The sequence below is a fragment of the Thermobia domestica genome, chromosome 3 (assembly GCF_964235325.1).
Source record: "Thermobia domestica chromosome 3, izTheDome1.hap1.1, whole genome shotgun sequence".
Taxonomy (NCBI): Eukaryota; Metazoa; Arthropoda; class Insecta; order Zygentoma; family Lepismatidae; genus Thermobia; species Thermobia domestica.
Window position 1 is genome coordinate 69895308 of NC_137456.1, and position 144179 is coordinate 70039486.

General features: G+C 35.9%; 1 protein-coding gene across 1 annotated transcript; it reads right to left on the reverse strand.

Annotated features, from left to right (window-relative positions):
* Nucleotides 1-30267: 30267 nt before the first annotated feature.
* LOC145681826 (uncharacterized) lies at nt 30268-104005 on the reverse strand. The gene is made up of 9 exons (XM_081753434.1): nt 103413-104005; nt 93325-93477; nt 88211-88692; nt 57287-57794; nt 48137-48312; nt 41356-41532; nt 37333-37626; nt 36718-37011; nt 30268-36398 (listed from the first exon to the last, which is right to left on the reverse strand). Exons 1-9 carry the CDS (start codon nt 103578-103580, stop codon nt 35951-35953), a joined length of 2700 nt encoding a protein of 899 aa, XP_081609560.1. The 5' UTR covers nt 103581-104005; the 3' UTR covers nt 30268-35950.
* Nucleotides 104006-144179: the final 40174 nt, after the last annotated feature.

A 144179-nucleotide genomic window follows, 5' to 3' on the forward strand; every position in this document is an offset into this window, starting at 1 on the left:
TGTAGTGCATTTACCAGACTCAATTGTGGAATTACACTCTAAATTAAGCCGCTATTAATGCTTAAAAGAGTCTTCCATTTTGGTCGGTAATGTAAAGCGATTCTGCTCCGCAATATAATTAAACAGTATAAGGCTTCTCGGTGGCGTTAGTAAATCTTCGCTGAACATAAACACTCCCTAACGATTCTTGAATCGATTTTATTTTAATCCATAGAATATCTGTTTAATTTAGCCAATGGTATTTGGCAATCCATAGGTTGATTCTTTGAATCGCGTTTCTGTACCACATGAAAAGTGAAAGAATCTCCGATGTAAAGAGAGCAAAATGATAAATCGGAAAACGAGTTATAACATCGAAATTACAAAAAGTATGTGACATTTCCTCCATTATTATTATTATTATGAAAGAAAATGGTTCACTATAAAAGTGATAAGTCGACTTACCAATAGTAATCCAGTACATTAGAAACTTGAATCAGGGCCGTCGCGTGCGTTATAAGCGCCCGGGGAGAGAATTTCCTGGCGCCCCGCCCCCCAAAGTGTTATGAAAAACAGAGATTTAAATGTGGAATGTAAGACAAAAGAAGTTGGTGTTATGTCAGTTTATTAGAGTGAATGGCTTTTGTAGTTAAAACATAAAAGTTAATGAAAACATGTTTTTGAATTATTGAAATCGAGTGCTATTCTTGCTTATTTCAAGGTAAGAAAAAAAAAACCTTCTCGCAGAGGGTTGGAGAGAGTTCCAGTTGAATAATTTTCAAATTCAATATTCTATCGGGAGTCCCTCAAGGATATAATCTAGGTCCCTTATTGTTTCTTCTTATTGCTAATGATATACCTTTGTGTATTTAAACTTCTCAAGTTCTTTTTGCCGATGATCTCAAATTATACTTCAAAGTAAGTTCAATTGAGTCGTCCATTTCCAAAACGGCTCTTATCCATTTACAAAAAATCCCAGAAAACCCGAGAAAAACTGTAGGATACATGTGTTTTGTAGAACTGGAAATATGTGAGGATGTTCAGGTTTTTTTTTTTTTTTTTTTTACATCAACACACTGAAGTATTACCAGTTCCACAAAACATGCAGATCCTATTTTTTTTTTTTTTTTTTAAGTTTTCTGAGATTTTCTGTAAATGGACAAGAATCGTTTTGGAAATGGACGACTCAGATGACTGCGTGAAATTTCAACAGGCTCTAGAGAGAGTTCAAATATAGTGTGTTAAGAATAAATTAGTCTTAAATGTCTCCAAATGTAAATCTGTATCTTTCACGAGGAAAGGAAATCCAATTAACTTTGCCTATACAATACGTGGCACTTCTTTGTCTACCTCAAATACTATCAAAGATTAATATATATATATATATATATATATATATATATATATATATATATATATATATATATATATATATAATTCTAGCAAATTAACCTTTGCTCAACACATTGACACAATAACAAGTAGTGCTGTTTGGATAGCAAATGTCACTAAATACTCTGATGCAGTAGAAAATATAGTTTAATTTTTATAAATGCTTGCACACAAGAAAACCGGTTTCTACCCAAATATGTCCCCTATGAAGACTTAGTAACGAATTTTAGTTTTCAAACATTAGAAAAAAGGATATGGGTATTTGATCTGTTGTTCTTACATAAATTATTAAACTGTAAAATTGAGTGTCCAGAATTAGTTTCAGAAGTGTTATTACGTGTCCCAATAAGCAAGACTAGAACAGCAAACACTGGGATATTCTATTGTAGGAAAGCAAGAACTAACATATTACATAAGCCTCTTGTGTAAAGGATGTGTGCTTCATAAACGAAATGATAAGATTTCATGTAGTAGATGTAGGCCTATTTGGTATGTCCGAAAACACGTTCAAGACAATTATTAGGCAATAACTTCTGCATAGTAAACGACGAATATTTGTGTATGTATAATAGTGCATGTTACAACATAAGTATGTACAAGACAGTATAATTGGACATTAAACCTGTTGTGTTGTTCTTATGAAATAAATAAATAAGTAAATAAATAGTTTACTTAGCAGTGGCCTGATCTTACTAAAATATCTGAATTAACATTATTTAAAAAAAAAACAATTAATTTACCAACATACTGAATTCCTTGAATTTTATTGATTTGTCTTTCCGGCGCCCCTTGGTCGCGGCGCCCGGGGCCGCCCCGCCCACGCGACGGCCCTGACTTGCATGCACAATATTGTACGTATTACAAAACGTTTCGTTGTATTTTTTCGCAAAATATTATACAAGATTTGAAATAATGGAAATGTCAGTGTATGGAATGTAAATTATAGACTGCAGAATGGATAGTACGCGCAGTTGATTTACATTTATTCCGTTGTAATATGTGTAATTATTTATGCTGAGATTCAAGAGAGAGACACGATGGACCACTTCATAATATATTAATTTAGTTATTATATGAAATGCACAAGGCAACAGTGTGGAGAATGGTGCTGCATTATTACCTGATTTTTTTTAAAAAAAAAATCAAATTATGTCAATCATTTAAAACTGAAAATACCCTTATTAGATGAAAATTTATTATGTAAATTGAATTATGGTTTGCAGCTTACCTAAATCAAAGGCATTTCCTCCTTCTTTTAAAAAACCTTTGTAGATGAAAAAGCTGAGGACTAATTCGCAGTTCAAATCGTAACATCAAAGTGATTAAAACTCCCCAATCGATTTTTTTTTTTTAAATTGTTTCTAATGACAGCGCCTGATTTGTCACTAAATACACAGCCACACACACACACAAAATAAAAGTTTTGTGCACCGAACCCCAGGTTATGGATTCCATGTATTTTGTTACATAGAATCCAAATTTCGAAACCCCAGGATGATCGATCGTGTCAATTTTTTGTTATGGGCGAAAAACTTGAGTGATTTTGGATAGGAAAGATACATCTATACAGCTATGTGTAAAAAAATAAAATAAAAATTAAAAAAAATCTACGCAGTAGACCCCAGGGTATGGATTCGATGTGTTTTGTTACACAGAACCCAAATTTCGAAATCCCAGGACGATTAACCGTGTCAATTTGTTTTTATGGGCGAAAATCTTGAGCGAATTTGAAAAGGAAAGATGCACCTAACACACCCAAACATGAAAACAAAAGTTATGTTCAGCAGACCGCATGGTATGGATTGGATGTATTTTATTACACAGAATGCAATTTTCAAAACCTTAGGACGAGTAGTAGTAGGAGGAGAAGTAGAAGTAGAAATAGTAGTAGTAGTAGGAAGGGGTTAGAAACCCCGCAGGGGTTGGTTGGGTACTGTTCTCGACATGAAATGGGCAAATTAAAAACTTGCCCAAATTTTTCAGTACATTTTACGATCTATGGATCCGTATAGTGAAAGAAGTGTATCTCTCCATGAAATAGTCCATCTGCATTTACATACAGTGCTACTTACATAAAAAGAGCACTTTCTTAATTTTTACTATTCCCCTTACTTGACTTTCACTCATTCTTCCTCACAAACTTAAATAAATTCTCCAATTGACCCGGTAAATTTCGTAAAATTGGTCCGGCGATACAGCACTTAACCCGCGATCTAGAATTATCAGAAGAGCACTCCGGAGAAGAATTTCGTCCAGACACTGAAGAATAATAATCTGATGATAAAGAATAGAGAAGTAGAATCTTCGCTTTCTTCAGAATGATGTCTATTATGTAGGTATAGTATTACCAAACAGAACTAATAGTGCAGTGAAGAAGCTCAAAAGAGAAGAAGACATGAAACATGGTGAAACTGATGAAGTTTGTAGAAGCGACGATAATATTGTTATTCTGATGGATGGATACTAGGAATATTTTGCTGTTGTCTACAGAATATGGACGTCAACCGGTGGACCAAGTTTTAAGATACAGTAAGGAGAGAAAAGCACATATTTATGTTGAAAGGCCAATGGTTGTAAGGAAATATACTGAAAATATGGGTGGCTTCGACCTATACGATCGTTTTGTCTCGTATTTCCGGAGTGCTACGAAAACGCGAAAGTGGCCGATACGAGTGTATATACATTTCCTGGACTTTGTTATAGCGAATAGCTGGATTTTATACATAACAGACTGTAAACCTCCTGGCATCACGAAAAAGGATATACTAGATTTGTTGGAATTCAGATCAAGTATTTCACATGAACTTCTATCTTTTTCCTCTAATGCCGTATCTCCAAAAGCAGGAAGACCACGATCAAGTTCACCAGAAAGTGGAGTACTGCCGAAACGTAAGCGACCGTCTGTCATACCAGTAACAGATAGCAGATACGATGGAAAAGATCATTGGCCCGAACATGTAAAAGGAGAGATACAACATCGGTGTCGCTTTGAAGGTTGTTCAGGAAGACCATGAGTAAAATTTGGAATCAATTATACATACAATTTGTTTTTATGGTTGTTCAGGGAGATCAAAATGTAAAAGAATAATAATATAATTCTTTGTCTCGAAACAAGGATTATTACCAAAATTATGCTTTAAAATAACCAAACTGTTTCATATATGAGTGTTCTAGTAATTTGTATTAAGTTATAATTAGAATAAGAAATTAGACTTTGTTTAAAATAATTCAAATTAAATTATACTACTTGTTAGTAAGCTTATATTGAAACCCAAAGTACTCAAATTAGTACTAATCAATAAAATCCATTCGAAAGCAAATTTTTCACAAGTAAGGTGTTTTTCTGTTTATTCTATCCCAGAACACGCGAATAATTAACAAAAGTATTTTTTTCATAGTTTGAAAAAAAAAATTCGGGACTATAGAGGTTAAAAAACTACATACGTGTGACAGTTTCGCCAACTAACACTTTGGCTTCAACAGACACTATCTTTGAAGAAGCCAAAGTGTTAGCTGGCAAAGCTGTCACACGTATGTATTTTTAAATATGATTTTTTTTTCTCAGTAAATAATTTATTTGTGTTTAAAATAGTTTGTTTCTGTTGCCGTGACATAAACAACGCACTTTTGCATTGTTTAAAGCTTTGTATCTCCGTAACTATGAAATATTTAGAGTTCATCGACAACCGTGATAGTGTTAACATCCCCTTGTGTTGTGCAGAAGAGGATGGGGATAAAGTGAAAAGTGCACATCCTACATTCAATACACACATTTACATTTAACCACAAATTCATCTACACTCACTCATAACTAATAACTACTCTATTCATCTATATTTCATTTATTTTTCACTTTTTCCCACGTTTACACCCTGGCCATCTAGGTAACTGGCCCTCTTCGTCCTGCTGGACCTCCTTCTCGATTTGGACTTCAATTCTTCCTTATTTTGACAATTGTCTAATTTAACCGATTTTGACAATATTTTTTATACATTACATGATTATACTGAATTCTGTGTTTTAACTTTTGTAAATTTGTTTACACTATAATTCAGGCACTTCGACTCTAATGTCGACCAATCATTGCAAATAGCGACATCCGCTATTTGTAAATTTTTATACAATTTCTTATACAAATAAGTCAATTTCTACACAAATAAGTCAATAATTCTGTATTTATAGCACACTTGACCTTAGTTGTTGGTGCACCTAATCATTAAACACCATTAATGGTGATGAAGACAAGACAAAAAATATTTCTCTGAGATTTTTGGTGTTACTGGATATTGAAGACTAGTTCTACACGATGGTAGCATTAAATTAAAACTTTAGGTCAGAAAGAAATATATCCATTGGTTGGAAAATACATACTGAATAACTTAATCAGTGGGTTTCAAATATTAAGCACATTTAATCTGCATTTAACCTCGCTGTCCGCTCATTTCGACTAGAAGCGCTTATGTTACTTTCTTCTAAGCGCTCACTTTCCTTGTATCACCATACGAGACTTATTTGTGTCATCTGAGAAAGTCTACTTGTATTCGGGGTTGTTCAGTCATTAATGGCAATGTAGTGCATTTGACACTTCTCAGTTATGTACACCAAGAGGATGATAAAAAAATATATATAAATATGAATATTTTGTATAGATTAGAAGCTAGTATCTACTTCATATATCAAACAAGACAAAGAATTCTACCATTCATTCTTATAACACCAGAGCTCTGATTATAACACAAGTCTCCAGAGAACCGAGGATAAATATATAATACACAAGTCTCAAGCTATAAAACTAAATACCTGATCAATACAATTATTAGTACAGGTATATAAAAAATGAAATAAAAGTAATACAGTATATTTACTGCTTAAACACTTATTAAATACAAAATAAAATAGAAATAAATAAAATATTGCCTAATACTGTACCTTTCATTTTCCTCAATTATAAGGTATATTTTTAACGAGACATCCTGTAATTTCATCAGCAATCAATATGCTTATTCTCGCCGTAATGTAATCTTTTACCATAATACGAACAGACGTATCTACGAAAAGCTGGTGAAAATTTCGTACCCCAATTCAGAACGAGTACACATGGAATGATGAAATTTTACAGGTATTCTACTACTCCCCCGAAGTTTAATACACTTCCTTGCACGGGCTCCAGTTTTTGCAGAAACAGTTTAAAAAAATCTGAAAACTGTTCCGTAGCACTAATCATCATCTTATCAGATTCAAAATTGTATTCTTTTAAGGGTTGTTTGACTTTGGGAAATAAGTAATAGTCTGACGAAGTTAGATATGGAGATTAGGATGATGATCTAGACATTGAAATTCTATATCATGCAATGTGAATTGTGTTTGCAGTACTCGAAGGACACGGACATTGTCCTCTGAAGGAACGTAATTTCTTTTTTCAATTTTCTGCGGCATTGCATTGTCAATTTGGTTTTCAGTTTTGTGAGAAATGTAGAGTTATTCTCTGCATTAAATGTCTGACTGTTGGGCAGGTAGTCTATGAATATGACTTCATCCTTATCCCAAAAGAATGTCGCAAACGCTTTCTTAGCCAACTTCTGTGCCTTGAACTTCTTGGGACGAGGGGAACTATCCCAGAAGAGTGCCCCCACTACATTGCCTTGTTTCGTTTCAGGATCACGTGGTACAACCATGTTTCGTCCATGGTTACTATTCGTGACAAAAATTGATCGGCATTGAAGTCAAAATGGGAGATGATTTCCCCTGATGTCCTCATCCTTTCACATCTTCGATGTGCTAACAGATTTTTGGGTCCCATTTTGCCGAGTGCTTGCGCATGCCAAATCATTGTAAATTATGCTACCGATGTGTTCCCTAGAAATGTCCACAATCTCTACCACATGTTTTGCTGAGACTCTACGATTTTCAAGAATATCATGAATTTCACCTACGATTTCGAGGACAGTAACTATTTTTGGTCTTCCTGCAAATGGAGCATCGTCTGTTGAAAAATCACCATGCTTAAACTGTGTCACCCACTTCTTTACCACTTCATATGATGAAGGAGAGCCCTGTAGAATTTCATTGATTACTTCATGAATTTGCTTCCGTGACTTCGATGACAGCACTGATCTCGATGTTCATAAAATTTGCTGGTTGGGCACACATGATTATTTCACACATCGAAAAACACAACAAGAATTTCATTATTAATATCAAAATTTGTATTTGTACATACAGAGGTACGTTCCTTAAAACTACAATTCCATCATTCTATTGTACTCCTTGTGGATTGGGCTACGAATGTTGCAGCAGCCCCTCGTATGTATAGCATAGCTTTTATTATTGTTTTCTTTTAATGAAACAAGATCGTATGAATACAACATGAAATTTTATTTGTAACAAATTAATGAACAATAAATACAACTAGAAATACAAAATACCTAAAATAAACTATTTAGTTTGAAAGCTATTTATAACAATATTATATTCGATCATTCTCATTATAATGAAGGAAAAAAAGACGAATCTGAAATTTCAGTCTGGATCTACAACTTAAAATCAGCTCCTCCTTTACCACAGAGCTACAAATACTGATTCTGCAGAACCTCTCTACAAGTAACTTACAATATTGTCATCATGAAAACTTGCATGAACTAAAACTGGCGTGTTATTAGATCCCAATAAATGAATGATTACGTGGTAACTTCTTCTGACTGTATTTATATTGGTCTTTTAATTTGGCTGTAAGCGCTTCCAATATTTGGAATTTTTTTTTTTTATTTATTTATTTATAGCCACCCAGTTTTATACATTGTAGTTTTATCTTTTATGCATTCTTTTTATGAATGCATGCGGATTGTCACAACTCGATTTTGGCGCACTTTGCCACAGCATTATTATCGCTGATTTGTCTTGTGAAGATTGACACATAATAGACGCACCAGCTAAGGGTAGACAGATGGTTACAGAAAAATTTATATTCATTATATTTATTATAAATAGATACAGACGGTGCCAAGCGATGATGTAATGCCAGAATTTTTGGTAGATATACGCTCGACTGTCTTCAAAAATATAGCGTATATCAACCCCTGCATACACTCGTTCTTTAGTAAATATAAAATGAGTATATATATATATATATACACGCTGGACTATAAAAATATTCTGCCGGTATACACCCCATTACATCCCTGGTTAAAAGCACGATATTGGATCACCGCATTGATCCATAGTGAACGACAAATTTAACTTTTAAGTTTAACTCAAGCACTCGAGGGAACCATTTGTATGCATTGAAGCCTGCCAAATGTACTTCCACATCGATATGACGTACCATTTTTGTGTGCTTGTACCCAACGCTGAATCTACACATATCATAAAGGGGTTAGTCTTGTAACTGTAACACAAATTACTTTTCTGTGTGACCACGTTTCTGTAAAGTGGAAGCAAAGATTGGTTTACTTTGGCAATCAAACTGTTTTGTGTTGCAACCCATATAGAACCTCTCCTCCTTTGCAGTGAAAAGACCTAAAATTTGCAGTGTAAAATATTGTGTGGAGAACGATATATTTAAGGCGATTATAGTAAAACTAGTATATAGTCCATAACCACTAAAGGAAACCCTCGTTTACTCCATGAAGAATGCCAATATCATTTACGAAGAAAGAATAGTAACTAAATTATAATGCTCTACACAACCTGAAGGAGTTGTCGACCACCGTCAGCAATCCTTAAATAAAGAAGATCAACGAAACCACCCAATATTTCAGGATAAAAGAAGACAAAGCATCGCAGAAGGCATAATCTTCACCAATTGATCTCCCCTAAAGAACTCTCTAAGACGCCTGGTCTTTGAGAGCTTCTCTTCGCTTGGACGTTTGGTCCTCGGAATAATCTCACCAATCTCTAGACGCTCGTCTCTAAGAGATACTTTACATCCACTCCTTGGCCACAAGAGCCTTGGATCCTATCACCTTAGGATGCTTGGTCTTTGAGTTTCTACGCCGTCTCACCAATAAAACCACCAAATATCTAAAATAACTTCGTATTAAAGACTGTAATTATTATTACTGTACATAAAAGGAATTTTAAAATAAAACGTGATTGGGAAAGTCCACAAATTTCCGTGTACCATTTTTAAAGCTCAACTGTAACAAGAACTTTACAATATGGAAACATATTTGAACATTGTTTTATTTCATATTATATTTATATTCATACTTACTGGACAAAATTTAATCTTTGGTATATAATAATGTAGATATTGATATAATCTTAAATAAGCAAATAATAATGTATTCAAACTCAACTAAGTTTCTGGGGCTTTGGCTAAATCACAATCTTGCTTGGGAAACACAAGTATCTTCATTGGCCCAAAAGATCAATTATATGTTCTATGCAATAAAATCTATCAAACATGTTTTAAATCTAGATACGCTTCGTAACTTATATTTCGGACTCTTTCAGTCTTTACTAGCATATGATATAATCTTCTGGGAAAGTTTCCAAAAAGAAATATATTGTTCGTGATTCAAAAAAGGGTTTTAAGAACTATAATGAAGGCCAAAAGGAACGACTCGTGTAGGCCAATATTCCAGGAACTTAAAATATTGCCTTTACCTTATCTATACATATTTCGCATGTTGCTCTTTGTTAAAACCAACATTGAATTACTTAACACACCATCAACCCACAAATACGATACCAGGCGTAAAGATAAAATCCCCCACAAACAGCATCGCACAAAGTATACGAAAGGATCCAACATTTATGGGTACCATTTTATATAATAAACTTTCTCAATATATTCGAATGATAGAACAAAAAGGAGAATTCAAGAGATTTCTGAAAATCTATCTATTACAGCACTGTTTTTATTCCATGAATGAATATCTAGATGTGTAAATGAATTTGATTACAGATAGTATTAAAGATGTCTATTTTTTGTGTTTTTTCTTTGATTGTAGATGTAGCCTAATATTTTAATGTAATGAGTATGCATATGTCACAATTATGTATGTTTATGTATCTTTATGCCTTGACAAATCTTATTCATATGCGCGGATTCGTGCAATATGTATGATTATAAAGACGAAATAAAATCAAATGAAATATGAACTACAATAAATTCAAATTTCACTAGCTTTCATCTCTCTACACTTTTTTTTTTTTTTTTTTTTTTTTTTTTTTTTTAATGACTTGGATAACCATAACCTTTTAATCACTCATCTTGATCAGATAACCAGAACCCTTTAATCACTCATCTTGATTTTTAGAAGGGAAGTATATGAGAAAAGTTCTTAAGTTTGTACACATAAACGTCCGTATTACCAGGATATGTTTTTGAAAATAAAAGAGCGTAACATTTGAAGAAAGGGAAAAAAAATGGCTATCATCAAATGTTCTCCTCACTGAATTAGATCTGCATTCTTACGTTATTTCATTAGAGTAAAAATTTTTACTTGTGAACATTATTTCCAGCTGTGTAAATAGAAAGACGGCCTCCAGAAAAGTGAGACAAAAGGTCAAATTGTAACCGTGTTACGAGAACATGTAAGTCCGCCCGACTTGTTAGGCTGCGAGGTAGAAACAGACTTCAAAGCTACATAGGGAGAAAACAAGAAATCTTTACACCCCTGCCTGCGATTTTCGAAGATGAAATTGCTCTATCTGTAAATCAAGGGCTGGATCTTACAACTGTTCTATTTCTTACCATAAAAATTTTTGACTGAAAATAGTGGGGTTTTGGAGGTGAATTTTATTTTCTTCTGTCTATGTGTGTGAACACAACAATGTGATTTATGTAAACTTCATTGCATCTAGTGTGATAAACTTGAACCAACGAGGAAACTGAGGAAAGGAAACAACAAATTCGTATGTATTGAGACGACCCCTTCGGAGAAGTAATACTCCCGAAAGTGAGTTCCATCTGGTAAACAGTGAAGTATCGGATACGCACCGAAACTAATATTTGAGAGATGTACAGTGAATGTTATTGTAAGATGTTGCCTGAATATTCACTTCTAGGGTATGTTAAAGCAGTTACATAGCTGTATAATCTTTGCTGAAGATCTAAGGTGGTGGAGTAATAATGGGTAACGTTCTATGTGAACATTGTGGAAACAGTTTTAGTACATCTTTTAATTTACGAAGACACCCAAGTTTCATGCTGAGCACATGCATGATGAACACAGCGCACGGAAAAATATCGTATGTGCAATTGAATCTTCCGATGCGCACTGTACCAATTACAAGGTACTACAATAACATATGAGTGCTGTGCACATATTAAGTTTGATGAAATAACATATGAGCGTTCTTCAGATGATGGTACGCTTCATTTCTATAAGTGTTAATAATTCAAAATTAGTGTGCAGGGTAATTTCAGATAGAGGTACTAATGAAAGGAATGTGGTTGCGAATTAATCCAGGACGTGTTGTGACTATATATCAGCTTAGCGAATTGTTTGGAAATGCGAACATGAGGGCAACAACAGCCTGAAAATGCAGCCAGTGGTTTCAGAAGAGCAGGCCTGTTTCCTACTAATAGACAGGTTTTCAGAACTCATGACTTCCTCCAACATGAAACACTAAGTGATAGTGGTAGGTCCATAGCTGTTACAATAACGTCCCAAGCAGACAGGATTTACATTGAGGACGGGCAATTTTCTGAACTAAACATATTCGATCCATGTAGGTCAGTATCTGCTACCATACAACCCCAACCAGAAAGAATTTCCATCGAGGTCAGAACCCTTTCTAAGCCAAGCACATCAGGTTCACGTAGAGCTGTAGAACTGCCGTCACCTACATCTACAGTGAAAGCACATGATATCTACCTTTTTCCAACAGGTCCTGTAGGACAAAATTGAAAGCAATCTCGAACTGGATCAACCCAAATTATCACAAGTTCACCTCACAAACAGGGCTTAGAATGTCAAAGGGAAAACCAAATAGAGACAAATAAAGCATATGCAGCAAAGGAAGACAGGCAAAGAATGCAGAGAAGTGGCTAATTTACAGAGTAGGTCTTTGTAGCAACAAGATTGCAGTAATTCATTTAACTCGGAAGATATGCAATTGTCAGACATGTCCGATGAAGATAACAAAGAAGCCGAATGTTTCTATTGCAACAAATTATTTTCCGAAGATAGTGAAGGTGAAGAGTGGATTCAATGTGCAGTGTGTTCTTTGTGGTTTCATGTTCTCTGAGCAGGCGATGATGATCACATTTTCATCTGTGAAAGACGTTGTCCTAAGTAAAATGATGGTTTGTGAAGTTTTAAGTTCAGTGGAAAGCAAAGAGGGTTTCATTTTTTTTTTTTTTTGTCTTGTAGATTTACAATTTAAATCTACAATTTTTTTTAGTCTACATGGAAAGCAGTTTTTTTTTTTTTTGTGTGTGTGTGTGTGTGTGTGTGGCTTTACAATTTGAGTGAAAAGTAGCAGGCTTTTTTCTACATTTCCAACTTGAGTGAATAGAATGCGGCGTATTATTACTATTTTTTTATATTTCGTCTATTATTTAAGTGAAAACGAGAAAAGGGGAAAGACTTCTTTTTTTAAAAAACTATTTTCAAACAACGATTTATCATAAATGCATTTGTTTTTTTTTTTTTTTTTTTTTTAATAGTTTCAAGATATTGTGTTCTGTACCTGAAATTACTTTTCTTCACAGTTATGTAGGTATATCGCTTTGTATTAACGTTTATATTAATATTTTTCCAACTGTATAACAATGATGTTTTTGATCAAAATTAACATCAACACATTCATATTATGTCTTCATGTTTCTCTTATTATTTCATCTTTTTTTTTCGGATTTATCACAATAGTTTTTTCTGAAAAATTGTGTGTTCTTGTTTTATGCAAGTAATATTGATATAAGGATCTATATGTCATAGCTCCATATTAGAAACTCAAGCATCCCCATATTAGGAGCCCCGGTAGCCTAATATGAGGAACATCACTACTGTTTGTACTTATTATTTTTATTTTGTGACTGTTGTTCTTTCTCATATTTTTACGTGTAGAATAGATGAACAAGGTGCCGGTACAGCATATTACCGGAAATTAAACATATTTCCTACAAATTATGTTTAAGCAGGAAGCATCACATAAAAGATTAAAAACCTCCCATATTTGGCAACTTTCCTTTACTTTTGCATCGTGAATGTAAATTTTCTTTTAATACAGGAGAAAATTATTTACTAAATATTCTTTCTTAACTCGTTACACATTGTGCAATGTCTCGCAGTTGGTGTGGGAAGAAAAGAAATGTGTAACTGTACCAAAATTTTGCTTAAAATATTTTTCGTATAAACGCAAATTCTGCGTTAGTGCATTATGTGACGTTCATCTGAATTTGTACGTTTTGAGTGGTGTATGCTTCTCATTAATCGTGCTGCCGCCTGGTGGTGCTAAAAGACGGACTAGAAGAAAAGGAAAAGGAAAGAATGGAGTTTTTAAAGCGTAATAGTTGGATTTCAATGTGTTTTAAGTGTGTGTGTGAAGCATGATTCAGCTATTTTCTTTTGCTGATCATGTTTTGATCTTGTTACCAGACGTTATTTAAAAGAGTATAAGTTGTCATGTGATTTGGAAAATCCATCGTTATCTTCGAATATGCATAAACACTCAGCAAAAATAGTATTGCTAATATGAACATTCTAGTGGTTTCTACGTAAGTCGTTGTTAAAATAAATCAGTCCCAAGTAATACTTTATAATGACAAGGGGGCGTGATCGAGATTAAGAGTGAAACAAAGGACTTGGCAAGGTGCACTCGAAGGCAATGGACTCATAATCAGCTACTAACACAAAAAAATGTCGAAATAAGTCAATTCTCCAACAGAAATCACAACATAATGCTGTCATTGCGTTTGCATGGAATGACTGTCTATTAAATTCTTCGAATCGGAAGAAAGGACGGTTTTTGCGAGTGGATTCGACGGATATACAGTGTTTCTACTTAAAATGTGATCACACCTATCGACGAGCCATGGCGGACTAAAACTATTGAAGTGAGTAATTAAAAGTATACTTACGAATTCATTACGTAATTGGGGCAATAAATGTAAAGAAAAACTTGTTTATCTCAGGTACGTTCATTCAGTTCCAATAAATGGCACTATAATATGTAATTTTGTCAGTTCTTTCTTTCACAGATTGCATGACGAGACGAGAACGTGGTTGTTGAATAACTTGTGTTCAATCCATGAAAGTAGGTGATGCTCTCATCTATTTTTCGTAACACGCCTTAGGACTCCTCCCGGGTGGTTCCGACCGAATCTGGACCATTACGGTAAGATGTATCGTGCCTTCCTTGAACGATTGTCGCGGGGACGAACTTTCTGAACCTCCAAACAAAATAGTGCAAAGCTATATTATTTGGGGGCAAAGAATAGAGAGTTCTCCGCGGTGGCGGGTTAAGGAGGGTGGGTACCGAGCAGCGTAATGCTGGACCGTAATAGAATGGCGCCCGAACAGGGACAGACAAGAATCGAACCCAGGACCGTAATAGAATGGCGTTTCCCTCCAGGGACGGATCAATTAATAATAATTCACCTTATTATTAACTGATTCGTAATGGAAGTAGCATCTGGGAGAAGATCTAGGTGTTGTAATATTTGACAGGTTTCATTTCTCATGATATGCTATATGCGCTAACTTGAAGATATCATTGGTGTTTATTGTGTTTGTATATTTGTAACTTGTAGTCATGGCAGAAAGTGAAAATTTAAGTTTGCAAACTTTGCTTGAAGCTATTAATAAAATTAACGATGCTGTTAATGACACTAAGCGACAAATGCAATCACTTAATGGTAGTGTCAATGACACTAAGCAACAAATGCAATTACTTAATGGTGCTGTTAACGATACTAAAGAACAAATGCAATCACTTAATGGTGCTGTAAATGATACTAAGCAACAACTCAATGATGTTATTAATGAGACAAACAATGAAATCCACCAACAAGTAGAAAAATGTCATAATGAAACGAAACAACAGTTGGAAAAATGTTTTGACGGTATTACAATTGGAGTATCAACGTTACAGAAATCTTCTGTTAAATTGAAAAAGAGCTTAGAGCGAAGTGTAAACAAAATCATTCGTGCAGGTTCAGATAGCGTTAAACGATTTTCGATACAGTTCGATAACAAGTTTGAGTCACAAGAGAAAGAAAGTGATGAAGTAAATAGTGTTGTAGTTACTAGTACTTGTACAGGTAAAGAATATGCGAACACTCCTAGTCCAGTTATTGACGAAAGTTCTTGTTGTCAGATTGCTGTAGCAGACACACCTAGTCTGAAAATAGTTAAAAAGCGACAGGTAGGAGAAAATTGTGTGTTGTGTGAAGGGTTGAATAACATTCATGAGCTGTGTGCATACCGTTTAGCGAAAAACAACACTAATGTCGTTGTTTATTGTAATGAAATTCGAGGCAAAGAGACCTCAATGCGCGTTGGTAGCTTGTTATCGCAAACACTTGAAAGTGTCTTAGGTAGTATCCGCTTAGTAAATTAGAATGTATCCCCGTCCGCACTAGTTGCTTTTACTTTGTTAATGTAACGATTGTTAAACTAGGTCATGTTGAAAGTAATCTGCACTGTCGTGAGTTAGTAGTCAGTCAAGTACAAGTTAAACAAATCAAGCAAATAACTTTCTTTGTACTCGTATGCACGATGTCTGTACATTTAAAGATCAAAGATAATAGTTTTGAGTTCAGTAAGCTTCCCAATTGTAGTAACAACTTTGTCTCATGGAAAGAAAAGAGTCTAGTTTGTCGTGGAATTTTCATTAGCGTAAAGCATATGTGCAGTAAACTTGTCAAAAGGCGGGTTTATTTACTAGCTTACAGTAAAAAGAGTAAGAAAAACAAACGAAAGTTGCATAAAGTCCGTAAGAAAGTGAAGAAATTATTCCGCTTATTGCATAACTTTCACAAATTCTCAAACAAGGTCCTGCGTTCCAATCTTGAAAGTAGATTTAAATACCATCGTAGTGTAATGATAGAGCATGGTACACGCAAAAATGATTCTGCTTATGTCTTTGAATTGTTTTCCGAAAGTTCTTGCACGAATGACAGCAATTTGAAATCTAGCGATCATAGTAAATCGTTAAGTATTGAATCAGCTGTTGCATTAGGTGCAAACCGCAGATCATTTGTAAATGGTAAGAAATGTAAAGTTTTTCAAAAGACGTCCGTCAGGTTATTGAGTAAATCACACGTACTGGTGAGAACCAAAATTAAAAATAAAAATAAATGCAAAACGAAATGTAGATCAAAAATGTTTAATAAAAAACCGTATGTTAATTGCGTCATTGCAATGAAAAAACCCAAACATGCAGGTGCATCAAAAAACCAGTTTAAAATAAAGAGTCAAATTAGTGATCGATTAAAATTTCGAAAAATGCTAGTAAAGCGTGTTAAAAGTTTTCGAAAGGTAGGAAGAAATTGTGGAGATTGTGGTATAGTTCAAAAGTTGGTGAAGCAATCTTCTAACAAGAATCAGTGTTTTAATTCACAACTTGGTATGCGATCCAAGTATCAACGCGGTGTTGCCATAATGAATGAAAATTTAAAAGATGCAAAAGTTAATGCTAATAAAGTGAAAGTCAAGCAGTGTGTTAAAATGCAAAAGAAAGAGCAATATTTTATGCAATGTTGCCATCTGCAGTGTTGAAAAACAAAGTGCATATATAAATATCGTGTGTTTTAAAAGTAAAGTCGTGATTAGAAACCACTTGATCATTTGCGATTTAACGTACATGATGTTTTGGCAAATGAAACCGTACAAAATTATTCCTAAGTCAGAGAAACCAAAAATAGGCGTAGGTTAAATACATTGTTACCTTCTGCCGGATTGTTTATTTGAAATATATGATATTTGCAATGATTTTGGAACTGTCAAAATTTTAAAAATTGTTTTTAAAGGTCCACTGTTTTGTAAAAGTAAAATTTCAGACAAAGTATTCGAGCTTGTAGATCCTTTAACCGGAGAATCTTGTGGTGTGCATTCCATTGATCGTATGGGAGTGTGGAGACCCACTCAGAAAACTAGGAACATCTGGTTAGAATTAGCTAAGAAACATATTCATGAAAAAGAGTTTAATTCTGTAAAAGAAAATAGTGAAAAAACTGATTCTTGTGAACCGGAAACTTTAGTAAATGTGAATTCTTTAAATGTAACGAAAGTTAGTTTATCTGTTTTCAATGAGAGCGAAAGTAATAAGTTCAATGTTCAGCTGTTATTGAAAGAGTTATTAAAATGTGACACGTATTTGCAATATTTAAATGATAAGCTAGATTGTCGGTATCGTACTCTCATACTAGCTCTAAATCATTTGCTGGATCCTAAGCTAAACAGACGTGACGTGTAAAAAAAAAAAAAACAAAAAAAGTCACGGACATGATTGTTTTCTAAATACTAATATGTATGAAACTGTTGTTCATAAGTATTCATATGTAAAAGAAATATGAGTTAAAAGCTCTCGTTTACATAAATTGTCTTGTTGGTGCTTTGCGATAAGTTATCAAGACTAACTATAAGATCTTAAACCACCAAATGTATAAGGTGAGTTGTTTAGTATTCATGTATTATTACAAATGTAAACGATGATAAGCTCTAATTTTATTAGAGCGAGAGTAAGTTTTTGTGTGTCAGTGGAATACTGTAACACGAGTATTGAATTATGAATGGCAAATCCCCCCCTCTTTATTTATTTTTAACCTTTGGGTTCATTTTTCTATGTTGTTTTATACTCCTACCTCACTAGAAGGTCTTGTTGCCATTCCAAAGGGGTGGGATGAAATTATAAAAATATAATGGGGAAGGGAGACTTATAAATTTAAGTGGATAGGCGCTTATTAGCGTAAAAGTGTGGCAGACTTACTTCTATCCGGCCTCACTCTTATTGTTACAGTACAAAAGAGTGGTAATAAATTTATTTCATGTAGTTATTATATTTAAGTGATGTGTAATTCTTGTATTTGTGAATAACTATACTGTTTTCGTAACTTTTGTCAGAATAGCGTAAGAAGTACACGTATGCTTCGTCATTTATGCAATTTAAGTATAATGTGTGTAGAATAAGTTTATTCATTTCCTTTTGTGGAATATTGAGATATATTATTCAAATAATATTTGTTTTATCTATTTGTTGAAAAGTTGAGTAATTCGTAATGATTATTTGTTTATGTTCTATAATTTTTGCATAATGTCGTAAAGTAAGTAATGTGAATATTTTACCTCTAAATAATGCCATGATTTCCTATAATGTTTGTGTTATTTTTAATAAGAGCGCATATAGCAATATTGTAACTTAAAGGTATATCATGAGAATTATTTGTATATCAATTGTGAGTCATGCACGTATAAATGTTTAACTTAGTGACAGTGCCGAATAATTAAAAAAAAAAAAAAAAAACACTTTACAGATTTTACAAACTTTACATATAAAAGCCCCATAAACTTTTATGTATGTGTATAAATGCCCCACGTGTTCGTCATTTTTCTACGTTAAATGGAACTTAATGAAACTTTTTCATCTGATGAAGTGTAACTCGACGAAAGTTCTTATAAACTTCCTTGTGAACTAGTGTTCATCGTAACTTTGGAATAGTGATGATTATTGAAGTGAAACTACAGTCAGGGTTCTTGAACGTTTACCATTGTTCAATGGTGCACGTACATTCCTTTCGACCGCCAATGTAACTGTACCAAAATTTTGCTTAAAATATTTTTCGTATAAACGCAAATTCTGCGTTAGTGCATTATGTGACGTTCATCTGAATTTGTACGTTTTGAGTGGTGTATGCTTCTCATTAATCGTGCTGCCGCCTGGTGGTGCTAAAAGACGGGCTAGAAGAAAAGGAAAAGGAAAGAATGGAGTTTTTAAAGTGTAATAGTTGGATTTCAATGTGTGTTAGTGTGTGTGTGAAGCATGATTCAGCTATTTTCTTTTGCTGATCATGTTTTGATCTTGTTACCAGACGTTATTTAAAAGAGTATAAGTTGTCATGTGATTTGGAAAATCCATCGTTATCTTCGAATATGCATAAACACTCAGCAAAAATAGTATTGCTAATATGAACATTCTAGTGGTTTCTACGTAAGTCGTTGTTAAAATAAATCAGTCCCAAGTAATACTTTATAATGACAAGGGGGCGTAATCGAGATTAAGAGTGAAACAAAGGACTTGGCAAGGTGCACTCGAAGGCAATGGACTCATAATCAGCTACTAACACAAAAAAATGTCGAAATAAGTCAATTCTCCAACAGAAATCACAACATAATGCTGTCATTGCGTTTGCATGGAATGACTGTCTATTAAATTCTTCGAATCGGAAGAAAGGACGGTTTTTGCGAGTGGATTCGACGGATATACAGTGTTTCTACTTAAAATGTGATCACACCTATCGACGAGCCATGGCGGACTAAAACTATTGAAGTGAGTAATTAAAAGTATACTTACGAATTCATTACGTAATTGGGGCAATAAATGTAAAGAAAAACTTGTTTATCTCAGGTACGTTCATTCAGTTCCAATAAATGGCACTATAATATGTAATTTTGTCAGTTCTTTCTTTCACAAATTGCATGACGAGACGAGAACGTGGTTGTTGAATAACTTGTGTTCAATCCATGAAAGTAGGTGATGCTCTCATCTATTTTTCGTAACACGCCTTAGGACTCCTCCCGGGTGGTTCCGTCCGAATCTGGACCATTACGGTAAGGTGTATCGTGCCTTCCTTGAACGATTGTCGCCGTGACGAACTTTCTGAACCTCCAAACAAAATAGTGCAAAGCTATATTATTTGGGGGCAAAGAATAGAGAGTTCTCCGCGGTGGCGGGTTAAGGAGGGTGGATACCGAGCAGCGTAACGCTGGACCGTAATAAATGCACTCAGAAAAGAGGACGTCGAAGCAGTTGTACGTGAAGTACTGTCGCAAGTTTTAAATCAGAAGTGCGGCAAAGAAATATTCTGTTTCTAAATCTGCTCTTAGTCGTCACGTTGCAGGATTCAAAGCACCTCAATCTCTAACAGGTAAACATAGCACCTCAATTTGTACCATGGAAACTATGTTCTTCTTTTCCAACTACTGGGAGCCTTATAGTATTGTTGAAAGACTTTAAAGTGGCATATCAGATTTATTACGTATTGTCCACATAGATTACATAGTTTACGTTATCTACGTGTTGTTTACGTGTAAACATAGGCTATCAATTTTTACGTGTAGACGCACATCACTGATTGCACTAATCTTTTGGTGCAATGGTGCAGTATTAAATCGTATTGACAGGATTAGTTTAATACAGAGAACAAGTAGTTCAATTTATAAAGCAGAATATTGTATTAACATCTCTGAAAATGCTCAAAAGATGGAACAGAAGAGGATGCGTAAGGTATTATCCAGTGATTTTTTTATGGTAGGAAATGTTAACTCTCTATACCTTCTTTTTCAAAATATGCGAGGTTCAGGGAACAAAATTGATCGTCTGAAAGTATTGTTGGAAAGCGCCTTCTCAAATATACAGCTTCTTTGCATAAGTGAGCACTAGTTAGATGCAAATATCATTAATATAGTTAATTTAAATGGTTTTAACATTATTACTCACTATTCTCGTACAGTCAAAAATTGAGATAGTATCGACATTTTTTAGTCGAAATGCATTGTGAGGTTGTCGCATCAAAAGTTCACGAGGTTGTCGCATCAAAAGTTCACGAGCTAAATATCTTAAATGCCATGCAAAATGACCAACACACAGGCAAAGACTGGAGAGTTACAGTACAGTAAAAAATCAAAGAAGTGTTGTGGATATGTTTAAGTTAGATCAAAAAAAGAGGAGCAACCACCATAGAACTAAACAGAAGAATTAAAAGAACCATCTATAAAAGGCTTCGTTGAAAAAGATGAAGTGACATCTGCAGAGACATTGTGGGCAATGAGACTTGTAGGGAGCGCAGAATCTTACAATTCCTGTAAAAAAGATAATATACTGTTTGAACAGATGTTCCCAGATAGTGTAATTGCACAGAATTTTAACATGGACCTTTTGAAGTGAAGTTATGTTATTTGTTACGGCCTCGCACCATACTTTAGAGACAATGTTGTGGATGCAGTAACTGGGTGTCAGTACATTGTAGTGTGCCTTGATGAAGCGTTAAATAAGGTAGCCCAAAAGGGGCAGATAGACATTCATGTGAGATTTTGGAACGATACAAAGGAGAAAGTTTCCACGAGATATCTTACGTCGGATTTTTTGAACCATGCTACAGCTGAAGATCTCTTATCTAAGTTTAAGAAAGGGCTTTCAGAAGTTCCTCTAAAGAAGATTTTGCAAGTCAGTATGGACGGACCTTCTGTGAACTGGAAATTTCTGTCAAATCTAAAAGAAGACATTCAGATTCTACAGATCGACAGATTAGATTTAGGATCATGTAGTCTTCATGTGGTTCATGGGGCATTCCAAATAGGTCATGGAGCTGCAAAATGGAATGTTATTAGTTTTTTAAAGGGGCTTTACTATTTGCTTAAAAGGTAGTCCAGCACGACAAGGAGACTACGTTGCATCCTCTGGAATTTCCACATTTCACCAAAAATTTTGTCAGGTACGTTGAGTAGAAAATGCGCAGTGCGCAGAAAGGGCATTGGAAGTATTTCCCCACGTAAAGAAATACTTGAATTTAGCTCACATTCCCAGCAGTGTATCAGTGAAACATGTCAAGGAAGGAGTTGACGATTTGTTAATGCCAGCGAAATTGGCATTCTTCAAGACCTGGGCAACAGAACTAGAGGAATTTTAAAAGTATTTCAGTCCTCTAAACCAATGGTACCGTTCTTGTGCAACACACTTACCAACATTGTTAAAAGATTTATGAGGCGATGTGTTAAAGCAGATGTTATTGAAAAGTGTGAATCAGTCAAGAAGTTGATTTCATTGGATTTGGAAAATAAAGACATTTTGTTGAGATACAAAGATGTCGATGTGGGATTTGGTTCAAGAAAAGCGTTTGCTGAATGTGGAACTTCTGATCGGCAGAAAGCGGAATTTTCTTTGCAATATCAACGGTTTCTAGTTTCAACAATCAAAAAGATTTTGGAGCGCAGCCCTTTAAAGTATCACCTTGTTCGTGCCGTGTTTTCTCTTGGTCCAGAAGTTATTTTGAAGACGCCATCTTTGGCTCAGGGGGCGAATGAAAACATGTATTCAGATCCTTCATTTCAGCAATCGGTTGACAGAAAATGTTGCATAGAGGGCATTTGTTCAGATATGACTTTGTGTAGGTTGACAAAAAATGAATACCGGGGAGTCTTTGAAAACTTTCGTGAAACTAAAGATGATCTGGACAAATTCTGGGCAAGTCTGCTTAAGACAAGAAGTTTACTGACTTGTGGGATGTATTCAAAATTGTTCTTATATTATCAAATGGAAATGCAACAGTTGAATCCGGTTTTTCAATCAACAAGAGCCTGTTGGTTGAAAATTTGCAGGAGGATTCAATTGTAGCACTGAGGAAAGTACATGATGGCATTCAATATGCGGGTGGCATTAGGAATATTCAGGTCTCACAGGAATTAGTTAAAGCAGTGAAAGGATCTCGGTCAAGATATGAAATAGCACTGGAAAGAAAACGCCGTGTAGTAAAAGAAAACGATCAGAAAATTCAAATGAAAAAGCGGAAGCTAAAAGAAAGGGAAAAAAGAAAAGAAACGCTTGGAGAAAGCTCATAGTTTGGAAGCTGAAGAAATAGATAAAGAAATCAGTAAGGTTATCAGAATCAACTGATGATAAATGCAAAGAAGACAAAAGGAGTAAATTTTCAATACTCATGTACATCTCGAATAGTACCTCCCATTGTGATAAATTCAATTTTTGTAAACTATTCAAACTTCACTAAATTTATATGGGTTACAATAGACTTACATGGGGTGTGCATACTACTGATCTAAATAACAATAAGCCGTATCTGTTTTGTGAGTTATAGATTACGTGGTTCTGTGTCAAAAGAAACTTTGCTGTTGTTGTACTATGGTAAGTTTCAATTATTGTTAAGTTATGGAATAATTTTCTGAGGAGTTTCCTATTTCAGTGTTACTCCCTTTCGTCTACAGAAAAAGGCAATAAGACCTATTTTTAATCTATCACCAAGAGCCTCATGCAAAAGGGTTTTTCAGTCAAATAAAATTTTAACTGCCTTGCCTGTGCATATACAAAAGTATCATATATGCAAAGAGAAATAAAAGTAGTTTTCTTCATGCTGACGATGTACATTCATACAACACACGACAAAAGAATAACATATTTATATCATACCAAAACTATGCGTGCACCAAAAGAAGTGTCCTTCCTATGTCCACTAAGTTGTATAATAACCTCCCGACTTACTTGAAGGATATCAAAACCATACCGAAATTCAAAAATGAACTCTTCAATTTTTTATGTAACAAAATATGTTATGACATTAATGAATACTTGGGTGTAGTTTGTAAATTAATGTAATATCAATTATATTGAAAAATCTTAATATTAATTGGCAAATCCTATGTACTAGTCTCTGACCGACAATGTACGAAATGGATAAATGAATTACACTAACCTTTATAATCAGCTTCAATATATAGCTAACACACGGAAAAAATATAAGAAGTTGTTTAAACTGAATAAAAAAAGATATATATATATGAGAATTTATGAAGCAATTGTGAAATCAGAGGCGTTTTGTGTTTATTTCAGTTTAATGGCTCCTTTTCAGCAGCCATATGAGACCTATATGAGCAGCAGGGCTATATGAGACAAAACCTATCTCCTTCCGAAATCAAGAACACTTACCATGTAGTCACAAATCGAAAATAGGTATGCCCTGGCGGGTTGCATCACTTTAGCTGATGAGCCAGGCATGTGTCAATTTTCACAATAATGAGATCTGGGAAGTCCGCTATAGAAATACTTTGGCAAACAGCACCAAAATCGAATTGCGGCAAACTGCATCTTACCATTTTTATGGCCTGAAGAATTATGAAAGACTAGGTTCTCACTGGTCGTCTTTTAAAATTAATGCAAATATTTTTATATCTGAGGTGAAGAGTGCTTTGATGTAAAATGATTCTTCAGATGATGTTTCAAACGAAAATTTTGATTGCATAAAACACAACGAAATCGTTTTATTGCACTGTGTGCTAACGTGTGATTTTTAAGATGTTCCTTCCGTCGGAAAGCTTTGTTGCACATAACACAAGCGTATGGCCTTTCTCCTGTATGGATCCGCAAGTGTATGTCCAATTTACTTTTTGATTGGAAGACTCTGAAACAACCAGGACATGGAAAGTTTGGTTTACTTTTTACACTAACGTTGTGGCCGCCAGCATTAGCACTTGCATTGTTGCTCCTATTAGTTTTGTTGTTAGTTGGTAAATACATGTCGTTCAAAAAATGAGACGTATCCTCGTCAATATATTCTCCGGATTCATTTTCTCCGTAAAACAGAAAGTGTGGGACACAGTTTTCTCCTAATTGTGCTTGAACAGGCATGCTTTCAAGACCATACCTGAAAACAGAACAAAAAATAAAAATAAATACACATATAAATGTTGGCTTAAATAAATAAACCTCACTGTTGAGGTGAAATATATCATGTACTAGCATAGAGATTGTTTAACTTGGCAATCGCGATGAATAAATAGATACATGTAATATGAACAGTAATGTTCAGGAAAGTGAATTCCACCAGATACATATTTTCTTTTTCCAACAACTTTAGAAGAAATGGTAAAGTCACCAAAATATACTAAACAGCATATTTTATATATAAATGGATTAACATGCTATATATTTTCATTAATGACTATAACTTGTCAAAAATTTCCCGTAAATTAAACAAAATTTTGTTTTAAAACATTGAGCAAATTACTTCCATTAGTCATGGCACTCAAACTTACTAACAGAAATAAAGTCATAAAAGGAGAATAACTCTGCACTCAGAATCGCGCTTCTGAATGTGACTACGAAAGGAGATTTTACAATTTGATTTAGAGCTATTGTGCTGCCAAAATGTCTTGAGCCGTGGCAAAAATGCGAACTAACGCTCACACCCTCACACACCTACGCGTTGAGCCAATAAGGGTTCAGCTGTTGTTAAGCGAGAGAAAGCGAGTGGAATTCCTTAAGCTGATAGCAGCGCTTGCAACGGAAGACTAGGAATCAAGTCAATGTAGTATATCTATAGTGGCGGCTCTTGAGGAAAGTCGTTAATTTTTTCGATTGAAGCTACGGGAAGAAAACTTACTTCATACACTAATTTTAGTATACAAGCACTAGACATCAGGTAAGCTTTTTTTTTTTTTTTTTTCTTAGCCTGTAGCGAAAATTGTTTTACTGTTGTGACTTCTGCCATTGTTTAGGGATCTTTAAAATCAAAACCCAAAAGAAACCATAACTGTGTTGAAACTAAGATACAAGGGTCGTTCAAGGTTGACCGGGACTTTTATTTCTTCAGAAGAAACAGATGGCACAAGAAGCATCAAACTATGCCAGCTTTTCAAAGTATTCTCCGTGCGCGTCGAGGCACTGTTGCCATTGTTGTGGCAGCTCCCTGATTCCTTTGGCGTAGAGAGAACTTGTTTGTTGTCGTAGCCACTGGAGGACATCGTTCCGCAGTGCTTTATCTGTCGTGCATTTCTTCCCTCCCAGATGGTCTTTAAGGGGTGCAAACAAATGATAATCACTGGGGGCTAAATGTGGACTGTAGAGGGGATGGGGCAGAACTTCCCAGCGCATTTCGGCCAGAGTTACTGTTGTGACATTAGCCGTGTGAGGCCGGGCATTGTCATGGAGAAGAATGAAATTACTAGACATCCCAGGTCTTTTCTTGCGAATGGACTTTCGTACAGCACCACTCAACAATGTGAAGTAATACTGGGCATTAATTGTGCTCCCTTTGTCCAGAAAATAAACATGGATAACACCCTTCACGTCCCAGAAGACACTTGCCATTATCTTTCCAGCGCACAGATGCGTTTTGCTTTTCTTGGGCGGCGGGGAACTTATATGCCGCCACTCCATGCTGCTTCTTTTGGTCTCTGGGGTTGAATTGTGCAACCATGTTTCATCACACGTGATGACGGATTGCAACAATTCATCACCTTCGGCACGAAACTAATTCAGAAGCTGTTCACAGACTTGTCATGCATGTCCACTTCTGATTAAATGTCAGCTGGCGGGGAACCCACCTTGCACAAATTTTGCGGAAGCGTAAGTGGTCGTGAATGATTGTCTCAACACTCCCGACACTAATATTCATCTTGGGAGCAATATCCCGCAATGTTACTCGCCGGTTCTCAAGAATCATTTGCTTAACATGTGCAATATTCACTGATGTGACTGCAGTCACCAGTTCCGGTCCTTCGCGAAACTGTTCACACCATTCGTACACTCTTGTCCGTGACATCGTTTGTTCACCATACTGTACTTGCAATTTTTTGAAAATCTCAGCTGGTTTAACTTTCTCCTTCACAAGAAATTTGATTACATACCGCTGCTCCACAGTAACAGACACATTGTTTGCCGCCATGTTCGCTGCAACTGCTGCGCATGCGCCAAATACGTCATGCCGGGCGCTAGTTACTCGAAAAGGAATACATTACGTCATCCACAAGTTTCATCATGATCTGGCTCTTCATCGATTATTTATGTACGAAAATCCCGGTCAACCTTGAACGACCGTTGTGAAAGGATGAAAACTGAATGCACCTTACACTACTTTTCGTAATAATATAAACTGTATTAAATCATCCATTTCATTTCTTTTCAATGTCCACTCATACGAACTGTTTCAGCCCTCCCCGCTGGTCTAGTGGCCAGCGCTTGTGCCTTTGGTGCACAAGTTCGCGGGTTCGATTCCTGGTAGGAGCACAAAGAAGATACATTTACAATTATTTACTCTTATTAATCATCCATCTCCTTTAGCCTAACGAGCATAAACCGTAAGCATAACCGTGAAACGTTAAACTTACAAAATTAAAAAAAAAAAAAAAAAAACTGTTTTGCAGGCCACGAGCTGCATGCGACCTTTCCTTTTCCCTCTCTATACCCAACTTGTATTCGTGGGTAATATTTCAAATAACAATAGGAACAATAAATCCATTTCATTACTGGAATAGAATTGGGACACTCAAATCAACCTCACTCTTAAAAATAATTTCAAATTTCTATAACTTTGGAGATCTGAATACAGACTTAGCATGAAATACACCCATCGAACTCATTGCTTAAAGTTGATGTACTTTCGCGAGTAAAAATCTTTCTAGTTGTTCAACTTATTAGAAGCAGCAGAACTACTATATTTACGCGGGTAGGACGTAAAATATACTAATAAGCAAATTTACTTTTCTATATATCCTTACAAAAGCTAGTAGTTCCTACTTATTACTCAAAGAGCAGTTAACTTTTTTTTTTTTTTTTTTTGGTAAAACATAGATGGTTCTCAAAATAATGAAAACACCTAAACAGAGAAACTTATCAGATTAATATGCGTTGGACCACTTTTCGATCTCAGGACAGCTCTGATGCAATTTGGAATGGAGTCATAGATCTTGTGAATGGTAGCAGATGGAATTTTACATATTTCTGTGTACAATGCATCACTCAGTTCCGTGAGAGAGGGTGGAAGCGGAAATCTGCGCCGGATTTGTATATCCAAAACGGAACTCAGATGTTCAATTATATTCAGACCTGGTAACTGGACGAGCCAGGGACGGCGTTTAACTTTATCCTGATGCTCCTCAAAGCATGCAGCAACAGCTTCAGCTTTGTGAATTGGTGCATGGCGTCGTTGTTCTAACATCTGGAACATAGGAGCAAATGGTCCCCTAAAATGGTGACAAAATCACGGATAGTCATGCAGCCGAGCATTAGACCAAGATCCACTGAAAACTAAGGTATCACGATTGAGCAAAGACACTGACAAGTGAGCATACGCTTCTTTGCATGCGACACACACACACACACACACACAAAGACGGTCAGTGGTTTGAAATAAGGCCAACTCATCCAACCATATCACGACTTTCCCAGTCATCATCAGTTCCATGTTCGCGGCACTACTGGTGTTGTGCTAAAGTGTTATGTTCCTTTATGAGTGGGGTTTTGCACGTGCAACCCAATCTCGTATGTCAATGTCGTTTAACTCGCAGCAGACTGTGATTGTCGATACAGGCTGTGTGTGTGAGGTGCAGGTTGAATTCCTCCGTCACTTGCACCGCAGTGGCATTGAGTGACAAATCCATTTTAATGTTCGGCAGAACTTGTCTTAAAGATTTGCTTCCCATCCCTGTTCCTCTTCACTGAGTGGTTTTGCCGCGGGTTTCGTACGCCATCCATCACCTTCGGCACTGACCTCACAACACATCCAATACTCTTGTCACTTTCTACACGCTCGCACCATATAATCGAGCGCCAACAATCTGCCCTCTTTGGAAATCAAGAGAGAGCACCAATTTTACACTATCACCGTCTGCTTAGTTCATTGCACACTGTCGTTCTACTGCTACTTACGTGGTACGGATTTTACTCTAACACACCACCACTAACAGCCCGGTACTGTAGTTGAAGCCTGAACGTTATCAACTCAGAGATTGCTCGCTTCCAACTCCAAGTGTTTCTATTATTCTGATAATCATTTGTATATGATTTCGAAAAAAAATATTACAGCACATCAAGATATTTACATGTAAAAAATTTTGCATTATTTTAAATGATTGTAATGGGAGCTTAGTATACTATGAAATGTATGTAGTTGCTAGAAAACGAACTTATCAGCTATGCAAGACCAACCAACTGCTTCTGATCGAATTTTCTTTTATTAGATGGTGTTCCTGAGATATCAAAGGAAAAAGGAAACCTTTCTCACATATAACACTTGCTATGGGGATTGTCACAGAAACTTCGTCTTACTTTGTACTTTGTGAAAGATAACACTTGCTATGGGGATTGTCACAGAAACTTCGCCTTACTTTGTACTTTGTGAAAGGTCACATTAATGAGAATTACTGTGCTTAAAAAAACATATCTGCCTAGCGTCAATTTGCGAATTTCCGGCTAAGTGAATACTTCCCCTGGACACGGTATTCATTGGTTAGAATTCATAACATCAACAATTGTGATGATATTCTTCTTATACAATCATTTATCTTCGTAATACTCTTTTAAATAATTCAGAGTGAAAAGCGAGTCGATTAATTTTTGGACATACTGGTGTAGTACAATGCAAAACATCGTTGTTTTCAATAAAATGCTGCCATGATGCACTCAACGTATCTTTTAATTTTATCACAAATCCCATTGGTTAATTTTGATGGAAACAAGACATAATGCAACTTAATACGAACGACATACGTACATATATTTACTACTCAAGCAAACACTTATCCTGAATGCAGTTGTGTATTAACAAAACTGTGAATCAACTGATGATAAGTCAGATTATTGTCCATCAGTGGACTCAATAAATATTCCGTGAGTGGCCAAAGTAATTTATGAATGTGGTTTCTCGACTAAAAAAATCTAAACGGCAAAGAAGAATGTCAAAGAGATCAGAAGGCTTTGCAGCTCAACCTCCATACCGCCATAACAGAGATGGAAGACGATATACCAACCCTAATCACTTCGAAGTTACTTCTCACCTTTGAATGAAAAAGTACTGCAACTGATAAGACAGAATAGACTTGTTTTGCAACGAGAACAACATAAAAGGAAGCTCACTTTTATAATACTTTTCAACTGCCCGAATATATTAATTAGCATTTGTACTATTTTTAAGTAATAGATTCACCAAATAAAATGCTTTAACATCTCAAGATATTGGTATGAAAATAAAAATAATAAATATATGAAAACAGAACTATATTAGTGAAAACGATAAACAAATTTATTACTTTGAACAGACTGTTACATCTCTTCTTCGTAAACAGTCACAAGAAGGTTTACATTACAAATTTCCCTTTTCAAGTTATGGATGATGCTATCAGTACATAAACAGAAAAAAAAAAAAAAAAATGGGGTTTTGTACAAAACTATCAAACAAAACTTTATACAGGAATAAGAAACTCGATATATAGTACTTAGTACAACTGCACATATAACAGCATCTACAAGTTGGCGAATGCTAATCGACTACAGAAAAAACAATGCTATTATGTTGTAGAATAACCTTTACATACGTTAACTACAATAAAGCCATGATATAATTAGTAACTAAAATCATTTCAACAGATCCGCAACTCATCACTATTATAACATTAATGAATACAATAACCACGAAAAAGCTGGGAAGGACACTGGTCTAATATTTTGAATACTAAGTAAATACACTACTCGAGTGACGTACACACAATGTCATTAAGCAGGACTGAAGCATACAAGTTCATATCGTTTCAGGACATGGTCGTTTGATATTTTATTGTGTTAATACAGTAAATTTTTATTTTCCGTATATTGTGGAAGAGCGTTGGTTTACAAACAGGTACCCTCGATTTAAGTACGCCAGTGCACCGTTCAAAATAATTGGTGAACAACGAAAAGGATCTTCAAAAATATCTTCGGAAAGTGACATTACGAGCTCTAAACCACAAGAAACCATATCAATAGGTAGGAAAAGAAATGGCCGCGACATATGGACACCTGCATCAATTAATGTATCATCAGAGCCATCACACAAAACCGTGCCATTAAACACAAAAAGGAATGTCAACGGCAGGTAGTCAATTGAATCATTTATTTCTAGCATCAGAGCACATGATTCAGAAATTCTAGCACGAAGGAAGAAATTCGGAGACACCAGAGTTCAGAGGTGGGGCGACAATGGAATTCATAAATTAAAATCTGACTGTAGGTAGAATAATGCACCATCAGTATAATTTACAGGAATATTTGCCGGAGAGATCCATAGACAAGATGGAAGGGGAATAGACATAGCGGTATATGTCTATAGCTTTCAGGTGTCGCGGGGTGTCATTCTTCAAATTTAGGAACCGCTTCAAACAACAAGAAATGTTCGAAAAATCGAGGAAAATGTCTAAATAAACATCTGACCTCTATACACACAGGTAAAAGGTGTACTTGTTTTAATTGCAAAACATAGTAAAAATAGGGCTATGGAACGTCATGATTAGAAGCATGTCGGGTGAAGCCAGGTTCTGTTCTCCGATGAGTTGAGATTCAGTCTCCAGCCCGACAATCGGCAAGTTCTCATCTACAGAGAGCATGAAACTCGAAATAACTGAGTTTTTGTGCACAGTACATTCAAATATAATGGAGAAGGATTGATTATTCTTGCTCTAGGAATCAACATAATAAATTCTTTGGCTTTGTAAGTAGTCCCCATGCCAGTTAACAACCCAGAAGTTGACAAGAAATTCTTCGACCTCTGTATGCTACAATTATTCTTTTCCATGCCTTCTTTACCTCTTGCGTTACTTGTATCCATTTTATTTCTATAAAAATACGTTTTTCTTCATTATATAATTTAACAAATGACTGCAACAAAAAATAATCATGCTTCTACTCATGATATAGTAATTTTTTCACCTATAATTACCTTCTAAAAACCATTGCTAAAATTGAATATTATGGTATGTAAATCCACACTAGTGTTCTTAAAATCAAAACAACTTTTTATTTGAATATTCGCACATTATTCGATTTTGAACAAACGTAACACAACCATCTATAAGATACTTCTAATTAATTACACGTTCTATTATTAATTTCCCCCATAAATTACAAAAATCATGCAATACATGGTCTGGAATATTCAGAAAATATAGCTTAAACATATTTTGACAATCTCTTCGGCTACAAGTGTTACTTTTAGAAACAAAAGAAACAATAATAACGTACATTTATGAAATACTCTTTTGTTTTCTTAAAAAATTAAAGTATCAACTCATATTTAAGAGAGATTACTAATATATCGGAATATATTCTTATATTATGGCACTAGGACTAAGTTTGAACATTGAACCTCACTTAATATATTAAAGCAAAATAATATTTTTCCTAAGAAGTTCTGCACCGAAATAATTTGAGCAACAGGAATGTAAACACATGATTTACATGATAAAGCATGGTACTGACTAAATAAAAAAGAAGTGAACAAATTATTTTGATAATAAATATATATATGATTTATTTTAACATATAAGCTCACACCAGACTGATTCAAGTTTAACGTCTCTTTTTAGTTACAAGCCTATATGAAACGAACCTACTGTTTATAGTGGGACCCAAATCACCACTATCCGAGTCTAGTATCCCACTAGGCCAATGTACACAAAGCACAAACATTTGCCATTTGGCCATGAAAGAGCACTGTAACTTACATTAGACTGAAATTAACCAAAATAATACATACATTTTATTTTTTGAACAACGCATTTTTAACTATTTAAACTAAATTCATTTAGGTAGTTACAAATATTGTTTATACATATATTCTAAACTTTATATTAGGAATACATAGAAATCAACGTTCGTATAACATTAAGAAATCAAAAGAATTATAAACAGTACTCTTCCACTTAAATAAATATTGCACAAAACTACGCAAATCGAGAAAGCTGATCACCGCCTATTAAATTTAAAGTTATGTTTTTTTTAAAAAAATGAAAAAAAACTGTTCTCTCTAGTTCGTTTACAGATTCATTGATAAATATAATACAACCGGTTCTTTAAAAATAATAATAATAATAATAATAATAATAATAATAAAAACGATCCCATTTTCTTTTATCTGACATAAATATAAAGGAATATCTTTTATAACACGATTTTGAACAATGCGACATTTTCTCTAAAACGGTTTTTATTATTTCGCATATTTACGAATGGGCAAAAATCACCAAATTATTATTATTGTTTATTATCGTAATTTTTGCGATCAACAAATTAAATTTAAAGATATTGTAAATAGATATCGAGTAAGTCGATTTTGTAGAGTGTAGAACTAATTAACCGCATTATACAAGGTACTTCTGTATATATATATACTAACGCATCTAAAAAATTGTTGTGAGTATACTTTAAGTATTACACAGAAGGCTATAGAAACAAATAACGTTTAACTTTGCTCCAACATATGAAAGTACAGATTGCAAATAATGAAGATCAAACTAATGTTTCTCGACCAATGTTCAGACATTGAGAGTGAAGAACAAACCTAGGAAAATTAGAATAAAAGTTCATAAATTGTTCTACTGATATTCTCCTGATAATGCCGCAGTTATAAGTCGATTTTCTGTTACAGTAAATAAGTGAAATTAAATTAATTCTTTTAGTGTAATGTTTAAAGTTTTACTAAAATAGACGGAAGTGTAAATGAATGATTATGGACATATTAGTGTAATAAAAATGTGGAAGGAAACGGCAAGAACTTCGGTAAATAAGATGTACAGTACAAACTCACATGGACTGGGAACAAATCAGAGACTCTTTACACTAGCTGCGAACTATCGTCAGTGAGTCACAGTGGTTTTAATATGAGGTAAAGCTTAGTTCGATTTCTTTACGTTAGGTTGGTTAATACCTACTTTCCTTTACAAATTGTATAACGTATTCTCAGTATTTAAACGTTCCTGCTTTCTTGTCACAAAACGATATACTTCAATCGACGGTCACTAGTTGGATAGAAAGTACACTGATGCAATTTTTCTATACTCAAATTATTATAATGTTTAATAATGTTACTTTACATTCTTACATATATGATGATCAGCAAAGCTGTTTTTCATCGTTTAAGCCGACGACGCAGAAGATTCACATTTCCTTATGATTATGAAAATAACGGGAAAACTACTGACAGATGACATGATTAGGACAACACAAGCTCTATTGTTGGGACTTACCAAATACCACAAAACAGTGATAAATGCCAATTTGTCTATTTATTTAGAGTTAATGTTCTTTTTTTAGTATCAGTTGTATATGACAAGACCTAGAGTCTATTATGGAGATCAAAGACAGAATCTAAGTGAATACTGAAAAATATAGATTATAGATTCGAAAATGTCACCGGGATACTATTTAGCACCATGTAATTTCAGCGTAAATTTTATGATGTATACATTTATTTTCTTATTTTCCCCACTTAAAGAATTACTATTTTTCAGTTTTCAAGTAAGTATAAATGAAAATATGCAACTATTCCAAATGTGTATTTACTTATGGATGCTATAAGATGTACAATGATTGTAAAATTCTTACCTTGTGTATCCAGCTAAGTTCATTATTATAAATAATTTCAGTGTGTTCTGCTGCTTTCATCAGTAAATTTTTAAAACGGTTTATATGTTAGTTAATTAGAAAGTATTCTAGAAATACACTAAATAAAAGTACATGCATGATAGTTAAAATATTTTGTAATTACTGTATACAAAACTGACAGGCAGCTCAGCGTTGATATTTACTTATTTCAACATTCGTTTTCAAGATGATGATGTGTTTATTTTTGGAAAAAGATCAGTTTCGTTATTCTCTTCTCCCACTGTATATATATATATATATCACTTTCTTTAAAAAAAACTTTAGATGGAAAGTGATAAACAATTTCTCCGGAATTTTCGGTTTTATCATCAACTATAACTACATTTCCGATCATTAAAGCTTCATTAATTCTTCAGGATAGTTCACAGGAAGGAAGATCTTAACAGTAAGTCTCGTTCAGCAGTTTTAAGAAGTTGTTGATGAAAGTGGCAGCGCTCGTTGAAATTATTTAAATAATTCATCTATTGAATACATAAGGCAAAATTTTTAGATTTATATTCGAAATGTGTTTGATGTTTCGTTCAACATTCTTAACATAATGTTTAGAATTTCTCAATTGGATTTCAAGATATACAGAGATTTTACAACGTATCGAAAACACATCCACGGACTGACTTTATGATCTTATGTAACAGAAATATAATAAAAAAATGGGAATCACTAATAACGTGCAATCTAAACGATTACTGAGATCTTCATCCAAGATTATATGCTTTCAGTAGACTTATTGATAGTATTACATTATTAGGACGCTATGCTATCAAAAACACTTTGTTCAAATTTACGCTGCGAGTTCAGACCAAGTTTTGAAATAGAACATCAAAGGCACTTTAGCAATCTAGACCACATTCTAAATTCTAGCACTATTTAATGGAATCTTCAATGGTATGTGTTAAGGATCTTATTCTTAATGCAAGTCATGTATTTACTCAAGATTCTACCATGGAGACCAAAACGGTATCATAATTTATTTAATAATTAACAAGTTTTATTCTATTTTATTTTTTTTCTGTCACAGTTTCATTTGATTGAGCCACAGATACTACCACCAAATTATTTGTACTTGCTCTGATACTGCCAGGAATGTGACTCCGTAAAGAACGTATCTGTTAAGTTCACGGATCAGATCATGAAACAATTTGTTTAGACTTTACTTTATAAATCGGTTTTTAAATAGATAAGACTCATTATTATGAGTTGCCACTCTTTAAATATTAATTTAATTCACTTTACACAATGCACTTTTATTAATCACTGCAAAAGTATTTGTTCAGTCAATTTGGTTTTCGTTCTGAGGGTGCGGTTTTCCTGCTCCACAAATACATCCTCTTTCACGTCCATGTTCTGATCGATGTTTACGAATGTAATGTCTTTTCAAATGGGTCTTTTGTCGGAAGTTCTCATTACAGACCACGCACGTGAAAGGCTTTAAATCGCTATGGATCCTTGAGTGAGTGATTAAGTTCCCACGCTGACTGAATGCCTTATTACATACCGAACACACGTATGGCTTCTCTCCTGTGTGTCTTCTTATGTGTACCATCAGGTCCCTTCTTCTTTCAAATCTCTTCCGACACACATCACATGCATGCTTAAATTTACTTTTCCCATCATGATCTCCTGACATATCACTGGGATCGTACAACGGATCCAATTGAGTTTGTACATAGAAGGCTGCATCATCAGGAATAAGGATAGCTGGATCTTTGCTTTTGCACCTGCAAGAAAAAGAGAAACTACCATATAGAAAAGACGTTGTATTGTAAAGTTGATAATATCTTTTAACATGAATAACCGGCCCTATTACTTTTCTGCATACTTTATCACAATAATATAAAGTATCCATTGCGCTTTTACGTTCAAAGAAAGTATTTAGAAGGAGGAGCAATCACCCATCAGTTTATTTTAAAAACTTAAAGTTTACGTCTTACAAGTAACGCTGTATACTAATAACGTCCATCCTCTGATCGATGTTTACGAATGTAGTGTCTTTTCAAGTGGCATTTTTGTCGGAAGCTCTCGCTGCAGACGACACACGTGAAAGGTTTTTCATCGCGATGGATTCTTGAATGAAGAAGTAGGTTCCCTCGCTGACTGAATGCCTTATTACATTCTGGACAAACATAAGGCTTTTCTCCTGTGTGAATTCTCATGTGTACCATCACGTCTCTTTTTGATTCAAATGTCTTCCAACACACATTACATGCATGCTTATATTTCCCATCATGATATCCAGATTTATCACTAGGATCGAACAAAGGATCCAAATGAGTTTTTACAAACAAAGAGGTATCGTCATGAGTAAGAATAACTGGATCTTTGTTTTTCCACCTGCAAGAAAAAGAGAAACTACCATATAGAAAAGACGTTATATTGTAAAGTTGATAATATTTTTTAACATGAATAACCGGCCCTATTACTTTTCTGCATACTTTATCACAATAATATAAAGCATCCATTGCGCTTTTACGTTCAAAGAAAGTATTTAGAAGAAGGAGTAATAACCCGTCAGTTTATTTTAAAAACTTAAGTTTACGTCATACAGGTAACGCTCTATACTACTAATAACGTCCATCTTCCGATCGATGTTTACGAATGTAATGTCTTTTCAAATGATATTTTTGTCGAAAGTTCTCGCTGCAGACGACACACGTGAAAGGCTTTTCATCGCGATGGATTCTTGAATGAGCAAGTAGGTTCCCTCTTTGACTGAATGCCTTACTGCATTCTGGACACACATAAGGCTTTTCCCCTGTATGAATTCTCATGTGTACAATCACATCTCTTTTTCTTTCAAATGTCTTGCAACACACATTACATGCATGCTTATATTTCCCATCATGATATCCTGATATATCACTAGGATTGAATAAAGGATCCAAATGAGTTTTTACACAGAAAGATGTATCATCATGAGTAAGGATAACTGGATCTTTGTTTTTCCACCTGTAAGAAAAAGAGAAACTACCATATAGAAAAGACGTTGTATTATAGGGGTGTGAATAGTTTTCAACATGAACAATCATGCTCTGTTCTTTTCTTGCGTATTGAAAGAATCAGAATAATACAAGCATCCAACACGTTTCAACTCCATAAATATTTAGGAGGACGAGGAGATATAACCATTCAGTCTAATTTTATTTTCGTTTATTATATTTTTACATCTTACAAGTACTGTTGCATACTAATGATGGGTTAATATGGTCTTTAATATTAGTGCAGAGAACATCAGAGGGCATGTCTGCGGAATTTTTCGAGATTCTTTTCTTTACACTTTATTATTCCAAATTAATCGTCATTTGTTTGCATTTCCCAACTTTTTCATAAATAACGGTTAGAGGAAGTAAGCAACTACACTCTCTCTCTTTTTCTTACATATTATATATACTCAATATTAGAGATCTAACATCTATTGTGTTCGAAAATTTGCTATTTTGGGTCTTGAGATAATGAAGTATGCTTTGTATTATATATTACCCTTATAGGCAGTCTAACTTACGGAGAATCATTACAGTTTTCTAATTGACCATCAGCAGTTGAGCCTCTCGAGGGGAAGTAGCATAGGTGAAAATTACAATTGTACCGCTTCAAGCTAAGGAAAGAAAACTTATTAATGTCGTAATTCTTGTCTACAGGTTCAGTTTTTCTCACAGCTACTTCTAAAATTGGTCGACTTTATGTAAAATAATTTGACATTTTAAAAGATATATTATCAATCCATGAGGAAGTGAAAAAAAATGAAATGAAATCTTTGAGTTTTACGTCCCACGGTTATGCCGGTTAGGCTAAAGGAGACGGTGATGATGAGTAATGAATGAAATGGTGGAATGAAGAAACTGGGAGAGCCCTGAGAAAACCCACGCACACGGTGTTTGTCCACCACAAAGTTCACTTGGCGGGGGCTGGGATCGAACCCGGGACCCCTAGCACCAGAGGTGAACGCTCTACCACTGAGCCACCGCGGCCCCATGAGGAAGTGAACTTTCTACAATTATTGTAAAAACTTTTATGAAACTAGTTTCAAGAAAGTTTTACAATAGTGAAGTACATAACATAAAGGGGATTTTTGTTTTGCATTTACTGCCCTGTAAACAAACTGCTGATTTTGTTTATACTCAAACATTGCTCCCAATCTTTTAACACTACAATTTCATACGTGGAATACTTTCTTCTGTATTATAGCCAGTGAGAGCAAAAGTGTTCGGATTCCATGAGCTTCATTCCGTACCAGTCTTCTCAAAATTTACGGACTCCAACGTAGTGCAAAAGCTGGAATAAGCAATTGTAAGTGCTATACCGATTGTTGCCAACCGAAACGAATATTCTGCATTGCGTTGACGCAAACCTCTGCGGAATAAGACTCCATGTTAAACTGTAGAGCCCCACATGACATAATTTCGATGCTCAAAAGGCACGCAGGAACGTAAATTTATTAGTACTGGGACTTCATCTCGGCCATACTTGGCACTGGAATCACATCAGAATGAGTGGACGCAGGATTTTCTAAATTTTGGCATTTATTCTATTGTTAAGGTCGATATTTGCCATGTTTTATCAAGAATTTATTTTTTCTGTAAGTCATATCTATCATTAAACTTCCTCCGTATTCAACAATCATATTTGAGAAAATAAAGATATTTATCTGATATTTTAATTTCGAAACGTCACTGTCTGTAGATTCTTGAAAACTATCTTTATGGATATTTCTTACGTTATCCCAACTCCAAACTTTACCTGCCAAATTCAAGTTTATTTTTTAAACTGTATTTTATTTATTTATTTATTTCTGCCACTTTCTGGGATGTAAAGCTACTTTTTGTTTGCAACACAATCTTCATTCAATATCATATGATTTTCCTTATAAAAGGAAAATTTGAATTTAAAAAAATAAAACAGAAATATGGTCTAAAATGATTCTTTTAGATAAAGATTTTCTCTTAATTTAGAAGAAAAAATATTTTCTATATGGATAAAACCGTCACGTTTTAGCCTTAGAATATAATGAACAGTAATAAATACACTCATCTACTGATTAAACTACTTTATTTTTACATAAATTCTGTAAAATGCCATTGTATGAATATAACAATCACTTATTATATTCAAAATTATTTTTATAAACACATAGAATACTTTAAAAATTATATTTACAATATAAATAAATAACATTACAGAAATTTAGTTTTAATTGCAGCAACAGTTTCAGAATGAACTCAAAAATTTAAATAACGAAGTAATGAAATATACCTGAAACGGTATATAAAATCTATAAAACTATATACAATAGTGTTCTTCTACTGTAGGATTAACTGGAAGTGTAACATATGTTTACGATACATTTATTTATACAGATTTCTGGGCCTTAAGCCCGTCACGTATGGGAGAGAACGTCCCTTGGCAAGTATATCTGGGATAGGGAGGAAGGAAGTGGCTGGAACCTGTTTATTAGGTACCATCCCAGTATTTGCCTGAGCAAAATCCAGGAAAACTTCATTCAGGATAGCTAGCCTGATATTGCTGTTACAACTTTCCCACCCAGTGTCCCCATCAGGAACTGAACTCGGGATCTCTCACACCAAAGGCGAGAATGTTTAGGATCCAGATGGTACATCTCTATACTATAGTTGTTACCTTCAACAACTAAATAAAGGAGAACAAGACTAGAAAAAAACTCAGTAGATAAGGTATAGTGACACTGTTTAATAAACTTATACTAATTGACAAGGTCCAGGTCGCTGGGTTTAACTGACATTACGTAACCTCCATTATCTAGTCCTTGGTTTACTCATTAATATGCTCGGGACAAATATTCAGAATAATATTTTTTAAGGTAATATAAAAGAACGAAATATAGCGTTTGTAGGTAAACTTATGCTGCCAAAATTTTCAAAGATTATTAAATATAACACAATGAATTGCTATTGGCGTTAATTCAATTCTAATAGAGCTTCCTTGTGGCTATCTGGTTAGCGCCAGAAGACTTGCGATGGATTCCCAATGGGAACTCATGTCGTTTAAATCCCACGTTAAGTTGTAGATCCACGTTCCATATAGCCTCGGTGCTGAAAGACACGCTATATTCCTGATCCACTAACCAACAACCAGTGAAATCTATTAATTGGTTCAGGTATATACCGAAATACGTTTACAGTACTCTGGAAATCCCTGAAATTTTAAGATCAACCGTAAACTTTGTTTTGATGTCACGTCTGCCTCATCATAGTAGCTATATAATAAGACTTTCAATCAAAATTCATATAGAACAAAAACATACATCTAACAATTTTAAAATGTTAACTTTAGAATAACATTTAGAAATCGCTTATCCTTTTGACAAACTTAACCACACACGTAATCCTTCACTGTTACTTTACAGTGAGGTTATGTTGACTGAAACAATGCCTGCTCAAGTGTTGCTTGAGACGGAAGCTTTTGAAACATACTAAACACGTAAAAGGTTTTTCTGATCGATGAATTCTAGTATGAATAACAAGGTTTCCTCTTTGACTAAATTTTTTGTTGCACACTTTACACTCATAGGGCTTCTCTCCTGTATGTGTTCGAACATGGTATCTTAAATTTGCACTATGCGTAAAACTTTTGGAACATATTTCACATGTATATTTCCTCTTTGCGTTTTCCCTAGCAAGTTTTGCTTCTTCAATGACATTATACCCGGAACCGCAACTGCCATGTGAAAAACTACTAGTGTCACTGTTTTCATTTGCATTAAATATTTGCTGAGTTGGCACGATGTTGGTTTGAACCACTTCCCTTCCCTGATTAGAGAAATGTGAAGATACATAAACACCTGATGGATCTTCCTTGAAAGCAAGATGGTCAAACGTAAACCTGTAAAGAAGATAAAATCAACAAATGTGAGGACGAAGCTACAATGTTATATTAGCAACTACATAAGTAGGATAAAAAATAGTGGCAACACTTCTTACGTCAGAGGACTGTGTCTCACTAGTCAGCACTACAGGAGTTCCGTAGGTGATAAAGAAATGTAATGAATGAAGTGTGGCGAATGGTAACGATGCGATGACGGTGTGTTATTCAGTCAAAAGCAGAAGCGCCATAGTAATATGTTTAGGAAAGACGAAAATAATAATAAAGAAAAAATGAAATGAAATCTTTGAGTTTTACGTCCCATGGTTATGCCGGTTAGGCTAAAGGAAACGGGAGAACCCCGAGGAAACCCACGCACACTGTATTTGTTCACCACAAAATTCACCTGGCGGGGGCTGGAATCGAACCCGGGACCCCAAACACCAGAAGTGAACGCTCTACCACTGAGCCACCGCGGCCCCCTAGGAAAGACGAATAACGTGCGTGGATCAAGATTGAAGTAGCACGCGGGTGCAGTGCACAATAATGCTTTCAGAGTCTTCGTGATGAATTTTCTCCAAAACGAAGGAACCACTTCGCGGGAAGCACTACAACACACGATAAGCAATTATCCATGCCATATGGCAGTCCCTGTTACACATCAACAAAGAGTTGTGCCAGTGTACGGCGCTTTCCATACGTGTGGCAAAAGGTGATGAGAGATGGAGGGCGACTATATTGAAGGACTTACAACATTGTTGCCATTACGTTTTATCCAGCTTTTGTAGAATTTATTTCATAGGCTCATTGACTAGCAGAAATAGTCTAATGAATTGAGAACGAGAGAGGAAGCATGGCATAAGTCGAAATAATTTCACCATGACTATGGCAAGAAGAAAATATGTCTCTTGTTAATCATGAACAAAATTAGTGTCTGACACATACAATAGCATTAAATGTATTCTTTCTGTGCGTCCTAAATGATGAAAATATCTCGTCTATTAAACTACTATCCCCACCATAGTTTATTAGAGCAGACATGGTGCTTTTCCTGCAATTTACTCTTAGAGATGATCAAAATTCTGTAAGAATTTTCGCTTCTTACTCGTTATTTCATTAAGAAAGTTTTATTAAACTCGTTATTTCACAAATAAAGTTTATTTAAGATTATATTTGGGAATGTATGGAATATTGCTACGATTCCTTAAAAGTAGCATTATAAAACTCATATAAAATATAATCGAGATTTTTTCGGCTTCATGTTCAAGAAGGATCTAGGAAGAAAACGTATTTTTTTTTTAAAGTTCAACAACAGCCCCAAGATTATGCTCTTTAGGCTAATGGAGACGGGTAATTAATGGAATTGAATTATTGTGAAATTAATATTTTGTCTTCTCACACCAAAAAACGTACTTTGAATAAAGTGAAACGAGACACACGCGCTAGCTAGCTACTAAACCTGTGGAGAGTGATTTTTTTTCACGTACTACGATTATACACCGAGACTAAGACAGAGACTGTGATAATGAGATGGATTATAATGCGGGAATGAAGAAAGTGAGGGGAAATGGAAGATCTCCGAGATAACCCACGCATATGGTGTTTGTCCATCACAAAGTCCACTTGGTGTGTTCTGGAATAGAACCAGAGACCCAGCACTGCAGACAAGGGCTTTACTACTGAGTCCCTATGTTTCTCCACAAGTCTTTCATGTAGAGAACTGTACTCTACAGGCAAAAGCATGAACGCTTGCAAAAATGGCAAGAAATTTTCGAAATGTGGATGGAAGAAGAACAGTTAAAATTACCTGAGGAGAAAGGGAAACAAACGAACTGGGATGATCAACCAAAGTATAAGATATAATTTTAAAAAGAAAGAAAGAAAGTGGTTGGGATATTGCTGAAAGGATCATCATCCTAAGAGAACATGATAAAAGTAGAAATCAGTAAACGGGTCCACAAACTATGGACGGCCAAACGCGTAATTGCTACAACTAAAAGAAGCTAGTTGGGGACCACAGAATATGGAAAGTTCTTGGTTTGCGTCAAATGACTGCAGAATAACTATAACCATTATCCTAATTTTAAAACGAGAACGTCTCGGTCTATGCATCATGCTAATTCCTATTAGTAAACAATCACGCTAATGGATGTCACTATCTGCGCTACCTAAGGAAAATAATGTCGCTAGCATGCAGGCTATTTGCCGATTTAATTGCAACTTAAAAACTGTATCGTTTCACTTTAAATATTTTCAAAATACGATAAAGACCGTATTTACCATATTTAGAATTGAACATTAATATCTGTGAACTTCTACAGTAACATATTGTGACAATTTAACTGCACCGTATATATATTGTTTCAGTTTAATTATTTCAAAATCGATAGTGATGATATTGAACTTGGATGTGGTTTGCTGTTTCCTATTAGGACAAAAGCCGCAACAATATTAACCAAATAGTGTTAATATTTGTGTAACTGCATGTTACTTTGTGGGCAAACTAATATATCAATGTAAGCAATTAGAGCACGATTTGAACTTATAAAATTCAGCTTGGGCGCAACAACATCATGAATAAAAACTAGTTTCTGGCAAAGTGGAACATACGTGTTCTTTTAATGCTGAAATTGCAATGCGATGCAATTGCTATTTACTTACTGAGTAATTCCTTCTTACAATGTGATGTGAGTTCACAGCTAAAGTAGAAAGAAAATGTCACAGTGTGAAAAATCTCTAAGAAGTATCATGAATCAATATATGCACAAAAGGTATAATTACGTACACAATTTAAAGAAAAACAGTCACTGCATCATCACAACTGTGAAAGTTATTATGCCTAACGTAACTAAATCTTACTAGATTGATGAAGTTTATTTCCCTAGCCCTTCATTTAGATTAATGAAATGAAATCTGTAAGTTTTATGTCTGATGATGAGAAATGAATGAAATGGTGCAATAAAGAAAGTGGGGAACACCGAGAAAACCACGCACAAGGTGTTTGTCCACTACAAAGTTCACTAAGCGCGAGCTGAGATTGAACCAAGGACCCCATGCACCAGTGGTGAACGCTCTACCACTGAGCCACCGCGGCCCCAGCTTAACCCTTTCGTTACCACCAAGGGTGTATCCAAAAGTTCCAGGACAGTGCTCATAACATGCAAACCGCTTGCAGTTCACGAGTTTCCCGCTAGGATGTGTTGCGGTGGTGTCTTGTGAGCCAGTGTGCCTAGTAGCGTGGTTTGAAGTGGAAGCGTTTGAATGTTGCACATGTTTTCGTGTGTGTGTTGCATTAGCCGTCTGAGATTTTTCTTATCTGGAGGGAGTTAAAGAACAAAGGGTGTGCATCAAATTCTGTGTAGCATTGGGTAAAACGTCATTAGAGGCTATGAGACCATCGTTTATGCTTATGACCCAGAAACTAAACTGCAATCTTGTCAAAGGAAGAGTCCTGGTCTCCAAGACCCCCCCCCCCCAAAAAAAAGCACGCATGGAAAGAAGCAAATTGAAGACGATGCTCATTTGTTTCTTTGACCAAGAGGGGATCGTACACCGGGAATTTGTCCCACATGGAAGCACGGACAATGCAGACTTTTACTATGATATGCTAAAAGGTTGCGTAAAAATGTGCGTCGCAAAAAGCCACAGAAATGGCATAACGGTAATCTCATTCTCCACCACGACAATGAACCTGCACACCGGTTCTTTTAAGTGGCGCAGTTTTTGGCTAAGAACAACATGACAGTGGTTCCGCATCCCCCATACTCACCTGACCTGGCCCCTTGTGATTTTTTTCTTTTTCCCAAGCTGAAGCTTCGGATGAAGGGGCGAAGATTCGACACCATTCCAGAAATCCAAGAAGAATCGCAGCGGGTACTTGACACTTCCAAAGACTTCCAGAAATGCTTCCAAACATGGCAGAAACGCTGGGACCGCTGTATTAATGCAAAAGGGGAGTACTTTGAAGGCGATGAAGGAATTTAACTTCAAAGGTAAGAAACTTTCATTTTACAGATTCAGTCCTGGAACTTTCGGATACACTCTTGTATATATGTTCCATCATAGTGTCTAGTACAACTAGTGGTAGTTGCTGTTCTAGTACGAGTGGGAAAACTTATTTCACATCGTACCATCTGTAGGAGGATTGATGTAACTAAAAAAAAAAAAAAAATCTCATATAAGACTGCTTTGATTTGAATATAATGATGAAATGATAGTCATTAGGTTAAGTTACCGACCTTTCAAATTTCTATCATTATAATTATACTAGCTAAATGCCCATCTCTCGCACAAAGAGAATAGGTTTGCACCCTCCTCCCCTCTCCCTTCAATGAAAATGTAATGACAAACACTTTTATTTTTGGTATAAATTTTGAATCCTCTTCCTCCTTAGGACACGGCCTTCAATCAAATGACATGATAAAAACCCAGTTTGGCCTACTCATATTTTGCAGAAGTAATTCCAAACGGGTTAGCATTTTCCCAACCCCGAAAGCTATGGATTCGATACTAGCCTCGGTCACTTTTGATGTTTTATTTTCATTTCTTCTCACCCCTATGGTCGATCGGGGCTGAACTTAAGACATCGGCATCGTGATGAAACTATTCATCTCCGTGACCCCGAAAACTATGGATTCAACACTAATATTGGTCGTTTCGGATTATGTTTACACGTCACCACTCCCATCCCTAGCGGTGGTAGGAGAATCTTACCTTCTCTTTTTCTTCAAATTGTAAGTCATACATGCAATAAGTTTGGTTGAAATTACTCCAGGCGTTCAATAGTTATGACGAAACATCCATACATATATACATTTTTATATATGGATGCTGCCTCCTCCCCTTAAAACGGAAACTTTCAAAAACGCTGGGACAGAGGTCTGCTTATTTATGAAGAAAGAAAAAAAAAAACGCACAAGTAATATGATCAATACTCAAGTTAAGCCATTGTTGTCACATGTATCAAAAATAATCAAAATCAATTCAGTGGTGTAGGAGTTCGTGGACAAACATCATTACACTCATTTGTGTGTGTGTGTGTGTGTGTGTGTGTGTGTGTATAGATTCCGAGGGTTTTTTTTCCTAATCTATCATCTATCTACAATACTTTCCTTCTCGTTTCACTAGCGTTTGCTCCCGGTGTCAATGTTAGGTTAGTTCAGATTACTTTTTGTATCTAAAAGAAGCAAGGTATTACTTCAAGTAACTCTACAATCAACTAGAGTTAACCAATGAATGTCGATACTACTGTCTTTCCACAGTCAACCTTTATTTGTCTTATACCACAACCACAAGCCACTATAATTATACAGGAAACTTCCTGCTTTTCGAAAAAAAAAAAAAAAATCCAGTAACATAAGCCACCTTGACATCAGATTAAACCTAATATAACACTTGCCACTCTTGACTCATCTACCTAAATATCAATATCTTCAGCCACTTATGGCTCCAATCAAACACATAAAGAACTACAGCCACTTATGACTCATATTCCACATACCAATAACTTCAGTTACACAACTCAATTACACATTATTTATATTCATAGTAACGCCTTTCTTTTGTTACTACGATTTCCTAACACCTTGTCCGATTGTTCACAATTAATACCTTCTCTGATACCCTAACAGGTCAACTCGTAAAATACATACGCCCATATAACGCTATTCGAGGTTCCCATATTTGACTTACTCTCACTGACAGTTTTCTCTAGCTGGTTTAAATATGGTAAACACAACCAGGAGAATAGGAAAGGAAACAGGATTACGTTACCATCCTCTCTACTTTACGCTCGAAACGAACGCGTACAGTGCTACGTGCTACAACGCACAAATCCGAAATATTTAGGTATCTAATAGTTAATGGCAACGAGAGTTACGAATGTTTTTCTCTTCCTCTCTCGGTCACGAACATTGAATGTTACTATCTTTCGTTCGCTTGATCTCTCAGAAGGGATTTTCTAGCCCCTTTACCAAACGTACTTTGTGAGATCATTAAATCACTAAATCTCTCTCTCTCATGCTTAAATATTGTTGGCTGTTATAAGGACCGGGCTGACGATATGACTGACGTTTAGGGCTGCAGATACAATGTATACGAAAACAAATAAATCATAGTTTAACTCTATAGATATTCATTTGTACACTATTTTAGTTTCTTCTATAGATAGCCTCTAATTTCTAATAGTGTGAAATACCTATATAGTAAGAGAACTGGTTTTTTATTTATTTATTTATTTATTTATTTATTTTTTAATTTTTATAGTCGATGTCCTTGTTACAATGAGAAGAGATCATAGGAAAGGAAATTTCAGTATAAGATGTAGAATCACAAAGTAATATAGTAACAGAAGTTGCAGTTACGTTGATATATACAGAAGGTTGGTCCACATTTATGGAAACGATTTTGTCTCCTCTACGCTAGGACGTAAAGCCGTATTTCCACCAGCGGTTGTGCTCGATATGACGACCCTGACTATAAACTATAGCCCAACACCGAAGTTTCCATTGAAGCTGGCTTCTGTTCAGAGAAATCTGATCAAATTTGGACCACTCTTCCTTGCAAACTTTCCAACAAGCCACTCAATGTGCGTGGGCGACGTCAGGAAATCGCTCGCTTCAAATACTCGAAAGCACTGAAGTCCATTGGTGCAGCGTCGGGAGACTTGACAGGGATGTCTGAATATGGGACAACATGGATTCCAGTTTCACAAGCTTTGCGGGACATGTATGCCACAGCTGTTCGAGCCGTGTGGCTGGCTGCTTTGTTTGGATGAATGAAGACTTTCGACACCTCAGCACCCTACAATGACGGAATATGCTGCCAGTATAATGGCTCCAGAACGTGTTCTTGATAGTATGCTGCGTTAATTTTCACATTTCGTTCACCTCTATGCAGGGAAAGTTTCTCTTTATGGCAAAAAACTTGCAACCACCATGAAGCCACGGGGAAAACTTTCGCGGACCCAATTGGCACGGTCCTTGGCACCCTTTGGATGATAGTAAATGGCTCGAACCCGCTTGGAGTTTGACAAATAGATCCAGGCCTCGTTTAACGTGACTACATATTTCCATTTGTCACCCGCTAAATACCGTTCATAGAGCAGTTTGCAATGGACCCTGCGTTCCCGGATGTGTATGGCTGTGAGTGTGTGTACATGTGGCTTATGCTTCACTTGCAGGCGTAAATCCTGGCTGATTATCCTCTGCACAGTTGATTTTCATCTTCTAACACTCCTGGCAATGTCTCTTTGTGGCAGCGGATTCTCCTGGGTCAGCAACTTCTGCACCGGTCGAACCACATCCATTGTACGTTTGGGACGGGGGTGTTGTTTCGTGCCAATGTGCACACACCCGCTTCCTCTGGCTGTGCATTTTTGTTGGTTTGAGTACATTGGCAATATCCTTCTTGGATATGGTGAAACCTTGGACAAATACTGTTTCACAATTGCACTGTAGCTGTATCCAATGTCGGAAAGAGCGGTGATGTACCCCTCCCAGAATGGGGTTACTTTTGGAGGCATTTTACACTCGGAGCACTCCACTTCCTGCTACCGAATTCTACACACAACTGGTTTCTGATTGCTCTACTGTGTCTACCGTATGTGCGATTCTATCGCCCCTGGCGGACGTTTCACTTCGTTTCCATAAATGTGGACTGACCTTCTGTAATTTAATGAGGTAAGAAAATAAGGAAATCTGTGAAGTCAATTAACACTTACTCTCATGCTTCATTTACTTTAAGCTTCATCGCTAACTTCCCCACCCCCTACTTTCTTAAATGTTAGTGAATAACTAGACTATGAAGAACATCAGAAATTCAGAAAGTACGAGAGGTATCTGCTAGTACTATTATACAAGCTAATATTCTTTTCAAATCCCTTTGTAATATACAAATGTAAGTGCCCAACAAGTATGACGTCATTAATTGCGCACCCGAATTTCGGTTTTTTTTAAAAAAAATGCTTGGAAACGGCTATTAATTTATTTAATAGTATTTTACAGACACTACCTAACTCACCTCCTACATTTTGATATTCTAACATTATCTTTAAACTATTTACTAAAAATTAAAAAAAAAAAAAGTTTAGCAGAAAGCCGTAAAAGAGATCGGTATTAAAACTTGGATGCAAGCCAAAAATTTAAATTCTCCTACGCAATTAAGTTTGCGTCGTAGTAAAAGAATGTGTTTACAATTTATAAACAAATAAGAATCTTCTAACTACATCTGGTGAGGCTTTAATGATATTCACAAACAAAAGACACGAGAAAACTAAGATACACTTACCCGTAACGATCAATATCACAGTCACAAAGATATCTTTCCTACTCTGCCTGTACATTCAAAATGAAACATGTGTCCTTTCTGCCATCTTTCTTGTACAAACATCTTCATGCAGGGAAAAAAAAAATACTGCTCCGTAATTAATGCGGTTCTATACATAAAAAGACTACTGCTTAGTTACAACTCATATCTACATTGCATAACAAAAATCCTCCTTGAGTAGGTTTGGTGATAGTAATTCGTTTGGATTAAAGTAATACGAAAGTATAACAAATTATACTTCCACTCTATTAATTTTACGACTTATAATCATCGTCACTATTTTGCCACTCTTGGTAGGATACTTTGAGAAATTATCATACACTTCCGGTTCCCGCTAATCTCATCATCTTCACACACGATTTTTCTTTTTCTTTCTTGATTCTTTTGGATCTTTAAACGTTTTCTAGGTTTAGGAAACTCATAATGAGTTAAAGGGGCGCAGTTTTATTCTTCAGCATAGAGTATAACCTTCTCCGAGCTTTGAAAGATCACCTTTTAAGTTGGGTCGTCCCACTACCACCTCTGCTATGAGCATACTGATTTACAGCCCTGAATGTTGAACATCTCACAATCAGATATTTACGACTAATCCACTCAATACAGACTTCAGTGTGTTACATTCACCACCTGGAAAACAAAGTGAACGAACACCATCCTATCATAGATTTCTACTCGCTCATGCTCTCATCAGAACTTTGAACGAAAGACTGAAGTCACAAACCTCAAACTCTTGGAATGGTTCGAATTTTTGTTTACACAATATTCCACAGCACCATTACTACTTCTCACTCACTGGATAAATATTTACTCAAAACCATAATAGCTTTCTGAAAATGTTCACAATATTTAACTTTTTATAAAAAAATAGAATTTATATGTTTTAATTCTTCACTGTTCAGTGTATATATGAGTACAGACGCTAAAATAGCTTCTTGTTCTTTTTTCTCTAATGAAAGTTCTTGACACTGTGTGACTTCCATGAATGTTCACATCGATACTATTCCCAGAGAACTGCAATTGAGTTCCTTGGTTCTCTATGTTGAAAAAAATACTTGAAGAATCTGTTTCCAGTATTCTGTTGATTTCTCAGTTTCTCTTTTATTATCCTTCCGCTATGAGTGGATGAAATTAGGAACAAGGTTTGTTAATTGTGGCAGTAACTGCCTACGCCCTCACATTTACAAGACAGATCATTGCTGCATGCAAGGAATCTTGTAGAAAAAAAATCTGCGAAAGTCTGCTTAACATAACATGGTGTTAAAATGCAATAAAACTATGATGCCTACGTAGATATATACATATATTACAGATAGTTCCCCCATTGTTATCTTTTAGCTTTGCTCAGACTGTTGTTTTGTGTATTAAAGCGTACAGTACCTATCTGATAAGACTGCGAAACTAGGTGTAACACTATTGTAGTACTTATGTGTACCACCTATACCAGCAATGAAGTTGGAAAGGCGCATGTTGTCCTACTTGTAGTGATGTTGATGTTCAGTGTCAGAACTTTTACTGCGTTGTGTGTTGGATGCTCATCATACAGTGGTTGTAAATACATTATCCGCGTTAGGTTCGCTCTTGACAAAGCATACTTTCAGTTAGCTGGCACGTGGACACTAGACCACGTGACCAGAGAGGGCAGTTTGACTACAATGCACCTTGAAATGCACTACCTACCTTAAACAATAACGAATTGTAATTATTCAATTTGAAAAATAAAATGAAATCTTTGAGTTTTACGTCCCACGGTTATGCCGGTTAGGCTAAAGGAGACGGTGATTATGAGAAATGAGTGAAATGGTGGAATGAAGAAAGTGGAAGGAAACGGGAGAACCCCGAGAAAACCCACGCACACGGTGTTTGTCCACCACAAAGTTCACTTGGCGGGGGCTGGGATCGAACCCGGAACCCCAAGCGACAGAGGTGAACGCTCTACCACTGAGCCACCGCGGCCCCCATTTTTCAATTTGAATTTAAACAAAGAACACGTTTAGCGACCAGTGTTTTAGGCTACGCTTCTTTATCCAAGTACTAATTAATGCTAGTCATGAATGAAAATCTGTAAATGTCAGTGTTGGGTAAGTTACTTGTATAAATGTTACAAGTTACTTTACTTTCTCTTAAAATGTAACGCGTTACTTGCCCCAAGAAAGTAACTGTTACTTTACTTCGAAAGTAACGCGTTACTTTTAGGTCCGAAATTTTGAATATCGGAAAATAATCTAATTACTTCAATTTTCCGTACTACTATTACTACCGCTATTATTATTATTATTGCACGTTCTGAATCGCTTTATGTAAATGTAAGGACAAATTTTTATTTGACAGCTATATGAACATTTTCATATAATGTAACATTGTCTAAAATGCCATACTGCGTTACACGTAGGGATGGGCACGAACGAGTTTTCTTTGAAGCTCGATTCGACTAGAAACAGACATCTTTGAGCTCGAGCCGAGAACTCGGCTTGAAAAATTTCCTCCAACTCGACTCGAATTCGGGTCGAGTTTCGAGTCGAGTCGAGCCAAATCTGGTGTGTAGTTTCGAGTAACCTCTTGAAGTATCTGACATAGACAATATCATTATTAACATTATTATTATTGTTGTAGTTGTTAATTATAATAACACTGTGTATAAACATTAAAGATGTGTATAAACATTTGCATTTGAAAACTAAAAAAAGTAGTTGATTGCCAACCTCGGTAGTCGTGAAGTCTAAAAGTCAAGGACATTGTTCACGAGCTTCTGAATTTGGGTTGAGGGTCTAGGTTGAGTAGTCGGGCTCGAGCCAAACATTGTTAAAAGTTATAAGGCACTGGCCAAATAACTTCAAAACTGGTCGGCCCAGGTTTAGAATTGCCAACGACTCGAACAGCTCGGCTCACAGCTCATTTACTATCGACCCGAACCGAGAAGTGAGCTAGAGCCCTTGGCTCAGTTGAGCACAACCGAGTAGATGGCTCATCCCAACCAAGTCAGCTCGAGCCGATGGTCCACCCTAAGCGAGAAGCTCGAGCCACCGGCTCAGTTGAGCCGAGCCGAGCTGAGCTTGTTATAAAAATAATCTCTTGTGGTTTCGCTATCGAGACGAGACGAGAGATGCGAGCAGTGTCCCCTCTCGTGAGCAACACTAAAAGTATTCCATATTATTGTTTAGTTCATATTTCTCATGGCTTTCTCTTTCCAGTGTAATCAGGCCATGATTTCAAAACGAGTTAAAACGAGCGAGCCATTTATCAAACTCGAGTCGACTCAAAACTCGACGCCAAAAACAGTGAATCGGCTCCGATCTCGACTTGAGAATATAGCCTTTGACTCGACTTGAATTCGAGTAGATTTTTAACTTGACTCGTGCCCATGCCTATGCGTTAGAAGAAATGTTTGCTTATTATTATTCTGCTAAACTAATTATATAATAATAACAGCAATGTTATGTAAAATTTAAAATACAGAATATAGAGAAACATTACCCTACAATCAATAAAATAAGAACATATGAACTGGAGGTGAATCAAAACTTGGCAGTAATTCTAAAATCGATACATTCTTTTTAAAACTAGTTATTCCAAACTCTATAATCAACGGGACTTTAGGATACGCAAACTGATCTAAAAGAACTCTAATATTACATACCATCAACGTTACATCAATAAAGTATGCCTGCTCATCAGAACACTCTTTATTCATATTAACCCCTTACTGTATATTGTTAATTATGGCACCCTAGTTGTTGATACATATTTCCCACCGGGACACCACTTTACTTTTAAATTCTATCCACTATCATCTTCAGCTTTTAAGAAAAAGTGTTCTTTCAAATGTTCGAACGATAAAATATTTTCGTTCTACATCTTGATAAAAAGAACACCAATCAAAGTACATAGACTACCGGTACCATTGCACTCGTAGTTCACTCACTGAATGTATTGATTTGGAGCTGTTAAAATCTACGACAAAATCTTCCAGGTGCTTGCAATCAGTATAAATGATTTCCCTAAGGCTGTCCTCATCTTCCAAAAACAGCAAGTGGCATTATGATCTTATATGTTTCTTTGTATGTCAGTGATCGACTGTTTGTCACTGACATACGTAGTTCATGCTCCATTGTTCCATTCTGAGAAATTCACTTACAGGAAAGAAAAAATTGTTTCCGAAAAAAATATACATGTATTATAGTTATTCATCCGAGATGAGCATTTAAAACAGGCTTCGAGTTAAAAGTTTTGACACACACGTCACAAACATATTTTTATCTCTGCTTTTACCTTTACCGCCTCTAAAATTCTGGACATTTCTTGTCGAGGGAAAAATAATCAATATTGGTGAACGCTTGAAAGATGTTTGATTATTTACGATAATTTTCGAATTGAAAGTATTTCTGTTCAATGTATCAATAGGTTAAACTACTTTGCTGTATTTTAACTTATCATCATAAACAGGACACAAATCGTAATTTCTTGCTGATTTACAGAAATCGTATCTGCAACAGAGAAAAAGCAGTATATTATCATTATCTTCGGACTTGTAACGTTAAAAGCTTAACAGCAGCAAGTAGGACAGTTTTATATTGAACTTTGAATATAATGCACTAACACGAAAGGAATCCTGAATGGGTTAAATACAAGAACAGTTATTTCATAACGGTTCACAGAAAGATTATCCGGTCGATTTACATCTTAGTAAAAACTTCTAAGAATATAATTAACCCCAGGAACACCAAAGTATTTTCGGGTTACATTAAAAACCAAGAGGTGTGGGCCTCAGAGCCCATCCCCTTGGTGTTTCTAGGGTTAATTTAAAATAGATATTGAAATCATCGCTACTAGAATGATCTAGAAAGTGCTTTATTCAATAAACTTGGTTATTTACAATTACAAAAGACGCTACTGAACATATTATTAAATGCATGATCAAGTAGAACTACTGCATAATTTAATTCAATCATTTTTTTCGTTTCACCAAAGTGAACTCTTTTGCAACATCTTACACACAGGTAAAAATACAAGTTTTTTTTTTCGTGAAAAAATAGTTGTATGTAGTATGAAGTCCTGAAACTATTTTTACGGGGTTATCATCATATTGAGACGGATAATAAACTATAGAAATACCTACACATTTCACCATTGATCCATTTACAAGAAGTTTCATTTCTGTCCACTGTATAGTATACTATTGTCTGCACTAATACGTATTAATAATTAATTCCTTTGTTTTCTTATTAACATTACCCTTCTTCCAGTTTTATCATGTATGCTCCAAAAACAATGTCATTTGTCTGTTGGATTAGTCTAGTATTTATCAGTCAGTTGTATCTACGAACAAATATTAAGTTTTCGACATACACTACAAGTTTCATACCGTTCGTCTTAATAGAAAAGAAATTCAGGTAACCTTATTTTAAAAATATAGAAAATAATAATAACAATAAAAAATTATCTTTACATTCTTCGTCTTTATTTCAATGTGTGAGTAAAGATATAAAGAGTAAGTTGTCCTACTAGCGTGATCTGTCCCCTGTTATTACTTTTTACTCTACCGTCTGAAGAAATATACTAGAGACAGAAAGTTCGATATGTGAATATCAGACGGACTATGCCCGTGGCAATTTCATCTATTCTGAAACAAGCTTTCCACAAGTAGTTCCAAGACCTGCAACACTGCCGATGTTCACTGGAAAGATGACGACTCCGAAGCAAAATATAGTTTAATTAATACCGATGATTTCTTAGAAATAACATTTGTCCGAATGTACTTAGGAATAATCTGAAGTTAGGATGCCTTTAGATTCTTCGGGAAAATAGAAAATTTCTTTAAGCATTTCAGAATTTTGTGCTGCAAAATTGATTACCGCCTTTAAAAAAGTAAATAGAATATATACATTTATATGCAAATTGCAAGAACAAAATATTTAGCAATTTATTTAAGTTTTCCGCATTTTGCTTTGAAAAATACAATTATAAATCTCGTTATATAACACTTATTTCTCACAAATGGAATGCATTCTAAAGAAATATGATTTACGATATGTCTTAAGTAATTTACAGTGTCCCTTTTGAGTGAATGTGTTATTATGTGAACTGCACACAAGGAGTCTCTCTCCAGTATGGGTTCTCTGATGGCTATTGAAATTCCTTATGCCCTTGAATGACTTACAGCATAAGACATAAACATTCCATGTGTCTTTTGATCTCTTACTGCGTTCAGTAGTTATTCCTTCTCCCACATATCCTATAGAATTACTACTCGTCCTTCCAGTAGTCATGTCTGCATACATCTTATACTCTGAATCTTGTCTCACATACAAATATTTCACTGTTTTTAATATATTTCTGGAAATAAGAAAGGCGACATATAGTGTGTGAAACCTGACTGAAATTAAGGAACTTCCTTAATAAGCATGTCAAAATAATCCGCTGTCTAGTACAGAACTATCTGATAACGTATCCAACTGAATTTGTAGATACTATTGAACAATGTTTTTGTTCTTAATTTAATTGTGGATTACAGTCAAAAGTACTTGAATTTGAGTTATACAATGATTTAACATACAGAAAACAGGATATTTGTGCTAAAAATGAATATTGTATACTTATGACCATAAATTAAGTTCCCTGTACATTCATGTTCGTAAGTTATTTTAAACTATAAGAAACAGTTATGGTAGTAAGATGATACGAGTACAATAAGGTGGCCTGGCCTTCCTGATATCTCATGTAAGTTTTATTCAGGTTAGCAACACGTCCTTCTTCTAAGACCCAGACTATTCTGCTTCTGATAGTCGGAATGGAAACACATATTCAGTAAAAAGTTTTTGACTGTGTATCAGCACACGTGTTGTAGGTACATTGGATAGCACAGGTAACACACATCGGTCAAGGATACACACAGTGTTTCTGTCGAGTGCAATGACGAGCACGGTTTATAGGGACATCATATTGGAACAATGTGTAAAGGTTTTTAACAAGACTGATGCAGAAACAACTGGAACTCAAGGGTATCACCTCAGTGTCAGCCATCTCACTCCTACACTTCAATTGCATAGACTAGAGGTGGGAAACCTGCTTTACAATAGAGATTTCTGGTTCAAACCTAGCGTCAGAACATAGGTATTCCGCTACCACTATGTCAGTGCCAAGATGGCAACTTCAAATATAGGCCCTAGCAATTTTCTTCGAGATCTTTCATGTTGTTGTGATTACTCTTATTGATTGTTAAAGATTTCAGGGTAAACTGACCTAGCCGACTGTAACTCTGTAGCATATATTTTTTTTATTGATTTACACTAACTGAAGACGGCTTAGTAAGGCATTTCAATTGTTCAAGTACTAGGAGAAACTATAATATCGATCTTGAACACTTTACACAATGTTCTTCCGTTTTACAACTATACAAGGTCTCAAATTGGCAACCATTAACTTTTTAAAACGTCTGAAAACATATTATAAATCACACGCTGCTATGTTTCTTTATCTCTGAATTCTTCTCATGCGTCAACATATGATGCTTTAAGTGATGTTTACGATTAAAAGCCCGACTGCACACGGAACATTTGAAAGGTTTCTCTCCCCGATGAATTCTCAAATGGTCTGTCAAATGGCCCAACTGTCGAAAAGCCTTTTGGCACACTTCACAAACGTAAGGTTTCTCTCCCGTATGCGTCCTTATATGAACATTCAGAGCAGCTTTTTCCACAAACGCTTTGTTACACATTTTGCAAGCATGCTTCCTCAGTACACTCCCTACATTTTTTGTACGTTTTTTCATCTTTGGTTGACGAACTTGAGAAGATTTGTTTGGAAGTAACGCAGATGATTGATTCAATGTCTCATGCAAGAAATGTGGTAAAAAAGGTATATCAGGCACTTCTATATTCCTAACATTTCCTTGGCTATTTACGCCAGCAGAATATGTAAAATATGATGCACTCTCTTTTTCTGAATCACTGTTGAGTGGAAGCCTGAAAACAAAACAAAAATATAAATAATAACAAAATAAATCACACCTATAGCAAAAATATGTGGTGAGATTCTTTTTGTTTCACTAGCCAGATAATGTATTTAGCACATAATTTAATAAAGCTTGGATTAAACAATAGACTACGTAAACAGTGATTAACCCGTGAATCATTGTTCATCAAATAATAAGTCACTTGTGATTATATTACTAACGTATAAAAAGGATGTTATCTATTTCTGTTCGTTTTAGAAGTGAAGAGCAATAGCACACATTTCGGTAATTAAATATATGTTTTAAAAATTATAATTAAAAGTTACACATTTTAATAACATGAACCCTTTCAATCCAAGCAAAATTGTGCTCTGTTATAGTTAATGACTGCAGAACATACAAGAGTTCAACATAATTGTTGACAGTTAAGTCTGTCGACTTCATGAAATAACTTTTTTATATATACGTATCAACCAGATGTTTTCTATTAAAAGCAATACTGCCTTAATTGAGACAAAATGGCGATGAAAGCAATTGGTATTATGAGTAATGCTTAAATCCTTAAAGAACTTCCTTGATTAAGCACGTTCTTCTAGTTTCACATATTCGAGACCGATTACTTACAGTGCAGCTACACTGCAGACAAGAAATAGCACATCTTGAGCCATCCTTATACAAATGAAACATTTCGAGGATTATGTGCAGTGGATAAGACATGTATAAGGTTGTTATCCATTCAATTAGTGGCAATAGTAGCTACTCGTATACCATTGTTATCAATTCACATAAAATATTTCAAGCTGCACAAGACTTAGAATAATAAAATTAGGTCATAAAAGCCAACGTTATAATCCTTACTGTTGGTTCTATGTTGTGAATTTTTTTAAGTTCATTGCCAGTACACAAAGTATTTGAAACTAGTATGGAAAGAAGGAAAGCAAACACTTTTCAAATTAGAAAATGGAAGAAAGGTTGGAAAACTATAATCATCTATCATATACACACTTACATAGTAGATGCAGGGCAAGCTCGAAACGAAATGAAATTATTGCTCGAATGAAATTACCATTGCTCTAAGTAAAAAGACTCATGGCTTTACTGGGAATAAATGGAGTAAATAAGAACATACTTAGTCTCCTTTAGTGGGAAGAATCTTTCCCACGCATGGGTGAAAACAGTATAGCATCTACAATCTGAAGCCTCTAAGTGAAGTATTAAAAAAAAAAAAGTTTTACATTAAATTTTCGGAACGAAATTTACAAAGCAAAAATGTTTCATGGAGAGAAATTCGCAAGTTTGTCTATGATTCTGATGTAGTAGAAGAGGAATTATTTAAATTTTTGCTAACCAAGTAGTTAAAGTCTCACCCAATCAAATGCACATTTGAATAAACTTGTTTATCCTAGCAAAAGTGTCGCATTGCCCGAGTAACTATTCGATTGGTATGTACACAGAGGAAAATCCAAGATAGAGGTTATACACAAGATTGATCAATTTATATCCAATCGATTTAGAAATATTACTGTCATCTGTGTGCTGCGCCGGAAACATTTAATCGATGCTGTTATCAGTGTCCTCTCTCAGGTTATAATGTCGAAGTGTTATATTGGTGCTAATGAAATGCCCCGAAAGTGAATCGTTAATGGGAAAGGTGCATCACGAGTCTTTCTGACGCACAATTTTTGAACAATCAAACAGTGAAACACTGTCCGAAAATTGTTTACCCCTCCAAGTATCCACAGTCACGCCCAGGTAAACACAAATGAACCAATGTTAAAGCATGTGGTAACAAAAAGATCCAGAGAAAGTCGCGTAAAGTACTTCACGGAAATCGCCAACTGGCACCGTCTGGAAATTCCACAATGTCAACGTAATGTAATCTGGAGATTAAATCTGGTACAGTCCACTGTCAACCACAACCACTGTCATCTTCAGATGCTACATTGCTGAACATCAACCAACTACAGTAAACTGTACGAAAGACATTTAGGAAGGACGGGGGAGTTAAAATGAAAGACAGTTGCCACACTGGATGAGGCCTACATTTATCTCACGCATAATGCTATAATTCGGATAATTACGTACTGTTGAATCTCTGGTAAAAGGTACCGAGTTCTACCGTCAGCGCAGAAGTTTCATGATCGCAAGAAATCGTAACTATAGCCGAGTATGCTTATGAGGGAAGTTGCAGGTACATAAGGTAGACAAAAACGTGACTGTGAATGCTTCCTATTTCCAGCAATCTATCGGAAAGAATTTATCGCTTGTAAGGATCCATTAACAATCAGGTGCGATTCCATGTGGACATAGCATCCACTCAACCCCTTCGGTTTAATCATGACGTGAAGAAAGAAACGAGAATCATTGTTCTTCCCTTTATAACATTTCTACCAATAACCCTGACGCAAGCCCAATTGATTTCTGCCAATTTTGAATGTTAAAACGACGTCTGCAACAATGCCACCACTACCTCCACAAGAGAGGAATGAGATTTATTTATTTACTTAACAATCACCAGATACAGGTCACAGGCTATTTTATACTGGGAATCTAACAACAACAATAACAATGGAAAGGATTTGGGGAGGTATCGGTCAGGGCCTGTTGGTAGGTACCATCCCGACATTTGCCTGGTAGGACAGGAAAACATTGGAAGACTCCAGTCAGGATGGGCGGCAGCGGGAATCGAACTCGCGACTGCGAAGCCAACACTCTACCACTTGAGCTACTTCGCTCGCTTGAGATGGAATTTCTATGCTTATCCTCTGATGTAGTTGTTGCAGTGGAAATCACGATCTCGGTCGATAAGTCCATAATAGTGGTGGTGGTCCGATATAACACCTTCAGTACCATCTTCAGTACACTTTGAAAATCGGTCGGGTATATACCAAATAATCTTCTGTATTTCTCCTCATCTCAAATTTTACACTAAAGAAAATACTATTTACGACTAATGTGGAGATATTTTCTTTTCAGATGGCAGATATAATTGTGAATGTGCGTATGTAAAAAGACAATTTTCGTGATCATTCTTCGAAGTACTATTAAATCACTGACATCTAATGCTCATCATTTGTTCCCTCATTTTTTTTTTTTTTTTTTTCACTTTTCTTTAAGAAATTGCAGAAATCAAAGAATACAATTAGTAAGTACGAGATATTACTCAGAAAGTTGAGATCGTTCTTGTTCAATTAGGCCATCTAAGCATGACGTCATAATTGTTTTGAAGACGAATTATTTGACAATGGGGACATATCGATAACACAAACTATATTTATTTGAGAGTATTTCACACATAGTAAATAATTATGCGCACAGTTTCTGCCAAGTGGGCTTTGTCGTAGACAAACAGAAAGTGCGTAAGGTTTTCCGAAATTCTTCTCCATTTCCTTCATTCAATTCACTACTTTGTTTATTATAATCATCATCATCTCCCTTAGGCTCAGAGCACAATCGTGAAACGTTAAACTAAACTAAAATATTTAATTACGCAGAGAAATCTTGGTTTTATTATTTGTAATATTTTGAAAAGCGTGAGAACATAGAAGGCCTGATGAGTCTTTTGAGTCATCGTGGGTAAATATTTGTCAATCCTTTTAACAAATATTGAATGCCAACAGTTTCACATATGGGAGTGTTGGAATGTTTTATGTTTAGTTTAGTACAAAAACGAGAGATTAAAATTAAAACCATGAATTTTAAACTTATTAACCGTGACTGAATAAATTATAAGAGAAAGAGAAAAAGGGGTTGTTGCACACCCTCTTTGATACTGATTACACAGTAACTTTTCTTGAACCAGCTTAAAGACAATTGATGAAATTTTCGATTTCGCTCAATTATGTTTTTATTTCGATTACAAGCAATTACAATAACAGCTACTGTAAATATTTACATATCTTTACGATGAAAACGATATCTATCTCTATAGTTACTTATATTAATCAATAAAAAATCAAATCAAATAATATGACATTTTTTTCCTTCTCAGAGTAAGAAGCTTTACAATATACTCTAAATCAAAACTTGTGCAGAAGCGTTAATCGCCACCATCTCCAATACGTCCCTCTGAATACCGGTAAACGTTAGTAATAATTCCGAATGAATCGTTAAACGTTGTGTTAAATTTAACCGTAGTTTGTGAAACAACTTTAATTTCATTTGCCATGCAGTAAACAAGAGCTTGAGAAATTTGAGCACTCTTAACGCTGGTTTCTTTGTTTTTTGTTGCACAAGACATTTGAAACACTATTCTAAATTGAAAACTATGTATTTCAGATTCTTCTTTCGTCCTAATGTCTACAATCACATGCATAAATAATTAATTGTATATACTCAGGCTACTATTTCGTCAATATTAGACACACGCGAAACAATATACGAATGTTTGACTATATGGTAACAGACCTTAGTAAGATAATCAATTCTTTTAACGAGATGTTAAGCACCGATTAACAGTACCTTAATTATAAGGATGTTATATCAAACTGCTGGCCATTGGTCATTCTCTTATAAATATGTTGGATTCCAAATATGACAAGACTTGGAACAAGCTGCTGTTTCAAATATAAGTTATTACTCAAGTGTTCGGAACAAAGCAATGTCGCTACCGAAATGATTAACAGCGCAAAATGCATAGTCTTAAAGTTGAAAAAGCGATGCACAGGTTTACTGGAAATTAAATACCAAGTTTTAAAGCAATCTAACAGGAAATAAAAAATACACATCTTGCAAGTTGTAGGATTTCTTTCATTGCTGTGGAAGTAGTTTTCTCCTCTAACGCTATTCTAACTGTAGAGCAAGCTTTTAAGTGAATTTGAATGCTGAAGAATGTATATGTCTGGAAATGTAGTTTGCGAAAATATTTTTTAGGAAAATTTCCATTTCACAAATTTTCACTTTCACGAAGTAACAAATAATATTTACGAATAAAAGCAACTTACTGTACTTACCAAATGGTTCAATTCTAGAATGGTCTAATTGTGCAGTCTTCTCGAACATTCCTTGTCCTGGCACACTTCATCCAAACAAGCTGAACACGTAAACCACGTTTTTAATTCTTTGTGAATCCTACTTCTCAGAAGCGTGGTCCGTCGCCTCCAGACAACACACACCAACTTTTTTTTCTGGATGCTGCTTGAAACACGTTCTGAGACGGACTAGTTAGTCACCGAAATTTACTCTTTCATCTTCAGATCATGTGACATGAAATCTCAGCCGTTCGCGAATAACGAGAATATCTGGAGTGACCAAACTTGAAAGGGAGCAAATGTGACGAAATTCGATACTAAACCATAAAACCATGGTCCTAGAATTATCAATTTTAACTAGATCTTTATTTTATAAAGTCTGAAAGAACTTACATGTGTCTGGGTCAACACGACATTTACTGACTGACAGAAAGGTCACACTAAATGTTTAGTCAAAAAAAAAAAATCTTAAAAACTTTTATGTTTTGTTTCTACTACAGAGAATCTAAAGAGTTGATGTAAACACGACAGAATATGTGATGATTTATATCTTCTGAAATAGAATGATATATGATTTAAGTTTCCAAATTCCATCCACTGTCCAGAACCGAATCCAGGAGACAGTTTTGTGCTTCCCCCTGCCACATCAAATTCAGCATTTTTTGATTTCCTTTGCTATGATGGGTCCAAATATTCCAGTTAACTTCTGGAGACAGTTTAAGTTTACCGCACATGAAACTATCTAATATAATTTCAAGAATGATTAGGTTTGAATAAGTTGTGGCAATCTGGATCTCAGTATTAAAAACATATCCTTTTTTTTTCCGTAAATGAAAATGTGCTCATAATATGAATTCCATGTACTACTTCAACCTGATCAGAAATCACGATTTCTCGTGGACTATTGTATCTTACAATATATTTTTTTAACATGTCAGGAATAAATATTTTTTAACATGTAACGATCTACTCCTCAAGTCTGCCTTCCTTCTATGTCTCTGACATTTCCCTTAGTCTTCTTAAAAGTCACAGAGAAATTTTCTGCATGAGGATACGTCAATTCCAATTTTGTATCTTTTTTTATCAACAATCATCGACGATCATGTATTGAATTACTTAACTTATTCTACTTACTACAGTCAAACCTCTGAATAACGGACATCAATGGGACATACATGTTTCTCCGTTATTGAGAGGTGTCCGTTACAGAGAGGTTACAGAAATGTAATTTCTCACAATGTTAATTATGTGCTGTAATATACAGTAAATACATTGTGTATGACTGTAAGTACGGAAAATTCAGTATGAAAATGCTCTATTTAGTACGTATTTGAATTACTGGGAGAGATGAAGGAGAAATTCATTTCTGTTAAATAATATTATTGCTCGGGGATGTGTGAATATATTCGTATACCGGTAATGCAAAAGATAATGCGTGTATGTTAATTTTCTTAAGTACATGTCATCATCCTGTAAGCGTTTCTCAATTATTTCATATTATCAAAACCTTCTCAAAAGATGCGTTAGAAACCAACTAACGGCTAAACTCGTTTATTTAGCGAAAACGGCATACTTTTCCTCTGCAAGGGTAATAAAACTCATTAGCAAATGTCCTCTGAGAATCCTCAGTACGGTTGCGAAAGAAACATATTTGTGTGTGTGTGTGCGTTTGTGTACTTGCGCGGTATCTTCGTTGGCGGAATGGATGAAAAGGCATATGGGAGTACATATGTTTATTGACCCAGCCCCAATCACAAAGAATATCCTCTTAAAGAAAGTGAAAAAGGAAGCCGGGCAAACTCTAATCGAATTGTTCCAGTATCATAAGTAAAAGAAAAATGTTGCTTTTTAACGAAAAAAAAAAAAAAAAAGTAAGAGAGGAAACATTGCTCGTTGAAATGTAAAATAAACAATGTTTGTTTATGTTACCTATGAAATTGTCAGGTAAGATGCAAGGCTCAGAGGCAAAAGGACTAAATTTGTTAGGGAAGGGAAGACAGTTCACATAGAATTCTTGGCCATACGACTGATCCTACATGAGTGTTATCGTGTATTGAAGGTTTTCTAGGATTTCCACCAGAAAGCAGTTTATTGCGGGCAGAAAGAAAGAAGACCTTCAAGTTCAGCTTGAAGCTGTTCTGTTTGATGGTTCACCAGGTCTAGACTCGTGATAGATACGCTTGTGATGAATAATATATCGCAGAACCGAGGATAATTCCTGTCCGTTATGAAGAGGTTATTGAAACGTCTGGGGGAAAAAGGACTGTCCGCGTCCGTCTTTGAGAGTGTCCGTAAAACTGAGGGTTCTGTTCCATAAGGTAACATATATTTTTGCCGGGACAAAAAAATATGTCCGGATTATAGAGGTGTCCGTTAAGAGAGGTTTCACTGTATATGAATGGAAAGCCTTAATGGCACTGATTTTTAAATACATTTGCAAATAGTAAATATCACATGACCCACTTATGGAGTATGAGCTCCGTGGTTAAGCGGTTAGCGTACGCGCCTTTGGCGTGGGAGACCCGGGTTCGATTCCCGGCGGGAGCTCATCGGATTCCACGTTAATCAGTAGGTCCACGTCTCATATAGCCTCGCTGCTGAAAGGGACGCTAAACTAAAATCAACTCAACTCAACCACTTACGGAGTAATAAATTATGTATTTGTCTTATGGGCGAAAGCATGTTCTACAACAATTAGAAACTTTACTTATATATGAAAAACAGTGACTGATTTAATCTGGTTTCGCACAATGACTGAGGATTGTAGAAAATATTTTTCTGAGGTTATTGTTAAAACAGGCGTGATTCAAGATTTATTCATATTTTAACAAGCTAATTTCTTATTGTGAAACTAACTGCTAATTTCTAACTGCATTCTGTGGTTCAAACCCCCCTGAACACTTTATTTCCAGTTCTATAAAACCATGATACTACCAAAAAACACTAAACTCAAAGAAATTTTCGACACAAAGTATTTTTCACTAGTTACAAATATTGATTATAAAGGAGGTCCTCAACAAACTATGAGTCACTACGTCCTAGGGAGAGAACTGAAAGGACGCCTTGTGCTTACGTAAGTTGTTTGTGAATTTGCAACACTACTAAAATGTGATGAAATAATTGTTTCACGTCTCGCAGTAATACTCTAGATGGTAAAGAATTGGTTAGTTGAGTTGTAGTTCCTATTCAACACCAAGGGTATGTACGGCGTATATGCTAAAGGAGACAAGTGATAACTATAGACTGATTATGGAAAAGTTAGTGAAATGAAGACCATGTGAAGACAGGGAGAATACGATAAAACTATCGACATGTTCAATAAAGTTCACATGATATCAGATCGAACCAGAAACCATTACTATGAGTGGTAAGCATTCTGGCACATCAACCAAATTTGTATTTCATATATACATAGCAACTGTGAGATATTAAATTTAATTCTCGGAAGGAAGAGAACGTGGTCAAAAATGAATATCAAATGCCATCCAACGTTGAGTTCTTTACATTGAATTGCTAACAGTCGAATCAAACGAACTCATATTATTTATAACACAGATACTATAGTGTTGTTATTGTAACAATTTTCCTGTTGTTACAAGGCGTGCTGATAAGTTCTTCAATCCCCTCTTCTTAAATTCCCGTACCATAGGGTTAATTTTGATAACAGAATCTTAAAGAGTATTCTCTCTTAGGTACACAGCACAATTTTTATGAAGATCTAACATTTTTTCTTTCCTTTTAGATCTAAGAAAAAGTTATGTCATTAACGATGCAGAATTTTCCAATGTTGAAATGAAGGCGATCATCAAGTATCACTTCGTACAAAAGAAAACCACAAAGGAAATTCATGGGACTATGATGCAAATATTAGGGAGCAAGATCCCTTCCTATCAGACTATAAAGAATTGGTGTTTCTATTTCAGACATGGAGATTTTGGTGCCGGTGATGCGTCTAGGAGTGGAATGTCATGTGAAGTGACAATTCCACATGAAATTGACCTGGTTCATGACATAATTTTGGCCGATCGGCGTATTTCGGCACGGAAGATTGCTGAGACAATGCACATATCCAGAACGTGTTGGGTGTTGGGATCTTATCCACCATCATTTAGGCATGCAGAAGCTTTCAGAAAAACGGATGTCTAAATTTTTGAACGCAGATCTGAAGCAGTATTGTCTGGAGATCTCATGTGCGATATTGCGTCATTTTGAGCGATCGGAGAGTGATTTTATGGCAGAACTGTAACTGTAGTACTATGGGCTATTTCCAAACTAAAAAGCCCTCTAAAGGGGAGATCCCTTGCATGTGACGTGGAGGTGATAATTGTCCCAGAATAGTTTTTTTCAGAAAAAAATCTTCAGTTTTATTTGCAACTTTAATGAAGTTTACAGAAAGACTATCAGAAATGTACTGACCTTCGTGGTGAATATGTGAAAAAACCTGTATGTTTCACTGCAGTCGGCCATTTCCTTTCTGGTTGGGCAAAGGACTTACCAGTACTCTTCGTATAAATACTGCACGTTTCTACTGAGACGAGAACCTTTTCAACACGTAGCAGAATTCGATAGCTGAAAGTTAATGTGTCACCGGAGATTCGCAATAGTATGCTCATTCACGTTAAACTCCAATTCGGCCGCCGCCGAATAAGTATAGCTATCCAACAGTATTTAAAGACATTTCAAAAAACGACAAACGCGAGTGAATAACGAACCGCGTTTTGGGAGATCATCCATCGTTGCTACACATGTCAACAGTGCCGAGATTAATAAATGAACTGATGCAACACAGAATCGACTCACTTTACGAAAACTCTGATGTTTACTTTATTTTTTTCGAGTGGACAAAACAGTATATGACAGAAATTCCACGTGCTTTATGTGAGCACCAGGTAAGTACATGCAAGGATATTATCGTGAAGAACTATAGATTTCTTCACATCGTATCGACTATGACGCAGACACGTCGTTATGAATTTGTATCTAAATACAAATTTCTAACTTCCATGCATAGGAGATTCCTCTTCATTCACAATGGTGGTAAGAAATATTTCTACTTGTGGCAAAACGCAAAAGACGGAGACAGTTCAATTGATGGATAAGACATGTTAGCCTACTATCTCATACATGTAACCGTGCTACACCCATCTTTACGAAATAGCATCATTACTGTTCGATCAGATACACATTTTTCTACTGAACTTCATTCCTAACAAAATAATAATAATTTAGAACAGTGATAGTGTCTTTACTATTTTCTAGTGAAATAACGCAAGGTTAAAAATCTGTTTGCTAAGTGTAGAATGAACGAACGTTCCTCGATCTTTTCGTCTTTGGGATTACTCACAGGATAGTTCTTTTGGATGCGTTTTTCTCGTGAAATACCAGTTGTTTCATTCCCAATGTCTTTTAAATAATCAGTAAATTATGCTTGTAAACAAATACTAATGAGTAATTATTTTACCGATACTGGAAGATTGTCACTGAAGCCTAATAAAATTTTTTACTGATTTCCCAAAATGTTCATATGTGTACTGAGAAACTGTGAAACATAAGTGTAACGATGTCTACCATAATGAACAAATGAATAACTGCCGAGTGTGACCATATCGATCACGTTATGGTCAAATTATCTTTATTATGGTAACACAAAAGAAGCAATCAAACACACAAAACAGAGTAAAACTTTATGTTTCTAGTATAAATATTGACAGGGCAAAATATAACTACAAAAGCAGAAAGATAATAATAATACACCTTCTCTTGGGTGCTGACATTTCTAGGGAAGGGAAAATAATTCAAACTTCCAATTACTTCCACTACAGAACTTTGCACTACAAGACGCTTGAAATGCGCTAGAGTGTTAAGTCATATATTCTTGAAAGCTAGGTAGAGGTAAGAGAATAATAACACTAAAGTAATAGCACCTATAATTTGAAATATAGAACGCTACGTACTGTGATCATATGGTCACGCAGCCAAGTACATTTATGGTGGACAACATCGTGTCCGTGGGTTTTCTCAAGGTACTCCCGTTTCCTGTCACGTTTCATTCCACCAATTCTTTCACCATCATTCACTTGCCTTAATCATCCGTCTCCCTTAGTCTAAAGGGCATAATAAGAGGACGTTAAACTGAAAGATTTCATTTCATAGATCACGCTAGTACATAACGGGTAAACACTATTTGGTAGAAATTATTTTACACGAATAAGTTTCTTAATTGCTGTTTTTGATTTCAACTTCAAGCACAGATTAATAAGACAGCTTACGTGAGCTAATTAAATTTGGTGATAATTTAAATTAAGAAATTTAACATTCATTATGGGAACTTGTGTATATATAGTGTTTCGGTTGATATACTTAGGAAAATATATATAGCTACAAAAAGTGTAAAATATTACGGTGTTCTGTCGTAAGAACTACCATTTTCTTGCTGTAAGCGCTTGAGCGTGCCGGATCATTTACCATTCCATGATCAAAGAAACTTTATACCAGGATTGGCACTACTCCGCACTGATCGTCCGAATACAATTGCATTAATTTATTTTTATTTATTTGAAGCAGCATTTATGAAAGTGATCAGATTATGAAATAAATTGGAATTAGGATAACCTGAATATACAAGTATTAGGCTGCCCACTAAACTTGATCTATTTCATACATCAAAATATCATTAACAATCCTATACTGTGGTATAAGCTATTAATAACCTGACACTACAACTCATTTGTCCTGAAAAAAGTCTACAAGGGATAGTCTACTCTAGGGTTAGTTATTTTCGGCCGATTTTTTTCAAAGGTGATTCTGTTCATATTTCATAAATACATATTTCATTAATAACATGACAATAGGGCACAACTCATCTGTCCTGAAATAATCCACAAAAGGGTAAGTATCCTCTTGAGGATGAGTACTTTCGAGATACTTTCTCAAAATAACTCAGGTGATTTTGTTCGTATTTCATATATAAATGTTTTATTAATAATACTAAAATACAATTTAAGTCATTACTCATAAACAAATTCACCAGGGTTAGTTTACACATCATGTTTCTTTTCAGACGGTTTTCTCAAAAATGACAAGCAATTTTATTTATATTTCATTAATAATACTATAATGATGTGTGAATCACTTCCATAATTATATCCACTAGGTAGAAGTTTCGTCTAGGGAGGATGTTTTGTTTGTTTCTTCCTTCTTTCTTTTTATACAATTTTCTCAAATACGAATCGCGCTGTTTTGTTACTTTATGAACAAATATTTGATTAATAACTCCATGGCAAAGTCATTTGTTATGAAAAAATCCAGAAGGGGAACTTTATTTTGGAGGTGAGTTTTCTTCGAGTGAAGTTTCCCAAAAACGCCTTTTAATTTTGTGCGTATTTTACACAACTGCAGCATAGCATGATTGAGGAATCTGAATGAAAAGGTTTAGTGTGGTGGCTCGTACCTTTTATTTATTATCTTATTCAAACTTCAAGGTATACCCAGTCTCTTTTAATATACAAGAGCACAACCGTTGGACGTTAAACTATATATATGTTGAAATTAATTATATAGGATAATAATATTATAGGAGTAATAATTATATTATTATATAATTAATTATATTATAATTATATAGTTTATTATTCATTCTATATATATATGAATAATAAACTATATATATATATAGAATGAAATTAATTCTCCGCTGGTAACTCAGGTGGCAAGTAACCTCCATTTCGGATTAGCTTGTCGTTTAATACTAGAAATAATATTCTCAGATTTTCGTGCCTTCATGTAAACTTCGGAAACAATTGTGTTTATTAGCGTGTGTGTGTTCTTTGTTCACTTCATCTTTCTTGAGTGAATTATGAGAGTGTTAAGGTGACTGACCACCCCTATTACAATTCGCGTTCGTACATTTCTTTAATATAATCACTGAATACCCTAGCAGTAATTGCAATAGCGTATTAGATCTTATCACTGAAAACATGTTTCTTTTGAGCTGGAAGAAGATTCTGACTGCAGTACTGATAGCTTTTCTAATGATGAACAGGACAACGTTGAAGTATAGTTTAAGTCAGTGCGCAAATAAAGGTATCGGATTCAGAGGCTGAAGTAAGTGATTATTAAGGCGATATCGCAGAAGGACAGAGCCTGACATACTTAGTTCGCCAAGACAGACAAGAACAGCTACTTGTATTATTGTACATAACAGCTGGTGTTAAAAAAGAATATGCATGTATAGTGTTGGGGTTATCAGTAAAACCATGTTACCATTCGACGCTTGTTATCAACGAAGGGTTAACTATCTTTCAGTTATTTTTAAGGTTAGGGAGAAAATTCGAGAAACCCCTGGATAATCTTACAAAAAGCCTAAGTTTAAAATCTGATCTCGACGCGTTAACCAGTATGGCTTCTAGGCGAGAGAACAACTTACATCGGGACGAACGGACGGACAGACATCCAAAAATTCGTACTTCGGCATGTAGGGGTCATGGATCGTATATATCCATTGAAATCTCGAATTAGATTTTTTTTTTAACAATCACCAAAATTTCGTCTCTTCTATCGTAACTGGAAACTACAAATAACAGAAAGAGTAGAACCTCTATTAAATAACTACCCTTTGTTGTATTAAAAACCAGTAATCATATAATAGGGGCATGATTTTCTTTCTTTCTTTTTCTTTTAATACATTATACTTGCTAAGGATACGAATTTGTACGGAACAGGTAGGTATACAGGTCTACGATGTGTGTGGTGTATTTTCTTTCGGTTGTTTGACTAACTTCTTTTATATTGTTCCTTTATATTGATCGAACTTTAACGATCTCGTTGAAAAGCACGGTAAATTAAAGATGTTTCGTTCATATTGTATTTAGTGAATACCCTTCGACAAATGATGAAATTCGTCCTTTGCACTCATGACTAAGCTAGATTAGAGGACGTAGATTGATAACTGTCTTTCAATAATTTGACTGATAAAGAACTAGATGAATTGAATCAACAAAAATTTATAAAGTCACCGAATACTGATTTGTAATATCAGAGTTCAAACAGGTGTTTCTTTATAGTATTGTATTTGGGTTTGATAAGACAGAGGGTTCGGGGTTGATGTACAAAGTACCTAAGCAGTAGATACTTATTATTGCACCGCTCAAGCTTTTAATATTTATTTCCGCAGGAATTATTATTTATTTTGTTAACACTATACGATATAAATTAATTTGGTATGAAGAGCAACTGTAGGGAATTTTGAGTTTGTGACGTAGCAGTATGGCTGGTATATACAGTGATCATATGAACATGCTTGGCGAAAATATAAGCAATTTCAATTATTCTCTTCTGATGAAGTTTAATTTGAAAATTCTAATTCCCCAGAATTAATACATTCTATAATAAAAACTTTAAACATACATGTTAATGTGACAGTTTTACAATTATGGAAAATACTTTACTTATGATACGTTATGAAATTACACAAAACATGCTACGCATAAAACTGTGTCACACTTGATACATTGAATATGAACGACGACAAAGCAAAAAAGAAAGAAAAAAAGAAAAAAAACTGCATAACGTCTGCGGTTACATGAATAGACTTCTACCATCCAGGCGTATTTCCTCTCTAACACAATATTGCTTGCTTTTACATTTTGAAGCAAGTGAAAGACCACGACGTAACGGCACTGTTTTATAAATTTTTAGATACGTTTGTACGATGTGCCTACGAAACTTCAAGTGAGAAATATCTTTTCCGGATTTTTTAAAGCGAATCCATGAATTATGAACAGATGCGTCAATCTTCCAAGTAAAAAATGGCCACCACCATTTGTTCGATCTGATTTCGATTCGATAATAAATTTTCAACCATTCCACTGGTTCCTCTCACATGCTTGTTGTACTCACAGAATACATACGGGCGATTTATAAGTATCTTTTTCCTTCTGCTTTGGGAATTGAGCAACACACTTGAAAAAAGCTCAACACCTTGAGAAGCAGAAGCAATTTTGACAACAGAATTGTCAACCCAACGTACAATAAAAACACTATCATTAGACATTGTGACCACTTCGAATGTTCCGCGTGCTTTTTCGTTCATGTCCTTGGAATTACTCAAACAACAGTTTTTGGGCAGCCTATGTTCACGGACTGCACTAGTAACATGATAACTATGATTCTTGAGGTGTACAAGAAGCGGTATTCCCGTGATTATCTTATCAATATACTGTACATGCGGAATGATAAATATTCCATATTGGATAGTAATTCGTCTATCATGTGAATCACAGGAGCAGCACACTTATCAAATGATGGGCGCAATTTCCACATTCTATCATTTTCACTTCGTTAAGAGTTATCTGTGCAGGAATGAAACGATGCATGTTCAAAAATCGATTTCTCCTCATAGCACTTACCCCAACTTCATTTCTTATATTGCCTGTAACCTCCCAATATGTTCTCTAACCAAGAACAGTGTTCATAGTGGTCTGGTCTCTTGTAAATAGTTGAAAAATGACCAAAAGTACACGAAAAAGTGACCAAAAGCACACGAAAAAGTGACCAAAATCTCATCATGCCTCTTTTTTTCTTTGTCAATTTCTTCATCACCTCTCTCTTTGTTGTTTTGTTTCATCTTTTCTTCTTTATTTCTTGTTTTTGAGCTTCCTCCTTTCTTAGGTTTTCTAAGTATGCTTTGTAGTTACGGTAAGCAGACTTAGCAGATGTAAGAAGTTTCTGAGTTAGGAGCAGTTGTGGCCTATTTCCGAATTTCTTCATCGCAGACATTATATTTAACTTAGCATTGAGAGTTCTCAAAGCCATGAAATATTCAAATTCATCACCTACTCTTAAGAAGAATATGCAAGAAGCATAACACAAGACGAACATGATGAAACACACACACACAACGTTGAGCGGAGCGTTAACTATTACGAGAGAAACTAAAAGACTATTATGATAGAAGAAAAAATAGACACAGAAGGGTTCTCAACCCCACCTTGAGAGCTTAAGCATCCACCAACCATCACTGTGGATGAAGAATAAAAGCTGAAGTGAGAATAAAGATGACTGTTTCACATGTCGCAGCAAGTACTGAAGCTTTCACAAGAGTAACATCTTACCTTAGAAAATTGCCAATGCAAAACATAAATCACACGAAAAAGTTACTTTACCTCCCAAAAAAATTAACTTTTAGTGACAAATTTGTAAAAAAGTAACTTTTAGTGACCAACTTGAAAAAAGTAACTTTTAGATTTAAAAAAAAAAAAAAAAAAAAAAAGTGACTCGCTATGAGCCCTGCAAGAACAATGTTATATCGAGAGAGCAAAAGAACTGCGATCAAGATCATTACTTCTTTTTTTGTGATTCTAGAATTGTTGCAGCTTTTGAAAAGGGCACATTTATTTGATTCACAGGCCAGAAAGTCTAATAGTAAGTAATCGAAAATCATTTCAAAACACACTGTTGGAGATTTCCGAGGTAATGATGTACAATCTACTTTTGGAAACACGCTTTCCGTTGCCTGAATATCGTCGTCAGTCTAATTGAAATAATCTCTTCTTTTTCTTAAAACAGTTCATTGTTGCTATTGATGTACATACTATTTCAGTTTCATTGTTGGGATCATCTCCAGCCGACTGAGAATTATCTTTACAAACCACTTCGGCTTTGGCAGAAAGTTAGCGCCCAGTAAGTTTGTCGATAAAACCATGCCATCCTCCTCTCCCGAATCTTCACTTGACTTCCATCCGATTAACACTACTCGCTGAGCAAAACAATACGTTTATTGTAAATATAAATGACGTGTAACAGTTTCGCCAACTATTTACTTGGCTATCTACAGTGGTTCTACAAAGATACTTTGTACGTCTTCAGCAATGCCATCTGACTCAAGAAGAATAATCATTCTTGAAGCTTGTAACGATAAATGAGAAGCAATACAAAAATAATTGGAAAACAATTCAAAGTATAAAACAAGTCACATGAATAAACAGTGGTTATAAAGTAATGTAAAACTTGTTATGTGATTTCCACCATATAAGCGTAATTCTTGATAAACGTGCTTAAAATAGGTGTTCCTTTTCTTCTTTCATTGTAAGTCAGTCACATACATACCTAGATACATAATACTATATACATATATCCTATATACATACTCATACATAACATATGCCCACTTATATTATGCATACATACATAGATCTTATATACGCTACCTTGCCATTAGTCACCAGACACCCCAGGAACAGCAGGTAGACTCATCCTGGCGTCACAAATACGTATCGTATGACGTTGGGACGGTGCTCATTGGGAGGGGGCCATATAAACTCTTGCAGTCGAAATGACAGAACAATAAGAATTCAGTATAGCTAAAAGAGGCATCATCATTGAAGGCCACCGATTCACCATTTTAATACATGAGATTTTCTGCAAGTTTCAGGTGAAATGGGAACAGGAGGAAGTGATAAAACCGTAGTCCCTAACTGGGACGACTCGAAAAGTATCTAGCAGTGACCGACAGTATCTTAAATGCACAATGAAAGCACTGGCAGAAGTCCAAGACACCGCAGCCACCGAGTTGCGGTAGGAGTGATGGTACCACCAGTTCTATTCATCGCGAGGTGTTTGCACTGGGGTTCATGGACAAGCTGGAGTCCTGAAGTCAACGAACACACAAGTGAACGGGCTTCATCGACTATAGTAGTGCACAACACAGCACGAGTGGACAGTAGAAGAACATCATGAGAGTACCGAATCACGTTAACATGTGGCAATCCAACAAACATGTATAGGCCTGGAGTATACAAGGGGAGAGCTCCTTACCGGAGTACATTGTCCTCACTGTGAAATTTGATGGTGGAGGAAATCGTTACGTGGGTCTGTTTCTCAAGGTTTGGATTAAGGTCTTTAGTATTAGTGCCTGGAGCTATGAATGCCAACGCCTATCAAGCAATCCTAGATAATTCTGCGCTACCTTCCCTTTGGCAACAGTGCGATAGTGGGCCGTTTGGTTTCAACATGGAAACGCCAGATTTACTGGCCGGCCCAATGCCTCCACCTCAATCCTACTTATTACCCTTGGAATGAATTGGTGCGTCAGTTCAAGGTCAGACCGCAGTGCTCCACAATCATCACCACACTGTTCGCTATGTTGCAGGAAGAATGGAAAACAATACCTGGTGAAGTCTACCGCAACCTTCTACAAAATCTTCCTAGAAGAGTCCAAGTTGTCATCATCACAGCGAATGGCTGACGTATGGCACACTACCTCCAGATCAGCACAAGATGGGCAATGTCTTAGCGGTGTCCGGTCACTAATGACAATGTAGCACATATCTACAGGGTGGGCACTTATCTTGATAAGCTCTTGTTGAAATTTCGGTACATTGTGGTGCATCCGGTACAAGCACAATTCTTTGGTGAAATTTCGTACCATGCAAATATCGACAGGTGGACACTGTTTGACATACTCTTCAATACTACTAGATTAACAATGTTGCAGACCCGACATAAAATATAGTTTTCCAAATGGTACTATGTCCGGTTATTACATATTTCAAATCTACACCTTAAACGAAAACTTAAGTTTCACACTTATGCTGTAGTGTTGTAAACTAAGGAAGCTACAATATTATAAACATTGAAAAACAAACAAAATTTCGGAAGGGTGTACAACAGCAATTACGCAAGTGACACGGACAGGGTAACAGCCATCCAAAATATCTAAGTGTCAAATACTACAGTCATCATGTGACGTATTTTATGACAAAACTTATCAAAAATCAGATATATTCTACAAAAAGAATGTCGGGTTTGATCCCAAGAAGACAGCAATTCAATGTGTTGTATGTTTAAATTTACAAAATGTCTAACTTAAAACACAGAGTATATTTCTGATAGAAATAAGAAATACAACTTTTGAAAAAGAGAAGGCCAATAAATAAAGGCTTTTGATTTTGAATATTGACTTGATCCATTTGTCCTACAAATCCTACATTTATCTGAAATATATCACGTAGTTATGTTGATGAATACGTGGTAAAATCACTTATAAATCTTATTTCTTAATCAAAACAGAATATATGGATCAGATATTAATGAATAAATCATATTCAACATAAAAAATGTTTATCTATAGTTAGAAATATCGGTAAAGTTACAAATGTAAATTTACACTAGCGCCTAGCATGTTTGTATGATCACAATGGCGATAAACTAAATATGTAGTTTATAAATAATTTACGAAACATAAAAGGTAATTTAACTAACTTCTAGAAACCTTTCAAATGTACCAACATAGGTATTAACACGAAACAAGATAAGAAAAATGAAATTAAATCTTTAAGTTTTACGTCCCACTGTTATGCCGGTTAGGCTAAAGGAGACGGTGATGATGAGAAATGAATTAAATGGTGGAATGAAGAAAGTGGGAGGAAACGGGAGAACCCCGAGAAAACCTACGAGCACGGTAAAACAAGATAAGAGAACCAAAGTTTCTAGTACTTACTTTTCGCATAATGCCATTTTCTCTTCAACCACAGCTAGTAGGAAACATTTGCTTCACACGGTGTTGTTGTGTTCCAAACAGCGTTGACAGAACTCTATCCGTGAAATAAAAATACACAGGGCAAGAAGAAAAACCTCAAAACTATGTAACACAGGCTCCACTTTTAATCTTTTGGAGTGTACATATGCAACGCAGCGGAAATGAGTCAAGATATAATTTTCTTGATTAAAAAAAAAAATCCTATTAACATTATTATTTAGTGTCTTAATACTGCGATTCTGATCATAACATTCTGTTGGACAACTTTGATTTTCTATTCAATTATTTTTAATTTTCCAAATGTAAAAGCCGAAGCTTTTCGCTATAGAACAGTGGCTCTTTCTATAAAACTTTTATTAAATGTATATTTGAACATTATACAGTGTTACTCATTCTGTAACAGTTTTCTAGTTACACTTGTATAAATTACACTCCCAACTGCATTAATTACTAGCAGATAGTATTGAATATCCAAACAGATTACCAAAAAAACGTCTTACCTTCAAACATTCATTAAAGCTCTAATTTTCACATACTATATTTCAAAGAACTCATCACCTCTTTGTCCGTGAGACTGAAAAATATTAAACCGTAATCAAATATTACATCTTTTACATTTAATTTTCAGGAATAATCACAGTGAAAATGTTCTTCCATATGAAATTTGTTCAACAGTGAGGCTTTACCAATTACTCTGACAGAAGGGCGAGTTGTGTACTGAAACAAACCCGAAAACTACCTTTAATGGATGTTTAAGGTAAACGTTTTGTTCCTTTAAAATTAATCTATTTCAATGTCATCTCCTTGTGTAACACAAAGAAAACAAAGTAACACATACGACCTTCCCTCCTCTTTTTCGTAACTATATTTTGGAATAATTTTCCAGACCTGTTTCCCCTCTAAAATTTTTCATTATTCATAAATTAATCTGTAACTCAACATCACATGACCTATTACAAGCACAATTAGGGGAATATTACCTTTATTTTTTGAAACAACACATATAGAATCAACTATGTTTTGTTTTCTTAATATATATATATAATATCTTGGTTTCTTCCTACAAATACATCACAATATTCTCCTAAGAATTGTTATATTCTGAAGTAAGACTTCTGAAACAAGTCATATTACAAACCATAAATCTCAAACATTTTTTCTTCCTTCAGAATTGGAATTTACTTTTAAAAATAACTTTCAATAAATGGGTCAACAAGCATTTTGCTGGACAATGGAGATATCATAAGCCCAAAGTACACTTCTGCACCTAAGATTTCGCATTCACCTTGTAATAATTAATTGAAAATCATAAAATGGCAATATAATCATTAACACTTAGGAAAGTACGCTATGAACATTTTCGGTAAAACGCTTTATCAGGGGAAACAGGGTGATCTTTAGGTGGATTTTAGTAATTTCTTTTTTAAGCAAAGCATTTGATGTCTTTCATTCAATCTATGGTATTACAAAAGACTGATTTGTTCATTTGCTATCATTATAAGAGAAGATTCTGCTTCCATTTTAACGCAACTCTTTTTCGTTCGTATGTGTGGAATCATCTAAATGTAGTGTTGAAAAATTCTTTTTTAAGTTAAGTTTTTCAATTTTAATTAACTGACACATGGAGACGGATATTTTATCATTTATTTGCATTAATAGTCGGGTATAACAAAACAAAGGGAATATTTGATTTGATTTTTTTAGTTTAGTATCTCGTTTAGTAGCGAGGCTATATGTGACATGGACCAATAGATTAACGTGGGATCCAAACCACATGAGCTCCAGCCGGGAATCGAAGCCGTTTACCACGCCACGCGCGTGCGCTAAGTGCTTAGCCACGAGGCAGCTCAGACAAAGAGAATGCAGTTGCATTGCTTTTTGTCCCAGACTACAGTTGAACACCGTTACAGCGAATTTGATCTAAATTCGTTATGCATGATTCCGAAACACACAGTTTTTACTGGAATTCTGTTCTGGAGATCTCCTTTTGGTAATACATATTTAGAGAAAATTCTGAAACTAACTGTATACTGAGAAACACTATTGAAGAAACTAACTATGATCACATTAAGATTATCATTTCGATCCAAGTTTCGATGTGTATTTTTGGAGGTGGATCTTTTGTGTTTAATTGTGAGTTATTTTGGGCTGGGGAAAATTCCAACAACCCTGCTTGTAACACGAACAGTTAAGAAGGTACAGAGGCGAAAATTTAGAAATAAGTGTTAGGTTGATGAATATTTCAGGGAAATACTGTCAGAAACGATTTTAACGGCTTTTTTTTTTTTTTTTTTTTCGATATTTCCGCAATATGTATTTTTAGAGATAATGAGACCCTGTTGAACATGAATCTGAATGTTTCTTAAGTCGCTTCCTCATGCCCGAAATCCGAGATGGCAATCAAAATAGTTGCTGAATATATTTATTTTTGAAAACGGCTACAAAAGCTGCTGTGTGATATATCATTTCATAGGTTTTCGAGAGCAAGAAATCCATTTCTAACCTCCGAATTACAATCCCACCATTGAACGTGGCTCAAATTTCCATGACAGGCAAGATAGTGGCCAAATTCGATGAGGAATAATAGAAAGTTCTGCATATTAGTGTGAGGCATCGTTTCCTATGCTTTCGGGTTGAAGGATCTCATTTTTTGCTGTTGCTTAGTTCTGATTCTGGCGTCGGAAATGTTCAAAAATTCACGACGGTTCCCAAAAATGGCTCAATTTACGGAAATATTTACAAAGAAAGAACAGCTTCCTTCTGGAATGGGTTAAATACATCACTGATGATGCATATCATTCTCCCCTGACTTCTCTTTCCGTATACAGGCGCGGATTCACCCCCAGCCTCTCAAAATTTTCCTTAAGTTACGGCCAGGATCCGGTACGTGACGTTTGGGCGCCGCCATTTGGGCGCGGACGTTTGGGCCCCGCCGTTTGGGCACTGGACGTTTGGGCGCGAAGCCATTTGGGCGCCAGACGTTTGGGCGCGAGTTAAATTAAAAAGACTTCATGTTAGGCGCTGCGTACTAAGTTCGAATCAAGATATCACAAGGTGTCTACTGTAGTGGAAGTCCTAGAATTATACTGGATTTTGTTTTATATACTAGAAATACTGGAATTTCAAAATTCTAAAAACTGAATTAACAATTAAATTTTGTAAATTTAAGTTTCAGCCAAAGTGTGCTTTTTGTTTGATAACTTTTCAAGCTAAGGTAAGTAGACCAGACTAGATAAGATTGCCTGCATTACGTACATAGTGAGCCTATTCCATTAAAAAACTTAAAGCAGACCTTCTACTGTAGTTATGCAATAAGTGTAAATGTCAAACACATTTCTAGTGGCCCAATGACCAATATATGTACACTTAACTATTATTTTTCACTTTGAAATCGTTCTTTTTTTTTCCTTTCGCTACTTTCTTCAATGCAGATTAAATGCTTACAATGGGACGAAAAAAAAGTGTGTTAAGTTTTGATTTTTATATTGGAATGTTAAAAAGAAGTGATACCCGAAATACGGCATACTCCAGTTCCTAAACTCAATATCTTAGACACCCTGTATTAACATCTTTCCCTCAACTCGATTAGGATTTAGGATTTCTAGATTTCTGGGCTTTCGGCATCTAAGGTCATTTAGCCCGTCACTTTTGAGGGAGTACACTATCCGGGGGAAGGAAAGGAAAGAAGCGGCCTGGACCTATAAATTAGGTACCACCTAGTGTGAATGAGGAAAAATCAGGAAAACATCATTCAGGGTGGCTGGCCTGAAAGAGCATGTTATAATTTTTCGACAGAATGCTCCACCGGGAATCGAACCCGGGACCACTCGCATCGAAGGCGAGAGCGTTAGCGACTACGCTACGCGGGACCACTTCTCTCAACTCGAGTGCGCGGAAATCTTTTATTGGTAGTTCTTTATTGGACTTAAGGAAGAGGAGAGTTTGGCATACGTAATACGAAAGAAAACAAATTTTAATATTCATAAGTATGTAATTATTAACTTTAAAAAAATATGAAAAATAAATCAATATGTTTTAATTAACATTAAGAAAATTATTAACAGTTCGTCTGATTCCTTCATTTCCTAGCTTTCTTATATAATACAAAAATGAGATCATTAGATCAGAAGTACAAGAATCGTAAACAAGCGAAAAATCAATCCATTTGACGAGGTTAGGCAACAAATGACACAAACGCATTAAACTATTTAATTTAGATGAATAAATAAGATAGAGATAGAAAATATACAAATAAATGAGGTGAGATAAAGATAGAAGTGTATATATCTTGATTCGCGCTTAATTTTCAATGCCTAGCTTACTTTATATGTCGTAAATTGTGATTTTTACTATATACCTCGCGCCCAATCGTCTGGCGCCTAAACGGCTTTGCGCCCAAACATCCGGCGCCCAAACGTCCGCGCCCAAATGGTGGCGCCCAAACGTCCTGTCCCGCCAGGATCTTGTACTTTTTTCATAAATCATTCGGAAGATCTTCAATTAAGCTAAAAAGGTTATCTAACACTTTTTGTCGATGAACAGTTTAGGAGTTATTGTGACAGCATTAAAGGGAGTGATAAACAAGAAACATACCTTATGGTTGTATTTTAATCTTTACATTGTGCATTACAGTTTCATAGTAAAGTACAATTTAAATCAGATTCTATGCCCCGACAACGACTGCATCTCTCCTTGATTTGAATTCAATTAGGGCTTCTAGCTTGGCTATAGTGTTCTCGCCTTTAGATGATCAGAGAGACTCGTAGGGTCATCTCTGACTATTTTCCATTCTCTTCGAACTTCTAAAATACATTCTCATTCTCTTGTTGCACGACAAATTTTCACAAGAGTTTTAGATCTTTTGCCTTCTTTCCATGCTTTTACAGGAACTGGCACGGTGTCTAGGTTTTCAAGTATTAGTAAAGCTACTTCATGGAAAACAAGCTTGGCATTTCGAGACGTACACTAAGGTTTTTCAGGCTATTTCAAAGTTCCCGACAACATCTCTGAAAATGACAAATTATTCTTCCTCATTCAACACTTTGTCATTCCAATGTATACCATTCCTCAAGTTCAGTAAAGACATGAAGCCAAGCGGGTTCATTTTACGCACCAGAATAGGTCAAGTGAAAATATTCCACCGACAGGTAATTTTCTTCTGTACTTGAAAAGAGTTAGCCTCCAGTGCTCTTTGTGCACAAATTGTCTTCAAAGAAATTTTCTGCTTCTGGATCCGTGTAAGTGGGGACAAAAAAACAAGACGGAGATGACTGCGAGCTCTTCTGGTCAGCTAATGCCGAGAACACTACGGACACGCTAATTTGATATGCAAATCAAATATGCTCTAATATGCAAATCAAAGGGAGTAATTGTTGCCGATGCGTAAAATCTGATTTATACTGTCTTTGTCTTGTAGCTGAAAGGCTCAATGTAGAGATTAAAACACAACCACAGAAGGTATGTTTCTTGTTTTCCACTTCCTTTCACACATTGCTGTCACAGTACCTCTTAAACTCTTCATCGACAAAACTAAAATTTTAAATGATTTTTTGCACCTTAATTCAATATCTTTCAAATGGTATATGAAAACATTACAACATCCTGGCCATAACTTAAGGGAAGATTTCAGGAATTTCAGTTTGGGGGAATCCGACTCTGTGTATGGGAAGAGGAGTCAAGGGAGAATAATTTACATAATCAATGGCGTATTCAGCCCATTCCCAGAAAAAAAAAAAAAAGACGTGTTATTAGTGTTTCTGATTGCTAATTTTTCCATAAATTCAGTCATTTTTGGGAGCCATTTTTGAGCACATTCGGTGTCAGAATCAGAATTAAGCAACAGCAATGAGATCCTTGAGTCCGACAAGTGGGAAAAGATGCCTCACACTAATATGCAGCACTTTTTATTTCCTCATAGAATTTGGCGACTGTTTTGGCTCTTATGGTGATTTGAGCCACTTCCGGTGGTCAGGTCAGAAATGGATTTCTCCACCCTGAAAACCTATGAAATGATATACAATATAGCAATATTTGTAGCTATTTTCAAAACAAATTTATGCCGCAACCATTTTGGCCGCCACCTTGAATTTTACAAAAAACGAAGCGAAACTCAACTTGGTAACATTCAGTTTTATATTCACCAGGATATCATTATCCCTAAAAATACGTATTACCTGAATATCGAAATAATAATAATAATAATAATAATAATAATAATAATAATAATAATAATAATAATAATAATAATAATAATAATAATAATAATAATAATAATAAATAAGTGCCGGTAAGGTAATTTTAGAGAAAGTTCTCTTATGTTCACCAGTGTATTACCCACATCCGGATTTGTGCCGCTACAACTTCTTAATCGTTCGTGTTACAATCAAAAATTACTGAACCTCTTTTGCAGCTTAACTCAAGATTCTTCTAGTGGTGCACTCAGATATCATAGCATCATAATTGAACAGTACTATCTTCTCGACACAATGGCAATTTTGGTGATGTCACCACAGAGGTTCATGACTTCTGATTAAGTGTCTTCAGGCGGTTCTTTATTCCTTCAAATGTACATAACCATTGTGCAAAATGGCACGGAAATGTCCAGAAGCGAAATATTTTGGAAGTATCTGCATTAATTCCGACTAGAAGAGCTGAACATTCAGATAACAATGAAACGTATCCTCTCATGTAACAGTTTAATAGCATTCTTTATATATATATATATATATATATATATATATATATATATATATATATATATATATATATATATATATATATATATATATATATTAAATCACTTACTACCAAGGGCAGTATTTAAATGACACTCGTTTTACCTGTGATATTTACTTTCATATTTAACCTATTGCATTTTCAACAAAATAAAATTCAAGAAGTTCATAGATCATAAATCGGAAGGTTCAAGGTTCATAGATCGGAAGTGTCGCAAATATTCAATGCACAGCGTAGTCTGATGAAGCTGCTGCAGCTTTTTATTGTTGTGTTGTTATTAACTCACGGTAGAGTAATAAAAATTACAAAAACCTTGAACACCTCCGAAAAATATTTAAAAGAGCGAGTTTTCACATGTAAGGTTACTACGTCACATATACTGATCACTGACACGCCTTAGAAACTGTACCCTTCCATACATTAAAAATGTCTTAAGCTTCTGTTGCCTTCCTCGATTTGCTATTTATTTGCATGCACAGAAAGGAAATAAAATTCAGTACTTTTTTAGTGGTACCACGGTGATGTCTTAGTATACATAAAAGAAGGTTATGTGAAAAAAGCTCAATTTACAATATTTAAAATTTAGTTTTTTTTTTTTTTTTTTCAAATTCTACAAAGCCAATCTAGCAGCAACTTTAGCATATTCCTGGAAACGAGAATAAGTAACAAATAACGAAATTGTTAATTATGCTACATCCAGAAATTCTCCTGGTATGACTACGGAAAACTTTATAGGCTTACAATCACGGTGGCGAAATTTATTCAAAATACTTCTTAATTGTTGAACTTACAGAGATTGATAGTTCAGAACTCCACATCATGACCACAGCTACACAGCCTGTCCAGTGAAAAAGGGGACTGATTCTGAAATCTACTCTCCATCTCAATCTAACTGAAAACGGAAGGTCTGTGCACAGTTTGTGCAACACATACTCAGTGACGAACACACATACTGTGAACGCAGAGTATTACGTGGGCACTTTTTAACTTTACTGGCCAGGATTCGTACAGTTCGACCTCAATACCAGCAACAAGGCTCACGGTTTCTTTTATATGACAATGCACTTATCCACAACAACAGGATAGTATGCCACTTTTGGGCCAAAAAAAGGGATCGTGAAGCTCAAACACCTCCCATATTCTCTAGATTTGACTCCATGTGACTTCTCACTATTTCCGAAACTGAAATTAGCGTTGAAAGGAAAGCGTATCGACACCATTTCGGACATCCCAAAGACTTCGACAGTGATTTTGGAGATAATTTTGAAACAGGAGTACCACGACTGCTTCAAGTTCTATTACCCCTTCATTGCATATATTGCCTCATAAACAAGACGTTTATTTTGAATAAACTACATTGTAACCTAACACTCCACAAGGTCCTTGTGTTATCTTGTCTTTTCTCATTAGCCATTTTTCCCCACTGAACAGACTTGTAATTTAATCCTACGTTCATTGTAAGATCTATCGAAACCCTGAATTATTTGCAATGTAAGGTTCACAGCAAGTGTGACGATTTCATTAATGAAACTTGTAGAAACTGGTAATTTTCGCAAGGGGTACGGTGGCTCAGTGGTAGAGATCTCATTTCTGATAATAGTGTTTCGTGGTTGGACCTCAAACCATGTGAGTTTGCAATGCACAACATCATGTTCATGGGTTATATCCAGTTTCCTCCCACGTTCTCATTCTAAAAATTCTTTCAGTCTTTCACTGTCGTTAATCGTCTTTTCCTTTAGCCTAAAGAGTATAGAAACATGGGACATAAAATTAGAAATTTAATTTTCTTGGTTATTTTCGCACTTATTAAATATTAAAATTCATTTTCCTTGCAGTATGAAAATAATGTAGCCTACGATTGGAAAATAGTATTTACTAGTTGTTCTTCCCAAGCTTTCGGCTAGTCTGCATATTGCCTACACACTAGAGATACCTCTTGGAGGCACATAGGCAGCATCTCAGCTAGCGACAATTATCAATGTTAACCATTGATATATTATCAAGAAACTATAAAATTAAAACAAATAAATTATGAAGCTTCCTCGATACACAAACTGCGCATTAATCTCTACTGGAAAACTGAAGATGTATTGATTGCTAGATGCAGAGGAACCCTTCATACACATGCTGAATTAAACAGATATGTTATACGAGGTGTGTTAGAAAAGTAATGAGACTGATTTTGTACTAACTAAAGTTTTTATATTTTTCAAACAACAATATTATCCCCTTCAAATTAGTTCCCTTGGGCAGCTATACACCGGCGGAATCGTTGTTCTCATTCTTGGTAGCAGCGCAGGAAGTCTTCAACTGGTCGGTCACAGTCTTTTGAATGTTCTCCAGAGTTTCAAAGTGACGTCCTTTTAGGACATGTGTCAATTTAGGGAAAAAGAAAACGTCACAATGACTCAAATCAGGTGAATAGGGGGTTAGTGGAACAACAGTAATGCATTTTGAGGTCAAAAATTCACTGATGGAAATGGCCGTGTGACACGATGCATTGTCATGATAAAGCATCCACTTGTCTGCAATGTCTGTTCTCACACGAATTACTCTTTTCCTGAGCCTTTCAAGGACACTTTTATAAAGTACTTGGTTGACATTTTGTCCTGGTGGAACAAATTCTTTGTGCACGATACTCTTACTGAAAAAAGAAAAAAAAAAAAAAAAACCAGCATCGTCTTGATCTTTGATTTGCTCATTCGACATTTCTTTGGCCGAGGGGATGACGAAGTGTGACACTCTTCGCTTTGTTTCAGGATCGTATTCAAATATCCAGGATTCGTCACCTGTGAATAATTCTTGGTCGTTAGCAATCCTCTCAAGATGATCAACGCACACGTTTTTTCGATTATCCTTCTATTCAGTTGTGAGGGTTTTCGGCACCATTTTGGCACAAATCTTTCGCATGTTCAAATCGTCTCTCAAAATTTAATGTACGGTGGAAGTGTTAAAATTTAACTGTTCACTCATCATCCTGATTGTTAAACGACGGTCTGTTCTCACAAGAGCCCTCACACGTTCAACGTTTTTGTCAGTTTTTGAAGTTGAAGGTCTCCCTGAGCGAGGTTAATCTTCAACGTGTTCTCGGCCTTCCAAAAATGATTTGTGCCAGTGGAAAACTTGTGCTCTTGATAAGCAATGTTCCCCATAGGCCTGTTTCAACTTTTCAAAAGTCACACTCGCGGATTCATCAAGTTTAACACAAAACTTTATTGCACAACGTTGCTCTAAATTCGATGCTTCATTTCTGTAACACACAACAAAAACACAACTTCACTGAAGGCGCTGTCAAAAATAATGTGTTAGCTGTAGAAAGTTGTTACTCGGACTGAGGAAGTGGAACAGATAAACAAATCGGTCTACAAACCGACACAACGTTGCCAGATCGCCCGCAGTGTTGCCAGTTTCATTACTTTTCTCACACACCTTGTAGTTGTACTCTAAATAGCACATCTAATTGTTTGTTTATTTAAAACTTCATTCTCTCTCCACAAATAAGTTAACATCCTCAAGAAGAAGGGGTCCACTAATCCACCTCTCTCTTGAAGGAGAAATAATGTAGTGGTACATACTACATTATAAAAGTCGATCTATGACTATCCCCATGCCGTTTTAGTGGTTTGCGCTCCCGCCTTTTGTGTACGAGAACTCGGTTCGAATTTGAATGGGAGAACCCTGAAATTTGAACGCATTACAGTGGTTCGGATTCCGTCCGTAAGTCCTGTCCTACATAACCTCGATGTTACGTAAGAATAAAAAACACAAAAATTCGAACTCAGAGGACTGAAATTTTTAAGACCTTCTGCAAAACCAAGAACAGGGAACCCAGTTTGTAGTTCACTTCTATAAAATCACTTCTAAAGACCTGTTTTTGGCAGGTACAACACTACATGGTTTCGGGGCCTTTCTCACCAATACTGCATGTATTCAATATGCTGATATAACCCAGATCTGTTCTATAAGCTTTCTGTAGCACATACACAAACAATTTCTAAGTTTTTCCGCCGTTATTAGTTAATTAAAAACAAAAGTGTTTACGATCACAACAACTACAATATACTGGATACAAAGTAAATAATCCTCGTTCTTTTAGCTTGTAAATAAATCTCAAATTTTAGGAAACGAACAGTAATGCTTACAAGTGAAACCTCGCCCACGAATAGAATTAATTTTTTCACTTACCTTTGTAAGGTGCCACTGGAACCTGGTTGACTCTCCATAGATGATTCTTGCATCTCTTCCTTGTATTCAGCATCTATCAATTTTACATCATCATCAGAATCCACCGCGTTCATAGATGTATCACATTGTTCACTATCAAACGACTGCATATGTTCACTACTTAAACTGCCACTATGTGGCAACCTACTTTCAGTTACACTGAGATCACTAGATATAAACTCCTCTTTTACGCTTACTCTTGGAGAGAAAGTCACCGCACTGTCATAGTTATCGCCAGTGTTCAGCCCCGTAATTACACGATCTTCATCACATCTGGTTGGATCCCAGTTATTTTCGGGACATGGTTCTCCGGACTGCGTGATGTCCGCATCTTTCTCTACCTTAATCTTTCCAGGCACAACGACTATCTCCACACTAGGAGTAAGTTTCTCTACTTGGCTTCTTTTGGCTCCATTATCAGGTGGCCAGGGAGGTTCCTGCTGCTGAAAACAATATGAATAAACTTAATCTATTGACAATACAAACTTCACAAGCTGACAGAACTCACAGTTTTAATTACCTTTACCTCAAAATTTCTTGTTATCGGTGATATCAATGGAATTAATTTTCATTACATTTCAATAATCAAAAAATAAATTTCCACTACTAGGGTAAGTCATTAGTTTTGCTATATTTCAGCAACCGAAATAGCAGGCGCGTGTATACCCAATGACTGAGTTCGAATTCGAGCATAACGCTGCAGCAGCAACACGAAATATCTATCATGCAAAAGGGGAAGCTTGAATGGACTATGACATAGCACCCTGTTAAGTATGGAACGTTCATGGAGGTTGTAAAATTGTCGAAGGTTTCGCCGCACCGGAGTAACAGATTTTGAGGTCATACAACATGCCATTGAGGAAAATCGATCTACCAACAAACGATGATTATCAAACCAACTCGGGATGTCAAAGTTCACTGTACAGCATGACCTTTATGAACTTGGGAAAACCATTAGGAGCTGCTGCATGAGTTGATCCCAGCTGACCCACATAAATGTGGATGGGTGATAACTGCTGCTAAATCCGCATAACTTCCAGAACCGGTCGTTACACAGGATCATTCCAATGACAGAGTCATGGTCTGTGTGTGGTGGAATTACGAGGAGTTAATCCATTTTGAGTTCGTTCCTGACGCGTTTACCATCAACGCAAACCTTTATTCCGAACAGTTGGAGCGGATGTATGCTGCACTACATCACAAATACCTCACACTGATGAACTGAAAACATGCCTTCCTGCCACGGTTAAATAAATAAATAAATAAATAAAAATTAAAAAAAGAACGTTTTTTTATGTTTAAAATGTTTATTTTGTTTAAAACAATAATCTAAACAGGCATATATATATATATATATATATATATATATATATTCCGTTTTTACACGCTCACAGGTATTGCTTGCCATTTATATTCAACCGTTAGATCAAATTTCGAGAACTTCCCTAATCTCGATCCGTCCAAATGTTCAATTCCGGAGAAAGAAATCGGGATTTTCCCAATTTGTGTTCACTGAATATGTAGTTTCTTTGTGTTACGTTCTACTGGTCGCCTGCATTCTTAATCTTTAAACGCCCATTGACACAACTGCTGTATCAGGACTTTAAACCTCAATGGCTCAGTCCCTAATTAAGGCAGGAAGATGGTTTTGGAACCAATTTATTCCTGAAGGATGCAGCTTTCCGCTGGTGTGCATTTTATCTATGTGGGGGTACCACGTGGCGGTGGGAGGAAGGTAAATATCGTGTTCTTTTGTTTCTTTTTAAATGGTTTTTTGGAAGCCACTTCCCCTCTTGGGGGATAGATTTATAAAAAATGGTATGTGAAGCAATGAAGTAGGCCATTACATGGTAATGTCGTATATTTGTACTTCTTGCTTATATGGGGAAGCAGGGAGGGGGCAAAGTTAGCCAATTTTTGGAGTTTAAGTTTTTTGACGTAAATTACATTTATTTTTACAACAAACATCAATAGCTCAGCCCCTAATTAAGCTAGAAAGATGATTTGGTACCAAAGTATTCCTGAGGAATGAAGTCTTTCGCTAGTATGCATTTTACTAGGGATGGGCACGAGTTGAGCTAAAACTCGACTCGACTCGACTCGAAACTCGAGGCAAATTTGAGTCGAGTCAAAGGTAATTTTCTCGAGTCGAGTTTCGAGCCAAGTCACTGTTTTGAGGTCAAGTTTCGAGTCGAGTCGGTTTTGATAAACGGCTCGCTCGTTTTGAAATCATGGCCTGATTAGACTGAAAAGCGAAAGTCATAAGAAATGTAACCAGTAATATGGAACATTTTTAGTGTTGCTCAGAAGATGGGACACTACTCGCATCTTGTTTCGTCTCGATTAACACGACGACTATGGACTTTTATAACGAGACATCCTCAAATGTAAACACCGGTATATACTGTAGTCCTTACCACCAAGGCTGAGACCTGCACGATCTAAGTTTTGAGCCGAAACAGAAGCCCAACCCACGTAGCGATGTTAACTGGCTCAGTTCGGTTCAACTTAGGAGCAGCTCGATTGAGATGAGGCACCGACTCGGCTCAGGTGAGCCATCGGCTCGAACCGGCTCGGTTCGATAGTGAATAAGCTGTGAACCGAGCCGTTGACGCAGTCTAACTTTTAATGATTTTTGGTTCGAGCCTGGATACTTGCTCCTCCGGAGCTGAAACCCAGAACCTCGCGAACGATATCCCTGCCTCCTTGACTTCACCTTTTCCGAGGTCAGCAGTCAACTAGTTTTTAGTATTCAGATACAAACCGCCTATCATTCAAGTTTATACACACTGGTGTTGTTATAACAATAATAATAATAAGTTGTAGTAATAGTATCATTGATAATAATTATATTGTCTATGTAGGATACTTGTAGAAAGTACTTGAAATTACATACAGCATTTGGCTCGAGTCGACTCGAAACTCGAGTCGAGTTGCAGGAAAATTTTCGAGCCGAGCTCAATGATGTCGGTTTCGAGTCGAGTCGAGTTTCACTGAAACTCGCTCGTGCCCATCCCTACATTTTATGTATGTAGGGGGTATTTATGTACGGCCGAGAGAGGGAGGATGAAGTTCGTTTTTTTTTTTAATTATTCATCAATTTTTTCATCAGATTTTGGAGGCCATTCCTCCCCCTTTGTGGTACATCCACAAAAATTAGTATGTGAATCAATGAAGTAGTCCCCTACATGATAGTAACCTGTATATGTACTTGTGTTTACAGAGGAAGAGGGGGTCAAATTTGGCTAATTTACATTTAGTTTCAGAACGGTTCCATATAAGGCAAGATATATTTTACTGAAGTGGTCTAGAAGCATAATTCTTGTTCGTATACATGATGTGTGCAGCAAAAATGATTTGTATATGGACGTGGTACTGTCGTGGAGGGGAGAGAATGTCTAATTCAATTAATGTTTTTCTGTGCATTTTTTAATACTTCCTACATAAAACGAATTCATTACGCAATGGCTACCATTTCTTATATTATTGTCACGAGTATGTGGCCTACACATTAGCATCATTTTGTCAGCGCATGTGACTGCAAGAGTTGCCAGGGCCCCTCAAAGTCAATATTTTCATATTTTTTAATGATTTTTACGTCTGTTCGTTTCTACAAATACGGCGGGAATTTCACGAATGTTACCTCGTTGGAATTTGTGGTCTATAAACTTTCCAACTGTGTATAAATCATGAGTCTGGTATAATTACGAGGGTCACCAGAGCCCCGAACGTGAGAGTCTACCATTTTGTTAAAATCCCTGGCGGGAATCTAAAGGTTAATTGTGTTATGCTGTAGACACTAATCATTGTTAGCTATCCATGTTGCAGATAGAGATATATCTTGAAAACTGTTTAGTTAAAAAATGTCATATACTCCTTGTAGGCTAGTCACTGCTCTTTTCTATGAGTTGTATTGTATTCGTCAGAGTATTTCTTCTAGCTTATGATGTGAGAACTGTGCATTATTATGGAAATGATAGTGACCAAAAAATACTCAAGTTTTGAATTTGTGAATTTGGATCTTAGAATAGTGTATAGTGTGTTTAACCTCAGTTATTCTTGGAAATTAAGAAATGTTCAAATACTTCACTTGAATTTCTGTTGGTTTAGTTATACGCACATTGATATACAGAATTTCGTTCAGTAATTGTTGTTATAATAAGAATATAACTCTGCTTGTAATTTACTTCATGCACAAATTCTGCGGAGGATGGGTTGTTCGAGCTTCTTCAATGATATTTTAGTTGTTTAAACATGTCCAACCACCATCGAAAAAAAAAAAAAAAAAAACACGTTTAAAACAATTTGTTTAAAACGTTTAAAGCAAAACAACAGCCTTCGTTTAAAACATGTTTTAAACATATCAACCCTGCTTCCTGCAACACGAAAACACAAAAGTCACACTTGGCTCGAAAAACGCACCAAAGAATGCTGGAACTTGGTGGCATTGAACTGATGTCACACCCGGCATATAGTTCTGATCTTGCGCATTAGTACTTGTTTCGGTCTATAGTGCATTTCCAGAAATCACAATTTGCTTCACCAACAAGTAGACGAGGAAACAAGAATGACTGATTTTTTCCTCTACTGCCATGACGTGGTATACTCGTAGAATCGAGGAACTAGCAGAAAGGTGGCTGCAGACAGTCCAACACGAGGGATTATACTTTGAACGTTAATCTGGTTTCATTGTACTGTAATAAATACAGGTATGTAGTGTACAAGAATACTGCACCACGACCTATAACTAATTCCTTATGTTATTGTATTATGAGTGATATAAATGAAAGACCATAATGTTACTATTCCTTTATGTTATTGTATTATGAATGATATGAATGAAAGACCATAATGTTACTATTCAGAAAATTACCTGTTTTCAAATACAAGTTATCGAGCATAAAGATGGCTGCAAAAAATAATAATGTAACATCATCCCTAGGGCACAGAAAACCATAATCTGTTAATAGAGACCTATTAACTGAATATGTATTGCCACAAACATTAAACAACTTTACCATCGCTTTATTACTGGAATACGAAGATTTTATTTATCTAACAGATATTATACTTACTTCTTCTGTTTGAGAGCTTTCTTCCAGAGCTGATATGTATTCATTTAACTCTGTCTCCGACTGATGACAGGCATCTCGAAACTCATGAAAACTGTCTAATTTTCCTATGCAAGTGTGACAAACAAATTTGGGAAGATTATCTTCTTCTGACACCTAACAGAAGCAAAGAAATGCTATTATAAATCACTTGTTATTTTCTTTTACATGTTAAATAACACTGATTTTTTTTAAAACTACAAAAGAAACCAGAATCCATGTCAGTGCCTATTGGAAAAGAACAAAATCTTACTAACATTTATTATTGTTAAAAAGAAGGCGCCCTTCTCCTAATCTCCCTTATTCTTATTCTCAGATAAGAACAGCCGTGCCCTTAACGCACTCTGTGAGTAAATACAATCCGGAACGGTATAGTAGGTAGACTACTACAAGGGCATGTAGTAATCAGTAAGCCTAAAACAAAAGGGATTTATAGTAATTATCATACTATAGATATACCACATTGACTTGACACCTAGTTTTCCGTTTCAGGTGGTGCTATTGGCTGAAGAAATTCCACTCCCTTTCGCTAAGGCTCTCTCGCTTAGCAACAGCTGAACCATTAATGGCTCAATGCGAGGGTGTGAGCTTTAGCTCGAATTTTTGCCACGGCTCAAGACATTTTGGCAGCATTGCGCTATAGGTGTGGTTTCATAATTCACTAGCTTCAGTAAAAAAATAAAACTGGGGGGGGGGGGGAATTAAGATTTACCCTAATTCACTACCTTACGTATTATTTTCTTAAAATAAATTTGTTTTTATTATCACCACAATTCTGGATGCTGGAAACAGTCAGAAAAAAGCATTCTCTCAGTGATGCTCTTAATTTTAAGAAGAGTTTGATGAGTATGCGGGATGTGGTAACACACAATCATGTTCTTGGGCCAAAAACTCACGAACAATCATTGCGTGGTGAATTGGAGCGATTTCACGCAACATCTTCCAGTGGTCACTAAGGTATTCTAGTGTCACACGTGTGATTCTTCACAGTAGACGTTTAAAATTTCCAGATAAAAGGCCCCATTGACAATTTGGCCGCTGGGTACAAATTCCCAGTGAACAATTCACTTCTGTCCTTACTACAAAAAACAGGATTGTCTTGATTTTTTATTTTGATTGGTAACATACTAGGGAGGGGAGTTGAGGTAAATCAGGAACCTTCCACTCAGCAGTCTGCTGCTTGGTTTCCGGATCGTTATGGAAAAATTCCAGATTTTGTTCTCTGAAATGATGTTTTGGAGGAAATGTACTTCCGTTTCAGCAAAGGGATGGATGTTCCTGGCAATGATGTATTCTTTCCTGCTTTTACTCTTCCCTTAAGGAATGGGGCATGAAATATACACACAGCTATGTTCAAACATTCCCGTGATGATGAGACAGATACTATCGATGATAATATGGAGAAAAAAAATATAGAAATTTCCCGGTACTTCCTTAGGTACTGAATTTTTGAAAAAGCTCTGTGATACCTCCCAAGATGACAGGTATCATGTGACGGAAAAATTTGGAACATCCTATATATAAATAAATTAGATATTGTAGATAGATGTGTATTTCCTGGTAGAAAATTTTATTTTTGGTTGTATTTCGTGTTACTAGGAAAAATGGTGTCTTGATTAGGTTAGTTTAGTTCGTAGAATTGTAGTATATTGATTTTTGTGTCATTTTGTATATTTTCTTGTGTTTTATGATTTTTTGTGGTAAAAACTTCATATTTCAGTGTTTTTCATGTCTTCGAATTCTGAAGTTAGAAGTCATCTATAAAAGTTTCATAATTTTCTACGTAAATGTTAATAATTTCTGGTTTCTATATTTTCGGCCATCTTAACATAAATTCTTAAGAAGTCCTTTAAATCGAACATTGCTTTCTTCTACATGCATCATCTGACGTAAACGAAGAATTATCAGGTGTCAAAAGTTAATTGGTCGGTATTTTTCATCTTAAATCACGATTTGCTCATCCTATTGTTGTCGAGATTTATCAGCCAATCCCCGTAATGATCTTTGTGAGACAGACGCCTTGAAGAGTAGCATCCATAGTGGATGGTACGGATTTTGTGATTGTGAATAATTTTCGGCGGAATACAAAGGTTTTGGATTATTTTAAGTGGAAAATGAGTTTTGAAAGGAAGCCAAAGTGGTGAACGTTCAAGTTGGTTATAAAAAATCTAAAAAGGAAAGCCGAGTGACGGAACGAAAAGAAACATAATTGAAAGGTGTACTGCAACGTATTACGTAGCATGACAAGTGATGTGTACGATAGTTTCGTACAATGAATTCTTTTGAAATTGCTAAGAACTCTTAAGGATGAAGAGTGGCAAAGTTTGTGGGAATGATATAGCAATAGAATTGGGAAGTTAAAACTGGACATGAAACCGTGATACATGAAAATTTTATGCTCAGAACTCAAATAACATTTAATGGTTTGTTCATCCTTTGACATCGTTCTGCATACCGCGAGAATTGAAGCAATGTCTATCAAGTAAGTCTGATCTCTACGGACCCCTTTCCTCCAAAATCTGGATTTTGTGCTGTAAGTATAAATTTTGTGTCGATGATACAAACTACAGAGCTACTTTTCGACCATTCACATGTAAACCAAACAGTTTCTCTTGGGACACGGGGAGGGGGGTTATTAAAAATTTACATATCATACAGTCTCTTATTTTCGTATGCAATGTAGAAGGTACGAGGGTAAGTCAACTGAAAACCATAAAAGTAGAAATAAAAATCCGCATATGGCGCCAGTGAGCTGTAAGTTGGCATGCCTGTTTACGATAGTATGCCGGATGTCTCCTAGGTGGCAGCAGCCGGCAAATGCACGAACACCGGCGCAACAACAGTTCCAAAATGGCAGCCCCACTAGCCACATGCACAAGCGAGGAGCAGCGTTCTGTGATTCGGTTTTTGCGAAGTGAAGGTGGGAAACCGATTGACATTTTTAGGCGAATGAAGGTTCAGTATATTGTGAATGATGTTCTCCAGTTTCATAAGGTGTCTGCAAGATGGGTGCCCCGACAACTGACGCCATAACTGAAACAGCGACATGTTGATGCGTGCGAAGACCTTTTGTGGTGTGCTGAACGTGACGGTAATGCCTTCCTGTCACGAATCGTCACTGGTGACGAAACATGGGTGCATTACCATCAGCCTGAAACAAAGCGAGCGAGCAAGGAGTAGCGGCAGGAAGTTCCACTCTGATGAAGAGGTACGCAACGCGGTGCACGAGTGGTTGCGCCGTCGCCCAAAAGACTTTTTTTCTGCAGGTATTCAGGCTCTTCCGAAGCGCTGGCGGACTTGCATTGAACGAGGAGGGGACTATGTTGAAAAGTGATTTACTTCTGTACCCTGTGTGACCAATAAATAATATTTAAAAAAAATAATTATGGTTTTCATTTGACTCCCCCTCGTAATTACATCCATAGAAATTTCGATATCTCTTTAGGCTTGCATAACAAAAATTACTTAATATCAACCTGTACCAAATTAATTAGGTAGTACCGTAATGATTCATACAAGGCAAAATTTGAGAATTCGGTAGTAACGCGTTCTGAAATATCTATAGTGTAATAATATCTCGAAAGAAATGAAAAAAATATTGTGTGTACAGCTGCACCACGTCCCTGATGGTACGAAGTTCGTATCCTGTCTTCGATACTTTTATTTAAAAACATCAGTTTGCTGTTCACCTTGAAAGATTTATTTTTACGCTAAATTAGATATAAAATGATGGAAATTAGACTATGGTAAAGATATCTGTTTCGCTTTTCTTGCACGTCCCTATGCTTAATCTGATATATATATATATAGTGTGATATTTTTGTAGGTTAAGCTTAGGTTAAGTTAGGGTAAGATATGTAATGTTGATGTGTGCGAATTTAATGAATATTGCAATAGCAGTTGAGTCTGCCTGCTTGAGTAATTTGTAATGAATAATTTCTGACAAAATAAGTAATATAGCACACACAAAACCTGAATGGGCAGGATGTTTAATTCCCTGCAGTATATAAAATATAAAACTGAATGCTGTGATTCATAATGATTCTAATAAGTAACCGGGACGATGTAGTAACAATTTGGATTTTTAAGATTTTAAGCGAACTTTTGTAAAAAATGATTTTTTTTTTTTTTAATTTTGTGGTAAAGAACATGTAGTAATGTTCAATATAGTAAATGTAATACAGATAGAAAAAGGTGAGCATTCTGTGCAGCTGAATAAAAGAAATGTAGCATAACTGTACACATTACATTTTTTTCATTATTTTATTTAAAAATTTTCTTGAGATACCAATTAAATAGATAAAAATTTGAAACCTAATATTTTATTTCAAACAAATACAGCGAAAACCCAGTAGTTTAGGGAATTTAGGTACGTTTGAACCAAATGGTACGAGGGTAGATTCAGTAACGGTCTGTAATAATTATAGTGAAAAGATCAACTGAAAGTGAAACGGTACAGATAGCGTTTGAGGGGAACCCAAAAGTAGACATAACAACCTTTTCATTTTTTTTTTTTTTTTTTTTTTTATTATTTTTTGGTTGCGCAGAATCGAAGAAATTGTTCACACATTACCCCGTTCGAGTTCAGCGTTCTCACATGATAGTAGAGTGCACGAATGTTTTGTGGGTTGCCAGGCGCACTTCTGTGGGGGCCCAGGCAGGTCTGTGACTGGTTAAGCTTGCAATGCATTTGGGCACACTTCAATCAAGGGAAGGTGAACGTCATACAATACACAAGTCAGATGCATAATTACATTTTCTTTTATTTATATATTTCTGGGTAGATACAAAAATAGATTTATTTATTATTTTTATTTATTTATTTACTATTTGTTTGAGAGTTACATCGGACAACTGCACAATTATTTTAATGAGGATATTTATATATCAAGCTTTATCTTCATGACTTGAGAGGCTCCTAAAAGACAATAATTTTGATACCCCTCCTCCTTAGGATACTCATTTTAATCAAAGTGATATGATAGAAATCCCAGTTTGAGGTAGGTATAATATTCAAAAAATCATTTCAAATTGTTCAGCCCGTTACATATATATAAATGTAGATCATCTATCTATTAAAATGATACAATAGTAATTAAAAGCGCCCGAGCTCCAACGTATAACTATCGTTTTCAAATCTTTCATTTACGGTTATGTGTGATTCCATGTTTAACAGAGACAAACATTTTAAGTACGAGTACTTTAAATAAATCAGGTAACTAGATCTTTTTCATAAAGTTTATGATAGAAAAATTGTTGTTCAAAGCCTTTGTATTTTAATAAGCCTTCTCTAAAATCAATGCACATGAATTGTGCTTCCATCTTCCGAGTTCTTTTAAACTAAATTTATATGTATGTGGGCAATCCTTTCGACAATGAGATCTCGGAAACTACAGGCTCTAGAAAGATGACGTTTTCACTGATCGATTGGAAGTTTTGCGTAGATTGTCCAGTACTAATTGAATATTTTAGGAAGCGTTGAAATTAAAAAAAAGTAAATCATATCCTATGCGTTATACATTCCAACACCACGCTGTTGTATATAGGGGTTGCATATGTCTCAGGCGTTTATTTCATGGCCAAATAATGAGAAAGGAACGATAACCATTTCTCCAGTTTAACCAGTAAGATGAATCTTTATTTTTGGAGTGCTTTGCCCAATGAACACCATATATAACTGCGATTATAATTATTTGCGTATGTAATGTATTTGCTTATTACATACTGCATGCAAGAAGAAAGAAAACACTGGTCATGCATAAATTAGAAACTCCAACCGGAAGTAGGTTGAAATCTTGGAAACTGTGCGAAATATTGAGGTCCCCTTTATGATACACCTCGCCGATTTTTTTTAAATAAAGCCTTTTTCACTTGTGTCTGTAAAGGGACATGTACACAGATGAGGAATGAGAAGGATATTTATGCTCATATGCGAATGATGCGCTGTGTAGAGAGCGCAGGTTCAGCTAGTGGTAAAAAAAAAATCATCTGCGAAGTATACTATCACGATATGTAATTATGAACTAAAAATTATGAGTTTTGAAGTTAAATGGATTCAAGCTTTCTCCTCAAGTCTCCTGCACAACATGAAATGATGAAATCAGTACATTGTCAAAATTTCTGACCCACTAAGTGTATCTAAAATACGATACACGTACTTTGTTTAAACTTTTACTATTAAAATCCTACCATCATAAGCATTAAGATGTGACCTCCAGACTTACATTAGATTGGTGTCCCATAATGGTCACAAATATCTCATTTTATATTACGCAAAATAAAATTGATTTAAATCACAGATTTCTTTTTATAACAATTACCTGATTTAAATCAATCAACCCTACCACCAGACGGTGATGGTCTTTCGTATGAATAATCGTTTTTATAGCACATTATCGAAGAAAATATTCGTTTACACACACAGCCTACTTACCGACGCTTCGTTAGTTTCCCACTGACACATCGCCCCGTGCGGGTCCATCTGCTTCGAAATGCCCTGAACGAAAATAGGTTCAGCTCTTACTTGCAGTGACATCTAGCACAGGTAAGTGTATGTTTTTCGCATGAATTCTTGGTTTTAAACCGTATCAATTAACAGGCATGATACCAATTTGTAGGCAATTATTTGGACACAGGGTATTATAACGACGGAATGTTATTTAGGCTAAATGATTCTATAGAGACGACAGCTCGTAAAACTGCACCTTCTATTTTGATTTTGATTCTATAAAGCTGACAATAATCAAGACTGCAGATGTCACAGTATATTGACAACAACTATACTGCCTCTTTACTTAGAATCCTCTTCTAATGCCTTATAAACTCTAGCACGAAGTAATGTTTTGGAGCTGGAGTGACTGAAGGTAAGTGAATGGAGCAGAAAGTTAAGGCGATGACAATGTACAGGGGCGCTACTTATTACTTTAATAATTTATGATAACCCTGCGAATATGGAGATAAGGTAGTGGAGTATGCATACCACGATGTTTACATAGTAACTTCGCTTACGAAAGATTACACTGTAGTAATGTTTCCAGGATTTATTTTATCGTCTCATTCACGTTGAAGGTTTATCTTCTTAGTTCCTTCTTCTTTGCGAAATAATAGATTTCATCCGTCCTCCCCTGCAATACATAGGGCCTACATTCTGCCGATCAATTACTCCAGGAAATTATAATTAGGAATAGGTCATATCCTAGTTAGGATATTACTACTATATCACAAGACCACACGAAAATCGAAAGAAAAAAAAATCATTCAGTTTTTCCTTTAAAATACTAGATCCTGACCGTGGCTCACCTGGCAATGACTATGGTTCAAAATACAGTGTAGACGTATGGCATAAAACACGAAACAACTTGTGCCAGGCAGCCACTAAAAAGCAGGAGTCAGGGCAGCTACCTAACCGAGTCAGAGGAGCGCAGCAGGGAAGGGGGAGCGGCAGTGAAGGTGTAAGTCGGTAGGGAGCATGCGCGTCAGCGGTGGTGGATACATGTATAAACGACGATAGTGGAAAAACACTTTATATGTAATAAAATACATGGCATGTGTGTTGCACATCTTTTGGGAAGATAATAAATGCCGTCCAAAAGAATACCAAATGTACTAAATAGGTTAGATTCGATTAGGTTTGGTTAGATGTTATTCTTCTTTTCTGTACGATGAACTGTTAGCCTATTTAGATGACATGCCATACACACAATTTCAACAACTAACACTCCTTATATTTGCATAATTTAAAAGAACTCAAGCACGATATGATACAATCTTGTCATTTGCGCACCAGTTTCACACGGCTTTTCACATCATAACAAGGTTCTCTCTCCGGCCAATAGCTCCTTCCGCCTCAAATATATAGTCCTGCTTGTAATCTCATAAACAACTAACAAGTACCATTTTCTTAACTTCAACTATCCTTCTCACCTGACTTTCTCTCACTCTTCCTCACAAACAAAAATAGATTCTCCAATTCATCCGTTTAATTTTCTAAAATTGCTTCTGCGATACAGGAGTTAACTCGGAAGAGGTACTATCCTATATAGGGCGACCTTACATCAGCTTATGGGTTAAGCCGTTTTTCCTTCATGAAAAGGAATAAAGTATTTTAGGGTAATAGTATACATGAGAACTAGGGATGGCCAGAACCGGTTCCTGCTGGAACCGGTTTTCGGGTCTGAACGGATCCGGTTCCGGAACTGGTTTTTCGGATCCAGAACCGGTTCCGCTGGAATCGAAGCTTTGTTACCATCCCTACGCTAAACGCGAGCTGCTGGCAAGCTGTGAACAGTATGCTAGATGAAATGGTGGAAGCGACAGGTAGGCGCCCAGGCGGCGGCAGCTTGTCTCATTTGGCTGAATAAACTGGGTAACTGGCAAACTCATTGGCTAAACAGGCAAACTGGCCAAATCATTTGGCTAAACACCCACTGGGGGGCACAAGCGGGTCTGGGCGGGGAAGGCACAAGCGCATGGTCCTCTTTGCATTATTTTTGAAGGTGAACTTTCTGCCTCCTTTACGGGTCTATGGGGGCTTTCGGGTCCAGGTCTGGAACCGGTTCCTAAGATCAGGTTCTGGAACCGGCTTTTCAGATCCAGATCTGGAACCGGTTCCTAAGATCCGGTTATGGAACCGGGTTTTCAGATCCAGATCTGGAACCGGTTCCTAAGATCCAGTTCTGGAACCGGGTTTTCGGATCCAGGTCCGGAAGCGGTTCTGAAAACCGGATCTCCGAGAACCGGTTCCTCGCGGAACCGGAACTTTGTGGCCATCCCTAATGAGAACCCCCTAATCTGCGTTTTTTCTGTGTTCTATTACCACTTCTACATGAAATACCATAAATCTTCTACATAGTGCAATAGTAAGAAGTATCCATGTGCACAAGACATGCGATATGCGTTAAATTCCCCCCCCCCACACACACACATAGTCATAGATAAAGTACAAGGGCTAGAAATGGTTTCTTATAGAGAAAGCTGCATTCTTGCTGGAAAACTCATTTGAAGAGGGTATAAACGTTATGGGCATAAATATGCCATGTTGGCATAGGACACTATAAAACGACAGTGCAGAAAACACGAACCATACTGCTGGATGACGCTAAAATGCACGAATTGTATCTACTCACGTAAGAGTCAGCACAGAAGTGCGTCCGTAAGAAGCGAACGTGTCAGCAACGGTGGGCATGTTCGTGATGATAGTGGAAACACTGTGTTCCTCACAATACTAGACGACTTACGGGTCGGAGAGTTTATTGTAACGGATTATGACGTATCATACGGTACTCCACTGACAGAAATTCAATTCACCATAGCTTACTTATGCACTATCTGGTGATTACAAGAATACAATCGGATTCTGATTTTACCATTCTGTATATTCTACAGATCAATGGTTGCCCAAAGTAGGATGGCAATAATAATATTAATATAGTATACATGAAGCCGCATCAGTTCCCGAAGGAGCAGGAAGCTCATACTTTTAGGGATTATTCATTGAGTATGTACGAACTTATAAAGGGGGTAACAAAGCGACTTGTATTTACTTATCGACTGATACGAAAATTAAAAAAAAAGTACCTGTACTTTATATCTGCATGTGTAGTACCCTTGTACTTTATCGGTAATAGTATACATGAGAACCTGATCTGCGTTTCTTCTGTGTTCTATTACCACTTCTACATGAAATACCATAAATTTTCTACGTAGTGCAATAGTAAGAAGTATCCATGTGCACAAGACATGCGATATGCGTTAACCCCCCCCCCCCCCACACACACACATATTCATAGATAAAGTAAAAGGGTACTACATATGCAGATATAAATTACAGTACGTAAGTAAATAAAGGTCGCTTTCTTACCCCCTTTATAAGTTCGTACATACTCAATGAATAATCCCTAAAAGTATTAGCGTCCTGCTCCTTCGGGAACTGATGCAGCTCCATGTATACTATAATAATAATAATAATAATACACTGGAACAGATAAACAAACCATAATACACAGCACTGAAAACAGAACTTGAAAAACATATATACATAAAAAAACACTTACTACCAACGAAAGGCAATTTAATATTTTCTGTTTCAGTTCTCGCTGGATACCTTCTTCGCAAAATATGTCCAGTTTTAAACTAGTATTCATTAAACACAAGCGGCACAATGTACGATAATCAGAGGTTCGTATTCTGGATGATACTAAACGTTTCTTCTTCGACATCATTTGATATCTAATCACACACCATATCACAAAATAAGAAAATATTTAGTTAGTTTCAATATTAATATTAACTTTCATACGTTCTGCTATCACATGCAAATACCATATTCCAAAAACTACCCATATAATCATACCACAAACAACTTCACCCAACCATCAACCTTCATCATGGCTCCCACCCACCCTGACTCACAATCTTCCTCTTCTTGTTCTGTATCTTCTTAGCGAAGATCGCTCACCCGGCAATTATAGGCGGTAATTTCAAAAGACAATGATGGATCAATGAGATGAGTCTTGAGAGATGACTATGAGATACGAAATAACGTAGATCGTTGTAAATATGTATGATAGGCATGTAAAATAGGTGAAGATAGGGTGAAAACTAACAAATCGACATTAAAGGGACCAGGGAAAAAGTGCGGGGAACGCGGAGGACGCCGTCCCCCATCTTCAAAGAGTATGTATGGCGTCCCCCATTTCCTAAGAAATTACAATGACAAAGATAAGCAGGGGGGCAGCGTGACGTAATGACACTACCTACAATCCCCTTACCGTTTCAGATCCACTTTTATTTCTGAAAGGTACCAGAACCAAGAAATTTATGGAGAATTACGAGTAAAGGCAGGCGATGTGGCTCATAGAGAGGACATTAAAAAAAGAGAGTAGTAATGGGGGGGACGCAGACAAGGTTGGACGACGACAAACCTGGACACTTAATTTTGGTCGCTCCCGACAAGGTTGGACAACGACGAGGTTGGACGATGACAAGCTTGGACACTTCTCAATTTATCCTCTTGCGCCAGACTCGAACGAATTCCTGAGATGTCCAAGCTTGTCGTGGTCGATCCCGACAAGCCTGCACACATCTAATTTTGGGTCGCTGACGACAAGGTTGGCCACAGGATTGATATGTTTAAAACAAAATGTTTAAAACAAGTGTTTAAAACATGTTTAAAACGAGGGCTGTTGTTTTATTCAGTTTGTTTTAAACGTTATAAACAAATTGTTTTAAACGTGTTTTTTTCGAAGCTAGTTGGACATGTTTAAAACAACTAAAATATCAGATTGAAGAAGCTAATTTAATTTTCTAACAAACAACCCATCCTCCGCAGGACTTGTGCATGGAGTAAATTACAAGCAGAGTTATATTCTTATTATAACAGCAATTATTGAACGAAATTCTGCACATCAGTGTGCGTATAACTAAACCAACAGAAATTCAAGTGAAGTACTTGAACATTTCTTAATTTCCAAGAGTAACGGAGGTTAAACACACTATACACTATTCTAAGATCCGAATTCACAAATTCAAAACTTGGGTATTTTTTGATCACTATCATTTCCATAATAAGGAACAGTTCTCAGATCATAAGCTGGAAGAAATGCTCTGACAAATACAACTCATAGAAAAGAACAGTGACTAGCCTACATGGAGCAAATGACCAGGGCCGGATTTAGCATTTTGACGCCCCTAGGCCCAATAATTTTTTCCGACCCCTAGTCTGGTTAAAGTTACTTTCCTAAAAAAAAAAAAAAAAAAAAAAAAAAAAAAAAAAACTCTATTAAAAAATTATATCAGGCCTATATGTTAATTGCTTAAACACCATTCACGATGCAATTTTAACATTGCAAGTTTTTTGAGGAATTTACTTGGTTCTGGGCTTAACAAAATACCGTTAATGTATTAACAAAAGATTGGTGAACTTTACCAACAATTATTTGTTCCAATGAACTTCAAAATCAGAATGTTTAATTAGCCAGATTTTTAAATCAATTCAAAAAATATGTTAAGTTATGGCTGTTTATTTTTATTTCTAGATATTTTTAATTTTTTTCTATTGGCCGTGCGCCCCCTGGGAGCTTGCGCCCATCGGCCCGGGCCTAGTGGGCCTATTGGGAAATCCGGCCCTGCAAATGACATTTTTTAACTAAACAGTTTTAAAGATATATCTCTATCTGAAACATGGGTAGCTAATAGTGATTAATGTCTACGACAGCGTTTCCCAACCGGTGTGCCGCGAATGAACCGCTGGTGTGCCGCGAGGAAATCGAAATAAAATTATTAATTATATAGCAACCAAATTGCAAGACATAGGGAAAAATGTATATTTTTGTAATTCACATTACTATGAATTTCTACCATGAAAAAAAATACTGTAATTGTAATACATTATTCTACATCTATTACTGTGTAGCAGACAGTATTTCGGCTCGTACACATTTCCACGGTTAGCTGCTACGTTACGCTTCAATTGAGAGTCATACTAACACCGCGAAATGGAAGCATTTGTAGGGTACGCGTCAAATGAACGTTCGTAGAACATTCATACGCACATGAATGACAGAACAACACTTTGTTCAACAGCTGTGTTTTGACTTCGACGCATCGCAAGCTGTGTGATTGCAATAATATGCACCGGTTTTGGTTAAAACAGCAAAGTTAAAAGTACAAGACATTTGTTTGTTCGTTCGTTATGTAGTGATCTTCATTCTTAGTGAAAGGTTGGATACAGTTTTCGAAAAAGAGAGCGTATTTTTAAACATCTGAGTCCTATATTTCATTGCAATTGTTTTCTATTTTAAAATTAGAATAAAAAATAAGCATAATGAATTAGCATAGGGGAAAACCAGTGATCGAGCTTTCATCTCTGTGAGAAGGAAATCAGTAATCAGAAAAAAATTACCATAGTATTTTATATTCGCAAATAATAATAATAATAATAATAATAATAATATCTATGAGTGGGCCGCGAAAATTGAAGTTACACCCGTAGTGTGCCGCAAGTTGAAAAAGGTTGGGAAACGCTGGTCTACGGCATAACAACACAATTAACTCTAGACGCCCGCCAGGGATTTTAACAAAATGGTAGACTCTCACGTTCGGGGATCTGGTGACCCCCTAATTATCACAGAGTCATGAGTTATACACCATTGGAAAGCTTATAGACCACAAATTCCAATGAGGTAACATTCGTGAAATTCCCGCCGTATTCGTAGAAAAAGAACAGATATAAAAATCATTAAAAATATGAAAATATTGACTTTGCAGGGCTCTGGCAACCCTTGCACTCACCCTACGCTGAGAAAATGAAGAATGTGTAGGCCACATACTTGTGACAATAATATAACAAATGGTAGCCTGCGTAATGAATTCGTTTTATGTAGGAAATATTTTCAAAAAAGAAAAAAAGAAAGAAAGAAATATGCGCAGAAAACATTCATTGAATTAGACACTTTCTCGCCTCCCCCACAACAGTACCACGTCCATATACAAATCATTTTTGCTGCACACATCATGTATACGAACAAGAATTTTGCTTCTAGACCACTTCAGTGAAATATATCTTGTGTTATATGGGACCGTCCCGAAAACAAATGTAAATAAGGCAAATTTGACCCCACTCTTCCTCTATAAACAACAAGTACACATACAGGTTACTATCATGTAGCGGACTACTTAATTGCTTCACATACCAATTTTTATGGATGTATCACAAAGGGGGGTGGAATACCCGCCAAAACCTGATGAAAAATTTAAAAAACAAACAACTTCATCCTCCCTCTCTCGGCCGTACATAGTACCCCCTATATACATAAAATGCAACTGACGGAAAGCTTCATCCCTCAAAAATACTTTGGTACCAAATCATCTTTCTAGCTTAATTAAGGACTGAGCTATTGATGTTTGTTGTAAAAATAAATGTAATTTACGTCAAAAAACTTAAACTCCAAAAATTGGCTAACTTTTCCCCCTCCCTCTTCCCCCATATAAGCAAGAAGTACAAATACACGATATTACCATGTAGTGGTCTACTTCATTGCTTCACGTAACCATTTTTATGAGTCTATTCCCCAAGGAGGGGAATGGCCAACCAAAAAACTGTTGAAAAAACTATATTTACCCCCCTCCCACATACATAAAATGCACACCAGCAAAGCTGCATCTTTCAGGAATAAATTGGTACTAAAACCATCTTCCAGGCTTAATTTGAGGTTTAAGACTGAGCCATTGAGATTTAAAGCCCTGACACAGCAGTTGCGTCAATGTGCGTTTAAAGATTAAGGATACAGACGACCAGTGGAACGTAACACAAAGAAACTAAACTACATATTCTGTGAACGGAGATCAGGAAAATCCCGATTTCTTTATCCGGAATTGAACATTTGGGCGGATCGAGATTAGGGAAGTTCCCGCAAAATTTGATCTAGCGGTTGAATATAGATGGCAAGTAATACATAAGAGTGTAAAAATGTAATATATATGCCTATTTAGATTATTGTTTTAAACAAAATAAATATTTTAAACGTTTTTTTAAACAAAGTACTTTGTTTTCAACGTTAAAAACGTTTTAAAAATAAAAAAAACATGTTTTAAACATAAAATACATTCTTTTTTAAAGCACGTTTTTTTTAACTCTGGTTGGCCAACGAACAAGCCTGGATACATTCCTGAGGTGTCCAAGCCTGTCGGGATCGATTTTGGATCGCTGACGACAAGATTGGCCAACGACAAGCCTGGACACATTCCAATGGGCCTATTTGGTGCATTCAAAGCACGTAGCAATAAGTTTGTTTAGCGCAGAAAGAGCAGCATTGCGTGAATTTCCACCAGAGAAGTTTCGTTCCGTTTCCAGGTTCGGGAGATGATAAATACCCCGGAAAGTAGCACAGCAAACTCCAGAAATCATATATACTTAATTTGCTTACGATTGCTCACCAGATGATCTCCCCAAATAACTCACCTCCATAACTGTTTATCAAAAAAGTCCTTTTTTTTTTTTTTTTTTTTTTGCGAAGTGTAGGCCTACTCACGCTAATAATTGATTCACCCCCCTTAACGAAATAAGCGTTTTCACGAAAAGAATTTCATAACACTAGACATTTAACTTGATCAAAGAAAGCATTTACCTGATCGATGTTTAAGAACGCGCCCCTAGAGTCAGCGGTGCGTGAAAACGTGGCTTTCACGGCAGAGTCGCACGGTCCGTACTTACCATGATTTTTTGGCGGAAATATTGCAACGATTGCTAAATACTGCTTGTAATTTTTTAAGTAAAACGAAAATTTTGTAAAATAATAATAATCTCTTTTAATAAAAGATAAATAAATTTAAAATAATTCGAAAATCCTCTAGTAGAGGGCAGTAGCTGACTGGTGAGAATCAGCCAATAGCGATATAGATGGGAGCCATGCAACTCTATATTGAAGAGCATGTATGCATGAACTGGAAACGCCTTAACCGGTAGAGTTTGTTGGAACAGACATTTCAAATTGGATCGTTGACGACAAGCTTGGACACATTACTCAAGTGTCCAGGTTTGTCGCGGTCGATCCCGACAAGCCTGGACACATCTCATTTTGGGTTGTTGACGACAAGGTTGGACGACGACAAGCCTGGACACATTCCTGGGGTGTCCAAGCTTGTCGTGGTAGATCCCGACAAGCCTGGACACATCTCATTTTGGGTCGCTGACGACATGGTTGGCCAACGACAAGCCTGGACACATTCCTGAAGGTGTCCAGGCTTGTCGGGATCGACCCCGAGATGCTTTGACATATCTCATTTTGGATCGCTGACGACAAGGTTGGCCAACGACAAGCTTGCACACAAAAAGTGTCCAGGCTTGTCGTCGTCCAACCTTGGCGCGGTCCCAGTAATAGGTAGTTCCGGAATAATTCGTTCCGAAAGAACGAATCCTTCAGAGGAATGAAAGGAACGAATCTCTGAAAGGAATCGGATTCATTTGGGCGGATTCACTCACGGCATGGACTCACTCAGGAAATTTACGTATTGAATCAGTGGATTCGGTTGGAACCAAACAACAGACGAATGGATTGATATGGATGGGACAAAAACAGTAGTAAAGAATAGACCGACACTGCACAACAGAGAAGCAAATAATGCACGTACTGCGCATGTCTGGAAACAAGCAATCTTTCCTACGCGCTCTCGTGTCACTTTTCTGCAATATTCTGAACACTGCAACTGTTCCCCCAACTGGAGGAGAGGGGAGAGCGGCTGCTAGTCTTATCATTATTTTTCTTTCTTTCTTTCTTTTTTTTTTTTTTTTTTTTTTTTTTTACTTTTGCACAGGTGTTCAGCATTACCAGGTCTTTAGATTTTTGTTGCATGACGGATAATATAAGTATATGCTCTAACACACAAGCTCTTATTCAATATATTCTGATGTAATGTCCAGATAACCCTATACTAATATAAAATTCCAAATTGGTTCTTGGATTACGTTTTAATGCATATTTCAACACTAAGATAATATTAAAAAAAATAAATGAGTTTGAGTTTTAAATACGGGTTTGCTTTGAGTTTTACATTCCACGGTTATGCCGGTTAGGCTAAAGGAGATAGTGATGATGAGTAATGAATGAAATGGTGGAATGAAGAAAGTGGGAGGAAACGCGAGAACCCCGAGAAAATCAACCCACATGCTTTATCCACCACAAAGTCCACACGGTGCGAGCTGGGATCGAAAAAGGGATCCCAAGCACCGTAGGTGAACGCTCAACCACTAAGCCCCCCCCCCCGAACCACACGAGTTGCCACTGGAAATACAACTGGAAACTCCCGCGAGAAGAACCAGAATTTCGCGTAACGTTCATTATTATTATTATTATTATTATTATTATTATTATTATTATTATTATTATTATTATTATTATTATTATTATTATTAAATTTATTAAAAATAGTTCCAACCCAACCCCCGCCAAGTGAACTTTGTGGTGGACAAACACCGTGTGCATGGGTTTCCTCGGGGTTCTCCCGTTTCCGCCCACTTTCTTGATTCCACCATTTCATTCATTACTCATCATCACCGTCTACTTTAACCTAACCGGAATAACCGTGGGACGTAAAACTCAAAGATTTCATTTCATTTTTTTATTAAAAAATATGTAAGTTTCAAAATCAGGATAGACAATTGCCCTCTCCAAATGACACTCCTACTAGTGTTTCTTCCACATGTTTTTTTGGGGGACTCAGGCCGATAGCCAGCTCAAAAATATAGGGAGGCCCGGCTGAAGTCAGGGGGGTCCCGATCCAACCATATTATGGTTCATCACCATATTATAGTTCATTTGTAAGCCTACCGTGAAAATTTTAGGGGAAGCAGTAGTAGAAAATGGATCGATCTGGAACAGTATTGGCCAACATAGAACAACCTAGGCCAACTCACAGCCCCTGGGAAATTGACCACCGTACACCGTGAGCCCACGGTCTTTTACGACCTCCATTTTAGGGGTGAATTTATTCCCTTTTATGACCACTTTTTAGGGGGTGTATTCGTTCTCTTTTACGAGCACATTTTAGGGGGTGAACTCGTTCCCTTTTATGAGCATATTTTCCAACCCCTACGAACACATAACAGAAGAGCAGATAACACATAAGACTCGTTCTCTTTTATGAGCACTTTTTCAACATAGCAGACAATGAACATAGCAAAGGGGTACGAACACATAACATAACAAGGGTGTACTCGTTTTCAACCCCTATTTTAACATAGGAGATAACACATAAGATTACGAACACATAGAAGAGAAGATAACACATAACACTACGTAACACACAGCAGAACAGATAACACATAAGAGTACGTAACATAGCAAGAGTGAACTCGTTCTCTTTTATGAGCATATTTTTCAACCCCTATTTTAACATAGCAGAAATTACACTGAGACTATGAACATACAACAGAACAGATAATACATAAGACTCGTTCCCTTTTATGAACACTCTTTCAGGGGTGAACTCGTTCTCTTTTATGAGCACATTTTCCAACCCCTATTTTAACATAGCAGAAATTACATAGCACAGCTAATAAAAGAGCATGGCTTATTTTCCAACCCTTATTTTAACATAGCATAAGACTACGAACACATAGCAAGGGTGTATTCGTTTTCAACCCCTATTTTAACATAGAAGAAATTACACCACATAGAAGAGAAGATAACACATAACACTACGTAACACAGAGCAGAGCAGATAACACATAAGAGTACGTAACATAACAAGGGTTCAACCCCTATTTTAACATAGCAGAAATTACACTGAGACTATGAACATACAGCAGAGCATAAGACTACGTAACACACAACAACCTCCATTTTAGGGGTGTATTCATTCCCTTTTATGATTACTTTTCCAACCTCTATTTCATCATAACATTTTTTTCAACCCCTATTTTAAGACAATGAATACCTATGTAAAATAACATAGAGATTCGATACGCTCTTTGAACCGATTTGGATGAAAATCGGCATATGGGGGTTTTCGACCATGCTGAGTACGAATATCATACATTTAGCAATAGGTCATCAGGTACTACATGTCCCAAAATTAGTGGTCATCGAGGTCAAAGGTCAAAATACTTAAAACCCAATAACTCGAAAAAGAAGCAACGTATTGAGGTGGTGTTTCCACATTTAGTAATTGGTCATCAGGTACCACAAGTTCCAAAAATAATGACCATCGAGGTCAAAGGTCAAAATACTTAAAACCTAATAGTTTGTAAACGGAGCCACATTTTGAGATGGTGTTTCCACATTTAGTAATTGATCATCAACCAGTGCACGTTCCAAAATAATGATCATCGAGGTCAAAGGTCAAAATACTTAAAACCCAATAACTCGAAAACGAAGCAACGTATTGAGGTGCTGTTTCCACATTTAGTAATTGGTCATCAGGTACCACAAGTTCCAAAATAATGACCATCGAGGTCAAAGGTCAAAATACTTAAAACCTAATAACTCGAAAACGGAGCCAAATATCGAAGTGGTGTTTCCACATTTAGCAATAGGTCATCAACTAGTGCAAGTTCCAAAATAGTGATCATCGAGGTCAAAGGTCAACATACTTAAAACCTAATATTTTGTAAACGGAACCACATATTGAGGTGCTGTTTCCAAATCTAGTAATAGGTCATCAAATACTACGAGTTCCAAAATAATGACCATCGAGGTCAAAGGTCAAAATACTTGAAACCTAATAACTCGAAAATGGATCCACATACTGAGATGGTGTTACCAATTTAGTAATTGGTCATCAACTATTACAAGTTCCAAAATAATGATCATCGAGGTCAAAGGTCAAAGTACTTAAAACCTAATAACTCGAAAATGGATTCATATATTGAGGTGCTGTTTCCAAATCTAGTAATTGGTCATCAGGTGCTACAAGTTCCAAAATAATGACCATCGAGGTTAAAGGTCAAAATACTTAAAACCTAATAACTTTAAAACGGAGCCAAATATTGAGGTGCTGTTTCCAAATCTAGTAATTGGTCATCAACTACTACAAGTTTCAAAAAATAATGGTCATCGAGGTCAAAGTACTTAAAACCTAATAACTCGAAAATGGATTCACATATTGACGTGCTGTTTCCATATCTACTAATTGGTCATCAGGTGCTACAAGTTCCAAAATAGTGACCATCGAGGTCAAAGGTCAAAGTACTTAAAACCTAATAAGTTAAAAACGGAGCCAAATATTGAGGTGCTGTTTCCAAATTTAGTAATTGGTTACCAATTACTACAAGTTCCAAAATAATGATCATCAAGGTCAAAGGTCACAATACTTAAAACCTAATAACTCGAAAATGGATCCACATATTGAGATGGTGTTTCCACATTTAGTAATTGGTCATCAGGTACTACAAGTTCCAAAATAATGATCATCGAGGTCAAAGGTCAAAGTACTTAAAACCTAATAACTTAAAAACGGAGCCAAATATTGAGGTGCTGTTTCCAAATCTAGTAATTGCTCATCAACTACTACAAGTTCCAAAAATAGTGGCCATCAAGGTCAAAGGTCAAAACTCGAAAACGAAGCAACGTATTGAGGTGGTGTTTCCACATTTAGTAATTGGTCATTAGGTACTACATGTCCCAAAATTAGTGGTCATCGAGGTCAAAGGTCAAAATACTTAAAACCTAATAACTCGAAAACGGAACCACATATTGAGATGTTGTTTCCATATTTAGTAATTGGTTACCAACTACTACAAGTTTCAAAAATAATGGTCATTGAGGTCAAAGGTCAATCTCGTAAATGAAACCACATATTGAGATAACGTTGTGTGATTTATTCAATTTTGTACAAAGCAGAAAAAAGTGAAGAAAGAATAAATTTGAATGGCTTATTTACTTTTGTATTAATGAGAAAGAAATCAAAGGAACACAGTTTTAACTAGAGCAGAATTTCTGTACCTTTTTGGGCTATTCAAAGCAAGAATTAACAAGAAAGAAAGCAAAGATATGCCATATTAACTAGCTGAGAATTATATGTCATCTTGTATTATTTAAGCAAAGCGAAGGGCTAAATTTGAGAAAGCGAACATGGACCATTTTACTAAAATTTTGATGGAGTATTTATCTTTGTATGAACCAGAGAAAAATGAAGTAGGTTCAATATTTCTATACAATTTTGTACTACCCAAATAAACGAAATTTTATTTTTGTACCAATCACAAGAAAATCAAAGAAAAGTCATTTTAGCTAGCTCAGCATTTTATACCTTTTTGTGCTCTTCAAATAATAGAGGGAACAAATTTCAGTGGTCTATTTTATTTTTGTACCAATCAGAAGAAAAGCAAAGATATGCCATTTTAACTATTTAAACAAACGAAAAGATAAATTTGAATGACCTATTCAATTTTGTACCAACGAGAAATGCCATTTTTACTAATCAAATAAACAAAAAAACCGAAGAAGGATCATTTTAACTAACTCAGACTTTTATACCATTTTGTACTACTCCAATAAACGAAGGAATACCAACCAGAAAAAAAGAAGTGAAGATTAGGTGGATTATTTTCTTTTGTACCAACTAGAAAAGAGAAGAAGAGCTACTTTAACTAGCTCATTATGTACTGTTTAAACAAACGAAAATTGAGCATTATGTAACTTTTGAACTACTGAAATGTTCTATTTTTGTATCAATCAGAAAAACCCGAAGAAGGATCATTTTAACAAGTTCATAATTTCGATGTTCTACTTTTTATACCAACGAGAAAAAAATGAACTAGCTGAATATACGAAATAATAAATTTAAGTAACCTATTCAATTTTGTACCAATGAGAAATGGCATTTTAACTGGCTCAAAAAAAGACGAAGAAGGACTATTTTATATAATTTTACCACTCAAATAAACAATGGAGTATTTAGTTTTGCACCATTTTGGAGTATTCAAATAAACAAAGGAATAAATTTGAGTGACTTATAATTTGTGTCAACTCTAAAATCAATTAAACGAAGTAATGCATTTGAGTGAGCTATTTAATTTGAAAAACCGAAGTTGAGTATTTTATACCATTTTGTATTATTTCAACAAACAAAGGAATAAGCAAAAACGGATCATTTTATATCATTTTAAACTAGCCGTATAAACGAAGGCATAAATATGAGTGAGCTATTTAATTTTGTAGCTGAGTATTTTCACGAAAGAACAAAATTGTACTAATCAGAAAAAGCAAAGAAGACCCATTTTAACTAACTGAGAATTTCTGTACCTTTTTGTACTACTTAAACAAACGATGGGATAAATTTGAGTGACCTGTTTTTTGTACTAACCAGAAAAATCGAAGAAGGTCCAATTTAGCTAACTCAGAATTTATATACCTTTATACTAGCCCAATGAACGAAAGAACAAATTTGGGTGTTCTACTTTTTATACCAAACAAAAGAACCATTTTAACTTGCTGAGTATTTTATACCATTTTGTACTACTCAAATAAACGAAAGAAAAAGCGAAAAAAGACCTTTTTTAACTAGCGCAGAATTTCTGTAACGCAAAAATTAATTTGGATGGAGTAACAAGAAAGAAAGCAAAGATATGCCATATTAACTATTTAAATAAACGAAGGGATAAATTTAAGTGATCTATTCCATTTTGTACCAAGGAGAAACGCCATTTTTATCTAGCTTAGAATTTCCAGTGCATGTTGTATTATTTAAACAAAACGAAGGGCTAAATTTGAGGAAGCGAACATGAACCATTTTACTCAAATTTGGATGGAGTATTTAGCTTTGTATGAACCAGAAAAAAAGTGAAGAAGAACAATTTAAACTATCTCAGATCTTTATACCATTTTGTACTACTTTTTGTACCAATCAGAAGAAAATCAAAGAATGGTCATTTTAACTAGCCAAACAGAAAAAAAGGAAAGAATTAACACTTTGTACTAACCAGAAAAGGAGAAGAAGGATCAGCATTCTATACTTTTTGTGCAATTTATTGAGGTGTCCTATTTCCTTTTGTACCAACGAGAACCATTTTTAACTGGCTTAGAATTTTATGCCTTTTTGTAAAATTTGTATCAAACCGAAGAAAGCAAGGAAATACCATTTTAAATAGCTCAGCATGTTACAGCTTTTTTGTGTTTTTGGTCTACCCAATTTCTTGACCATGTTGTACTATTTAAACAAACAAAGGAATAAATTTGTGTGACCTATTCACTTTTGTAACAATCTGAAAAAGGAAAGAATAAATTTGAGTGGCTTAAGCAAAGAAGATCAATTTATACCTTTTTGTGCTATTAAATTTGAGTGACCTATTGAAGAATGAATAAATTTTGTTTGCAATTAAAAAAGCGGAGGTCTACTTTCTGTACCAACCATAGAAAAACAAATTTGTCTAACCTATTCACTTTTATAGCAAACAGAAAAAGCTCCTTTTAGTTTTGTACCAACCACAAAGGTCCATTATTACAAGCTCGGTATTTTTATACCATTTTGTATTATTCTCATAAATTTGGGTGGTCTATTTCATTTTTGTAACAATCAGAAGAAAAGGTCAGAATTTTATACCTTTGTGGTGCTACATTTTGTATATTTTTGTGTCATCCAGAGAACAATTTAAATTTACTCTACCGTCACAAAGTAAGGCTCATAAAATATTTAAACATGAGATTTAACAAACCAGAATTGCGTCATAATTCAATTATAACTTAATCCATAGCAATTAGCGTTCAAAAGAAAAAAGAAGAAGCAGCATGCTTGGCCAATTTGAATCACCACAGAAGAAGAGATCATATCAAAGTAAGAGAAGTTTTCAAAGTTCCATGTTGCTGCAGATATTTAAGCAACGTTACGAATGCGCTACCTAACAGTTGTATTGCTAATATAGTGAGGGTCCTAAGGTACTGTCTATTGCTCAACGATTCAATTATTATTTTTTTAAACTTTCTTTCCTCGTCTAAGTCCAAAATGACAAATATATATTTTTGCATTTATGTATTTTATTATAATGGAATATAGGTTTATGGAGTATATTTGGAAAATAATAGAACATACATCATGATGTTATATTGCCTTGAAAACATATTATTAAACACGGAGAATGCATAGAATGCTTGTATTGTAGATATATAAAATTATTTATTTGATTTGTTTTTGCTGAAGAGCAGAAAAATGACTAGCACGGAGATTGTTTATCCAAAAACACAAAAAAGCTGTAACATGCTGAGCTATTTAAAATGGTATTTCCTTGCTTTTTTCGGTTTGATACAAATTTTACAAAAAGGCATAAAATTCTAAGCCAGTTAAAAATGGTTCTCGTTGGTACAAAAGGAAATAGGACACCTCAATAAATTGCACAAAAAGTATAGAATGCTGATCCTTCTTCTCCTTTTCTGGTTAGTACAAAGTGTTAATTCTTTCCTTTTTTTCTGTTTGGCTAGTTAAAATGACCATTCTTTGATTTTCTTCTGATTGGTACAAAAAGTAGTACAAAATGGTATAAAGATCTGAGTTAGTTAAAATTGTTCTTCTTCACTTTTTTCTGGTTCATACAAAGCTAAATACTCCATCCAAATTTGAGTAAAATGGTTCATGTTCGCTTCCTCAAATTTAGCCCTTCGTTTTGTTTAAATAATACAACATGCACTGGAAATTCTAAGCTAGATAAAAATGGCATTTCTCCTTGGTACAAAATGGAATAGATCACTTAAATTTATCCCTTCGTTTATTTAAATAGTTAATATGGCATATCTTTGCTTTCTTTCTTGTTTCTCCATCCAAATTAATTTTTGCGTTACAGAAATTCTGCGCTAGTTAAAAAAGGTCTTTTTTCGCTTTTTCTTTCGTTTATTTGAGTAGTACAAAATGGTATAAAATACTCAGCAAGTTAAAATGGTTCTTCTTTGTTTGGTATAAAAAGTAGAACACCCAAATTTGTTCTTTCGTTCATTGGGCTAGTATAAAGGTATATAAATTCTGAGTTAGCTAAATTGGACCTTCTTCGATTTTTCTGGTTAGTACAAAAAACAGGTCACTCAAATTTATCCCATCGTTTGTTTAAGTAGTACAGAAAGGTACAGAAATTCTCAGTTAGTTAAAATGGGTCTTCTTTGCTTTTTCTGATTAGTACAATTTTGTTCTTTCGTGAAAATACTCAGCTACAAAATTAAATAGCTCACTCATATTTATGCCTTCGTTTATACGGCTAGTTTAAAATGATATAAAATGATCCTTTTTTGCTTATTCCTTTGTTTGTTGAAATAATACAAAATTGTGATGAATTTTTAATATTACCAGGACAATATGAAAAAAAATTAATAAATTCATTTTATTTAAAAATTGGAAAATGGAAAACATCGTTCGGTTAACACAGGTTATTCTTGTGTATCTAGTCCAGGTAGAAAGAGAAATCAGGATCTAGCATTCTCTTTTAGCTCTCAGTAGCTAAATCTGAAATAGAAATCCGTTTGCTAGAAAGTAGAGTTCCGCAAACGCCAACTATATAAAAAAAGAGAATGTGGGTCAAAAGGTTTCATTTACAATATTCACACTCGTAGAGTTACTGTGTGAGGAACCCCGAAATTCTCAAGATTATTCAACAGTTGAATTTGTCTTTCGAGTATTCATCCACAACAAGAGGCTACTAGACGACGTACGTAATACTCCAAGACGGCTCCATGTACTAGGTCTAGTGTGCTAAACAACTACTCACATCTGAGAGGTCCTGGGTTCGTTTTAGCCATTCTGCCGGTAGCAGTCTGGGCCACCAAGACCATGAATTAACAGCGTTCCACCACAGAGGAAAATAGGAGAAGAACTTGTGAAGAAACTGTGGGATATAATCACCTGAAAGAACAATAAATTGTAATAAGTGCGCGAAGTGCATTATTTTAAATCGTGTGTGCTTCATGAAGCTGGGACCAAACCAAGCGAAAATGTAAGTAATTCTTGCAATGTAGATTTCTGAATTCTAAAGGATACACTCTAAAAGAGGTTTCTCTCATAAATCACCGCCAAATGACCTAAGGAGTGTCTAGCAATTATTTTGTTTTGTTCTGCTTTAATTAATTTAATTAACAATTAACGTAACAACTAATCTATAACTTTGGCATTAGGGTATCTAAAGGCTCTTTGTGAGGATCAAGGAATCTCCATGTTAATGTAGTTTTTTTATATGAGGCATTCACACGGCCTAACTATACAAGAAATGTGAATAAACACACATTATCACCAAATTAAATAGAAAGTCGAGTATTTCTAAGACAATCACAAAAAGGTTAAAAAAAGGTACAAATCTAGTAGTAATTAGTGCGATACAGCTCAGTATTCGTAAAAATAAATTTCCTTTAAGTGTGTATTGTCGGTGACGAAGGGCTCGGTCACTCTGAAAGAAAGATTTATTTACATTTAAAGCAGCGTTGCTTGTTGCCTAATTTAAAGGAGATAGTTCTTACACAGCCAAAGTAATATATCATAACCTGGTCTCTCGCAGACTAATATTACCACTGTAAAATTAATACAAGTAATATTTCATGGCTCCCCGGCGGGGAATGCATCTAAAACTTTCAGTGCATCTTACCACATACAGTGAACCTCATCCATGCGGACATTCCACTGCACGTCACCCACCAGGAAATATGAAAAGACATTGAAATACCACTCATTACTCAGAGTTGGTCCGAGTGTTAAAAGCTTGGAGAAGGAATGTGATGAATCTTTAATATTACCAGGACAATATGAAAAAAAATTAATAAATTCATTTTATTTAAAAATTGGAAAATGGAAAACATCGTTCGGTTAACACAGGTTATTCTTGTGTATCTAGTCGAGGTAGAAAGAGAAGTCAGGATCTAGCATTCTCCTTTAGCTCTCAGTAGCTAAATCTGAAATAGAAATCCGTTTGCTAGAAAGTAGAGTTCCGCAAACGCCAACTATATAAAAAAAGAGAATGTGGGTCAAAAAGTCTCATTTACAATATTCACACTCGTAGAGTTACTGTGTGAGGAACCCCGAAATTCTCAAGATTATTCAACAGTTGAATTTGTCTTTCGAGTATTCATCCACAACAAGAGGCTACTAGACAACGTATGTAATGCTCCAAGACGGCTCCATGTACTAGGTCTAGTGTGCTAGACAACTACTCACATCTGAGAGGTCCTGGGTTCGTTTTAGCCATTCTGCCGGTAGCAGTCTGGGCCACCAAGACCATGAATTAACAGCGCTCCACCACAGAGGAAAATAGGAGAAGAACTTGTGAAGTAACTATGGGATGTAATCACCCGAAAAAAAAAATAAATTGTAATAAGTGCGCAAAGTGCATTATTTTAAATCGTGTGTGCTTCATGAAGCTGGGACCAAACCAAGCGAAAATGTAAGTAATTCTTGCAATGTAGATTTCTGAATTCTAAAGGATACACTCTAAAAGAGGTTTCTCTCATAAATCACCGCCAAATGACCTAAGGAGTGTCTGGCAATTATTTTGTTTTGTTCTGCTTTAATTAATTTAATTAACAATTAACGTAACAACTAACCTATAACTTTGGCATTAGGGTATCTAAAGGCTCTTTGTGAGGATCAAGGAATCTCCATGTTAATGTAGTTTTTTTATATAAGGCATTCACACGGCCTAACTATACAAAAAATGTGAATAAACACACATTATCACCAAATTAAATAGAAAGTCGAGTATTTCTTAAGACAATCACCCAAAAGTTGAAAAAAGGTACAAATCTAGTAGTAATTAGTGCAATACAGCTCAGTATTCGTAAAAATAAATTTCCTTTAAGTGTGTATTGTCGGTGACCAAGGGCTCGGTCACTCTGAAAGAAAAATTTATTTACATTTAAAGCAGCGTTGCTTGTAGCCTAATTTAAAGAAGATAGTTCTTACACAGCCAAAGTAATATATCATAATCTGGTCTCTCGCAAACTAATATTACCACTGTAAAATTAATACAAGTAATATTTCAAAATGGTATAAAATACTCAACTTCGGTTTTTCAAATTAAATAGCTCACTCAAATGCATTACTTCGTTTAATTGATTTTAGAGTTGACACAAATTATAAGTCATTCAAATTTATTCCTTTGTTTATTTGAATACTCCAAAATGGTGCAAAACTAAATACTCCATTGTTTATTTGAGTGGTAAAATTATATAAAATAGTCCTTCTTCGTCTTTTTTGAGCCAGTAAAAATGCCATTTCTCATTGGTACAAAATTGAATAGGTTACTTAAGTTTATTATTTCGTATATTCAGCTAGTTCATTTTTTTCTCGTTGGTATAAAAAGTAGAACATCGAAATTATGAACTTGTTAAAATGATCCTTCTTCGGGTTTTTCTGATTGATACAAAAATAGAACATTTCAGTAGTTCAAAAGTTACATAATGCTCAATTTTCGTTTGTTTAAACAGTACATAATGAGCTAGTTAAAGTAGCTCTTCTTCTCTTTTCTAGTTGGTACAAAAGAAAATAATCCACCTAATCTTCACTTCTTTTCTTCTGGTTGGTATTCCTTCGTTTATTGGAGTAGTACAAAATGGTATAAAAGTCTGAGTTAGTTAAAATGATCCTTCTTCGGTTTTTTTTGTTTATTTGATTAGTAAAAATGGCATTTCTCGTTGGTACAAAATTGAATAGGTCATTCAAATTTATCTTTTCGTTTGTTTAAATAGTTAAAATGGCATATCTTTGCTTTTCTTCTGATTGGTACAAAAATAAAACAGACCACTGAAATTTGTTCCCTCTATTATTTGAAGAGCACAAAAAGGTATAAAATGCTGAGCTAGCTAAAATGACTTTTCTTTGATTTTCTTGTGATTGGTACAAAAATAAAATTTCGTTTATTTGGGTAGTACAAAATTGTATAGAAATATTGAACCTACTTCATTTTTTTCTGGTTCATACAAACATAAATACTCCATCAAAATTTTAGTAAAATGGTCCATGTTCGCTTTCTCAAATTTAGCCCTTCGCTTTGCTTAAATAATACAAGATGACATATAATTCTCAGCTAGTTAATATGGCATATCTTTGCTTTCTTTCTTGTTAATTCTTGCTTTGAATAGCCCAAAAAGGTACAGAAATTCTGCTCTAGTTAAAACTGTGTTCCTTTGATTTCTTTCTCATTAATACAAAAGTAAATAAGCCACTCAAATTTATTCCTTCTTCACTTTTTTCTGCTTTGTACAAAATTGAATAAATCACACAACGTTATCTCAATATGTGGTTTCATTTACGAGGTTGACCTTTGACCTCAATGACCATTATTTTTGAAACTTGTAGTAGTTGGTAACCAATTACTAAATATGGAAACAACATCTCAATATGTGGTTCCGTTTTCGAGTTATTAGGTTTTAAGTATTTTGACCTTTGACCTCGATGACCACTAATTTTGGGACATGTAGTACCTGATGACCAATTACTAAATGTGGAAACCACCTCAATACGTTGCTTCGTTTTCGAGTTTTGACCTTTGACCTCGATGGCCACTATTTTTGGAACTTGTAGTAGTTGATGACCAATTACTAGATTTAGAAACAGCACCTCAATATTTGGCTCCGTTTTTAAGTTATTAGGTTTTAAGTACTTTGACCTTTGACCTCGATGACCATTATTTTGGAACATGTAGTACCTGATGACCAATTACTAAATGTGGAAACACCATCTCAATATGTGGATCCATTTTTGACTTATTAGGTTTTAAGTATTGTGACCTTTGACCTTGATGATCATTATTTTGGAACTTGTAGTAGTTGGTAACCAATTACTAAATTTGGAAACAGCACCTCAATATTTGGCTCCGTTTTTAAGTTATTAGGTTTTAAGTATTTTGACCTTTAACCTCCATGGTCATTATTTTGGAACTTGTAGCACCTGATGACCAATTACTAGATTTGGAAACAGCACCTCAATATGTGAATCCATTTTCGAGTTATTAGGTTTTAAGTACTTTGACCTCGATGATCATTATTTTGGAACTTGTAATAGTTGATGACCAATTACTAAATGTGGTAACACCATCTCAGTATGTGGATCCATTTTCGAGTTATTAGGTTTCAAGTATTTTGACCTTTGACCTCGATGGTCATTATTTTGGAACTCGTAGTATTTGATGACCTATTACTAGATTTGAAAGCAGCACCTCAATATGTGGTTCCGTTTACAAACTATTAGGTTTTAAGTATGTTTACCTTTGACCTCGATGATCACTATTTTGGAACTTGCACTAGTTGATGACCTATTGCTAAATGTGGAAACACCACTTCGATATTTGGCTCCGTTTTCGAGTTATTAGGTTTTAAGTATTTTTACCTTTGACCTCGATGGTCACTATTTTTGGAACTTGTAGTAGTTGATGACCTCTTGCTAAATGTGGAAACACCACTTCGATATTTGGCTCCGTTTTCGAGTTATTAGGTTTTAAGTATTTTGACCTTTGACCTCGATGGTCATTATTTTGGAGCTTGTGGTACCTGATGACCAATTACTAAATGTGGAAACAGCACCTCAATACGTTGCTTCGTTTCCGAGTTATTGGGTTTTAAGTATTTTGACCTTTGACCTCGATGATCATTATTTTGGAACGTGCACTGGTTGATGATCAATTACTAAATGTGGAAACACCATCTCAATATGTGGCTCCGTTTACAAACTATTAGGTTTTAAGTATTTTGACCTTTGACCTCGATGGTCATTATTTTTGGAACTTGTGGTACCTGATGACCAATTACTAAATGTGGAAACACCACCTCAATACGTTGCTTCTTTTTCGAGTTATTGGGTTTTAAGTATTTTGACCTTTGACCTCGATGGCCACTAATTTTGGGACATGTAGTATGATATTCGTACTCAGCATGGTCGAAAACCCCCATATGCCGAGTTTCATCCAAATCGGTTCAAAGAGCGTATCGAATCGCTATGTTATTTTACATAGGTATTCATTGTCTTAAAATAGGGGTTGAAAAAAATGTTATGGTGAAATAGAGGTTGGAAAAGTAATCATAAAAGGGAATGAATACACCCCTAAAATGGAGGTTGTTGTGTGTTACGTAGTCTTATGCTCTGCTGTATGTTCATAGTCTCAGTGTAATTTCTGCTATGTTAAAATAGGGGTTGAACCCTTGTTATGTTACGTACTCTTATGTGTTATCTGCTCTGCTCTGTGTTACGTAGTGTTATGTGTTATCTTCTCTTCTATGTGGTGTAATTTCTTCTATGTTAAAATAGGGGTTGAAAACGAATACACCCTTGCTATGTGTTCGTAGTCTTATGCTATGTTAAAATAAGGGTTGGAAAATAAGCCATGCTCTTTTATTAGCTGTGCTATGTAATTTCTGCTATGTTAAAATAGGGGTTGGAAAATGTGCTCATAAAAGAGAACGAGTTCACCCCTGAAAGAGTGTTCATAAAAGGGAACGAGTCTTATGTATTACCTGTTCTGTTGTATGTTCATAGTCTCAGTGTAATTTTTGCTATGTTAAAATAGGGGTTGAAAAATATGCTCATAAAAGAGAACGAGTTCACTCTTGCTATGTTACGTACTCTTATGTGTTATCTGTTCTGCTGTGTGTTACGTAGTGTTATGTGTTATCTTCTCTTCTATGTGTTCGTAATCTTATGTGTTATCTCCTATGTTAAAATAGGGGTTGAAAAATATGCTCATAAAAGGGAATGAATACACCCTTATTATGTTATGTAGTCTTATGTTCTGCTATGTGTTCATAGTCTCAGTGTAATTTCTGCTATGTTAAAATAGGGGTTGGAAAATATGCTCATAAAAGGGAACGAGTTCACCCCTTAAAATGTGCTCTAAAAGAGAACGAATACACCCCCTAAAAAGTGGTCATAAAAGGGAATAAATTCACCCCTAAAATGGAGGTCGTAAAAGACCGTGGGCTCACGGTGTACGGTGCTCAATTTCCCAGGGACTCCTGAGTTGGCCTAGGTTGTCTTATGTTGGCCTAGGTTGGCCCAGATCCATTTTCTACTACTGGAAGCAGTAAAAATTTAGGGGTGCCCGGCCTCCCTAGAGCCCCTGGATACGGGCCTGGGGGCACTGCCACAAAGAACTCTGAGAGTAGCCCCCCGGAGGAGACCAAAATAATACGTCTATAATAAATAAATAGAATAGTACAAGGAGTTCCCCCGGAATACTAAGTGTTACCCCGGAACATTTTTTCTGAAAGAACGACTGATTCCTACACAAGGAAGAACGAGACTTCGTTTGTTGTTGCTGGTATTACGTATTTAAATAAGTTATAAGAATGAAAGTTACAGAACATTTACTTTTTTGCGTTCAACAGTCATGTAAAAAAAAATGAGAAGAAAGAGATCACATGTTCTTTAACAGTTTCAACGTGCACTCTTAGGCCTGCTATACACTATAAGATAGATCCTAGGAAATCTCTTACGATTTGTCCTAGAGTCAAAATCTCAACGTGTATGGCATCAGATCGCATGTCATTTCCTGTGTTCTGAACGATCCTATGAGATTTCTCTTGTTTAGAGCACGCTCTATTTCGGAAAGAAAATTCGTAAGATTTCGATTTAAGCGACATCAGGTGAGAGAAAGTAAAAACAAAACAAGTGAAAACACAACTGATGAGATATCTTCTGATCGTGCAGGTTTACTTTAGGTGTATCACTCGATATAATTGTTGAAAAAATATAATTTGTCACTGTTTCCTAAATGATTTGCGATGACCGACAAGAAAATATCTCACATAGCATAGATAAAATCCCTCAAGGGAACCATCAAAAGCAATTGTTGATAAACTACAATTCTTTTACGATTTGCGTAGAAATACGGGGTCCAGGTATATATAGTATAAAAACTATAATGCAAAAAACGCAAACCAAGTTGCGCTAGGTGGTTTCTAGAAAGTACGAATGCTATCTAACCGAGTCAGAACAGAGCGAAGCGGGCACGAGCGTCAGCGAGGGGGTGCGAGAGAAGGAAACAGGCGCGTCAGTGAATGTAGTGAAAATGAGTGGGTTTTGGCAATGATACGAGTTTGAATAGCACATGGATGGTATCGTGGTAGTAGCGCCCCACTTGTAAATACACCGGTGGTGGAAAATAGTATCACCGGTCATCTTTCATATGCACTCACTTAGATAAATGTTTCGCAGAAGGGGTCCAGAAGTAAGCAGAAAATACAAAATTTAAAGAAGAAATAGAAGATGCAAGTACTTAGACCTAACACAACCTAACCAAATCTAACCTAATGAAATTAACTAACTTAAACTAACCTAATATTAATAGAAGTAACCGAAATTCTATCACTTTTGAAAATCGTGTTAGACTCATATGCTAATATAATCTAACGTAACATAACCGTAACTAACTTGAACCAACCTAAACTAAACTAATGTGAATAGAAACTACCGAAATTGTAACATTTCTTAGAAAAAATAGCTGGACCCTTTCTGCTAAACATTGTCTCTCAAATGATTTTACACTAGTAACCCTGCAGTTGTAAACATAAAATACAGGTGTACTACTTTGAATTTATTTATGTTGTTTGCAAAAAATTTGTTCCTTATAAATATGTCTTTTCATGCAAAGTATTAAATTTTACTCGTAAATCTTCTAAAATGTAGTCCGCCAAAAGTATACTAGCACCCTTCTGACTTTTATGTTTTTTCTTTTTCTTTTTTAAAATAGGTATCCAATTTAACAAAATAGCGCCTGATATAATTTCGGTGGGATGTGCAGTGTGGTTAGCATAGTAATTCCCTTTGTACTTTTATTAAATAAAACTATTTCACAATGTTGATAAACGTCATTCGGTCAGACAGGAAAACTCTTCACGTGTATGGCATAAAAAGGGTAAGATTTCCTACAAGATATGTTATAACATTTTTCCGAAGATAAATCCTAAGATATTTCCTAGGATTGATCTCGTAGTGTACAGCGGGCCTTATGGGGAGTTTACACTTGGTCGATTTAGTCGAACGGCTAAATCGACTCGCTGCATTTGCGACTAAATCGAAACAACTAGGCCGAATCAGATCGATGGATGTGTTCAATTGTTTCAAGCGAAATTGAATGCTGCTTGTCGACTCGCTCTCCTCTGGTCGATTCGAAATCGACTGGCAATTTTAAAGATGTCCAAGCAAAAAGTAATTGGTACAATTTGCGGTGTTATGGGGCGTTTACACTTGGTCGATTTAGTCGCATGACTAAACCGATTTGGTCGCACGACTAAATCGACTCGCTGCATTTGCCACTAAATCGAAGCAGCTAGGCCGAATCAGATCGATGGATGTGTTCAATTATTTCAACCACAGAAAATAGAACGTCTTTCAATTCAGTTGCCAGTCGATTAGTCGCTTTCGATCAACAAGCGATTAAGTTGAATTCCCGTTTACACGGTCGATTAAGTTGAAAGTGACGTCAATTCAACTGAATCGAACGCAGATCGACTAAGTGTAAACGCCTAATTAGCAAAACGCTTTAATAAAACAGAAAACTTCAAAGAAACAAACAATATCTGTATATGCTCCTGTCCTATGTGCAATATTATCTCTGTCTTATCAAGAAAAAATGGAACCTGAACGTGTTTCAAAACACTGCAATCCCTCCTTTTGCTTCTACTCATTCCAATTTCCCACAGAATCACACTGCACCAACATCTCAGGCGATAAGAGTGGTTTGACGACTTTGGGTGAAAGAAGGAATCGAATTGGGGAGCCATATGAGAACTCAGAATTAATTCCGACTCATCGGAACCAAAGGATTCGATCCAGAGAGGAATGAATCCTTGTTTGGAGGAATCAAATTGAAAAAAACACGGAATCATTTAACTTTGCGGAACCAAAGGTTTCGGTCCGGAGGACTCAATGTACTCTTAAACAACGAAGTGTAATACTGCTTGTAGACAATCCAAGAAAGCTTGAACGAGAGTCTTGTTCAAGACCATTCAAGACTATTTGATGAAAAAGACCTCAGCACTGACGTCATTTTTGTCTTGAATTCAATAGTTTCGTTCAAGAGATTTCGTTTCGGTCCTGTTCTGAATAATGCAATTCAAGAGCATTCAATAGCCAATCAGCGCTCGAATTGAGTGCAAGAAAATACAAAACTATGATGGCGTCGTGAGACAGCGCTAGTTCTTGAATAAATATCTTTTTATTACTCTTTTCCATAATTATCTGATGTTTAAAGTGTGCTTATAATAATAATAAACAAAAGCTAATATCTGGGCTGGAAGATATTGTTAGTATTTATGTTGATAATATACACGATTTATGTAGTTACAGTGCTTGCATGCCCATAACTATTGTTAAATTTTGAGGCAATGATAGTTTTAAGTATTAATTTGATAATTTAATATACAAAAATATCGGGTTAAGAGTTCATCAAATAAAAAATATATATCTGACTTTTCTTGCTTTAATAAGACGTTTTGTACTTTTATTAATCTGGGATAAAACAAATAATTGCGTACATATTGATATTATGCTCGCAAACTGAAGTACCCTGGAAATTATTACATGTTATTCTATTACAAAATATGCCATTATTTTATTACGGAATTCATATGTAGTATTTCAGGAGTTATTTCTTAAAGTAGGAGTTACTTTCATGCGTGCAGGTTAATTTTACGAGGACTTTCCCGTAAGGTACAAATGTGTATCCAGACATGCCACATATACGAAAGTGAAAACCCCCCCCACTAAAATCAAGAATGATATTTAACAGTGTTAGGGCAGGAACATAGAAAGAGGCCCACGCGAGAGTACGTCCGTCGGGAGCAGGCGCTTCATCGACGGAGGTTATAGTGCAAGAAATATAAGAAGAAGAATAGTGCAACAAAACCTTGACATCATATTAATTCATTTGAACTCAACTATAGCCCTTGTAATGATTTGATACTGGTAACAACAAACTGTTAAACATAAAATACTTGTTTCCTACATTATACGGGCATGTTCCGACAGTGGAAATTATTATCCCAAACAATCGTCTTTCATACGCACACACACATTTTACCAGTAAAATTACTATTTGTTTGACGGATTATTCTTAACCAGTTCCAAATATGGAGTAGGTTTGTGAAGAAGTCTGATACAGATATGGGCGGTAAGGCCAGTGGCTGAAAAAATATATTATCATTGCTTCGTTTGGTTTCCTACGTTTTCAGCCTTTTCTTTAAGTCTTCGATACTATAGCATAAATAACATCAAAAGGTAATCATTGCCTCGTGATACAATTTTGGGAAACAGTTTTTTCTTTTTTTTGAGTGTGATTCTGGCTTCAGTACGCCATTTGAATAATCAGATTTTTAGAAAGCTTAGTACAGGGATTTTATATCTAAGCAGCACTTTACTCTTTTAACTTAAGCTAACCTAACCCACATTTAATGTGAAAGGGTCAACATACTTAGTGAAAATTCGAAAGGGGTTGCTACAAAATCAATAGACCTGTTTTCTAAATGATTTAATATACTGGTATTCCATTAAGTTCCAAATGCCTGCAGAAGGTTAGGAAATAAATGCCAATATTATAGCTATTCATGCGAAGGTCTGAACTAAATCGGTACGCAGTTTCTCTTTCATTTGTTTTCATAGTTTCAGTCACTTGTTTTGGACTGTCACCTATCAACGAATATATAAAACATAATTCAACACCTCTATGATCGTGTAAAAGTTGTTTCAAGACCATTCGAAACACTTGTTCAAGTGTCTTGAACAATATTCCTTTGAACGTGTAAATCTGAGGTATTGAATGCTCTTGTTCAAGCTTTCTTGGATTGTCTACGAACAGCATTAGAATCACTCCACACTCCAGTTATATAAAATAATCCTAAAACATAGAATTATGTTGAATTCACTAAATTAATTGTATATGCGTACACTCTTACAGCCCTAAACACACCACTTCATTCGTATATTACACTGCAAAACAATGGGAAAGGTAGAAGTTATTTCATATTACTCCATTTTTAATCAATATTCCTTACTATTAGAAAGAAGAAAAGACATTTTAGGAACTGTAAATTTTTGTGTAATTAAAGAATAACTTGCAAAAAATTACTTTTTTTGCAAAATGTTCACTCAATTAGTTTCAAAGAGGCTGACTAACATATCGAGCCCTTATAAGAAGAAATGAAAATATGCTGGAATTGTTGTGCTCCAATAGGTTAATTTTTGAGTTATTTTCGATGGCAATTAAAACCCAATTCCTGTATAGCTTTCTCAACCTCAGGGAAGACAACTAATACATACTCATGCAACAGTATGGCACCATTTTTATTATATGAACCAGTAAAGCATACAAAAACTTTACATTTCCTATATACCTTACTGGGTTACTTCAAAAAAGAGGGGGCAATTGCCCCCTTTCGCCCCTAATTACCGCCCATGGAAGAATGTTACGGAAAAGAAAATGAAGGAAGGAGGGAGGGAGAGTGTGATGAAGAACCTAAGATGTGGAACGAGGAGAACAAGGATGGTGCCAGTACCAACGCACCTTTGTACAAGAAGCATTATAAGCAGGCCAGCGTTGAAAAATGAAGAGTAGTAAGTAGCGAAAAAAAGGTCGATAGGCGAAAGAGAATAATCAATAGGAGTGCTGTGAAGGCTCCATATAGGGCAGCGGCGTGAGCCAGTGAATTCCCGAGGATACCTACATGACCTTTAGACCAGATTAAGCGAGTAGTAAAGTTGAGAAGACCGGAATACAGTGTTCGTAGGTTTCCTTAAGGAAAGTTACCTCTGGCAGTCTCCGACTGGGAGGTATAGGGCCCCGGCAGGAGCTTCACTTCGAGGACCACATTTTCCCTTCCCATGTAGCATGTAGGAGCTTCCATACTAAGTTTCATCTTCTTCGCTTTTTATTGACACCGGATACCGGCTTACTAGATACGGAATACTGGCTTTTTCAAATGAATACTGGCATATTATTATTATTATTATTATTATTATTATTAGTAGTAGTAGTAGTAGTAGTAGTAGTAGTACTAGTAGTCGTAGTAGTAGTAGTACCAGTTTAACAGTCTTGTAAAACCTTTGCGATGGGGGATGGCTTTTCTTCATAAAGCTTTCAGCTTCATTTAGAAGTGGTAATGGAATCCAGGGTAAAGACCTGTTCCTTTATGATGTTGCAATAGGTTGTAAAATGACTAACAGAGGGCCCCAGCAGGACCTTATTAAAGTCAGTCTCATTTCGGGATTCATGAGCCCCAATACACACTTAGATAATATGATGCTGGGGTCCCATTCTTTATATTGTTGAAATATATTCTTACTACCTCACAACAAAGAGCCCCATATAGGACTTTATAGTACTGTTAGTTTCATTTCAATACTGATAGTCCACGACTATATACAATGTTGGGGGCAACCGAACTCTGGGGACGGAACAAACTACAACGAGTAGGCTTCAACACAGCAGATATATATTTATCTTACTTTCAATGTTATTCAATATTCATTTATATATATATGGCCCCGGAAGGGCTCCCTGCCGTCTTGGCCTGGCCTGTCCGAGCCCGACCTCGACTGACACAAAATGTTCCCGTTTGAAAATTTTTTCCCCTAATTTGTTGAGTATCCAATTTCTATGACAGAACTTATAAGATTAATTGAACAAAGTGCCAACCACGTTTGTTTTATTAATTTGCTTTTCGTTTCTTTTTTAAACTTTTCCCTTGAGTTTTTAACAAAAACACCCAATCAACAAAGGGTGCAAATTATCCTACCTTGAACAGACACATATATGCACACACACACACATACAAATATTGCTAAAGTATTGGCTTATTTATGAAGAACAAAGAAAAGCTTAAGTATTTTTTTCGTCAATCAGTCAGCGCGAGTTTTTAATGGATTTTCACGTTTTATGGAAAAAAAACTTTTTTCTTTTTGTTAAATTTACATTTAAAATTTCCCTAGATTAGGGAAATTTTCCTCAAGCTGAACCCTGCTAGAACATAGTCTGTGGACTCAATGTTGCTAAAATCTTGACACAAAAAGTCGCAAAACGAGAGATGAAAAGACATTAATTTTGGTTGGAATTGGAAAGCATCTACAAAATATTCGTTAAATTTCTTGTCTTTTTGCACCATTTTGAACTCTAAGATACAACATATATAGCTTATCATGTTTCTCCAATGATCAAGGTGTTCTGCTTCTCCTCCTACTATTACTACTACAATTTTTGAAGCAGAAGTGTCATTTTAGGTTTTGCTTGGAAAAGAGGAGATGAGACTTCCCCTGTTCCAAGGAAATTTGGGTAAATTTGTTAATGTTAAATTTACCTGTTTTTTGGACATTTCAACATTCGGCAGTATACGCGATTTTGTATCTTACGAACTTTAATAAAACATCTTTTACTGTTGTTATATTTTGAAAGATCAGTGAATACAAGTAAACAAGAAAAGTTGTCCATTGAAGGTAACTCCCCTCAAGCCCGCAATTAGAGGGGGCTACGGGGACTGGTCCCCTAAACTTTTCGTAACCCCTCCAGACCTCAATACAAAAATCACAATATTTGTAATAGAATTTTTGATTACTTGGCCCCCCCAAACATTTTTGGCTGGTTTCGGGCCCGACTCTCCTCCAAAGATACAGCAGCCAAAGGGACCATTTATTTCATTATGGCTGTTGTTTGTATGTAAACGTAAAACACTAATGTCCCATGCCAAGGACGAGTACGCTAACCGCTTAGCCATGGAGAGAACTCTCGTTCATCGTTTCAGCCGAGTAGAAAACTGCCTGAGTTAATCTCTAAAAAGAATATTTAGGTCTCTTGTCAATTGTGGGAAGTCCTGGATGTCCGCAGATGTGACACTTGCGAAAGATCGTGAACACGTGTCCCAACCGTGCTCTTTTACTTCTAATCCTAATGTGCTCTATGCGATGTGCTGTCGTTAAATTTGTTGAACTTGCTCGTCGAGGCCATCGTCAGAATGAAGACGATTATCAAAGGTATTATGTAAAAAAAAGAAGCTCTCCGGCATAATCCAATTTGAAGAAGCAACTTGTTGCCCAGTTGGTGACATAGAAACCAATACTTGTCCAAAAATACTATGAATGGCCTCAACAGCCCAGAGAATTTTTGTAACAGCAGGAAAAGTTCGCCCCAGCTGTTGTCAATGACCTGTCATGTAACACCAGTTAAATGACAGTTCGATTATCAGCAGCACTAGCGCCACTAGGTTTGGTACATTCATGTCGAGTCAGAAATTCAAACTCGATCATCTTTAACTTCTGACAGTATTCGTGCCGGTCAACACATTTATGGCGTAACGCGAATTACGTATCTTTCAGGCGTGTCTGACTTCGGTTTCCAAGTTGCACCGAGGGTACAAAACCATGGTTAAACTATATTATAGACGAGTTGATGCTACTTGTAAGGTGGAAAATAGAAGGTGGTCGCTCAAACATATAGCAAAAGTATTTGAATTCGAATATTTTCGACGCCTTATCGCTAGAAATTTGAAGGGAGAAACACATTGTTTCTTATTTCCGATAAGGCCTTTCTAGCAAAGTACATTCATATTTTGTTTCACCCTCGTAACTTAAGTCGTTTCCGTGATATGAACACTTTGATTTTCGGATTTTCAACAATAACTTCGAAATTCGAAGGAAATTGAAGTTGATTTTGCGGCCAAAGTTATCTTTGGATATGAAGTACCTTTGGTATAAATATAATAGAAATTCGTGTAAGGGCACTTTTCATTGCCCTATCCGATTATACCGTTTCTAATTCATGATTATTTGCATTTATATGGATGAATATTTGATTAGGGGTAAAATCGTGTCCCATTAAGCTTTCAAGGTATTTTGAACAAATACATGTTATATTTGTCTTCCTGATATTCCTCATGAACTTTTACGAGCGTTACAATATGGTTTTTGCATTGTATCTATTCTTTGTATTTTTTAAAAAATTAAGTTTTTACTTAAATGTCATTACCGCAATGTGTCCTCACTAACAAGTTGTCAAAATACATAACTGTTTGTATCACTTACCAATATATATATTTTTTTTTTAATAATCGACACATCCAAGAGAATATACATTGCTCCTCATTACTCTGATGAATAAAATATTCCACCTTTAATTCTATTTATTTTATTGTTTGTAAAATCTCAGTCTCCAACTTAGTATGTCATTACCGCAGAAAGTTGATAATTCAATTATTTAGCAACTTGGAACTGGGAACATTGAAGAAGTAACAATTGAAGAACGATTTGATATCCTAGTTGTGTGTGATGTACGCGGCAGTTCACGTGTAATGGATATTACTGAAGATTTATTGTGATTCAAACTTCAATGTTTGGGTGAGAATTTTTATTCAACGTCATTACCACAACGTGTGATTTGTTTGAAGGATTTTTGTAATCATAAACCTTTTTACGAAGTTACATTATGCTGAAATGCATTATATTTGTCCAACTTACCTCATGGCCGTCATTTAACAATGAACAATGACAATAGCGATTTATTGTGGTTTTGTCATTACCGTAATTGACAATACCGCAACATACATTTCTGTTGCGGTAATGGCATAGAAGTGCGATAATCGCTATTGAAGTACATAAACGTGTTTCTACTGTATAGCGTAATTATTTATGGTATGCTTTTTCTTAATAAAATATACAAATTATGCAGATCACATCTTTATACTAGAGGGAAGAAAACTGCTACGATTTATGCTATTTAAACTGCCGATTAGGGCGTTTATGAATTAACTAGGAATTTGGCAACAAGTCCTAGATTCAATGACGGGACCAAAATTAAATAGACGATCGGGAAGCTACAAAAATTTGTTTCGAAAGTAGAGAGCCTAACATCTGTAATATATCAACCAGAAAACATTAAAAAATATTGTCTTATTTATTTTATATGTAAGGCAACTTGTTTCTTTACACCTTCTTAGAGGCTAAAGCCCCACCTAGCTCCATCTTGTGCTATCACAGTGTAATGTTACTTTTGAAACGTTTCATTCATATTAGGTGGCAGATTAAACAAGTTTTTTTTTTAATTAGAATTTTGCTGTTTAGCTTTAATTAATGTTCTTATGTAAGGTTATTCACTAATTTCATAATAATTTCTTAAAGTGTATTAATTGTTTCTTACAGACTTGCTGTACTATGCCACGTCAAGTATTGGCTGTTAAAAGGCGAGCTGCTCGTTATAGAGCAAAATTAAAGGAAGATTCAATAAAATGGCAAAAGTACTTGAAGATGGAAAGAGAAAGATACAAAGAAAGGATCAGTAAGAAGAAGCTGAAACCTGTAAATGAGAGAAGCCCAAGAGAGGAAAAAAAGACAACGAAAACAGTGGAGAGGGAACCAAAGAAGGAAAAGAAGCAAAGACAAATGTTTATCAAATATCATCAGAGAAACTCCACCAGCATCTTCTCCGTCATCAGAATAAACGTAATTTGTATAGCCTATGATAGAAAAAATATAGGTAATACTTAGCATATGCCTACTTGCCGTTTAGCTTTCCTTGTTCTGTTGTCGTTTAGTGATTTTGGTCGTTTTCTTTTGGAAGGACAGAAAGAACAAGACATGGGAACCAACATCGAGTTTATATGCGCCTTTAGGTAAGGTAACGAATGGAAATGGCATCCTCTCTAGCGTCAAGGGATGGAAAACCATTAACCTTCTTCTGAGAACAAGTTCCAGGGTGGTGAATACCCGAACAATTATGACTTCACCGCTACCCATCACGAAAATAAAGTAGATGTTTAGAATACGTCTGATAAGATAATGACCATTAAAAATATTATATTTGAGTTGTTCAATATATTCATAGACCAATGAAACAGGAAAACTCAGAATTTACAATAATTGAAGACTCCCTGTAGAAAACAATGTAAGTGTTACCTTGAAATTGTTTCACTTATTTTTTAATACGTTTATGCCTTAGATTTTCATAGACAGCGCCACTTTATTATATGCTAGGTTGTATTTCTAAGAAATAGTATTTTCTATTTTGTGACGCTTGGGCACAATTTACTGTCTTTTGTCTCTACTCTACAACAAATATTGTTTTTGGCACTTACATTTTTATCTACAGCGAGTCTTCAATTATATAATAGCCTCAGGAACACATGCAATATTCTTATAGTTCACTAATTCTCATTTTTTAAAAAAGAAAAACTGATGACAATAAAGTATATTTTGAGATAAAAGAAGTCAGAAATTAAATTTGTTCTATGTGCATTATTTAGATTATAACTGCAATTTCGTTCCTTTTTTTCAGGATCGAGTGTTCGTAGGGAACACGCAGAAGACAACATGTGAGGAGAGAAAGATCCACTGCATATAAAAGAATTAAAGAATTGGAGAAAAATAGAAGGCACAAAAGAGAAAAGCTGGAAGATACAAGAACGATATGATCGAACAATAATGAAAAAACAAAAAAAAAAAAAAAAAAAAAAGTGAAAACTTATCAGAGCTTAGACCTCGGAAAGAAACTAGAACATCATGTCTTCAGGTCACCGTGAGAGAGCATTAACACCGATAATGGAACAGACAACATCCTTGAGAACAATTGAAACTCAACACTTAATGGCTTTTTGTGCACAGTCATGTACACTCATGTCCAAAATTATTGTCGCATGTCTATAAATATGTTGTTGTAGGAATATAATTTGATAACGAATTCAGCCCGCAATGTTAGTATGTGGTTAATCGGCAAAGACATGTATGTAGCAAATTTCATGTCAAGAGAACAGTAAATAAGAACAATAAAATCAAAATAAAACTTTCTTGTCCATTTACCAACCTTTTGTTTTACTCATTCTAATTTTCGTATTTATAATTCTTTTCCTATGATACCACAAGTATACATTTCCCGATTACACACATAGTATCAATATTAAAAGTATCCTGCAAAATCATTATCAAATTAGGTTTATATTCTTACAAGAAGACAGTTATAGATATACGACAATCATTGGGACATGAGTGTACATGGACAAATCATATTTAAGTACAGTAAAAAATGATGGAGAATATAATTACGAAGTTCAGTGCATGAAGTCTGTTGGCAAAATAGTTTCTTTTGACCTCCAAAGCCTGATATTTTGTGGTATGAAAGAGATGATATTGTAGGTTTCAACATATCTGAACCTCTGCATGTAAGCAGGATAAGAGGACATGTTCAAATTGATCCAATTCTGTGGAAAGACTTTTGTGAGTATTACAATTTGTAGTGTTCATCAACTGTTGGATTGTTGTTTACTTATGTTTGTCATCACCATCTAGCATTATGTTATTACCATAACATTCTGTCATTACCATAACACGGATGTCATTCCCACAACGGACCAATAATTTGTAGTTAATATGTAAAGTAAACAAATATCAGCTACAGCAAGGTTCTAAATGTATCCTCGTCGCTAAAGTGCCTTTACATCGCCGTGACAGGTATGTGACAGCGCAGTACTCTAAGGAAGGGATGGTTGCATAAGAATTTGTGATTAATTTTGAAGAGTTTTTATTTTGACTAGGGAAATAACGTAGGTATAGGGAGTAAAGGCACAGATTTGAAGCATCAGTGCACTGTCATCCCTGAAAAAGATTCGTATTATTGCCTTATATGTTAAGCAGCACAACATCTGTCACTGATAGCGTAGATCATCTTACTTTTTAAAATTGCCTCTGTAGCCTATTTGTCCATACATTAATCTCCAGATATGATGTATAGAGAGGAGAAAGAAAGAGATACAACATCTGTAAGATTTATGTAATTCACTAAGGGACTATAGGGAACGACTGAGCTAATTACTGCTACTAGCGCTTTTTACTCTTCAGGGATTTACTACGACATGTTCGCAAGACACTATTCTAAGTCCTAAATCTGTGCTTGAATTATTTCATTCGCCTCACTGTAATTGAGAATGGAAACTGATTACGCTCAACGTGAATATGTTTATCGTAAAGCAAGGGCCGTAATAAATGTAAATAAGGTTCTCATTATTATATAAAGCACATAAGTATTTATTCCGTGTATAGAACAATATAATACTGTAACTAAGCAACATCATAATCATTAACGCCCGCAGGATTTTTTCCAACGGGGGGAGGGGAAGTGTGATATAGAATTTTTCGTTTTATTCCCTATATATATTAAGTTTACAGTCATAACATTTATCATTGATAGCGTATATCGTCTTTCGCCACTGTAACCTATTAGTCAGAACATTCATCTCCAGATATGATGTCGAGAGAATAAAAAGAAATAGATATGAACAGTGGTGTAACTAATTTTACTGCGCCCTGGATCGATCGATCACCGATTTACTCATACTCCCCTGCCCCAGGTATTTCAGCTGCTGCGTTATATATATATATATGGTTCCATGTCAGAAGGGCAAAGGGTAAAGACAGAAAGACCCGAGTCAAACGGGCCCGGGTCGAAAGGGGCCCCGCTACAAAAGGACGCGAGTCAAACCGTCCTACGTCAAAAGAGCCCGAGTCAAAAGATCTCCGCAACAAAAGGGCCCGAATCAAAACGACCCTCATAAAAAGGACCCGGTCGAAAGGTCTCCGCAACAAAAGGGTCCGAGTCAAAAGGCCCCGAATCAAAACAACCCTCATAAAAGGGCCCGAGTCAAAAGGGACTCCGCTACAAAAAAAACAGAGTCAAACGACCCTGCGTGAAAAGGTCCGAGTCAAAAGTGGTCGAATCAAAACGCCCCTCATAAAAGGAGCCATAGTCAAAAGGAGTCAACGAGAAAAGGATCCGAGTCAAAGGGCCCTGTGTCAAATGAGCCCGGGTCAAAAGGGGCTCCGCTACAAAAGGGTCCGAGTGAAAACGGCCCCACATCAAAAGAGCTCGGGTCAAAAGGTCTCCACAACATAAGGGCCCGAGTCAAAACGGCCCGAATCAAGACGCCCTTCACAAAAAGGAGCAGAGTCAAAAGGGGCCCCGCTACAAAAGGGCCCGGGTCAAACGGCCAATCGTCAAAAGGTCGCCGGTTAAAAAGGCCCTAGTCAAAAGGGGCCAAATCAAAACGCATCTCATAAAAAGAGCTCGGGTCAAAAGGGTTTCACGACAAAGCTACCTGAGTCAAAAGTTCCTGCGTCAAACTGACCCGTGTCAAAAAAAGTCGGAGTCAAACGTCCCCGCGTCAAAAGGGCTCGGGTCGAAAGGTCTCCTCAACAAAAGGGCCCGAGCAGAAGGCCCGAATCAAAACGCCCCTCATCAAAAGGGCCATAGTCAAAAGAGTTCCACGACAAATGGACCAGAGTAAAAAGGCCCTGCATTAAACGGGCCTGGGTCGAAATTGGCCCCGCTACGAAAGGGCCCGAGTGAAATCGGCCCCACATCAAAAGGGACCGGTTCAAAAGGTCTCCACAACAAAAGGGCCCGAATCATAACGCCCCTCATAAAAAGAGGCCGAGTCCAAAGGAGTCCCCCTACAGAAGTGCCCTTGTCATACGGGCCCACGTCAAAAGGGCCCGGATCGAAGTGTTTCCTGAACAAAAGGGCCCGGGGCAGAAGGCCCGAATCAGAACGCCCCTCATCAAAAGGGCCCGGGTCGAAAGGTCAGCGCAATAAAAAGGGCCCGAGAATCGTTTGTTAACATAACGCAAAAATTTGAGATTTAGATAGCGATAATAAACATAACAATTATAATGATGTCTGCAGAATTTTTGTGTAGACTGGTACAGAATGACAACCAACGTCAGTAACAGAGGCGACTCTTGAGGGAAGTGACATTGGTAAAAATTAACATTTTGCGAACGCAATCGACAAGAATTTAACTGCACAAATGCGTGATGGAATTTCATTTACGGTGGAAAACATTAACGGTCTCAAAACAAAAGATCAATCAAAACACATCAACCACTTTTTGTTCATTGTTATGTATATTGTGATTATTATTATTATTATTATTATATTACTTTTATTATTATTACCATTTTATTATTATTAATAATAATAATATGCAAGGTCAGTGGTAGCCCATGCCTTCAAACCAGTATACGCCACTGTTTGAAACTATGAACTCTACATTAACATCGGTCGTCTTTCGATCATTTTATGTTCGAAGGTGTGCAAGGGTGTCTTACCTCTTCCCCCAAAGCATGAAAAGAAAACATTATTTTCGCGATCACAGCCAGGGGCAGAGACGGAGTGATACAGAACACACACAGCTCCCTGTGTAGCTGCAAGAGACCTATGGGTAATTATAGTTGTCCTCTTGTTACAATGCGTTCAGTCAAGTAGTAGGTATCAAGGTCAAAACAGAAGCATACAACTAGTCTCTTCTGTTTACTTTTCACGAATATTTTTCACCTTCATGCATACAGGTCACGTCTGGCGTAGATTTAAAAGGCATGCTGTATCAAGTATATATTCCCAAAAAGATATGAGTACTCAAAAGGCAAAAACCTGTAGCTACTTTTGTTTTCCTTTTTCTATTAGCCAGTGGAAGCGTTGTTCTTGTAGCTTGCTTAACACTCACTTCCTCATTTTAGTTGAGCTTTCGGCTATGAATACTAGGAATGGCCATATTTTTTTCGAAAAATTAATTTTTCGAAAACGAAATATGAATTTTTCGAAAACGAAAAATGGAAAACGAAAAATTTTTCGAAAATACGAAAAAATTGTCGAGAAACGAAAAACGATTTTTTTTCGAAAAAACAAAAACGAATTTTTTTCAAAAAACGGAAAACGAAAACTACCGAGAAACGGAAAACGGATAATTTTTGTAAAACAAACTGAATTTATTTCATTTGTTAGTACTTCCAAACTATAGTATACTATGTATACGTATAGGAAGTCTTATAGAACGGCTATGTTCATCTGTCTGCCTATCCATCCGTTCATCTGTCAGCTGGTATCAGAGCAAGAGCGGTAAGAAATAGCGAGAAGCATAGGTTTGCAACACGAATAGCATTTGACTTTTATTTAATCCAGAAGTGGTAGAGACCTATCGCTTTCTGCTACATTGTTGATCAACACAGAACACAAATGGTAACATATAGAAAGACGCGGTTTTCCAGAACCAATTCAGTGTCCCAAGAATATATTCAATGTTCGCCCTTATTACACTTGCAGCTTAAGCTATGCATAAATGTCGGAAGTCTTTAGAATGCCTTTGTCCGTCTGTCTGTCGAAAGGTGTCAGAGCAAAACAGTAACAAATATTGAGAAGTCGTTTGTTGCGGTCGATTAAGAGCCCCTAAAATAGGCTCGATCTCCTAAATTAACCCTCCATTTAAAACCGTAAGTGGTTCAAATACCATTTTTGGTTTCAATTTGTATCGCTATAGAACGAAAAGAGTAATGGATAGCGAGAAGCGATTTATTGCAAACAATTTAGCGTCTTAAAACAACATACAACTATCCATAATATTCAATCAAAACCAGAAATTGTTTATATTTACTATTATTTCCGGTTTCAATACTGAATTATGAGATATCGAGATGTAGATTTTTGCAATCGATTCAACTACCCAGAAATAGCTCTATCTTTTCCATTAATCCTCTATTCAGATCGGAAGTTGTTTAAAATAATCATTTTCGGTTTAACATTGATCGATATAGAACAAAAACAGTAATAGATAGCCACAAGTGTGTGTGTTTTTTTTAAAAAACGAATCGATACAGCGTCTCAAGAGTATATAAGCTATATATAGTCTCAACGCACAATACTATCGAAATTGAAAGTGGCTGAATTTACTAGTATATTCAATAGGGATTCAATACGGATTTTTATAAAGCAAAAGCTTGAAGAAATAGTGATGCGGGTTTTCGCGATCGACTAAGCGTTCTAAGAATAGGCTCTACCTTCTCCCTTGATCTCTATTCACACCAGAAGTGGTTCAAATTAACGATTACAAGTTTCAACATTAAACGCCACAGAACAAAATTTGTAATATATAGCGACACGTGGTTCATCTACAATCGATTCAGGTTCTCAAGAGGAAATACAATTACAATCCGCAACACTCCACAAGGGCAGAAATGATTGAAGTTTCTTATTATTTTTGATTTTATAGGAAATACTAATTTCCATAGAGCAAAATAGGTCAGAGATATCGAGATGCATAAAAAAAAATAATCCAGCATCCCAAGAATAGATTCCACCTTCTTCGTTAACACTTTATTTAAACCGAAAGTGTTCAAATTAACCATTTCCGGTGTTAACACTTGTCGCGATAAAATAAAAATTGTAATAGATAGCGACAAGCAATTTTCTGGAATCAATTCAGGGTTTTAAGAGAACATATCGTCATAACCCTTCACTCAGTTGTAACCGGAAATGCTTGAAATTTACTACTACTTTCTGTTCCAATACTTATATTCATAGAACAAAAACTATAAAAGATATTGAGAAGTTTTCTGAAATCGATTCAGCATCCTAAAAATAGATTCCGTCTCCTCCCTGAACCCTCTATTCAAGCCGGAAGTGGTTCAAATTAGCCATTCCTGCTTTCAATCTTTATCGCCATAGAACAAAAACGATAAGTGATAGCTAATAATGGCTCTTTGATACGGATTCAGCATCCGAGGATCAGATTCTATCTTTGATCATATTAATCTATTCCAACCAAGAGTTTTAGTTCTGCTACTTGTTGTACTGAAGTTTGAATATTCAATTCGCATGGATTGCAAGCCTGCCGTAGTTTTACACTGTGAAACGAAACTAATTTGTTTCTCTACAAAAACAGGAAGTAGGAAAAATGTATCACAATCAGGGGGGATCCAGGGGTCGATCGCCCCAGAAGAGAACTCTCTTATTTTATATATAAATAAAACCATCCCAGAGTTGGAGCTCGTAAAAATAGCTCTAAGTAGCAGTATTACAACCCCCCCCAGAAGTCCGTCCTGGATCCGCCCCTGATCACAACTCCCGGTTTCAGTATTGATCACCATAGAGCATGGTAATAGCGAGAAGCATGAATTCAGTACCTTCGCAATAGACTATCTCTAAGTTTTATCCTGTGATAGAAATTTACTACCGGTACCACTTCTAATTTCAATAGTGATCACTATAGAGCAAAAATAATAAGAGATAATGAGATATGTTTATATATATGAATCCAGGATTGAAAGATTGTCATATCGATCGCTATCCCTCTATGTAAACCGGAAATAGTGAGAAACTACCATTTCCGATTTCATAGTAAAGAAAAGACGATAGCAGGAAGCAGTTTTTGATATGGTGTGGATTCTGTGCCACAATGGTAGTTTCCATCTCTAAGTTCAGTGCAACCGAAAGTGATAAATACTTACTATATCTCTGGTTACAATTTTTTTTTTCTTATAGAACGAGAGAAGTACTAGGAAGCGACAAACGTTTCTTTTAACTATGTAATTTCGTAATTCCAAGAAAAGATTTCAAGCCCTGCAACTGGTCTAGTGGCTAGCGCGTATTCCTTTGATGCACAGGGTCCCGAGTGGGAAAACATTGAAAGTGTTATGGTGGTTCGGATTCCACTTTAAAATGTACAGGGTGTCCGAGAAGTCCTTCCCTGATTACAGAAATTGATAACTCAGGCTAGAAATAAGATAGAAATATGAAACTGGTGTTGAATTGTTTACAAACTATAACAGTTTTGGTCACATCAGTACAATTCCACATGAGCACCCTTGGTAGCACGTAGCACATCTAGGCGATATTCAATTTCCATCCACACATTAGCCAACATCACTGGAGGGATCGATGCAACGACTGTGGTTATTCGTTGCTGCAGGGTTTCAAGATCTGGTACACGTGTTCGGTAGACCTCATCCTTGACATAACCCCATAAAAAGAAGTCTAATGGGGTTATGTCAGGAGAGCGTGGAGGTCAAGCTGTTGGTCCATCACGACCAATCCATCGCCCAGGAAATGTCCTATCGAGATAGGCACGGACGTCCAAACCCCAATGAGGTGGTGCACCGTCTAGCTGAAAAACGACATCGGGGCGATACTGAAGCAGCTGAGGAACAGCATACAGCTGCAACATATCCAGGTACACTGCAGATGTGATGGTATCCTCAGCGAAGAAGAATGGCCCGATAATTCGATCGTGCAATAACGCGCACCAAACATTCACCTTTGGACTGCCTCTGGTGAACTCCCTGATTTCCCTGGGGGGTTCTGAACCCCAAATGCGTACATTATGGCGATTCACTACTCCCCTGACGAAGAATGTCGCTTCGTCGGAAAAGGCAATTCGTCTGAGATAACCATTATCGTCCTCAATACGTGATAGCATCTCGACCGCAAAGTCATATCGACGTGTACCGTCGTCGGGCAACAAGGCCTGAACGAGTTGCACTTTGTAAGCACGAAACAATAAACGTTTGTGTAAAATGTCATGGATAGAGCTTTTTGGCATCTGTAATTCACGTGAGGCCCTGCGCACCGATTTCTTAGG

Excerpts from the sequence above, each read along its gene's own strand:
- LOC145681826 (XM_081753434.1), bottom strand. The coding sequence starts at position 103,580 with ATGATGTCGAAGAAGAAACGTTTAGTATCATCCAGAATACGAACCTCT. Across the intron at positions 57,795-88,210 it reads TCCAGTGGCACCTTACAAAG|GCTTCCACTCAACAGTGATT; the intron begins GTAAGTGAAAAA and ends TTTTGTTTTCAG. Across the intron at positions 37,627-41,355 it reads CATGGCAGTTGCGGTTCCGG|GTGGAAAAACAAAGATCCAG; the intron begins GTATAATGTCAT and ends TTTTTCTTACAG.